Raw genomic sequence first — 141,595 nt, 5'->3', positions numbered from 1 at the left:
ATTCAAGGTAAAAGGAGTGGAAGGAATTCCGTTGAAACTACTGCAGTAAAACCAATTCGAGAAGGCTCTGTTTTTTCCAACGAGCACGGACATATTCGTGCACTGTTCGAAACGTATTCGCTTCAGCGTTAACGTATCCATTAAAACAGTATGTGTATTTCAATAAACAATACGATGATGTAGCATTTATAAAACTATCACCATTATGACTCTCGTTGTTGCTATTGTCATTGAAATAGGAATAAATCAACGTTATCATCAGCTGTTAAGGGTAAGCTGTTGTCAATTAGGTGAACATCAGGTGTACAGTAAGCAAACAAATATGCTATTCTTAAACTAAGCGACTGAGGACAATTGTCTTTGCGCATTTGTTTGGCCAAAAGGTACCTTAAGTATTCCGATAGTAGCCGCAGTCCTTCTCACTCAGATCTCTACTACTGGTCCTTGTACATCTGTCCCACCTGCCACTGTAACCATCTATTACGTTTGTCGTCTAGCAAAGCCGATAGATACGTCTACGAACACGCCCTACAGCACAAATAATGGCCAAAAGTTACTAAAGGTCACCCAAGCGACGTGAGACGTTCTCGCCCATTGCGCTTCTAGTCTTCGTCAAGATGTATAGCTTTATTTGTTGCTCTCGCGATCCCGATGATATTAAGGGGTGTAGAAAATCAGGGCGTTCTTATACCATGTTTTGTAGTGAATTATTTGCCACTAATCTTATGCGACTCAAGCGTTCTAAAGACAGCATATTAGTACACGTCCAAAGTCTCGTTGTAATAGGACATATGCCATGAGTTCTCGCTTGGGCTGGTCCAGCCATAAGATAATTGGACTTGTTTATGGGGTGCTTACTAGAAATTGACGGAGCAGTTAGGGGTTTGCATTTAGCCAGCGCTGGATCGACACATATTATGAATGATAATTATTATGACCAGGTATGTAAATTATGAAGATCCGTGTGCTTGCTGACGGACGCAAATGGAACGAGATGAAGCTAAGGTCGTTGAGTAGTGCTGTGATTCCATTCGGCAGTCACTATCGCACGAAAAGCAACGAAAAAACAAAAATCGGCTAGTCCTCCCCTAGCGTACTGAACTGTATTTTCTTACTTGGCGTGGCGCGATGATTGCTGGGTGCTTCGGTGAGACCCAGTATCTCGGCTATGATAGAAGCTAGGCTTAGATGGATATTTTGAATTCAATTGCTTCAAAGGTAAAGCTGGGACCGGAACTTTATAGTTGTGAATAAACTGTGCATCTTAGGTAAACATGAGTAAAATCTATAGACCAATAGGGCTCTATCATAGCATATTTGCCGAGCGTTTGCTAAATGAGATCGATGCAGTCGCTTGCTAGGTAACATTATCAAAGTATCTGTTCCTTTCCAGAGATGTTCTGTTTAGTTAACTGGTGCCCAGCGGGTTTAATCGGCTGGTAGCATGTAGAGTATAATATCACCGCCCCCCGCCACCCTGCAGGTAATTTTTAATTAGCATACCTGCACAGAAAACAAACTACTTAAAACAGAGACAGCTTAAGCAAATAAAATACAATTACGCTTAAGTACTAGGTAGGAGTATGTAGCCCCACACTCATAGAAACAGCGGAGATTTCTTATACTACAGCAGTGAATTTAGAGCTACACGCGCTTTCAAAATCTAGAAATGAATGAAAGCAGAATTCAGTGGAAAATGTAAGCACACTACACGTACTCGTGCCTATCACATCACCTTCACTCGTGGGATATAAACTGCTTTAGTATTGGATATAAAAAAATTAAAATTCCCACACAGGACATCGCAGTACGAAGCCCGTTCCTAGTGTATCTGTTACACATCACACGTATAACATGTAAACTCACTGGTATATCCAATAGCAGGTTGAAACATCATATAGCTTATGCCCTTAAGAAACGAAAATAGGCCATGATTATGTCGAACTGAACCTAAAGGTTGATAGCTTATTAATAAGCTGTGCTTGAGAATTTGAGAAGTAAAAAAAATATTCGAAGTGATGTGTAGTCGCTATGCCAACGTGCGATCAAAAATCCTTTAGCTCTTTCGAATTTTGCTAGACGTCACACTGCCATTTTGCATTCGTCATATATACTTAAGTTTCAAGGCACGTCCGTTTTCAATGGGGCCACACGATCTGTGGGTCGATTTCACCTGAATGACCAAACACAGTCGCTAAAGCTAGTGTGACGCAACAACAATGGTACACGCACCGAAGCTTACTGACAGAGAGCGCGGGTCTCGGTCTCCGGCAGAATCATCAATGTTACATAGATATCGCCGCTAACTCGGCTTGCTTGCTAGAGCCTGCGCGATTATGCCCGACGGACATCAAAGACCACACCACAGTAGGGCCTTAACTGCGCTTATTTTCAGGACGAAGCAGCGTCTTCGATCGATGAAACCCTGGAACCGTTTTTGGTGAGGAATAGAGACTGCAAAGGTAAATGAAGCTCTGTTACAATTTACTAGATAGAACAATTTTGCTGCTCGGCAAACCACTTTGAAATTAACAGGAGCTTAATTATTGACGCATACACAGGTTATATATATACAGATACCACGTATTAATAGGTACAGTAAGTATAACGATTACTGTCGAAATTATAGCTTTAGAATAGAATATATTTTATGACGACTAAGTATCGAAGCTACAAGTTCGTTTACATATATAATATAACAGCATCAGTAAATAGCACAATTTCACCTTTGTGGTGCCCGGCCTTGTACTACTTCAAGAATGATGATAATACTTGATTTAAGGACGGCATAAGACTTAACCAATTTCGACTGCTCCTGACATATACGTTTACGTAATCATGTCCCACATATTTACTGTAAAGGATTCGTCTTCTTAATACATATTCTAAATGCAGCGAACACGCATAGAAGATGCATCAAGTAATTCCCATTCGGGATAGAGTGCCCGGCCATTAGCAGAGGCTAGAGAGGTTAAAAGGGTAAAAAAACAGACAACCCGTGTCGGACATCTGGATACTTGTAGTTTAGAATCAATCTTGTTTGTTTATCCATTCGTATTCACTGTATTGGACTGCTTCCAACGTTCTTCTCTTACAGCCTTTTTGCGGACCTTTAAAATATTTTGTTGATATTTGACTCAAATATATTGGCCCTTATAGTATAATCTGAACGCTTGGAAATAGCAAAAGTAATTAACTTAAGTTTCGCCTGTTATTAAACCGCCTGTGAAAAACGGGTAGTGATAAAAGCGAAGTCGTGAACCCACTGAGCTTTTTTATTGCTTTTAGAGCGAGAGGATTTAGGGCTGCATTATTTTCCGAACATGATCTAACTGGAATTGTATATAAAACGTACTGTATATACCACATGACACAACAACACACCGAAGGCGCAATTGGATGACAGGAACGTTCGAGAGTATTTAGCTGATTTATTTATTTGTTCAAAGTATTTCTTTAAAAATGCTTCCAGCAGGTCCGTTGACCTATTGCCTTCACTAAATTACCTCTACACGGGCTCTGCAAATTTCAACACTGGTGTCGTATAAATTTTTATCAACTATACTAATCGAAGGGATGGGAAAAGAAGCATGCGTTTAGCCTAAAAATCAAGCACTTTATTAGCTGATCAACAGCAGCTTACTGTTACCATATTCTAATTTTATCATATTTTTTTTATTAACAATATTTTGAATTAAAAGCTTCTTTTAAAGCACGCCGGCGCGCTTTGCATCATTGCTGGAGCCGAAGGATACATCGGGTTGTAGGGACGATTGGACCCGTACAAATAACCGGATTCTTGTGCGTTATCATTTGAGAAGCTCATCAGAGACACATTGTAGGTTGGTGATACCCGCGCCTCGCCGCCAGCTAAAAAAAATTAGAGGCATTAATTAGGTAAGCCAAATGTCGTGTTTTTTTCATAATATTTTTTCGTTGTTAATGTAAAACATGACGTTTCTTGAAGTCCAGGTCTATATAAAGTTACTCCTTTATGTATGTTTGGACTTCTAATATTTACCTTCGACGGGTATGCTTGGTGGAAAAATGCTATGGTATATGATACGCCAATATGACGAAAGTGGTTTTGGCCACCGTAATTGGATTTATATAGTAAGATGAAAAATGTATAGTACTGCCTATTGGAGCACAGGTCTTTAAGAAACTTAAGCGCGCCTGTTATATTCTAAGCGTTAATTTTAATTCCCTGGTAAATAACATGTATATAGAACTGTGGTCCGTGTATTTTATAAAGCCGAAAATTCTGAATTTCAATATGTCCTATATATTATATATATACATATACACATATATCAAATGTTTATACGTACCTATATTCATGTGTTTTGAACGTATACGTTTTTTAGCTGTTTTTTTTTTACCTGCAATAGTTGTGTCGACAGGACGGACGGCTACATCGACATCCGTGGGATTTTGCGAATCCTGATCTTTTTTTTCACTCCCCTGTTGATCTCCGGTTGATTGTTGAACGATTCCATAGTTGTTTCCCTGGGACCCATCCTGAGACCTTGAATGACCTTCACCAGGCCGTTTTTCCTTTCCCGCGAAACTTCTGGCTGAGTGAGACGGTTTTTGTGAGCACGTGTGTGCCTTCTGCTTCGGTGAACGACAATATGAAACACATAAGAACTCTTGTAATCCTACTTCCATGGTTATAAGACCACTACAACGCACTTTTAGTATATACGCTGCATGTCGCCACATCAGTTTGAATTAGTTTACCAAATACCCATAAAATCGACAAGTTGGTTCTAGCTTAAGCTAGGGTAAAACTGATTTATGGACTCTCTGTAAAAGGACACTCATACAATCTAATTCTAGCAGATTGTTCACGGATTGTCTCACTGGAGTCTAGGCTTCAATGTTAAGGTTTAGCGAGCCACAAACGACCCTAATTATATTTCATAATTATAAAAGAGCATTCAGTTTATCATTATTTGGTAGGAAAATGTTCTAACGAAGGCGTTTAACAATAACCACAGGGAGCAAACTGATTCCCTGTTGCTTACAGCTTCTAAAAATTTCTGGTTTTCTCCCTGAGCTGCCCCTGTCCAGTAAAAAATATAGGTATAGCCTTAGTGGTTTATCCAATTGTTATTGATCATGGCTGATGTAAACTGAATATTTAGAGTCGTACGTTCGGCCTTCCATTAGAGGTCTAGCTCACAGTACAAGGCATAGTGTGTTTGTGGCGCGATTCGAGCCTAGACATCGCGTGTCCTTAAGGTTGGCAAGCAAACACGTTACAAGGAAAGCTTTCCGTTTATTATTGAAATATTTATACGCATATGGTCTATAGATGCGCTTAATAATTAGTAACACGATTCTATAATACTTCGTGACGCTGTTAGGCAAATGACGCTCTAAGAATATTGTATCTGAATTCAGTTAGGACAAGCTGCACATTTGTGAACCAAGTGAAGGAAAAATTTTGCTTTTGATCTCTATTCAGTTATACAAACTGAAATGGACACAATTAGAGATCTTACGTCTAGAATGTATGCGATTCTGGCATATCAGGGTAGTTTGGGAGCATCTATGTGCTGTGAGCACGGATGTTTGTGCGGAGGAAATAAAGCAACACATTTATATATTAAATATTATTAAAAACGTACTTTATTCAAAGGTTCCTTGCTGTACTTTTTTTGTAAGAGCCCTTCCTCGACATCCGAATTATCGTCTGACTCCAAATCCGAGCTCAGGGTTTCGCAGTCATTTCGATAGTGTCCTGATATCCTGATTTTGGTATGCGGTTGGTACCGAAAAACACAAACATTTCAATGGCGTTTGTAGAGCACATTTTTTCTGCGCTTTTTGTTGGGATGTATACTATTTAAAGTTATATACAGACAAAAAAAAAGTGTACATTTTTTTTTATAGCTTTTGGGTTGTGTTTTTCATACTTACCTCATAATTAATTGGTCGACTCCTAAAAAAAGTATCCAGAATATTGTTAACGTGCCAGTAGCTGCCAAAACTATAATCCACCACGGGATTCCAGTCAGTTCGAGTCGAAATTGGCTCCATATTTTATCTGAAACAGTTGTTAGGTCAAAACGGAAAAAAATACGCGACGGTTGTCGTGCGCCAGCATTTTCAAGTAAGAAAATATCGAGAAAAAACGTTTTATTGATAAGACAATTTATTTCTCAAGGATACGCTAGCTCTATTAAAGAAATAGTAAGACTAATGCCAGATCCCGCAGTTGAGCTCTAGTAGATAACTACGATCATCTTCGAAACGGCACAGCCATGTTCCGATGTTATGAAAGCTAGTTCGAGCTCTCATTTTGAAATGAAAATGTCACTAATTGAAATCGCATTGAAAAAATGAGTCTTAAAAAAGCTGTGCACAATTCTGACAAAGCAGACTCAATTACACGTGTTGCTAAATCGAGAAAAAAAAGTGGCTGGTCTTCTCATGCTCTACAAAATGACTCAAATTGCGCTTGGCAGATGCTAAGAATACCCCCCTTATGAATCTAATATATATCTTCTAAAATATTTTAAAGTATAAGTTTAACTATTTTATTCGAACTAAGCCACTACGACTTGTCTGTCGCCTGATTTTAGGTACATGGCTTTGGCAATAATAAGATCGGGAAGGAGTTTCAAGCCACTCTGCTGCTGAAGGGCACCTATGTGTTAAAAACCGGCTGCCCGAAGGTTCAAGAAAATGGTACGAACAATGACCAAACACATTTCCAAATAGGACGGTTTAGAACATTAAGGCTTAACTATAGTAATCTGTAGCAGAGTGCTACAGAGACAGATACGGGGCCCTATATGAACAGTATGTATGTGCTGTATTACGTGGCTAAATAATCAAGTTCGTACCTAGTTAATATGGAGCTGGTATTTCGAGGAAGGAATTGCCCAGTCTAATCCAACTAATACAAAACATGTAGCGTTACGCTAATATGCTCCTTCAGTACATGTGTGGTAGTTGTAAGTAACGGAAACTCTGCAAAAAGAAATAGCTATTAACGTCTTGCTAGACTTTTACACTCATTGCCGCAAACTTTTTTTGAGTTCTTTGTCGGGAACACCTCCTCCAACAGTAACATTCTTATTAATTTAGATTTAAAGAAGCCACTAGCGCCAGTTTGATTAACTGCATTGTATGAAGGGAGTTGCATAGACGTTCTGTTTCTTCGATGTAAACCTTTAGCAGCTTAGGCCGAATCACTGTTGCGCAATCGCTGACTCGTACATTAGAGTTAATATTGGCCCTGACAGATCTTTTATGAGAGCGAATCAACCTAACGAACAGTATCGTTTTGCATCCAGTGACGCTTTGTCAAGCCTACAGGTCGCTTAGCACTTGAAGCTACGTCATCTTTTTCATGTTTGAAATAGTGAGAAATTGGCCACGCAGCGTGCCATATTCAATATCTATAATAAGCTATGGAATTCAATCCCACAAGTTGTTACACTTCTGCCAGTGTCTCTGTTCTGTTTCGCACACCCTTTGTTACAAGCGACCGAACAAAAAATTTCTATTTCGCCTAATAACCCACCAAAATACACCAGCGAGTTTTGCAGAATCACAAACACGAGAAACGTCAACACGAAGAACACGAGCTTGATGATGTGTGCGTGCAGTGTTGATGGTGCCGCTGAGCTGCGTGCTGCCCTTGATCGCGATGGCATGGCTGAAACAGCATAGGCCTATCGCCAGGCCTCCATACACCGACTAGCCAGCGGCACTAATTGACGCTCACAATCTTAGCGGCGACCTGCTCCGACCAGTGGTAGTCGAAAGTGGGGCCTCTTCCTCAAGCCTCCTTTTGGAACCGTAATGTCTTTTTAAGGCAATGTCAATCGGGTAAAAAGTCAATTATTGCTCATCCCACGGCCACATTTATCCTTACTGGTTTAGCTGAGGGTAACAAATGCACTGATTTCGGCTACATTCTATAAAAGAGGTAGCAGTACGCGCTTGCAAGTACTTGTCGTTAGCTTGAGATTCATGCTGCACAGTCAGCCAATTGTAGCTAGCATCGACGAGTCGATAGCCTGTGGTAGGCTCGAGGAATACAACTCACGTTCGTTGGTAATAGTCGTCGTGTTTTAATGATACTACCTCTGCCCTTTTCCTCTCTGTTTCTTTGTGTCTATCAGTGACGTTCCCCATTGTAAATGGCCTGCCGATTCTTTATTACGGTTACCGGATCCAAGTAAGAGAAGCTCCGTGGTGAAGTTGTCGAGTTCAACGCAGGGCCAATTGTTGACGACTGACGCCGGTTTCGCTTAGAGAGAGCAAACCTATCACTTATCCGACGCGCTGTCAATCGGTACAAATGATCATTGGACGCGCTACGAATGGGAGCTGTTTATTGTACGAGCATGTCAAGGCGTAAGTATGACCGCATGTATCAAAAGGGCATAGCATCGTAAAAGAATTGCAGGTGTCTAGGTATATATGTCTGTGTTCGATTGTAGGTCGATTAGAAGAGACCTAAGGAAAAAAGCGTCTCAATATGGTTGTGCTAGTCAGAGTGGTCTATGCCTGCTAAAGACAGCCGATCCGCATCACGATCTGAGTGTGGAATCAATACGCTTTCTGGCTGTATGCCCCGCTATCGGTGTATTGACGTATAACAGTTTCTTAAGAAAAGCATATGATTTTTTGACAAATTAAATGAAAACGGGTGAGATGAAAGTGGCTCAGGAGTGGTCTTTCGGTCAGTCAGGCACAACAGTGTCGACTTCACAAGTCACCCCTGTCATAGCCTGTGCAGCCTTTGTAGAATTACCGCTTGAAACATTGAAGATCACATGCATTCCTAAAGTAAAAATTAATTAACTGCTAACAAGGTTGGATATGAACGGATATATTCCACTAATGTTGTGAGTGAAGCGTTCACTCCGGGTATGCATTGCTGTATCCACGTGTACAGTCAATTGCTGTTTTGTATTGTCTCAGCTAGTCAACGTTTGTTTGTATTGTATTTATATAAATATCGCTTATGTACTTACTACGTTGGGCTTCGGCCGTAAAAGGGATTAACTTTAACAGTCTAAAACAGTTAAAGCCTACACTTTGTGTAGGCACAACAAACTTTTGTCCGGTTACAAGGGTTGCTATACAAGGCGCTACAATCTACGTTTGGAGCGGCGTCTATTTGGCTCAACGCTGAAACATCCGCGCCACCGAAGTACGCGTCGACGGCGTAGCTACCTATACATCAAAGATCGTTATTATTACTGGAGAAGCAACGTGTCTTGATAATAGACGTACATCTGTGTATGTGTGTTTATCTACAGTTACTAGACAATCTTTCATCGTGATTGGACTTACTTAAATACTGTGTGTTAAGAATCATAGGAGACCACTCCGTATATGAGATATCGAGATCATGACGAAAACATGTACATGTCATGCACTATAACTCTAAAGCCCATCTCAATGTAGCAACAGAACTGTATCTGCTCTGTACCCTAAAGAGAAGTAATCCCGCTTGTCAAAATCATTGAGAGGCTGGCTCATTTACGAGCCAATGCGGTGCCTTTTTCTAGACGCAAGAATCGGCTCAAATTAATAGTGCATAACATACATTTGGTGGATTACGTTCAAGCAATTCTCATACCGGCTAGTAAAATTAATTTTAGAGCGTTTTCAGTCTTCAGTCAGAAAATAGTTATTGGCGCCTATTTTTGCGTTCGGCTATTCCATTGACAGGTTTTTATTTGGTTCATTTAAGTAAATGTATTTTTATCAGTCTTGTTTCAAATCTCCGCTATAGCTATTTCAATTAGAATTCGTTATGTAAGAGCTATTTTCCGTTTCGGATATCAATGGAGTCTCAGCGCAGAATTTAGCTGAAAATTCGAGTAGAAATAACGAGAAAATGCTTTTTGTGATAAAGTATGTATTATGAAATAATTCCAACATGTGGGTTACGTTTGACTTGAATATGTCGATAGGATTTGCGTCTTCTAATAAGTTTCTTGAAGTTATTTTTGCTGAGGCAAAATGAAAAGTTGCAAAAACATCCAAGATAACGCAAGAATTTAAAAGATTGAAAATAAAATTGTGTTTTAGGAAACGGTTTTCTGAAGGAAAATCCAATCAAATAGCGCCGAATCATGAATGAGTTCGCAAATTAATTGGACGATCTTCTTCGAAAAGTGTTTTCTTGTCAGCAGCGGTGTCTAATCTATAATAATTTATACTCGAAGAGAGAAGAACTCAATTGCAATTGTAAAAAGTTTCGTTATACTTATTGCCATAGTTGTAAGTTGCAATATCGAAATTAGCGGGAAAACATTTGTCAAACATCTTTTCAATCCTTTATATGTTAGTTTCAGTATCGCTATGGTTCACCCACTGAAAAGGCTCGAGTGCAGCTCGTCACCCAGTATACTACAGCTGTTGTATTTTCCTTTTTTTTTATTGGGATACATTGAGCCGAGACTAAGAATTTCGAGTTTTCGATCCGACACGACCGTTGCGGAAAGATTGCTTCAGACCACTGGCTCTTAGCACAGAACAAAACGTCTCGAGGCTTGGCTTAAAGCCTAGACTGCGTTCTCGTAGTAAATCTGCTTTTGATAGCTCCCAAAGCTTTTTGCTCGCTAGATAACTATTACAGTGGGAACCCAATAATATTTTTTATTGAAAACAGTGCGTTAAGTGAAAAGCCCAACTCACCTTATCCTCTTTGCTCTACATCAAGTACTGGGATGCGTTTGTTCAAGGTTTTATACGATCAAATATTAAGACTTTTTTTTTTTAATCATTATGTCTTGAACTGGTTTGAACGGCTCACGACGCTAAATTAGAAAATTAAAATTTAGAATTAGAAATTAGAAATTAAAATTTGCATTAGACACGATCTATTTTGCAGAGAAATGGCCTTAATCCATGCCATATAGACTATCAATAGCCACCCACTGTCAAAGTGGCTACGATAATATGTAAAAACTTATTCTGTAAAATGTTTATGCCCATTTTAATATCAAATTGCCGAAAAGTAGTAACCGTTTTTTGCCGAAATTGGAGTTTTTTTAATATTTCAAAACGATATTACTAAGCGAAAAATGCACCGCTTGATCAATAACGTGCTGCTATTTTTTTTTCGTAATATCATTATTCCATTTCTAAGTAAAAAATTTCCACAGGTGGTTTTAGCATCTCTCCATTGAAACTAAATTAATAGCATAAACAAGGTTCTGCAGAGGCCGAAACAAACATCATAATATGATGGTGCAAGATCCGGGCTGTACAAATTCCCCATTTAGGTTTTCTTCATTTTTGCCCGGTAGCAGTAAAATTGGAAATTATATCGGATTTTACAGAAATCTCTTTTATCTGCAAGGCGTTCTACCTTGAATCGCGTCTATTAGGTCTCAACTTTTCGACAGCTCGATGTGACTCAGCTTACCTAAGACACTAAGGTCACCTAGCTACAAAAACTCAATATTTTATAAAAAAATTTTAGGACATGTATAGGTCTGTGTGTCACTAAATTACCTTAGTTGTCAGATTCTTCGTTTGTTTATCTTATGTTTTTCTTTGCAACGTTCTTATCGAATTCCTTCATAGGAACTTATACTCAGGCGTTACCTAGTCATTCCGGAGACTGCGAATGTTTTGAAAGTGTACATAAACCCTATACATCTTACCCCTGAGATCCCTTTCGTTTCTGGTCAGAACTGCAAAGCAATTTTATGTTTGAAATGGACCTTCTCTGAAATTGTCAAAATCAAATCAAAGTCTACAGGCAAACAGGGAGATCGACGAAACTTTATATCACATACATCAAATTAAACATTAAAAAAAGTTGTTGACGAAAGTAAGCCAAGAAGGCTCGTTTTTTGTGCAGTCCTTATTCCGGAGATACGTGTCACTTTCGAGAATGACCATCCTTTAAAGTTGGACAGAAGTAACTACTGTCACGCATGAATAGTTAATGATACAATAACAGCAGAGCATTTTGCAGAAAATGCTTTCCCGCAAGAATTAAACGAACGACGATTCCGATAGTAATGGTGCAGCTAAGACATCCTAACGTATTTCTGTGAAATATAAAACGTATTTAACCTAAATTTCTACAATGGTCACTACATTTTCTTGACTGGTATCCATTATTCATAGGTAGTTAACTTTCGTCGTTCTGCAGCGTAGTGTGGCCCCTGTTATGTCTTTTTTCACTTTGAAGGAATGGCATTTCTGCGCGAGCTCCTTTAAAGCACAACGATGAATCTTTGTCGTCCCTCTGAATTTATGGCTAGTTGGAACTTCTGGTAAATTTCCTCTATTTTTACGCAATCTGGAACGAGATTAATGTCTAACTGGTTCCCATTTCAAGAACGGCTAACACGAGATAGTAGATTAATTTCTTGACAAGTTTCGCAACCCAGAATAGTAAAGCATTAAACCTGTTTGCTGTAGCCCGATTGTCTGTGACACAGAATAGACAATTGAAAAGCCAAGCTATTTCACTTGATCTCCGTTAGTGCCTAAATGCTACCGACAACCACTACGGGAAGGCAATATGGATAAAACAATCGTCTTTTGCCGGCGACTGGGTAAGAAATAAACGTTAGCTTTCAAATATTAACCTCTATAGCCAACTCGTGTTTTTCAGCGTTATGTAAACAATGTCTAGAAGCACCAATTACTTTAACAAATTCATGAGTGTGATGTATGTTCGCCCCTTCCTGTCAGCTTGACGTAGACTGGCTGCCCAGCATAAGTAAGAAACAAAGGAACTTACTCCGATGGTGGTAACAGCTATACATCATTGTTGATTCAGTCTCTTCCGCGTCGCGGACCCCCGATAAGCACTTCCCTGCTTCATCTGAGCTTCTTCCCTTCGACTACGTGAGTAGAAACGCCATCGAGCCGCCTGCCTGCCAGCCAGCCAGCCTGCGCAGGCTAACCGACTAGGCCCGTTTAAACTAATCTTTTCGACCTTATGAATGTTGCGATACGACCTATATGCAAAGCTGATAATCCCCAGTATACCGTACAACAATCGGATATATATTGACCTTTCTTTAGGGGTACGGGCTGCTTACGGAAAACGATTTGTCAACAGTACAACGATGGCGACGTCGTCGGTCCCTTATATCAGGAATTCTGGTATTAATAATATAAGAGCAGTCGGGTTCGCGTCGTTAATCGGAAGGAAGTGGCTAAAATGAGATTTAGCAATGCGTTCCATATTTATGCTGTTTACACAAGATCGAGATGGCATTTTGACGCCACTGCCTTATCTTATATGGTCCACATATGGTATATATAACACGTAACAGCATCCCTATTTACACGATATCCCTGCTGTTCATCACTGGAACGACCGTATCCAGTAAGATCAAAAGGACTAGCACGCTTAGTAGAACTAAGCTGGCGGAAATAAGGTAAGGACACCAGCAGGATACTTGGCTTCCGTTAAATTCATTCTGCCATATATAGGCCTCGTGTCTCGCAATGGATGAAGCTAAGTTATAGCAGATTGAATGGGGTATCTTCCTAGTACATTTAGAAGCTCTGCCGAGAAATGAGCCAGAAAGTAAAGCCTACTATGAACAGAGAGATGCATTTGGGTTAGAAAAGCTTTGATGCCATCAAACATGTTCGCTTTGTCCGGCTATTCATTAAAGATCTTTTGGCATGAAAGCATATCGTCCAAAAGTGCATATTTTGTTTCTCAATCCCCTGATGCCTCCTAGCTGTCTTTGCGGAAAATAATATGGAGATAGTTTCGTTACTTTAAGCACTTGCAAATCAGCAAAATGTCCAATCATAGATAAAGTACGTTTATTCTCAACAATTATAACAGTATACGTACATATTTTAAGATAGTCGCTTCTATTCTGACCTCGTGTAGATTTCTACATTTTGATGCGAGTCGGGTGCTTTAATGTGTGTCATATTAACGAAAAATCAAAAGTCCATCGATTTAGCTTATCCCTTATTTTGTAGTACAACAGTTGCATATAACAAAATGTACCAATGTATCAAAAATGCATGATATGACCTCTCCAGGATAGCCGTCTCTATACGATATTCAATCCTGTCCCATTTTGCACTATGATACCTACATACTATTTTTTTTTTCAATCATGTCAATGACTATGGCTCGTGCAAGTTTTGCCAAGCTGCGTAATTCCAACGCGGAATCACTAACTCTGCATCGGATTTTACAACATAATTACAACGCTAGCCAACCTATAGTTCAGTTGTCCTGGCATGATTTGACTAACCTTGATATGCTTGTCACCAAGATTTCCTACCTAAAACAAGATTCACCATCTGTATACTGATGTCCAATCAACGGTATAGTTCTCATAAGATAGGTTGACATAAAGCATCACACTGTTTTTAGTGGTCCACTTTCTAAACAGGACAAAACTAGGGCAAATCGGTTTCAAGGCTAATGATAAGGGTTTCTCAGTTTCTTGCGGAGCAGAAAGTCATCAAATCGAACAGCATTATCGTTTTTCTGTTTCGAAGACCGTTTCGCGGGTTTGGACTAATTCGAACAGGTAAAGAGAGAACTATCCAACAGCTCAAATTGTTCCAAATGCCAAAGTCAACTGGCCTTTGAAAGACCGTATAATGACGGTATCCTAATCCTTATTTTTAATTTGATAACTTGTTAGGTTTATCGGAATTTTAGCAGGGCAAAGAGGATGACAAGCTCGCTAGTTGTTGTGAGCGACTGAAAAACTTAAGCTTGACAAAATACCGCATGAACTTGAACCTTTTAGCGTCAGGTGGTCAAAAATAAATCATTATACTTATAGATTTATGATAATAACGGTAATTATACTTACCAAAATAATAATTTTAATTAATAATAATGCGATATGTGTCCTTTTTGGCTATAAATAATTGAGTATTCGTTTCCTAAGTACCCTAGTTGCATGTTGTTGATGAATATTGTCCGGTGTAAGCTTATATTCATATTAATTATCATTTACATTTACAGCTTAATTTTAACGACCTTACACTAACAATGACATATAACTATCGAAACGTTCGGGAATTAATTTTCTTCTTGCTGCGGTATCTAGGAGTGAACGACTAATTCAGAAACAGGGTGTAGCGGCCACGGGTGAAAGGGCTGCCTTTGAGGTTAGGATTTCGAGGAGACCGGCGCCTTTCTTCAAATTGCAATCTATAGTTGACATCAAATTGGCCGTCCACTAATTTTTCCAATCTGAGACATTTTACATGAAGGGAACCTGACTTTCATCCTTCGAGGCCAATTTAAAACTTTCGTTTTCTATTATGCAGCTGTTCTAAAGCTTTAAGTAGAATCTTCGATATCACTAACAAGGATTCTTTGGTTAGGGAGGTAAAATGGGTTTCTTCCTTGCAGCGAAAATGTGCAATTAGAAACGGTGAGCAACCATATCTTAGTTGATGAACGCATTGTTTGTAATAACTAAACGCGGTTTGATTCAATGGTAAGTACGCGGGTGCGCGTTTGGGTAACGATAGTCCCCAGCAGATCAACAAAGACGGGGACTTCAGAAGGCAGGACCAACTGATGTACAATCAAACGAGCGTACTGAGAAGAATTTCCTCACTGCGCTAAACTGTACTATGTTTCATTGAAAAAGGGTTTTTTTGAAAGACTAAGAAAATACTGAATACCACATTAAATAATAATGCCAAAATCTTACTTTTGCAAGGGACATTTTTTGAAAAGCATGACCCGTGATCTTTCCAAGGCTTACCGTTTACGGGCGAGGACACGCTATCCCTAAAGTCGGTAAGAGATCACCATTGATAGTGATTATTCTCCATAAGGAGGCGTTAGTGCGGGACCAAAATGGAGGCTATACAGCCACTTTTCAATTTTATTATCAAATAGTAGACATGTGTAAGATATACAAATTCAAAAATGTTGTCGACGTTTATGTTGTATGACAGCGGTTTATACCACATCGTTGGGCGTGTTCATCATTGATGGATCATGGCTTAAAAAACGATGGCTTACTTTTCCTCGAAAAGATTTTTATACAAAAGTATCATTCAGTCTCGTCAAAATCACATGTAGGTCCTTCGCAGGGTTACTTGACAAACCTGCATTCAAGACGGCGATCTGAACCTTCGAGCTTTTCAGAAGTTTCAAAGCGATAAAAGAGGAATGCAAAGTAGGACGAAGGACTAGCACAGGGTTTTATTCGAATTTATGTCCCGTATCACGTATTCTGTGTACACCACTACTAATGGAAAGAAATTAACTATATTGTTTTCAAAATACGTCTAGATTTTTATAAAATATTTTGGCTTTTTTTTTGCATCAAGGACACTAGTCGGTAACACTGTTCGAATGAAAGCATTTATGGAGTTTTGTCATAAGACCCAAATTTAGTGATATTTAAGATCAAGCAGGACTACCGGTTGAGATATAGTTAGCTGATATTAATACAATAACGCTATTCGTTTAGGAGCCACGTTTTTTGCTCAAGCTAGATTACACCCTGTCATCCAAATTAGCATACATGTCCCAATATTAAGGTAATCATTCATTCAGAGCCTAGGCCGCCGGAAAAGGAATATACTGGAACTAAAGTAAGTGTTTTAAGTTTCTGCATCTCGTATTGCTGTTAAGCATGGCTTGGTAGGGTTAACGCCCAACGCAACGGCAAATTTGCCTCATCGTCCTTTCGTGCCAAGATTAATAAAACTATGCTTACTGCTACTGTGTTTCTTAAACCCATGAATAATCGTGGCTTTGCTACAAAAAAAAAAGTTGCAAAAATAGAAAACAGTTGCGGCCTGCCGTTGTATTAATGACAATTTCGGAGAAAGTGTACTAAAATTACGTTTAAATGTACAATAGACCAGACTTTATCTATACAACGTAACAATAATAATATTGCAAAGTTAGTGGAAACATACTGCCTATAAAAATTAATATTTTCTCGGACTTTTGAAACTTACTAGAACCTTTTTCACTTTCTCAGAACATGTTTGCGCGTGTTTTTCTTTGGGTTGCGTTTCGAAATAATCTAAGCCTGTCGCTACCATTAGCAGAAAACGCAAGTGCTACGCCTTCATCGTCCTAGATACGCCTGGCTGCCCGAGAAGTGGTCGACCAGGCAAGCGAAAGGAGCTTCTCCGCGCAATCTGAAGCGGTATACCACTACGTCACTCTTCCAGCACCGTTCAGCTGCGCAGCCGACGCGCCGGGAAAGTTCTCTACGCAGCTATACACTGGCTGTCCGCTCTTCGTTCCGCAATGGCGGGCCAATTACCCCTTACTCGCTTTGTGCCTGGCCAGCGTCTTTCCTTCCAGATCTTGCCCCTTGCTTCACGCCCACAGCCGCTGTCCCGGAGATGCCATGGAGGACGATGGTCCTCGGTGCAATGCCATATCGCTCAACCGTTCTTTGAAAAAGATTTATTGACGTGAAAGAAGATAAAAAGCCATCGTCTTGTCCGCCGAAAATGCTGGCAGGCATTAAGATGCAAAGGCAAACCCATGAAACTGATGAAACAGGTATAAAGTGACAAGGAAGACGTGAGCATTGGCTCACGTATCTATCTATGTATGTATTTCTGCTGTTTTTTGCCGGTAGTAAACAACTAATGAATTGTTCATGTTTACACATCAATTGTGTTCTAGCTCGAAGGGAATGCGTTTTACTTTGTAAGCTGTGGGAAGGGAACGTTTTTTGTAGAAGCTGGAGCTCTCACTTAGGAGTGGAGAAATCAGTATGGCTGTATTGGTATATAACAAGTGAAAGAAAAATCTACACATCTAATTTCGTCTAGACTACGAATTTGTTCTTTGAAATATAATGCATCTTTGATTAAACACATGATCGAGGTTGCAGCGCCGCAACTACAGCCATTTCGACCGTTTCCGCCGATTTCTATTGTAGTTAAATGACATCGGCAATAGGGCCTGGAAGATAAGTGTATAAATTTCGACCACTAGGTACCAATATAAAGAGTGGCCATTCCACTCACCTTCCTTACATTGATGTGAAATGTATCAGCAATTAGTACCCGTCGTAATTATCGTTTCATTGTTATTGCCTTTCCTCTAAAGGCAGTACTTTAGAAGTGACCCGCTTGGTGATTTCAAGTTCTCGGTTAATTTTAAATTTAGCACGCAGCTGTCGAATGGTACTACCGCGGTACTGAGTCGACTTGCGCTTATACAGGCAAGAAGCATCAAAGCCATAAATGCGCCGCAATGGAGTTGGCATTTCGTCACAATTCACTCGCCCGTTCCGATTTAGCGACCCTCTTATCTATGAACCATGAACTGGTTGTTAAACAGATTGAAGCAGATATTTCTCGGAAAGGGGGCTGAACTTAGATCTAAGTTACTTTACCTCAACGAGGGTTTAGCAAACCAATCGGCAAATGGAAAGCCACTAGCCCAAGGCTCCCTACAGAAAGTTGTTAGACACAGACAGACTTTGGTTTTGAATAGCAAGAGCCGTAAGTGTTGTAGTATCAGATTGAAGAGTCCGTAACAAGCATAGAAAGTTTGTTGGCAAAAAAATGTCATCGAGCACTTCCTGTTTGTAAAACTAGAGGGGTATTTATATAAATTGGCTAGTCACAGCTGTCACCCTAAGAAGACGTTCACTAATGGCCATGGAGTCGATGTGCAGCGCTAAAGAGCTTTCAGCAGAGCAGGCAGGATAGCTTAAATCGACGAATTGTTGTATCTGTTTTTCATTGATTAACAAAAAATTTGAGAATTTAAATTTGTCTTTTCCACGTCGCAACTCGGAAATATAGTACGGCTGATTTTGCTCTGTTCTTATGAGTGGGTTTTTGTTCATTCTTATACAAGTGTGCTTGTCCTTTAAAGTACGAATGACCAATGGGGATATGTTCCAACGAATGATATCAAAGATAGAACCGTGCACAGTATTATAGAAAGATAAAAATTTTAAATTTCACTACTGATAACAGTCACGGCGTATAAATACTATGTAGTATACTACATAGCATCTCCATGCTCTGATTATCATATATAATATGGTATTTGAATTTTACCTAATTATTTACCCGGCATTCAGGATACATGACGAATCGTTTGCTGGGCGCCCTATCCGGAGCGACCCAGCCTAGTTTTACGAAATTTAATAACACATCTTCAATTAACTCTATTTTTGCGTCCCATAATCATGTCGATATAGATTAATAAAATACATGGCAGCTACGGCTGTTCGTAAAGCGTCTTGGTGTCATCATTCCCCGCAGATACTAGTTGAAACTAAGCTTGGTCATTGTTGGAAACAAGTAGAAGTATTTCCTGTACTGTATTCTCAACAAATACGTTTACAATTTTTTGCATTTACTCTGAAAGGGTCAGTTTAAACTCCTCTACTAGATTTATCGTTGCCCATAGTTCTGAACTATCTGCTCCAAAGTCGTCTAGCGTTTGGCCGCACCCCGTTTAGACAGTTTCGCGGCGTATGGAAAACAACGGTAAGGCATAATATGTGTGATAAGCTTTCGTCACATTGGAGCACTAGATCCTTCGAAACACTGAGCCTACGCCAACGACAAGCACAGCAGTAGACGACATATATCTTCTTTCGAACTCTCGAAGCAATACAGGTTCAAATTGAAATAAAAGTTCATGACCATATGCGTGTTCTTGCTATATCTATAACTAGAAACTGCATACTCGACGAAGATGGGATTCGAACCCACTCGGAGTGAGCCCATTGGGGGCTAGCAATTTATCGCTTTAGCCATTTAAATGCCACGTCATATTCCTACGGTTCTAGACAAATATTTTACTTGCTCAAACCGGCTTGTTCTCAATATCTCAGTCTTTAAGAGCTAACGTACGATCGCTTATACCAAATACGTGGTGCACATTTAGCACTATTCTGCACACGGTGAAATGTTTTGATCTATAGTGCGCGGATCAACAGTGCACGCACGTTCAGGTTCATTGCTTGTACCACCAAGCATTTTCACGAACCCCAGATATAGTTAGACGCCACACTAAGCCAAAAAGCTGGAAAGCCGTATTCAAAATCTGTGTACATAGCATATGTTTCTCGTCGGCTCTGAATGGCAGGTGCCGATGATGTGGCATCACTTCTACAGATCCGTTACATACATAGAAAGCATATTGGCAAAGTATAATCACTGGGCATTTACTGCTCGTATAGCCAGGCAGGTGTATTTATAGCAGTTGGCTGGTTGCAACTCTTACTCTTCTAAAACGATGCCCATTATTAGCTATGGCATCGACGCATCCGGCCTTTCAACAAGCGTGCCGCACTAAGAAAGCTTACGGCAGAGCAGACGAAATAGACTAAATCAACAAACCCTTATATTTGTTTCATATTTGTATATATCAGACATGCACAAATACTTTGTTGATTTTCATATTATACAGCCCTTCTAGCCACACAACAATGAAAAACATGACACAATGAAAGTGAGGTATGACGGTGTCTTAACCTTCAGAGATCTCCCTTTAATGTAAACCTGATTGCATATGCTCACAATTCACGATTACTGCAATTACGCCAACCTACCGAAGTAGCTGGCTGGCTGTAAGGCTTTTGCGGAGGCGGCTTGGTGGATGGAAAAATCAGAAGGGCCAGAATAGCGATTTGTTGAAGAGAACCCCCGTGTCCATATAGCCGTGGTGAGACTAATTAAGGCAGGAGCCGTGCCCGCAAGAATCGTGTCAAACACGTGGGGCCTCAAAGAAGGACGTAAAAGGCTTTTTCAGTTGGCGACTCAATCTATTATATCCTCAATGCACTGGTTTGGTTTGCATCTGCAACGGTCATTTATGGGAAGCAAGACACTCTTAATACAAACTTGGCAGAATTCACTGCTGTTCAGCATTCAAGCTTATTCAGCATACGCTACCTTAATTCTGGAGGAGCAATCCCAAAGCAGATGAGCTTCATAGATTCTGAAAAGATTCGGAGAGCAACGGGAATGCAATATAAGAGGATACTGTGGCGAAGTAGTAAACCCGTGGGGGAATTTCACAAAACAATGCCAACTAGATCTTCAGCTTACGGAACGTCGGCGATAAAAAGCGATGGCTGTTCGGAGATTCGCTATATATAAAATATCTGTTAGATGCGGTAAAAATGGTATATAGGAGACACCTAGCTGGGAAATTATAGCACGAAAAGCAATAAAGTACCAAAAGGGAAGCAGTTAAATCGGTTATTAAATAAAATACAATCCAGAGCAGTCCTCAAACCAAGGCGGATTTTGAACGCCCCAGGAAAAGGCAGTTTCGAACGACTTGGTAAAGACGATGAGGCGGACTATCTGAGCAAAATCAGCCTAAAGCATTGATAGTGCGCACAGATCAGATTCTCCGCAATCGGGTGGGTTAGATGAACGAGGAGATTCAATTATTCGACATGGATAAGGCGCGCGCTGCAATGCGGGAAAGCTAACCGAGGTGATTCTGGCAGAGTGCTCCAGTAAACGCCCTCCAGATTTCCTATCAGTTCGTAGTTCTATCAAATGAAGATCTGAGTTAGCTGGGAATGGGATAAAGCCTAATGGTAACGGGCTGTAGATTGAGTGGGTATCATTCTGGCGAACCAAGTCTAAGTGTCCGGAAAAGAATCCCGCTCTGCCCGTGAATCTAACGATTGATACCAACCCGTTGGCGCACAGTAATGCATCTTCAACTTCTGCCGAAAAAAAATCAATCACAAACATCGTTTTCCTCTGTCGACAAAGTAATCCCTATCAAATAGGATGGAAGCTATCTAATTCCTGCGGTCGAACTATGCTATTTTTCCCTGAATCAGTTGCTGTATCACTACGTCCGATCAAAGTCTATAGTATCTTCTCGGTGTTCACGATCCCCTATATACACGTTCACCTGTATTATAAAAAGCGACAAGCAAATGGTATGCTAGGGAAGTAATAGAAAGCAATTCAGGGTTCTGTTTGGTAGCTCAGTTCAATGATAAATGTTTCTCTTTATTGTAGGTTTGTGGGCAATATTTTGGCCTCCTTATCGGCCCTACTTTGGTCGATTGCTAGATAACTACGTGTCTAGCACGTTCAGAGTCGCAAACGTTCATGGTCCAGGAGTAGCAGCGGCCGCAACCGGATTCGATCAGAGATATCCATTTGTGACATCTATTACACAATGGTAATAGGATAGGTGCTTTGGTGGTGATGCGGGCGTTGCTACTCCTTTCCTAACGAAAAAGGCAAAAATGCTTATAAATATTCGCCGTGGAAAGATCGTTTATTTAACCTCATTTATTCCGTATCCGCGAGAGCGAACCGTCCGCAGAATCACCAATCTGAATGTGCTGTTTGGTCATTTAGTAGACATCATATGTCGGTTATTTTTTTGCGTAAGTAACCACTCCATTTTATGTTCGATGAGAGACAGAAGTAATGTTTCTTTAGAGTGATATATTTTGCAAAACTCGCAAGGTTTTTCATAGAGGCGTACGTGACTGCAGCAGATTTGTAGAGTAGCTTGGTTACTGATACGGTTTTCCATTCTTATCGATGACGCATTTCCCACGCTTTACTACATAGCAGATGGCTGTAAATAAAAATGAGTCCGGTACGAATTTCTATCTTTGCACGATACTCTACCAAGCAGCTAGGCTCCTAACCTTAAAAAGCTCTATTTTCTAATTCCATGGTCTATTTTCTAATTTTTTTCGTATTTAGGGCACGACGGAACCTTGCGAGGCTTTCAGTACCAGGTATCAACAACCGAAAACCAATCACGACTCGGAAGAAGTATAACGAAGACCCTACGAAACGATTTCATAGAAATCGCAATTTGTACGCAGCCTCAGTTGAAAGGAACATCGACGCAAATAAATCGATCCGTTTACCCACGTCTCTTCGTTAAAACGCAGGTCTCGAAGTACTCAACTCTAAAAGTATTAGCCAACGAAGCCCTAATGGTTAGCAAGACATTGCAATTGGTAATAGATAGCCAAACTTTTGCCTCTAGAAGGGACAGCATGTCACAATAGATCACTGATATACACGAACGGTCCTTGAGGCAAATTGTGCCATCCAGTTCGCTCAAGTTAAATTCTCAATCTGAGATAGAGATGCTAAGATATAGATTTCCGTAGTAGAGATTACGTCCTAAATTGCGAAGGTTTCTGATCAATGCATTTGCTAAATACTACCCTCAAATGTAGATGGTGAAACAGGAAAATAGGCAAACATGCATATGCGATCGGTGTGGCCCCACCTGTGTGATAAGGTCATTGACTTAAGGCTTAACTACCTAACTTTGAACACAAAAAAAGGAATATGTACTCCCACAACGACTACACCCATCTGCATTCTCGCATAATATAAAATATAGAAAACCGTTAATGTTATAGTGCAAAGCACATGTGACAATTTTTTTTCTAGCAAATGATATATTTTACACTAAATAATAATTTATATAGCGGTGATCTTTATTACTTATTGAATGAACAAAGTAAATTCGCGTTTTCCACGTAATCGATATCCAGGAACTAGTGATTACGATATATTGGCCAAAAACAAAAAAGGTTCACGCGGCCAGATAGCCTGGTTCTGTGAAAAGCCTCACCGCTATGCTTCAGTCATGGCCTAGAGTAGAGTTGTATATTATCGCGGGTTCTTTTGTATTTAGGTGCGTGTGATATCTTAAAGATGACAATAGCTGGAGAAGGGTATCTTTTTGTCGATTCTTTGAGACAAGTAATCGATAACGAAATTAGCGGTGTTAAAGTAGCTCATAAATACACAGCTGTTGATAAGCTTCCTAAGCACTGTCCTTACTCTATGAATAATGAAAGGGCGCACATTTAGCAAACGATCGTTGTTCTACCCTATATGCTTTAAAGGCTCTGGACAACGCAATATAATAGGAGTGTAATAGCACACATAAGTCTTCCGGCGTAATCTAAACAGTCATTCTAGGTAATATTGTATGGCAAAAGACTTACGCCGTTGGACGATGCTCGTGCTGCTAAGAAGCGAGTGTCATTTATCTCTCAAAGCCGGAGATTCAGTATCGGACGGCCTGTCCTGTGTCTTAAGGCCATTATGACGGTGGCTACGTAAAACGAACATGCCTCGGAGGTCTCTACGATTTTCCTGGGTTTTATATTTCATTTTAATAGTTATAGCGTTGTATTATTATCTCAAGCGAAAAGCACTGGGTATCAAAAGACGAGAATCTTTGACGGAAAAGACTGCCTTAGGTAGACTGCGTGTCCAAGCAAAAAACGAATTGCTCACCGTATAATTCAACCAGAGACGATAATACAGAATTCCACTTGTTTTTGTAGGCAGACGCCCAGCGGAGACAGCTGTAGGCAATGCTAGCTGAACTTAATTTCCCAAGGTCGACCTTTCATTGAGAACAGGCCATTATCTGATAGCTATTGAAGATGCTGTTTAGCTGCATTGTGAGACTTTCGCGAACAATAGCGTTACAAGATCAGCTTTATTCTAATTACTGCTTTCTGCAATATTTATAGCTAGCGAAGAAAATTCTAGGGTTGGGAAATGTTGTTTGAAAGGCGTGTGTCCTTATTTACAAAGGCATGTTTCAGCCAGCCACTACAAAATGTTGTACTTTTAACCATAATTTGTCCACTAAAATAAGACATATACTTTATCAGCTTTCTCCGTGGCCGTAACCGGTGTTAGCAGGTCATGGTCACAATTCTCTCTACCTTTTAAGGTTGCTAATACATTCCTTCATGTACGATGATGGCTAGGTCGCAAATTTTTAGATATCTCAAATGAGCGGCCTGTGCCTTCAGTGCGCAGAAAATACACAAAAGAAACGGTGGCCCATGCCTTGTGGCATGGTTTCCTTGCGAACCCTAAGGCTGCTGTCCTCAACATATCTTTATAATAAGGCTCGGGGGAAGTTAACCTATGAGCAATCGAATGCACCCGTAAGACCAATTGAGAGTGATCCCTTCCGCGACGATCGTTCTCGGCCAGTAAGGTGTTTCAAAGCGTTAAGTATGCACCAAGTTCAATGGCCGGTACTGCACCCATTTTACATAGATCAATACCGCATGTCGTTATAGTCATAGGGACGTGTATCTGCTCAAAAGATTCGCTAACCATTATTAAATTTGTCTCTATTGCTTCAACCTTAGTCGGACGTAGATGGAATAACGATTTTGCTGTTGCTATGTTTTTTTACTTTTGTGTTTTCAACGCAGGCCTCTGTTGTAGAAATTAATAAACTTAAACACAACGCATAAGCATACGTCTGTCAGCATCCCATGGGGTGGGAATAGAATCATGAAAAAAGCATAGAAATAGGCAAACTCAAACGCCGGAACTCTATTGGACGATGGTGCAATGCAGGGTACTATTTGCAACTAGATAGTACTTTTGCACCGTATGGAGAGAAAATGTCGTATTTTTCTTGACAGATGGCTCCTGGTTTAGGTTGCCAACGCAAGCTTGGCGCGCACAAGAGTAGATGACAGACAACAGCATTGTGGAGAGAGAAAATGAAATTTCATGCATGATTGAGCAAGAAGAGTGCCCGACCGCGTGACCCCGTATACTCTCGCCGCTGCCGCTTTTAGGGGGTTTGTTCAAACACGGATAACTTTAATTAGAAAATACGCTAAGAAACTGTAAATTCAATAAGGCGACGCTAGGAGAATGGGTCAACGGTTAAACTGCAACAGACTTTTTTATTTCCTAAATTTGGCTAAGTATACTGTAATTACAGAAACTTATTATTTCTTTTTTTTTTTTTAGAGTTTACCTGAGCTAATAGTTTGGTCGTCAAATGTCTATGTAAAACCGGAAGTAAAACGGATTTTTAACAAAAAAAAAGGCGAAAAAAGAGAACGTAAAAGAACGACCAGGTTCAGCAAACTACGTTCGATTAATTATGCTATTTATTATATGACATACAATATGCTAACGGAGGCTTTGACACGTAATTCCGTATTGAATTGACCTGGTCTAAGTTCAAGTTGTAATTACTATAACGCGAACAGGATGAATGTTACTAGCTGCTGAAACAGGTCACTTTAGATTTTTTATGTGAAAACTTACTATGCATATCGAAGTATTACTTCAAACTCTTGTTAATCACTGCACATGTTTAGCTTATCCGGTGTTTTGATATATTGAAAATACATGATGTAGTCAGAAAGGGTATTACTGAACCAGAGGTCAGTTATTTTTAAAAGTGTTTTTCTCCTCTGGATCGCATCATGTCACCAAGCAAGGCTTTTACCTCGTCGCCTCCCGCTAAATTAGTTAAGAAAATGCGTTTGCATAATACAAGAATGGTAAGCCAAAATGATTTGCGGAGGTTTGGATATTTACCCTCTGGACTTTCGAATTGAAGCAATGCTAAAAACGATAATAACTCGTCAGTATCAACACGAAAATTAAAATAATTACTTAGAAACCATATACAAACATACTAATAGAAACAGCAACTGATACGGTTCTGTGGTGTTTATGTATTTAACATAATCTTGTCTAACGAATGCTCAAGAGGACACAATTGTCCCAAAACTATAGGTGATTTTGCGAATCATATATCGAAATCAAAAAGGCTCGACTTCAGCCCCCAGGTGACGTTAGGTAATATGATTTCGACCTGACTGAGTGCCAATCATCAGTTTTTCAAGTAATTAATTAACAGAAAACGTTCAGCTGCTATGAGAAAATTTACCCATAACAAGCCGGTGTCAGCATTGACGGTCCTTCAATAGTACGAATAAACTAACTGCATGATTTATATATTAATCAGCCCGCCGAGTAAGGAAGCGTTGTTGAAGGGAGGCATTATATTATCAGTTCGCTGGCAATATCGTATGCAGAATCACGCGAACCCATATGGCTCTGATGGAATAGGATATGCCATGCTGAAGGCTGTGCATGACTAGTGCGCCAAATCGTCGGTTAAATCATTGAAGACTTTTTGGTGCAGCAAAAAGAACAACAAAAGCTACCTTATCACTCAAAGATAGATTCCACTGCGTGTTGGGTGCGCCGTCTTAATTTCACAGTGTTTGTTTAGGCCTCGTTACCAAAACACTGATAGTACAATCACAAGCTATGACATCATACGGTAATGATAATTATGCTGATCGTTTCGCTCATACAATCGACACTCAGTGTTTTCTGTTTATACGTGCATCGGTACATTCATAACCGTTTCCTTTTACGCTATTCGGGCACTATAACGGTTATATTGCTCGACTTGCCACTACATCAGCAATAGGTTACTTGCCCCTTTTGTCTATGATACCGGCCCATGTCGGACGTAATCTATTCAGCCCTGCCTTGTGATTATAATTGCTAAATGCTATAATATTATTATCACTGCTACTATTCAACCGCCGTTGCCAACTGGCAAGAGGAAAACGAATACGGTCGTTCGGGAAGGCGAAGGCAACGGCGGATTAATGCGCGAGACGAGATTAGATACGCATAGTGGCCCCTCACGGGATCACGGGCTCTAATCATAGGTTAGTCCCAGTTAACAGCAATGATTTTGGCAGAACGCTGTTGTAGTTACCCATCAGATTACTACTGCTACGTTAATGAATACTGCCGACGGCGGAATGTGTTCACGTTTGCAGTGTCCGAGCGTCCTGGACGATCAGATCGTGAATGTTAATGTGACGAAATGGCTAAGCGAGAAAGCCCACTAAAAATTAAAATGGAACCCAGTTACGAAGCAGGTAGGCGGATAGCGTCCCAAAATATCAACTGCGTTAACCAACTAATCCATATCCGCTTGGTATGGTAAAGAACTTCAACTGACATGTAGGATTTTACACAGTAAAAGGTCGTTTTATGTGTAAAGCTCCTATCGTTTTTTTTTTCTATTATAGCCCATTTTCAGATGATGTCGACACGCTGTGTCTAGATTTGTACCCCGTGGGAAAGATTAATCCAGCATCGAAGTTCTATCATAGCTATACATCATTGACTTGGTAATGCATCGCGGTTCTGTCTCGGTCTTCGGACAACTCATAGTGTCTCAGGACACAGAGAATATTTTTTAATGTTAAATTTAATTCACTCGACCACGGCTCGGCTTTGTCCGGTGTCGTCATACGTTGCCATGGGAAGCATGCAGTGTCCTGTGATTTGACGTGGTCTATTGGGGTCAGCTTCGTTTACCCATTTTTAACTAAGTTTTATTGTGTAACAATGGCCGTTGAAGTGCAGGAGTCACCCGGCATGCTTGAAATGTCGTTTGTTAGCGATGGACGGTTAATTTTGTATCGGCAAGGGTGATTTTCGAAATTTTCTACAATTGATATTCGTGACAAACGTGGCGTGGGGTTAATCGCCTCTATCGCTTAACCGAGAGAATTTACTTTGTACTGACAATCGTTCAAACCTCTGGCCTATGCTTCGTAATTATAGATCGACGACGTCAAAACTGGGAATCATGTTTCGCCCGTTGGATCTGAATTTTCCCGAGTAATCAGTTCGCTCAGCGGCACCCAGAGATTCCAACAATATCCTTTGCTCTGGCCAAAAAATGGCTCATCATTTACAAAACACGTGGCTTTTTTTTTGTCCGCTTAATCTTTCTGTATGTTATGGATTATTCCTTTTTCTGAATTACTAATGTGCTTCACACTTGATAGCGTTCAGAGCGAGGCTCTGAGGTCTTAAAATCCCCTAAAAGTTGAAATTTTTCTACAATATTCAGTTAATTACGAATTATTGACTAAAGTTATTGGTACATTTTAAAAGTACTTGTTCTACAACTGCTTTGCAATATTCTCGATGGAAACTTTGTAAGAATAAAATGACCTCGAGCTAAAAGGATGCCTTGGAGTGAATCTTACTTTTTTTATTTCGTCATTGGCGAGCTTCAAACAAAGCTTAGATCGTTTGAAGCAATTATGGGCCCGTCTTACGTAGCGGTGGTTCCTGGGCGGATGAAAAACACCCACGGATGGTGAAAATAAGCATGAATTTTATGTATAAACACATAGATTATAAATAATAATAATAATAATAAAGAAACGTCTTCACAAACATTGTCCTGGAACACTTCACTTGAAGTTGTGATGTTCAAGGGTAACAACATAACCTATAGGAAAAAAAAAATGGTTACTAATATCCTAGTGAATGGATGCCGTTTTCGTTTTCGGTACGCTCGAAATATGTCTAACTCTAACTGATTATATTAATTAGTATAATTCAGCTCGTTTATTTGTCCTACTAGCGATCTATTTAGAATTCAAAATAGGTTCAAGAATGAAATAGTGAGTTGACAGAACCCTTATATTCAATTAATTCTGAGCACGCATTTATTGCAGCGAAGGACTACACTGGGCCGTTCTTGATCTGTATGGCCTAATAGACATGTCTCAGGGAAGTAGGTAAATTCCGTCGTAAGTCACGAGCATGATATTAAAGATAAGTAGCGTAGCATTATGGGTTTCTGAAACTGATACTATTGTTGTAGAAATAGAATTGCACTCCATCAGTACAGCTATGCCAGCCATACCCACATAGGTTAGGTTATATATAGGTGTCACTGTTATTATTGGGTTCGCGAGAACAATATTTGGATGTAGATATACATACGTCGGCCAATGGGACTCGAGCGGCCCGATGATCGTTGGAGGAAAGGCGGAATGGCTATTTACCGACTGCGCCAGCTAAAATCCATGAAAGGGCAGTGCACGGTATTTAGGGAAACGCAGCAACCTCTTCTAGTGCTATGTATAAGTATACCAAAACGACGACTGGCATCGAGTACGTAAACTACGTAACTCTGTTGACAAATAATAAGAATATTAAGAAATGCATTATTTTTGATTATGATTTACGTGGCTATGAAGGTCTAGAAGGACTATGTTGATGAAAAATGTGTCTCTATCACGTTACAGAGACTCTGCTTGCCTAACGATTAGACCGCCATTATTTGTCTTTCCTATCGAGCCTTGTCCTATTATTGCACAAGTCAGCCGCACTATTTCTCCAGCGCGGGCCGATTCAATGTGTGGAGCGCGGCCCGGCACCTGATTCGAACTGTTCTGTCGAAAACGGAAAACGATCGATTAAAAATGGGCCGTCCGGGCACCGTTAGTGCAACCTTTATAGTCACTGAATCTCTCGTTTAACTTAACGGTGTTATTTATGTAAAGCTTTAGGTAAAACCAACATCCGTGGTGAGAAACAGTTGCAACACCTGAACGAAACACATCATCTATAAAACTCATATCAGTGTGTCGGGGAAATTTCTCTATATTTTATGCGAACTATTTATAGTATACAGACAAGAAAATAAATATATTCTAGGTGCTTGTTGGGATTTTTCAAGTTGTATGTTTCTCATGTTCATAACTAGAATGGCCGAAAATTGGACTAGTTCTAAGCGAAGAACACTTACACACCCTTAAGATGTACACTTTCTTGTCAATATAGGTTCTAAGACTCCTAGGCTTAAAATTAATTTTGCATAGTCTGTCTGTTCGTGCCGATAACCCCCTGCGAATATATTAACATGCACCCTTCAAGTGATCAATGAAGTTTTAACTACAGTTGAGCGCCCTCACTGAAACGTGCTTAGAGCTTAGCTAATGATGCTACGCGTAGATGATGCGCACAGCTAATATGGTAACCAATAGGTGAGAGACTTCCGAATGGCTTAACGATATTAGCTATGAAGAACGCGATAATCTCTTAAAACTGCATAGATCAAATCAACTTTAATTCCTACGGAACTGAATGTATTATATATACAACAGAATCATATATATATACCGGCTTTGTACCGGCTTAAGTTGTTCCTGTAAGAGGCAACTGATAACTAATGTTGTACTTGCGTTCGCGTTTCAGTTTGTTAAAACACGTACCGCACTCAGACCAGGGCTAATGCAATGACTGGCTCCGGACTTACTCCTGAATCCTTCGTTTATCCAGCTGGAACGGGCTCTGATTACAAACGTGTATCACGCACATCCATTGTAGAGCTCAGGTAGGTTCATACAAGCCGTTGCCAATTTTCCTTACAAATCCTCCCCTAAAATTGTTTTGCCTAAATATACGTAGTGAGCATGGCCTATAGTTCGTCGATGTGATGACAACTTTGACACCACAAAAATCATACCCAACATAAAAAAGGACTAATTAAGATAAAAAAGGATAAGAAAGGAGAATAAAAGATATGAACAAATTGAAACTGAGATAAGATAAAGCCAACACTACGACTAAAACATCGAGTGAAAGACAATTTGAAGAGCACTAACAAAGCTTCTCGAAAGCATAAAAAAACTTTTTGGCCATTGTTCAGGTTCCTCATTCTACGCATAAAAACGCTGACTTCTAACTATTTAGACTATTTAAACGTTTTTTTTTGCTTAATCTAGTTGAAAATTATCTTATTTATAACATTGTCTGCTTTGTCTCCCTAGTAAAACGAAGAGCTTTTTGGGCTATCAGCAGATAAAGGAACCAATTGACTCCAAACTACAGGTCTAATGAAACGTTACACAATGACCGTTGAACTGTTTCGTTTCTTAATATTGTTCTGGTAATGTAAAACGATTTATTTCGGCAGAGAAACGGAAGTTGCTCATCTCAAGTAGTTAGTAAAATATACGATTACAATATGATCATTATATAGAAATGGGAAAAGAAATGGAAAAAAAAAATTGCCAGTTTTCCATGTAAGCAAAGGCTAACTATAAAAAACGAGATGCCCTATTCTTGAGGACCCGACTAGTTCCAGTTCAGCTTCGGAGCCAGTGATTGGCTACTGTTAGAGCTTATTTCTATTTTGTTTTTGTAATTATTGATTCGAAACTTTGGGCAGTTCAATCAGATGTTTATTCTGCTAGATCTAAAAGACAGTGCTACAGCGTAAACTGACAACAGCCGTTCTATACGCATATCGGATAATTTCGCTATTTTCGTCCATCTTGAGCCCCGTTTGATTCGGCCGGGTCGAACAGACCTGCCCAGTTATACGTATCTGACATCCTTTCTTCGATTTCGAGGAATGGCAGCAGCCAAAGAAAAGCAAGGGTTATTTGCAAATAGCTTCGTAAGCATTGCCAGCTATGAATTGCTGGAGTATTATTGCGTGGCACGCTAACACACATCGACACGGGTGGTTGGTCGAGGATGGTGACTTTGTAGTAATTCCACTGTCAACTAATTGGAATTATTGTTCAGACGATAAGTTGTATCAGGTAAGTTCAACCTCAAAATGTACAATAATGCGCATCCTTATGTAAATAAACAACCATGGTAGAGATATCGGTTTGTCTACGCCAATATGGCTTCGATTTTAACGTCCTACAATTAAAACTATTCCGGCGCTGAACGGATTCAGTAATAGTTACAATTAACGGCGAGACGCCGTGCGTAGAGGCGCTCGAATAACATTTTTCAAGATTATCCGTTCTCTTTAATATCGTATTGGTTGTACTAAAGTGGCAGTTTGAATTCAGTGCTTCAAAAACAGAGACTCGACCTCACGGTAACGTCCTAGAAGGTCTACTCTGCAAGTTAACAGGAAATAATATATTTCATGAAGGAAAAGACAGAAAATATATCGCCAGTCATTGAGTCTATTTATAGACGAGGCTCACATAAATTCATGGTATCACTTCAAATGAATCTTTTCAGTTACTTATGCTCGGAGAGATTTATGATCCAACAGTACAAACAGATCATTTCATTATCTACAGATAAATCATCCATTATGCCGTAAAAGAAGAATTTGCTTCTGCTTTCCTCATTGTATCATTGTGTAGACAAGACACTAAACATGTTCCATCGCACTCTATTTGCTGCTTCATTGTACTGACCCATTAGTAACGTCGTATTAATTTATTTTATTTAACAATATAGCGTATTTAACAATAACTGGCGCAGTCGCCGGAACTTCCCCGGTCAAAGCAGAGGATTGTTATCTAAAGTTTCGCGGACGCGGTCGCATTGCCGACACGCGAGTCATCGTGGCACACGAAGTAATACGTTCTTTGTCGTTTCAATGGCAGAGCGATCCTGTCTGTTGTGGTATCGCAATGGGTAATTCTGTTTGCTTGCCTATCTGTAGATGGGCCTATGTGTGAGGGTTGAGTAAAAGCCGAGAAGCAAATTATAACTGGGTGTGTTTTTATAACTATGATACTATAAACTTTCAGTAGCCACTTTGTTAAACTCTATCGGCTTTTATTTGCGGTGCCCAATTTGCGAACGCTAGTACCTCTGATGCGTTCCTATTTCCATGTATAATCCAAGTCTGTGCAATCAATATGTATACATGAAATTCAGCAATGTCGCCATTTCAAACTTCCTGCCACCTGATGTTGTATGACAATGCGTTAGACTCCCCGAAACAGCTCACCAGCAGTAAGTTAGGCCTACCTCAAGTTACCTGTGCCCTCGTGAACGTCATGCACGAGCATGTAGCTCGTGGGCAATCTTTATGATCGTGTTCGCGACAGCGTTCTGGGTACACAGGAAACTGTCCTACGAATGGGGTATTGAAAAATGCTAATAATTAGAGAATACTGCCAACGTGATGAAGCGCGAGAAAGATCTCAGTCAACGTGTGACTCTGACTACTGAGAAATTTCGAGAGAAACAGCGCCAATGATCAATGTAAGACAGTAGAGGGCTAAACGAGAGTAGCAGTTAAAAACCGAAGCCTGCTTGTTGTATGTAGCTTGTTTTGATTCGAAGGGACACATCAAAGATAGCCATATATCTATATACATATGTGGGGCTCTATGGAGCAAAACTATGCTTAACGCTAGCCATTGATTGATTCGCATGGTCCTACATAGTGGGATTTTGTGGACCAGACTTTGTGGGGCTACGCGGTCCACTAATGACTTCGTGAAAAAAGTCTGTAATTGCTAAGCTAAGGAAGTTAATTTTTTTTTTTAAATTACTTGCTGCACAGTTAGACAGGTCAAAAAATTATGTTGCGTGTATTATAGGTCCTAACACTAAGTTTTGCAATGCAATGTGGGGTCCAGGTAGCCATCCACGAGTTGCATCTCGTTCCAAAATTGAGAGACACAGTACGTACGACTGTTCAATACTAATTTGATCGCAGCACGCCGAAATAATTATCATCGTTATGGGTTATTATCGTAACTACTCAGGATAAATTTCGACCTATGATCATGATCATTGGCAATGTAATGCCGGCATGTAGATGAATGAATGCAATCACATGTAACATATTGTAGGCAGCAATGACATGTAGCATAACGTGTGCGAAGCCACGAAGTCCTAATTGAAATTGATAAACAGAGTTCAATTGTACTTTAATGCTACCTGGCTCTCGACATTTTGTTGTAGAATTGGAATCGACCCTATCCGACGCTATACATGTCCGAAACGCGATAACCTGTATGCCTTCCATGAATGGAGGGTCATGTCGTTTAGCGTAAGGTAACGACTCTTATCAAAAATAGAGCGTATTGCTTTTCAAACAGTAAACTTTTCAGTAACACTAAACGTTCGTAATTCGCTAACCTTCTAAACCAAAGAAAAGGTCCCCTAACACAAATTTCAATTAATTTAGAAAGTTTTGAAGCTGCAAGAGAATTGAGACTTTAAACCAGTGTTCTATTGATAGAAAAGAACGTGTCACTCTCGAATAGTGCCTGCCTCATGCAGCCCCCATTCCCCCTCCTACCCAGTGTCAATTTTCTATCACTAACTTCAGAGCGCTCACTTGATAGATACTTGTGTGTTTATATATTTGTCGTAATACTGATGTGTACAGCGACCGTAGATGCATTCCGTCATTATTTTACGCGGCCGGTGGTATCTTGGGGTCCTGTGAGATATTACCACTTTAGCCTTGTCGTACAAAGCGAAAAAATGAGTTTTGCGATGTTTGATCGGCTCCTCTTCGAACCGATTGTTGTCAGTTTTGTAACGGGTAGATTATGCGTATTTTAGGAAATACACAACCCGAAGGTGCCTGCTGTTCGGGCCCGGTCAACGCAGGCACAAAAGATTGTCCTCATCCATCCATATAGCTTATCGGTTTTCAGATTTAGTAGTTACGCTCTGCGAAGATGGCAGCCGGATCAGATGATTCAATTAACAAGTGAAGCAAGACGGCCACAACTGAAACAAATAGACGAGGACAGATTATATAATTTTTATATCTAAGTATAGTATTCGTATATTAGATTTGCCGATTGCGTTCAAGCTCTAAGTAACGTTTTGCTTCTCACCAGCCTGTTAGTTTAAATCCGATAGCCAAAAATTATTTTAAAAAGCAGTAGTCGAAAACAACAAAATTATTTATTGGTGGGTAATGCAGAGTGTTACAGATTAGTCTAATACGAACTCTGCTGCCGGTGTATCTACGAAGTATTGCCATCTTATCTCCTATTATAGGTCTATGGTGTCTTTTCTATCGGTGCCAATATCTGTTGGGGACCCATACTCTCCATGCATCACAATCGCAGCGTACTGCTTTATCAGGTGCCTCTGCTAAACTGCCGCCGGAACGCTATCGATAGTTCCGTGCCACTTTTTAGTGACAATATTTTAGCAGCATTTTTAGCGACTACGCGACCGCCTTCAGATCATTGGCCGGAGCGAAATCTCTCTGTCAAATCTGGTAAAGCTTGCCGTAGTGGTATCTTCTCATTATTTTGCACTTTGCCTGCGCCGAACGTCGACACACGAGTCGATCGATATTTCTACGTAGTTACTGGGGGCATTTTGTAAGCCCACAACATATACAAACCACCTAAATCGAAACAATTACTAACTTAGCTATTCCATTTTTTTAGCATTCATTCCATATCTATGCATGTGATGGTTTCCGACTGTGCTGAGTCTACCGTGAGTACAGTGACCCTATCATGAGGCGCGCACGGTGAAGAAACTAAGAATTTCGTATATCGAATGAAGGTAAACACGTTCGACTGACATCGGCTGGTCTTGTTCGCTACTGATGTACATATACGTCACTGTGAAGCCACAAAAGGCTTCAAAGTATTAGGCGGATTGTCGCAATTACTAAGCCTATTAACTTCCGTTCTGACATGGCATGGGCTTCACGAGAAAAAATCGGCAGTAGGTTACTAAGCGACACCGACTAGAACCAGCTGGTTCAAGAGGCCATTGATATTTCAACCATCGATAGAGTTACAAAGGCGGGCCCGTTTGCCCCCATGTCATTTCTAAGTAAAGACTATTCATTCTGCTTGTCTAGACGGTTTTAATCTCGACAATCAGCATTTAAGCTTAGCTACATAGATGATGTATATATATACATATATATATATATATATATATATATATATATATAGAGTAAACAACTAAAGAGTATTCAACTTCATAAATTGACTCGATGGTTACCACCCATTGACGCAATTGTTGAAGCATGTAACAGTGGAGGGAGATTTTCAATGGAAACATATTGTTCTATGCTTGTCAGAATGGTCTTGATAAATTCATTTCAAACTGCTACTATATGTAATATAGCCATTAAATATAATATATAGCGAATAATATCTTTTAGTTGAATTATCTCAGTCTCTAATAAAAGGATGACGGTGAATCTTTAATAAATTTGAATTCATTATATATATATATATAAGCCATTGAATGGTTTTCTTTCTTAGCTAATCGATGACGATGTTACATAATAGACCCCTTAAGCATGGTAAGTTGTCTTGCTCTCGATTAGAGGTGGGGATCCGTAGCGGGACTTTGTCGTAGTTTAGGTGACAAAGAGTCTGTATTTAATCATCAATGGTAGCCAGAATCTTGCTGTTTAGCGTAAGCTGGATGTTGTACACTTCGTATTCGCCAGTTTGCTAGAATTAAGTAGAAGCATTGTTGTATTCAAAAAGAATTAGATACAATATTCATTATTGAAGATTTTATATTAATCCCCGGGAAAAAGTTGCTTCCTCAGGGAAAACTTCTATTTGTCGATATCGTTACAGACGAAGGTGTGGAACACGCTGCCTTATGCCTTATAAGTGACAAAAGAAACATCATAACCGAGTATATCTAATATTATATGGATCTCTTAACGACATTAGGTCTAGGTCCTGCATGTCCCCGTTAGGCCTACAAAGAAAATTAATTTGTGCAAGGTAACAATATATGTGAAGAAAATTGATAGATCGCGCTTACGCTAGTCTACGGCACTTCCTTTCATTTCAGCTTGACGAAAGAATCGAAAACCACTTGAGAATGCCGAGTGAAAGTGAACTCTTAAAAATGGTATCTGTTTAAGCTATCGAGATCTACTGCCTATGCAAAACAGTAGACATCGTCCGATTCCAAAATTTTGGAATTAAATCACTTTTTTTTTAAAAATATATTTTTATAATTTTTTTTTTTAGGCTTATGGAGAGTAATCGTTAGGAATCGTATTTATAGATGGTATTACATTTAACTAAGCTTACGCTAATAATTTGATTCATTATATTCGCTAAACGGAACACGAACCCCATATAGATAAGTAAATGGAAATATCCATTGACATTATCAGTTATTTGTGAATTCGGAATAAGTACTTATGCAATACATCCGGCTTCAAATGGCCTAACAAAAAGTTATTGCCTTCACTATAACAGCATCAGCTCAAAAATAAAAACCAATATATATATATATATAAGATGCTGCTAACAGTCGAATTTCTTTGCTGCTCTTCCAGCGCACTTCATTATTGGCCAGGCCGAAGCGGACAGGCGATATACCCTGTTAGCAGTCCTTTTTATGACCTTTCAATAAGGCCCAGACGTATATTTCTGTGCGACCAAAGGATCATCTTTGCAGTTGTCAGTGAGTATAAAAGTATGTACCGTATTCCTGGCCAGTAAACACCATTTGAAAATTCGTAGAAGATAGCTCGAACGCTGTTCTCCTTCGAGTGACGTTAATGCCAGATTAAATTTTCATAGGGAATGCCTCTAGGCGTAAAAATATAGAATATACATTTAACCCAGCTGTGGGCTTACTTTTCGTATCATAAGCCTACCAGACTCGTACCCTTCACTTGCCCCATTTGTATCGACCAGGCCGTGTAAAGTCTAATGTCCCATCATGTGGCATTGCGACGGCCGTCGTCTTTTCCCCGTTCACTATCTACTCGTCCTATGCTGTATTTTCCGCGCAATTGCGTCTCTCTCTTTCTCTCTGTATTGAGTTCGTTTCGTCCTGACCTAATCGTGAAGCGATTTTTCTGTGTTTCTTATTTTCAACATATTACAAGTGCAGTGATCGGCCGGTTTTGTTCATGTACCGCTTACCTCTTTTTCGGCTTTTGGCGACGGTCGGTAGGCAGACGGCGTTCCTCTACATCAAAATTGTATACACGCGTCGTAGTACTGGACGTATCAAATGTAAAAACGAGCTAAAAAAAGGGGTCGTCGCCAATTGAACGCGAAACTTTGTCACTAATGCACTAGTACTTCTGACAGTTGATAGCCACTTGGTGTCTCTGGGATACTTGCGCGTCGATGCTCATTCTGACGTTTTCCACATAGCACTATTGGTACGGCTATTAGCTTAACACTGTCATTTCGTTTTTTCCATGAAAGGTGCCTACGGCCGTAACCACCTAGTCCTAGCCTCACTTTTGCAGTACTCCTGTATTCCAGCTTCAGGCACTTGTTACATTTAGGCAGGGCCGCAATCGAATGGCCACACTAAGTGAATGCCAGATTCAGGTCTTCGCTTCGATTGGATGGGGACAGACGATGTGGTCATTGGGGTACTGCAAATTAAATACGTACTTGCATGTACGGAGTATGCTACACGGACAAATGGAGGTAATAACAGGTTCGATAAGCTAGTGAAATCGTTAGTCCTTTCCATTTCGTCCTACAGAAAAGATCGATTTATTTCGATACGCGTACGTGGAGATAATAGAAATGTGCATGTGAAACCCGCAACATAATAACAATAACATTCACGTATGTTCTCTGTATATCCAAGTATTCAGGGGGTGCTGTGCCCTACATGGGGCACTGTTATGAATTGAATACAAGAAGCAATATGTTTGGAAGCAGGCACACTTCTTATTGCGCCTATATTGTTCGATGAATATAAATTTAAGAAAGGAAAGCAGATATATAGAGGACGAATATCTTCGAAAATATCAAGCGTGTATACGGCTACATTTTTTTCTTAAATATGTTCATTTAATTGTGTATAAACATCTCCATAAACGAGTTTAGTTATTCTCCAAGCGCTTGTTTGCTCAGGGACAAATAAATGATGGCGCGCCGTTCTATGAGCAGAACTTTATGCGGGGTTATTTTAGCTAAAAGTTGTCAGTTCCTTGTAAAAAAAAAAAGCTTGACACTGCTAGGAAGATATCAATGTTTACAACGCTTACCTTCAAAAGCAAATTCAGTTCTAAATATCAAATATATTTCGCTTTTATATTTAACGTAGTCAGTTTAACTTGAACATACCCAACTCGTCTTATTAAATCCTAAATCACCTAGTACGTTAAGCTGTATGATAAGATTAGGACTCTTGCTACTTTGACAGTTGGTACAAGAGAACTGAGATTAAGTTATGTGAGGGTCGGCGGGCCTTTATCGAACCTATATATTCGGAGTGAAAATACGCGAACGAGCTAATAGGCTCATGCAAAGGAAAGCTTTTTCAATCGCTGATACAGCCTACGTTTGTGTAATGAGTGAGCCCTGTATGACATGCGACAAGGCCTAAACGACGCTGGTCGTTTAAATCAATGCTGTTTCACCGCTAACAATCACAAAAAAAGTAGCAGGTACAGCTTTATTCAGCCGCCAACGATGATCATCAACATTGCGGCATGTACTGAAGCCGCGCGGCTCGCCGTTTCGTGAGCCGACACAGCACGCCGCCATTGAGTATATCTAGCTAATCACCGATCGAAATCGTTTAACGTCTCACGGAAGCTCTTCAAATAGCATGATTAACTAGCTTAATTTTCGAATAAGTTACGTATGTAACTTATCAATGGTTTTAGATCATGCCAGAGTGTGCCAGGGTGTGCCTAGAAGGGACCTGAAGTCCAATCATTCGAATTTTATTAACGCCATTGGTGAACATAAGGAAACCCCTAACCAATGGGCGCGTTATTGTATGTACCACCTAACCTTATTATCAGGCCGATTTATAATTTGTGATGTTAAGACAGATCCATAGAAACCTTGAGCTCAAATCTGGTGACAGTCATATATATATATATATAGGTAAATCAAACTAGTGAAAATAACACGAGAAGAGGCATTACTTTGAGTTTTGACGACGGTTTTTGACGTGAACGACTAATATTGCACTGAGACTCACACGCGGTTTCGCGTGCCTTTGTTTCGTTAACTTAATTCGTTTAATAAAGTCGTTGGCGTACAATCGTAGTAAAGGACACGACTGCCAGCAAGTACAAAGCTCCTCAGTCCTAATGGGCCTGTCGGTCAATGCCTTCTACGCCATTGTAAAAAAGTACAGTTCATTTATCTATTTCTCGTTGGCGCCAGTGCAGCGCTTTTTCTTCGAGATAATCACTTGACGTCCATTAAGGCATAGTTGTATTAAGGAAAATATGCTGCATCGAGGCCTAACGGTAAATGAATGAATAAATCGTATTATTTCCCGTCTAGCCTAAAAGGCAGCGACTGCCGACACGAATGTGATCGTAATATGTTGCTAAGGGTTCGCTTGATCTTTGCGGTCAAATTGATGCCAAATGGACGGAAAAATACTAGCCTATAGTAATCACGATGATTTATGTATTTTCGGTTAATTTTTTCGTTATTTTAACAGAGCGAGATTCATTAGAGTAACGTCCAACATGAATATTTCACGGCGTAGGTAAACCTTAAAAGCTTCGCTCTTTTTTTTTTCTTACAAAATGAACACATGAGTCACCTGGTTATTTCAAGTTAAAATATGCCTAGGTGCAGTTATATGATGGCCAACATTAGAGATACAATGCTTCACGGTGCCCTCGTTCACAACAAGTTTTTCCGCCAATGCCCTGCCAACGAAGTAAACATGATAGCCGTGTACATGAGGCCTACGCACTGTAATAATTAATGACGTGTACCGATTTATATGGTTAAGTGTTTTGACCAATCTTACAGTTATTGGCCTTGCTACTTCTAAAGGCCGTTGGCATAGACAGGCAATTGTACATGGGACATCTGAGCTTCAAAAGGTCATCACTTAATGAATGCTTTAATAAGCTCTATTTATCTGCCATGACGTCTTGTCTTCTATTAAATATTCAATTATTTATATCTCGGACGTATTGGACGTCTACGACTGTACATTTCTTCTTTTTTTTTTTTATTAAGGAACATATACACGTATTCGTGCAAGCTGTGTGGTATTTATGTGGCTCGAAATAGCGACTTCCATTTACTTTCAACCAGAGGTTTAAATCCTCAAGTCGTCAACACATATATTTTGAACGCCGCAAGAGCTGCGGATAGAAAGAAAGCGGCAAACAAGACAGGGTTTTTTCTGTGCAAGGAAGCTTAGGTTTATTGCGGCACTTACCGCTACCATAGAAACAACAAATAACGAATTCAACAGCGTGAAAATGTAGTTGAGGTTCAGTAGTAGTTCTAGCATAGACGTAAAAATTTGCTCGATTTTAGCATATTCTTTGAGGAGGCTTTTTCTGCCACGGGTGGGCCGCTTAGCGAAGACTGTTTGTTTGCTATTTAAATAGATGGCTTTTATGGGTTTACTGGCATGTATCGTAAGCTCGACTATGGCTCAAGTATACGCACTGAAGATATATTGGTTTCATAATATTATTCGATATTTTTTGTTCTGCTGCGAAGAGCGTCGATATAACGAATTATATACAGAGACGTTCGGTTATTTACATATCACAGCCATATGGTGTGTGTCTATGGAGTGAACATTGATCGAATTAGTACAGTCTGGTAAATGAAATATATTACTATGAAATCTCTTATATTGGCCATCTGTAGATAGGCTGAGGCACAAAGCATCAGTTAGTCTTCTTTGTTTTTCCACGGTTATTTTTGCTGGAACTTGAACAGTGTGAAAACAATTTACATTTGGGTAATTCGTATTGTTTCAACAGGTTATTCCATGTCAAATATGCTGGTCGAATTTATAAATATGTAAATATAAATTACGCGATGAATTTTTGTAGATCTTAGTTAAAACGTAACATTGTTATTTACAGCCTTTTTTTGTCCTGTCTGGTTGCAGCAACCGTTTTCATAATTGCAATCATCTGCGTGTATTTTCTGTTCACGTTGCCGACTCAAGGGGTGCTTTTATTTACCTGACCTCCCGCAAAAAATGCGCCTTTTAACAGGACCGAGAGAAATACAGAGGTGCTTCAGAGGGCCATCTACACAGCTTGGTACTACGATGTCAGATGAATGAAGCTTGCTCCTTTCGTCCTACTGATGGCGAACTGGCCCTCTAGGATTCTGTAGTCCAATTACTGATGTTTCCTTTAACATTTCTCGATTCAGATCAAACCTTGTTAATTTCTTAGTGTTCTCATTTTCTTTTTTAAGACTATTTTCACAATGTAAACAAATTATAGTAATTACCTCTTCGGTAAAAGATCGACCAAACCTTATTTAAGATAGTATTCCTATTAGCCACAAAGGCATCCATTGTGTAGGCAGTGCATATGTTCGCCGTATCAAACCACTATTGTAGAACCTGCAGAAAATGGAGCCACGTGTTTTACTAAATAACTGAAGTTACTGCTGTAACCTATTGGGACGACAAATCTGAGCTGGCATTTGTTATCCACTATTTCATACGGTTATTAATGTTGATCTATTCCTCTGCTACGGCGAGACAGAGAGGGAACGGATTTTCATTATATATATGTGGAACTCAATCTATTTCAACTGCCGATACTGCTTTAGTTAGTCATTGCTTTAGATGACTGGGTTGAAAAAATGTACATATACGTCCGGTTTTGAATCTCACGTGTCCCTAAATGTGCTTAGTAAACGCGTTATCTTTGAACTATCACATGGACTAAAGGATTAAGCTTAGCAGTTACCAGCTGGGACCTGTCCCAAATTCGAAACGATTCCTAATCATGCAGTTTGACCAACGGTAATGTAATTTTAGTTGTTTTTTTGTAGTACATGCCCTATTTTATGCTGAGTCAAGAACAGTTAACATTCATCGATTCATTTTCATGGCTACAAAAAGGTCTTCTATGCACTTCCTGTTTATGTGCTCGCTTGAAGTTTGCTTTACTAGCGATGTTGAATGGAGCCATACATCAGGATCGGATGACGCATTATAGTTGTACTTGTAACCGAAAATGAAATCTAGTGTACAAGCGGCATCCGGTACTTTTCAGCTCCTATTTCTGTATAGATAAAACACTCGAATCTTTTTCTGACTTTCCTAAGGTTGTCGAGCATCTGGGGAACAACGAGCTCCCAGCCTGATACGCCAGCTATTCTTTTTGAGACTTTTTCTGAAGTGTTCGCGGTACCTACTTTGTCCTAAGAACGATGTCTAACTTAATGGCTGTCAATACACAGAACTTCGCGGGACGCAGAGGCATCATCAGGTGGACCTGAATGAAAACGAAGGAAGAAACTTCGGAAGTTGTATTAGCTCACCCGTCCAGCGGAAAATGTGATGCCAAGATACCTATCTATCCTATTATATTGCTATTCTCACCTGGCATTATTGTAGCCGATTCATTCAATAGCTTTTTTATTTTTGCGAGAAAAAAACAACTATTTTTCGTTTCGAAGTGAAACTTCTCTAACTTCTTGAAGTTTCACGCATGAAGAGATTTTTCGAAGCCTTCTAGGCGTTTTTCAAGCGCACGTATAATTGATTTCCCTTTTGAATCGTTCCATTCGCCACCAGGTGAGAAACGTTTACAGCTGAATAGAAATAATTTTCTTTTATTTTACAGGATAAGTATATGAATACGTTGACGGTCTCCTCTATCGAAGAGCGAACAATTTCATTCATTGCGTTTGTGTTAGTAAGAGATCGCTATGCCAAACATATGCAGATATGAGATTCAGAATCGGGATATCTTTAGAACCGTTGATGGTTGTAATGGGTCTACGATCAGATCACTTCTAAATTATAATTTATTTACACACACATATATATACACACCATACATATACGAATTAGTTTAATTCATGAACGTTTTCAGCCAAAAAGATAAGTTTTTATAGGAATCAAATTGGCGACCTTAAAATTTAGTTGGAACAACTCTTACGAGAACTCTGTTGTAAGCAAAAGCTTTCGAGGTGTTTTTTTTCTAATTTCATGCTACGAAAGCAAATGATCTAAAAAACCATTTGCCTTCGCGACGCGCCTATTGTATTTTCATGATTTTCACCATATAAATAGCGCACGGTCTGCGTAACTTTGCAGTGTTAACTAGCCGAAGACTTAAATCGACCGCTCCGTTTTTATAGCAACTTTATTTTACGGCAACATTTACGTCGCAGTTGGACTCGTCCGCTATTCTATCGTGTACGTGCACCGGCGCTTTGCTTATCACACAACGCTTCTATGACAGTGTTCTGAAGTATGGTGGTAGAAGACATCGCGAATTTTCTAGGGTCGGTTGGGCCTATTCAAGACCTTTACCGGTTGTGTTTTTGTTCTAACTCAGTTGCAGCCGCAGCTTCTTACAAACTGAATCGTATGAATTAAATATTTACAGTGACGGAATCTGCGCGATCATCTTATCTTATACGCTGCCGCGCGTTACTTGTATGCTTGGCGAAAGCAAACGCTCATTATCGTTGATTAAACGCACTTTATATAATAAAGCGCGTTTATATATTTAATTTTTTAAATAAAAAAAATATATGTGTATCAAATAATAATAAGTGTATATAAAAATATACACTTTGCGTAAAGTGCATCAAGGTTAGGCCGGGCATCATCAGTTGTCTGTGAATGAGTTAGCAATGATAATAATACCAGTTATATTGTTTTTCATTCTATTATTGGTCACTCTCGCTGTGCGCCTTAGGCCGTCCGTTACCTGTTTTCCTGGAAACACAAATAGCAAGAGCTGCATGTTAACCGACTATGTCTCCATATCTGTGGGTGTATACCGTAGAAAAAATGACTGCGGATGTCGACCAGATACCAGAAGACGAAAGCCTATTTGTCAACTCCATTATACAAATTTCCTTATGTTGTGTTTAGGGATCACTTTCGGCGATGTACTTTCGGAGTGAAAGTACGTCAATGAAGCCTCTTTCTAGCAATAGCACTTTCTAACCGATTAGCTAGCACGTACTCTTGCGTATTTGTGAATTAGGGACCTAGCTTCAGGAATCTGAGAAGGGGAGAAAGCTATGTACATATTAGGGTGACATTGCTATAGTATTTCCGAGTCGCTTGCAATCCTACCAACAGCGAGTGTGGTAAACCTTTGCCAATGAAAAGGTTTCCCAAGCATCAGCGGGTGGCCACTGCTGTTGTATTGGATTGTATGCGTTTCGCAAAGCTAACGACTTTGCCAGCGTTTTCGACCAATCGTAGCTATTCGTAAGGACATCGTTCATTTCAACCTGGCTCTTTTCTTTAAAGAGAACTTTTTCTAACGTTCATATTTTGCGTTCTGATAATTCTAATTATAGTCAGATCCAAAGGATGCGTGCACTTTTTATTTGTTACAACAAATTGCAATATCGTAGCAAATACATAAATTAATAGATAGATAGATTTGTTCGTCTGCACTTACGTACCGTTTGAGGACAACGCAACTACGCAATGCCAATGTGAAATGACCAAAATTTGGATTGAAAAGTTACAGCATGAGTACATGTGGTCGTCGTGTCGGGTTTTTGGCCGGAAACCCTACTATCCAAATCTGTTTTTAAGGCAGAGATAGGATTAATAGAAGTTTTCCTAGCGTATCATCCCTTTGGGCCTAATTTCCGCAAGGACTATACCAGAGCGCAAAATACAAACATTAGAAAAGGAAATTTACAGAATCGGGAGCTGTGCGATTTTCTTGACTGTCAAAGGTCTGTCCCGTGGGTTGCATCGTTGGGAATGGTGAATCGATGCGTCTTATCATAAGGCTCGAAAAGATGCATATCCGATATTGTCTTTTTCATTTAGTGCTGGAAGGACTCGTGCCAAGGAAAATAAGTTGTTCGCGATGTCGGAGGCAAACGGCATCGATAGGCCTAGTTTTAGCATTACCTTAAGCCTTACATATAACCAGGCTTGGTGAGCACGTTGGCACGGGACGTATTGACGATCGCCTACCGAACAATGGGGAAATAAACGCTTTTTCGTGTAAAAGGTTCGATATACACAGTATTTATGATTTGTCTCAATCGTGCCTCGTATTAAGTCTCATTTTGAGCTATTCTATTTGTATTGACCTATTCTGTGGTTCATGGCCGCAGGAAGCCCCAACAAGAGATTTTTAAAACAAGAGAAACACCACCTTAGTCTTTGATACCTATGCCAAGCAAATAGAATTTAATTCCAAGTTCCTAGATTCGGGCCAATAGATAAACTCGCGACTTTACCCCTTGCATGCCGTTCAATACTACGTTGATTGAAAAAGAGGTTTTTAGCCCTTATGTTTTATATAATAACTCATTCAGTTCCTATGGATTCTTCGCTAGATGAACTCGTAGCAACTGCTATCGGTGGTGCTAGCTTCATACTGATACGACCAAAACATTATTTCTCTTCCATGGATACATCTTTTGATCTCCAAGCAAGAGTATGTCAACGCTGTAATCAGCTTAGTCTTCCGCCAGAAGTGAGCTACCTTCAAATCTTGGATGACGATCATATTATCTTCCTTCAATTAACAGCGATTCATATGTCGATTTAAAGATATCTCACAATATATATCGTATATACTACGATTCACCATAGTTATGTATTTTGACCTGCTGTTGAAGAACCGTGAAAAATTTCAAGAGCTGAAAAAGGGGTTTTAACATCTATAGCAGCCAGTCCTGTTTAGACCCTTTCGTTATACTAGTTTGGTATAATAGAAAAAAAAAAAGTTCTTCTTTTATTTAATACAATAAGTTACTTTCGCATTTCTAGCGATACGTTCGGCACTACATGCTTACATCCCATGGGCTCAACTAGGTCTCATTGAGTCATCAGCTAAGGTTTACCGAAAGCCTTTCCGTAACAGAACTCGTGCATCCAGAATTTATTCGATTGAAGAATCGACTTGGGGTTGTTTGTCATTATACATATTTACTTAGGTGCACAAAAGGCATCATACACTAGCGATTGGATCGTTTCTATGTAGAAATCAAGCGTATGCTGGTGATGAAGACATGAGCAACGTTGGTCTTTTTCATGGTAAGCATTATTTCTAGCAGTAAGCGAGATGGATCGAGATGATATCACTTGTTCTGCGTATAGGAAGGGCTTGCGCAGTGAGCCCTTCCTATACAGGTTTATTTGTGAAGGATTTTTTTTGTCTCGTTAGTAAGGGTATGGACTTTGATGGAATATGTAGATGCCAATTTTTCGACCCACAACAGCAGCTAATTAGCAAGTATGAGTTAAATGAGAAAACTTCTCATTCACTTCTTAACTTCTAACTTAACGTATTCGATCGGGTAGATCAGGGGATATTATTATCGGCGAAAATTTCGACAACAATTGAAGTTGTGCATCTCGACGCAGGTAATGATGAGACGATTGCTTCACCAACAACGATTGAATACGCTTCTTGCTGGCACATGACAACTTAAATGACAGTACGCTAGCGTTAGCCTTTAAGGTCAGTTAGTAATCAACAGATATGTGAAACTTCAACTCCGATTTTTTTTCTCTCATAATTGAATAATTCTCGATAATCCGCGACGCTTCCACTAGATGGCATGAAATTGCCAGAAGTGATGATGTTCACAATAGCTTTCTATATATGGCGGCTCACCATGGTATCTTTGCCAATTAGCTCTAATAACCGTGCTGAGCATTCATTTTCACTAGGCTAGTGCTTCTTCTCTATCTGATAAAATAAACAAGCCTGTATTTCGGCACGGCAGGCCAAGCCTCGGTCAGGCACACCCTATTTTAATCATGACGATTCATTGCATTAGTTTGATTACAATACAACATTATATTAGTATTATTATACAGGCATAAGTAACTCGGTCAAGGTGGATTGGCTTTGACGATAAAGCTGCTTATACGAAGTCAACTGTACATATTGGACATTTCTCTAGTGTACGAGCTACGTGGCCTGAGTGATTTTCATCTGACGGCAATGTGCTCGCAGTTGATGTCGTGGCACCAGCGAAGACAACCTCTGGACGACACAGACTTTTTACGTTATACCCAATCATTGCCAATTAGATGGTGAAGATTCTGTACAAAATTTCCTACCAAGGACACTATGACGATGCTACAACTTCGAGTGCGGCAAACACTTGACCGGTTGTTCGCTTGAACTTTATCCAGCTACTGTTATCCTTATGCATTTGCCTCTTTCATACGTAACCTTCTTCACTGTTTAGTCGAGGGGTTTCAAAGAGACCGCACGGTGGTTTCCGATTCGACGGAGTGGCACCGTACGAGCGGCATCGAATAGACCGAACTTTTTGGATCAGAAAGTAGATTAGAGCTTGTATTTGACGTAACTGAATGGTACTCTATGCAGTTTCAGCTGGGATGTTTGTTAGACGCACTCATATTCGGCAGTAGGTGAACTGAGCCCGACGACGTACGCTAGGTTGACCTTCCGTCACCTAGGCATTTGACGCCATTTCAAAGGGTAATATATATGCTTCAATAGTATGCTATAAAAAATGCTGCGTTCATTTTAGCGGTTTAGGACTATTTTGGTATTCGGCATTTTCCGCTAAGTTACAGGATTTATATCAGCCACAACAACGAATATATTAGCATAACTGAAACTTCACCACGGGAGGCGGGGTGTTTTCCCGAAATAGGTCCTCTTTTAGAATGGTCTTTTGATTATTGGTCGCACGGGGATCTTGTACGCATGCTCCATTGGAGTATTGGCCGCTGAGGTACCATTACTGATACCATAATATCGGTGCTAAACCAGCTTTTTCATCGCCTATGTATGTGTCCAGTTATAGAAATAGCTCATTGAATGAACTTTGTTATCAGCCATGATGTGTTTCGTAATAACTAATGCGATGTCACGTTTTACTTTCCTTCAGAAATTTACTTCAAGTTCGTGGTTGCTTGATTCGGCTACTCCTAATGAAAACTGTTTTTTGATAAAGCGGAAGCGACTTATTTACATATTCCGCTGAAAATTTAAATTTACTAGACATCTCTTCATGATTTTCACGTGCCGGAAAATATTGAAATTAAAGAAACGTAAAAAATTTTATCTTCATAAACCTCGAGTGGGTAGAGGAAGAACTCAGCGGTAGCTGGGTTAGTGTGTCACAGTGGGTCTGTTGTAGCAGCAGCACTTACGCAAATCCGCCGTTCTCATCAACGGCTGTTTATTTACTTACTTAATTCAATTTCTAAATATATTTTAAATATTATAATAAATAAATAGTTTGATTACTAGAACTATTAATATACATAGGAAAAAGTATGGTCATTATAAAATAGGAGGAGGAAAAATAAGAGGAGTTCTGCAAGGAGAAGGAAGTTATTGTTTGAAGAATTATACAACAATACGATGGATCAAGTCCAATTCAATAAGGAATTTATCAAGTTTAGATCAAAGAGGAGGAGGAGTACATAAATTTATTATATAAACTGATCAATAACAAGCTACTCATAATATCACAATATACTTATTTTTCAAAGTGTTAAGGTATAATATAATGTGAATTTCTGAAGCACATCAATTGGAAACATTAGATGAAATAGAATAGAAAATAGGCCGACATATTTTACAAGTTATCATATTGGAAGTTCAGTTCCGAAAGCTCTAGAATTATGCATTAAAACACGAGGTTTTAAACCTTTTGATCCATATAAAAATCAAACTTTTTATGTTTAATATTTAATGAAAATAATGTCATCAACAAACATGAGTCAAAGATGTAAAACTATATATAGATTCCTATAGGATGAATATTAACACCTTTGATTGGACCTATTGTAACGTGATCACCTTATACTATACCTGGAGATGTAGCTAAAAATAAATCCTTAAGATATAAAAAAAATAGTAAGAGCTACAGTGAAATTCTCAACAATGGGATCATATTTAGCTAAAAATATAACCTATTAATATTGATGCTATTTTGCTGTCATTTTAAGTCCTCGGTCCTTATAAAACGCTTAGCTTAAAGGCGGTTCACTTGCTTCGAAGAAGATCCTAAGCTTCACACCGCGGGCGATGAGCTGTAAAAAACCACCACGAAGTAACGACGCTTGCTTACGGAAACCCACACACCTTTTATTGGAATAGGTTAGGTACATTTTCGATATACCAGACAAAATGAGCCAGATTCATCTCTAAGGACATTTAGGATTATATATATATATACACATTGAACATGTGCTCAAAGCGTTCTATGAACCCAGCTATCGTTATCCTCAGAAGCGTGTAATTTTCTCAGAAATTTCGAAAAATACTTTTTTTGAAATGATCTGACTCGGCTTTCTAAGCTCTAAGTCAAAACTGCGATCGAACTGGACGATCAAGCATATCCGTGATGGGCGTCCCTGTCGGTGCGTCGAAATTCATTAAGATGTAGCTCATAGACAGAGTTTATCGAACTCACAAATTTAGCTTATAAAAATATTCCAATATGGTTTTAATTTATTCCGAATACCCTTTCAATAAATTCGCAGGCTCGCATCTTTGAAGGCTCGAAATTTAGATTTAAGAATAAGCGTTTGACCCATAGGTGGCCATATAGCCAACTATTACGGACCTGAGCAATCATTGCAGAGGTGTATTCTTCAATGGTCTGTATAAATGGTAACATTTACAATACATAATTATAGCAATAGCTTAGAACAATGTAAACCTTCTGCCTACGCATCAAATACGTAATGGTGACGAGGAGTATTTTACGAGCTTGACTCTTAAAAGTAACCTCATCCACAAACACGTATATGTAGCTAGTCGAGATTAGGCCGTAATCAAGGAACTTCCAGCTAAGAGAGCCGTAGTCAACGAACGAATGCAAGTTTCAAAGAGCATTCAAAAAGCTAGCAACACAGATGAACCCTGCAGCAGAGCGAGCTGGCTTATTGTTTTCAGGGGCTCTGTTTCTTCTACTATGACCAAGTTATCCAAAATTGCAGTAGTGGATATTGGATCGAGAACTGGACAATTTAGCTAACCAGTGAGACCAGTAGACGTTTCGTATCGCTAAGCAGTGATTAAACAGTGAGCTGCCGATCGACAATGCATGAAAAATTATACAGACAATATATTAGTTCCATGCTTTCGTAGGTGACCGTTTCAGGTGAGATAATGTAGTTCACCATCATTTGATACATTCTATACCTTCATCGATCTACAATAGATCTTCAGTTAAATGTGGCATAAGCTTCAGATGAGCTTCCAGTTGACAAAAAGTTTAAGTTAGCTGTAAGTTTACTGCTAGCGTAATGTCTTTTTCATTTCGAAAGATTTGACCTAACGTAGAAAATTATTTCTTGTACCCCGATCAAAGTTCAGCAGTATCTAATGCATTCAACGCCATTATCAATATGAACAAAACAATAATGAAATTCTCTCATCATTGATCGAAAGTATGACAAAATTCTACGGAGCAACTATGCAGTCCGACAAGAAAATACGACGATACCTATCCCCAAAGGAGATGCTTTCAAACATGCCCCTTCAGGATGTAACCGTCCCGCTTACACACTATTGTCAGGGGTAGACTGACTGAATCGATTAATGAGGGTCTTAAGTTTGTTTAAGCGCAACATCAGTATATATATACTGCTATACTGCGATACATGAAAATATTACCATGGGCAGCATACCCTTTCGATAAAGGTTCTTAAATAAATAAAGACGTTCAGCAGTTAACTGTCAATTTGACATTGTTTTACATATAAACGAAAAAATGTACATGCATAACAATAGAAGAAAGGCATTTCGATGTGGGACTTTTGGACGCCACTTTTTATAATGAAAGCTTAAACCCGAGGACGCATCGACGCCGCGTTAAGTGTTCCATTCCTTGAGAGGATGTATCTCCTGAATGAATTTCTCAACACGTAGCATCGATACGTCTGACATTATCTTCACTTTCTCCATCTGGGATAATAGTGACACCAAAAAATTTTGTCTTACTCATGTCAACGCGGTCACGTTCGACGATGTGAATCCAGACAATCGTGTTGTCCTATACTGTTGTCAACGGCAAACTATACATCTCACAACGACTTGCTTCTATACATCTATATATATTTCTCTGTTCTTCAATCGATTCTCTCCGATTGTTTTCGGAAGCAATAGCTTTCGAAGGCACAAAGTCCGCTTCACTAACCACTAGACACGGCATCGTTTGCAAGGCACAAACAAGACGTTTATGCACTGCCATCAGCAAGCAAATGTACGCGCTGCCAAAAGCCAAGAAAGCTTTCGTTTAAATCGTATTCACTTGCACGGTGTCTTCAAACGTTTCGGTGTCATAAGACGACATCATTGACTTGCTCGTATTTAACAGATGACATTTACTAAAGAATAATTTAGAACATAGAAAAACCTTATTCCAATACGCCCACTGTTAGAGATGATCATAGCGATGATATTTGCTCATACAGAGTGAGAAATGTTCATATCTTAGCCCGTTTGGCATACCGGTATTACCACAGTATGTTATTCTAATTAGGAAGTATAACGACGATATCGGGCTTGGTTGTACTAATGATAAAGGAAAATGTTGTATATACAAGGTCCGAAAAAGTCCTGACCCTTCGTAATTAAACTCCCGTACCCTATACAACTATTGATTACTATCTCTGTGCTAAAATGATCTTCACAATGTAACGAAGAGTATCAATAGGAAGAATGAAAGGTAATGTATAAGGTTAGTGCTGGGCTCAAGCCGGTTTACCGAGGAAGTGATGTTCATGTCGAAGTGTCAACGCTGAAAACTGGGGCAAATGGAACCAGCATCCAGTAACTTCAAGGAGAGGAGATGCCTCTTTGAAGAACTCTTTGCGCACAGGTCCCTGAAGCAATGGTTTACCTCAGCCTCTCCTAGTCTTCATTTTCTTGGCTTTTTCGCCAGTTACCTCTAAGTTGCCTTGCGGCGATGTGCAAACTATCTAGCCGAAATAGAGCCCGCACACTTACATATCTTAAAATACTTACAGTCGCCTACTTCCATCTTGTTCGGGTTGCGGGTTACGGGTTGGAGTGCTTTAATACTTAAAGTGTAAAGTAAGTTAGGGTAGTTGTTTTAACGAATTTCTTTGCGAAATAGAGTTATACGACCAGCGTAACCTGCAGCCACTGTGAGGTGAAACGATAAGAAACAACCACCGTATTATCGCGTTGTCGAGGGCTGAGTTTAATTAATCTCACAGAGTCAATTTTTATCTCCTTCTGGCCTTACTTAGTCGTTTTCAATTAAATATAATTCTATATATGTCAGTTTTTTTGTTACTTCATAGAAGATATTGGAGATAAGGTGGATTCAAGCAGGAAGGATGCTTTATATGTACGGAGAATGAAATCAGTAACCAAGAAATAAGGCGAATTTATCCATTCTGAGGAGTTTCTATACCAAGAAAGGATTCAAGGCTGAACTACTAGAGTGGGTAGGATGATAGAAAAGCATTAGGCACTAACTTTGCCTTCAAGGGCTTCCATGAAAATCACTATATGACCGCACCAAAGTAGTGGCACATTGAAAAAATGCGATCATAATCCGTATGAAAGGACGCCTATTGCGTCCTGTAGATGGCTCAAATGATGCTCAAAATGCAAGTGAAATATTCGACCGTCTCAGACAAGGTGCTCCTTTCAGTGGCTCTGATCGTATTGTGATTTGTGATAATATAACGGCTAGCCAATGCGGTCTACAGGCGACAATGTTATATTAGATAATACAGAACGTCATCTGAGTCGTTCCGCCACGATGTGATCAAAAAAACCGAATAATCGAAAAATGAAAGATAAGCCTATTTACAGACGACTTCGATGTTAGTACGTGAAATGTTTATATTGTGGCTAGAAAAATGATCTAAACGTTCGTTTGATGGTCTTTGAAACGGCATATCTATCAGTAGATATGAAACACCTTAAATATTATATATAACTACTACGCATTTAGGCACTGGGCTTCAGTGCAGGATTAGTTCTAGAAAATACTCATCCGAAGAGCAATTTTTGTCCAGGCGTTATTTAGACAATAGACACGTACACCTATTTGCTTACTTGATATAGACACATAATATTCCAACCAACTGAGAAACATTATTTTCTGATCATATCTGGATAACCCTGGAACCTTAACTAAGGCTTACGAAATACTATTGTTTACTAAAGTGATTTTAGTGACAAGGTCCAATCGCTTTTCATTGTATTCTAGTTTGACAATAACCTAATAGTGGTAAGCAATGTGGAAACGGGGGCGTGCATATGTATAGACATGAACATGTTTCAAAGCAGAATTGCTGATCTCGTTCCTGATTTAATACTGTTCTTTCTCGATCCATGTTACTGGAATCCAAGTTTCAAGTCTAAGCCGAACGGTAGCAGTTTGCCTGCAGGCCATCTTAGCTAGTAAAGTTCATTACGATCGCGGCTGATATGCGCCATAGAGCCTTGCAGGTTTGAAAGTTTTACGAGTTTCACACACGAGTTGGAATCGGTCTCTTCGTATTCGATTATTTAAACACGTCATTACCCGAGACACCTTGAAGGTTTGTCGTCCTGTCAAATGGCATAAAACGAGAAGGGGGCTATTGTCATCCTTCTTTTGCTGTGGGATGGTTTCTGTATGCTCCGTTAGTTCGCTGATTAATTTCATTAGAATATGGAATATTGTGCTTTGCATGACTTGTTACTGTATTGCCGGATCGTTTGCGAGCTCATGGGAGCGCTTGAAGTTTTATTACGGTTACGTTTAACGAAGTCCACCGTTCACATTCGAAGGCGCATCTTAGCGGAAAGTAGTAGCTCGAATACGGTACGAACGGATTGAACCGGCGTTGTAGAGACCGATCAAAGCAAACGATAACTAGCGTCTCAGAAACTCTATTATCGGAAGTTTTAAAGGTCGAAGTAGGCATAAACTACGGCGTGATAAAGGTCAGTGAGCAAAGTAATATACAAAACATCGTATTGACGTATATATGATATGTGGCCTAGCTACTCGCTCGACGGTTCAATTATTTATACCTGTGCTTCTACTCCCCCTTCAGATGGCGTTACGCTACCCAAATTATGCTGTATTTAATATGCAACTGTTAATATTATACACTGTTCCTATATTCTGTACTATTCCAGCATGCTCATATAGAATCATAGCTGAAAAATAAGACGCTAAACCTATGCGGATGATGAATGACAATTGCCTGCCAACAAGGAACTCGTTTCCGTTGGCCTACACAGCATAATTTGTCTCAGCAGCTTTCGTGTTTCGAGCCAGTGACGTCTTAGTATTGCTTTTTTGTAGTACAAGTATGCGTGCTACTTAGAGAATGAATAGAACAGAAGTAAAACAGAAAACGGGTTATCTTGGCCTAATAGTGGGTTTTGCATTACTACCTGCATGCATCTTCATGAGAATAATATATACGCCGTTGAACCCGTTATTGGAAGTAAAAGGGACGAAGAAAGCGATGAATACTAGAATCCTTATTGGTCGCAGTGAACCCTCCTGTTTTGGTCCTTGAACGTACAATTACTTTTATCACTATCAAGGATCGGGTTATCTTCGTTAAAATTTTAGGGAAACAAGCTGATTTAAAAAAATCAGTTAGTAAAGTGGGTCAAATGTTAACACTTTTCATCCAGGTAGAATCAATCAAACATTTATTTAACTTGATTACTTAAATTAAATTTAGATTATGAATCTTCTCGAATAAGCCGCAAATGTTCGACTACGAGATCCATTAGTACAGCCTCTTTGCCCGTGTATTGTTAGCAACATTGTGTACTAGCTGAGAGGCACAATTCATACACACGTACTGACTCGAAGAAGTGAGTATTATGAAAACTATTTATTTTCATTATTTTCTGGGTGAAGAAGCAATCATAGTTATTGGCAGCTATATGTACTGAGTATTACAATATTAGGCAACCTTAATTATATTTGCATAATAATCATATTCTAGCTAACGCTCTGGCCCTGGGAGTGTGGGTGTTCGCTAGCTTGACAGAACCATTTCGTGTGCTGTTGGCCTTAAATAAGGTAAAAATCTCCCGAGATCGACTGGCTCGCATCGATTCCTTTCCTGCTTTTTCTGCCATCGTTTGCTGATTTAGCGCGCTTTTCCCATAGACTTCGACTCGCCTCTCAATGCTGTTCGTGTTCCGAACGCTTTAAGAGAAGGCAGAGAAGATGAGGACGATCTCGACAGAATGCCAAACCGCTTATAGCCTCGTGTCCTTTGCCGCATCGATGGATCGAATAGGAATCAGGCAGCAGTAATAATAGCATGCTCTGTTTAGCATCAACTACTGCATGCACCACGGTTGTATTCCTAGCGAAAGTATAAAAGAACTGTGAATACCTTTTTTAGACTTTTTTAGAATAGACTTTTCTATCTTTCTGACACTGCCGCGTTGACTCGGTGCCGCCAAGATCGCTATTATCGTTGTTATCGGGGTACAACGTGAGTGTTTATTTGCGGTATAGGCCTCCTATTCAAGCCCTGCTTACCCACCGCCTTTCTGCTCCACCGTTAGCCCCCTGAGGCAAACCGTTCTGTTACAACGACTATAACACAATTGAATGCGCTACATATATGCTTACATACAAACGGTGGCCTATCTCTAGCGACCGGAGTGCTCTGCGTAGATCCGGCGCGCAGTCGTCGTTGGCGCTCCCACCCTCGAATATGTCCGACTGTGGGCTGAGAAAAACAACTGTACGTGCAAAAAAAAACGAAAGAAGAACGGCTTCGGTATTATCCAGTCGACTGGTTGGTTTCGTATAAGACAGACTGCTACCGACGCTGCAATCATACCTCTCTTCTAACCTGACAATCTCTTAAACTAGTAGAACGGCTCCTACGGCTAGGTTGCCTTCACCTCTTTAGAGGTTGGTGTAGGCCGACGAACGAAGAAGCTCGTAGAAGTTCGCTGTCAACAGATCTCGAGTATCACAGGAAAACCGTGCGTCATCAGCGCCATCATTCGAAGTCTAGATGACCTCGGAAGATGGATGGTTGGCCATTGCAGCCTACTTGCTTTTACGTCCTGCAAGGCGCCTATACTTGGAAAGGCTAGACCGTTTGCAGTTTTTTGGCTTCGTTGGCGCAATTCGTCGTGGGTTGGATCACTTCTACTGGCTGGCAGCATTCTGCCATTGGGTCAGACGACTGTTCATTGTCCCTGTGCGATACTGTACTTGGCGAGATATGGACAAAGAAATTGTAAGGCAGGACAATACACGACAAAATGAAACATCCTATGTTTCATTTATCTTTAAAGAAACGTGGAACATAGGCAATGAGCGTACGAAATGGGAAATTTCTTTTCAAGCTACTGAACGCTTACAATTGTGACATTATACAGTAGATGCTTAGTAACTGCGTTACATATAATACTGCACTGACTGTAGGCTTTTCGAAAAGTATTTATATGGGATCTTTAAAAGTCGGCTGCTTGGTATGAAAAATAATATTATGTAAACGAGCTCTTAGCAGCTGTCGAGAATATTTCGAGCTATGCTTATAAAGAACTTTAACTTAGGCTGGCATGGCTTTATCGCTTCGAGCAATACTGCTGTTCGCTCTCAGCACGCTAGATACATATTTCCTCAACTTCAGCGCGGTTCGTCTCTTTTTTATCTTTTTTCATTTTATTAGAATAGAATATATCACGGTCAATACGTTAGTATTATGTGCACGTCATACCGAATTTGAGCTTTGATTTTCATTGTGCCTAAATAAATAAAATAAACTACGGAAATGCAAGATAAGCATCATAACTAATTTCCAAAATTCCAGAAATTGTGCCTCAGTTACTTTATTCGAGTTTTGTGTATGCAAAGGTACATAGATGGGGGTTTATGTTAGGTTAAGAATTTCAGCTGTATTCGATCGGTTTATCTGGATTCTATTGGTCAAATCCAGATTCAGGCGTTCCGTCCGAATTAAGCCATGAAATAGTCTGACTTCTGAACATAGAAACATTTTACAGTGTTAGAGCATAGCCTATGTGTAGTTAGAAAACTCATTATATGATAGTTTCTATTTAGTGGACTAAAATATCACCCACATACAATTTCAAGTACCATTCTATAAGCAACATTTATACTGGATAGTAACGCGACAATGCTAAGCCCATAATATAGTAGATAGTCGCCAAAGTAAATCTTAGGTATCGTAAAATCCTTCACACTAACTTGTGTTTTTCTTCAGCTTTTTAGTCATACTTTTTGAAATTTATTAGGCTGTGATGTCATAAACGAACGTTTCCGTGCCATATCTAGGTAACGCTGGCAAATTTTAAAGGTTGCGGATTCTGCTAGATGGAAATATTCGAGAACTACAATGAAACAAAAATTAAACAAGTTATGAGAAAAATCGCCTGCCTCACTGACAATTTTTGCTCAATAATTACAGTCCCGGGACGCCGCAGGCCGACCGTGATGCCTTCTTCTGAGAATCAGAAGAAGGAAACTCGCTTCAAGACTTAGCAACTCCTGAGCTTTCTGACTAGCAGAAAATTGTTGCCGCCATAGTTTGTCTGAACTACCTTGATACCTGTTGCCTTTGTAGCACACTGTCTGCGGGATTCCATATGCGTATGTGCGTGTATTTGTATAAAATCAGTATTCGTTAATAGTACGCTTTAGGACGTCCGTCGCTAACTCTGATAGTGTGAAGTCAACTTCTTATCGATCCGTACACGGGCCAGCGTGTCTGAACCGCTGTGCAAGTAGCTAAGCATCGGCGAAGGTTTAGTCTTCGCCTTCAGAGCACTCAAGCCGTCAGTAGCATATGGGCTAACTAGAAGTTACAAACAAATTACGGAGTCAGTTGCAAGTGGGAGTTGAAGGAAGTTGGCAGAAATCGTTAGTAACGTTTGTTGTTACGGCGTAGCTAAGCATTGTGGGGAAGCCTTGGGGCAGGGATCATAGTGTTTTTTCTTGTAGCAAAAACGCGTTTGTCTTGTTGCTGGTGTAGTGGGTTTCGCCATTGCAATTAACGCATTGATTAGCTTATTTCCTTTACGAAATGGGCCTTTATTCACTTGCAGAAGATATCTGAAACAAAAGCCAGTAGCTTACATTTCGTTTTTTTCCATTTCGATTATATTTCCGAAGCGCCATTAATAACATTTGTGCGTTTACTACTTTAGAATACATTGCTTCCAGCATAGGGCGGACACGGTTTTATACCGTATATCGCTAAAAAATTAAGAATTTTCAAGAGATGCCAAAAAATACTTGCCGTTGTAGCTTAAAATGGAATATGGCAAAAGTACAAACGTGGTTTACGATACGTCACATGTTAGGTAAACAAACACGGTCTCAGTCCGATCCTGGTTCGAGACTGCAGGCAAGTTCTTAGAACTTAATAATGTATACGTCGCCTAACATACAGCCTGTTATTTGTAAACTGGTACGAGGACAAGGAGGCTCGCAATTATTGCGATTGAAGGGCACATTGGCCTTCCGCTGCTGTAACGGACTTTTTTACGAACAGGGCGATAGTTAACGAATTTGCGTGCATTAGATCAAGTACATTGGTAGAAGCATGTTGTCTATTAACTTTTGTGCTTTCACAAGTTACATCCACTGACTTTCACGTAGGTACGAAGCGTCGCTCTTCATTGATGCCGCTCTATTAGATTATCTCTATCTACAATAAAGCCATTTATCTAATATCAGTGAACGCATTAATATATTATGAACGATTTGTTTTTACTTAATTTAAGATTAAGAACTTTGTCTTCATGTACATTGGAACTGATATGGCCTGAAGTGTTATATTGCGGAACTTAATGCGAACTAACCAAGCGTTTTTTGAATTACCAATAAATTACGTCTATATCTATTAATCTGCTGTAGATTTTCTAGGTATGTAGTTTATACTTTCAGATCCTCTCCTTTTACTACTGGTAGTTCGAACTAGCAATACGCTCGTATCCTGCTTATCGACTTAACGAAAAGCTTTGGTTCCTTTCAATAACACTATAAACCTTATTGAGGATTCACTGAACACGGTGTAAACATGGAAGGGGAGCATCTATGTCAAAGTCTCAACAACAAAACCAATCAAACATATATTGCATTCAATCAAAGGCACTACCCAGCCCCCCAGTGTTTAATGTAACTTCGCTACGTAAGTTTTATCTCGGTTAGGTGTTAATGGGAGGTGTAAGAGTTCATTCCAACGAAGCTCTGCTATGCAATCGTTTGCAAAACGGGCTCATTTTGCAGGGATTCGTTTTTCTAATTTCGCCCACTTTGTGCTAATGTAACATTTTTTTTTAAGTGTTAGAGCGTTTGACCTATCGAAAAGGAAAGAGCTTGTAGAACACGCACCTTTTTCAAGCAGTGGGCAATAAGAGATATATTATATTATTATCGTGACTTCAATATCTACGGAAGGCTTACGATAGCAAAATAAAAATATGGATCACTGGAGATCTATGTTACAAAGCGATAGTGAATGAAGAATACAAACGAAATCTAAACTCGGATTGCTTTACCTATAGCTGGATGAGTGCCTTTTAAAGTCCGGCTTAAATAACGATCTGACACTTACAATAACGACGTGTGCCATCGGCGAACATATGGAACGAAGTGTGGAAACTTCCAGAAACATTAAGGAGTTTCAACATGTTTCATTTGTCCTAAATAGTATCGTGCACGCCATTTGTGCTCACGTTATATTGTAGATGCTATCGTGTTCCGTTCTACTATTGCAGTAATGTCTTTTTAGGGGAAAAATTCGTCGTTCGTCCGAATACAATGAAAATCCAGTTGACAAAATATAACCGGACAGTTTGTTATGTCAGTCTATTATGTCACTATAATTGATGCCTATTCGCCTCAGAGCTTGACAAAAAAAATGTGGGCCTTTCTAGTTTATTCCAATAAAAATTGAATCAATTCTGCTTAGCGGAGCTTTAGCAAAATATTAGGAACGTTACTGAGCGGCCGTTGCGCTGTAATCAAGCGAATGTTTCTGGCCTTCTAGCGTCCGGCACCGGCGTGCGGTACGCGTTGCTTTAGTGGGATACTCCCAATAAGAAGCGATGTTTGTCTCCGGTCAGTTTCAAACCCTTTATGTTTATTTTCGAATGTAATGTGTGTTTTGGAAACGCGTCACCGCTACACCATTACGAGATTGTTGTACCGTAATGATCATCTTGTGCCGGTCAAGCATTTACAGTGAAGATAAGATTATTTGTTCATTTCGCTGGCTTGTCTTTCCTAGGAGAAGATATTTTGCACAGTTGATGTGGCGCTCCGAAAGCGAGCATCGATTCTTTATGGCAAGAAACCCCGAGCGGCGATCTTCAGGCACAATTTTCGCTGAACGTTAGCATTTAGATAAACAAGGGTCTTTTTTTTATTTGTTAAAACGTCAGCAGTATGGCTGCAATTAATCCAAAATCGCACAAGACGCTGATATTATATAATAATGGCAGACTATTCCCCATTTGCCTAATTAATTGGACTTGTTTATGCATGCCACTTACTAGCAAAAATCCATAAAGTCCTGCGTGTGGTTTTTGTCGCGCATACATTTGGTGAAAGTCTTGAGACATATATACACATAATCAACTTTTCCCCTAACCAAGAACGGAGGGAAAATTATTTCCTCCAAACAACAAAACCAGAATGTTAGAACGGGAAAGAACTACGAATGTCCTGCCTCTCCTAGTACGCGATATTCTATAATTTGGTTTGTAAGACGGCAGTGTTAAAAATAGGCGAAGCTGACGTTCGATGTAACGGATGCAATGTCTGTGATCTTCAACAAATGAAGATAATATGTTGAAACTTTTTGAGAAAACATAGTTGGGTAACACCCAGCCCATAAGGCGCCATTCCAGCCGCTCTCCTGTCACAGTCGCTTCAATACACGGCAGCCCAGAAAATGTCTATCACCACCCAAAACAATTAAAATACGAATGAGGCACCCGATGGCCTACTGTCACTATAAATTAAGAAGGTGGCAGGTCCTTCCATTCACCTTCGATTTCGATGACCTTCTTGCACTCGCTCGACCCGGATCTATTTATATAATACCTTCTGTACTCAAGTAAAATGGCCAATACTCAAGTAGACCCTGTAATCCGCCCCCTGTACAACGCCTTTTAATCCTCAAATTATTTGATATCCTTGAAACTATGCCCAAAAGCTTTTTTCACCAATATATACAGCTAAAAAACAGTACGAACTTCAATCGAGTAGTTACGTGATTCAGACTAAGCGAATAGTCGAGCAACTCTGAGCTGTAGAACATGTAGGCTCAGACGCAGCCTGATCAGATAGGTTAGAATACGAGAATGGCAGGCATACTGTCATCGCAACTCTACTTTATTAGGTCGGAACATAAATGTTTAGGTTTTTTTTTTAATGAGGTTTACGCTTCCTGTTACTTTGCCTATTTGTCAAACTCTATATACCAATCGAAAAAATTCGTTCTCCGCTAAAGTTCACTATGCAGTGACTAGGATATGATGCCAAGTTCGAGCTTCAAAAATCGAGGTCCCAGGTAAAAAAGTTTCGCTTTTTAAAAAAAAGCAAAGTGATTGAAATTCATAAGTGGCATCTTGAAATTACCGGATATACTCCGTTGCGACCCGTTAAGCGAGTAAAGTATTTCCGAGGAAAGATCGGCAGACGAACTGTCAATTGAACGGGAAAATGAACAGAACTTGGGTAACGTCTACAGGCATGGCCACAACCAGAGTTAAATCCTTATCATTTACGTTTCGTGAACCCTACCAAGTTTTATACAACATGAAATGCTTGAAACGAAGAAGACGGTCGGCAGAAATCTGTGTATAACTTAACTATAGTGAACAGGGCTACCCAGAGGCCTCGTCTATCGGGTTGTTCCTTCTCTACGACACTGCCAAAGAAATTATGGCAAAACAAAAACAGTCACCCTGCAAAAGTTTTAGTGGAGGATTTTTTTTACAGATTCTATAGTAGACCCCGTTCTCACAAATGGTCACAAATGGCAAATCAAATAGGTAAGCATGTATTTAACGGTAATAACGCTCTTAAAACCTTGCTGCACGAGTTCTTCGACACCAGACTTGCGAAATTCTGATGAAGTATAAATTATTTGACAAATTCGATAAGGTCATGGGGAGTGACGGCAAATATTAATAAGCTTATTTGCTTCTAGAATTTAAGCAAAACGCTCTTTTCTCAAAACATAAAAACCAGAAATAACACCTATTCTAGCCCAATATATAGGCAGAAATGTAGCCGATGCATCACGCCACGCTGAAAAGGATTTGATTCTAACTTAGCAGTCCTGAGTTAGAAGTTAACTATGAAAGACCCAATCATGTTTATTGTTTCCAATATACGATTTTTGATGGTTCGATTACACTAGCATAGCAATAACCGGCTATTCCGTAAACGTTTAGTTGCTATTTGACGTATACAAATATACATAAAAGTACCTGTTATATATACTAGATTATGGCAATAGATTTTTGCTATTGGTGAATTCTTAATTTATGAATCCTCTCCTCTTTTGTTTTTCATCCTTTACAGTCGTTGGTCGAAAGCTTTACAGTTCAATAAAGGAAAACTTAAGCCGACTTCACTACTGGCGGTCTTTGAACTATGACTTCAGTTCGACGTAAACACTATTACGAAACTTTGCGTGTGACTCGACCGCGGCGTCAGCTGAAGAAGCTGCAGTTTATCCATTAGCATGGCTATCAAATTGCGGAACAGCTTTCCCCATAGTAAAGTTTTGTACAGCACCCGACAATTGATCTTTACCAATTTCGCTGCCAAATCGTTCTTCCATGATCATCCTTTGTGTTCGTAAATTGCTAGCGCAATAGCTACCGCTCTGTCAGAGGCGTGAAGGTTTCCAAAATATGAATTCAAGGAATTGGAGACGTACTTTGCATATCAGGCGTCAATTATGAACACTGCGCAATCGACAGGAAAAAACAAACTGGAAAAGCACATTGCAAGTCCACAGTTAGTGGCAGCTTTGCCTGAGCGGATCTCGGGATGACTACGAAAATGGGCCTAGGACTTCTGCTGAAAGTACCTTCTATTTACAGTTAAAATCAGTACTTTTTCCTAAACAAGCTAAGCTCAACAACACATAAAATTATCACATTACGGCTAAATATAGAGAGTAGATGAAAACCGGTACACCTGTGAAGGACAAACCAGCTTTCAGCTAAGTCTGTATATACGAAGCCAGCTGCAAAAATTTTCCGGCAGTAACTACACCCTACATATTTTAGCCAAGTTTAAACTAAAGTCTCAAAAAGATCAATTTAACAAAAAGCTCGAATCGTTCTAAAAAACTTAATTTCGCTTTACCCGGTGATTTTTGCCTGGATATTTCACGCTCTTGTTTCCATATCATATCGACATCTCACTTTGTTAACGTGCCTGTAAACATGTGACCTAGAGAATAAACACTGAAAACTCCCATTCAAATTGATTGCGTATAGAAAATAAGCCATCACACATATACTTTGTTATGTGCCTTATTACGAATTAATTTGGTGAACTTGAAAATCCAATAACTTTTGAACTAGTCAGGCATATAATATCTTTTTAATACGTGTTGCATATTTTAAGGTATGGGAAGCCCCATAGCTTAGGTCGGGAGAATAAGCAGGTTGAAGCCAAGGTTCGATTATTCTTTTGCTTAGAGTTGTCGTCAACTAATTAGACTGTTTCCTTTTTATTGCGATGCCGACGATTCATGAATTTTTTTGAAAAACTTGTTCCGTTTTCGGCATAGTAGCAATGTCTATCGCCAGTACCCACTTCATGTTCAAGTCTATTCGAAGGCCACCAGATTTGATGAACGATGCCGCTCTCCAATACGACATTGTTTTTTTCCAGTGGCGATAGAAGTTGAAGCATGTCTCGTCTATAGGGGTCGTATGGGTGATGTCGATTAAAGCCGTGCGAAGGAAGCGCATCACGCACTGACCTGACATCAATTCCATTTATTACTCAGTTTCTGTATTTTCAGTGTCTGGGTTATACTTTCATGTGAAATGCCAGTTTTGCTAGCTTCACGCATGCAAGTCCGCTAGGTCTAGCAAGGATTTTGACAACTGATTAGCGACAAATCTACTTCCATTCTGGAAGCGTCTGTACCATTCCTTCCCATTTCTCAAACCACCTTCAAAGGTTCCCAAGCGCTTACCAAGCGTTACTTTCCTTGAGCACAAATGGCGATGTGGACCTTATTCCATTTAAGGTAGATGAAAATCATCCAAAAGCACTTTTGGAGATAGACGGTCGACGACAAAATAAACTACAGTTATGTGACTATAATAAGTCATCTAAATCCAAAGGGATCTATTCACAAATTAGAGGTCACAAATCGAATGAAGAGCGTAACGGAACCCAGCTTTTAATTACCCCATTGAATCGATCTCGTTCGACACGGTCAACGCGCAGTCACAACGACAAATTCCTACACAACAGGACGTAATGTCCTACATTAATATCAGGGAAAAGAAATAGAAAAATACGGGAGATGATGGCTGGTGTAGGTGGATAATGCGCTTGCCTTGCGATGTAAGTGCCTTGCGATGGTAACCATAAAGAAGTGGCCACCGCGGCTTCCAATTTCAATGTGTTTTCCCCAACGAAAGAAAAGACAAATGGCCCGTTGACCATTTAACCAACAAAAGCGAAAGACCGGTTGACAGCGGGCAAGAAAGAGGGTCGTCAACTTTTCTTATAATAATTTTGACAATAATTTTGTTACCTAAGCTTATTCCAAGGTCAGTTAGCACTACCTGCCTATCGCGAATGGCAAACATTTAATACGAGCATCGTAGAAACATCACAAACCCATTATACGGTTTTTTGTTAGCTTAGAAATCTAGTTGGCTTTACTTAGCATTATTCAGAACTCTGTCTCTTCTTGCTTGTAATTAAACTTAAATTTTACTTAATCACTACCTTTTTTCAATGGATTTACAACATCCGACAGAGCTTGATTTACTCGACATATTGCATCTAATCACTAAAAAATCTTCAGCCTAGCTGAAGTACCAGCGGTTCGTCGTCTGCTTCGCAAGGCGATGAAATGAGGTTATATTTTTACAAAAACCTGATTGCATCGAAGCCCCCACCAGGTCACACACATAACCTCGCTCGTGGGCATCGGTGTGCCATATGAGCGGGAACGCTAAACAGTTAATGACATAAGGACATCATTAAATGGCGTAATTAGCCGCGCATAGAAAATCTGAAAGAGACGAAAAATGAATTGCTATAAATACTATATACTTTATACTATAAAAAATATGTATATGGATTTCCTTTAGTTCAGAAATAAGACCAGGTCCTCGCTTTTTGGATCGTTTTTGCGTGTTTTTTTTTATGATTACAAGCAATGTTCAGCTTTCAACCTGAGGTAAGGCCTTGATAAACTGTTATGTTCGTCTTTTGCATATGCGAGTCACTATACGACAAATATAGAAAACTACCCAGACCCGCCTTATTTTTCCAGCGTGACACTGTGCTATGCGCCATGGTAAAGAGAGGTGTAGTACTAGTAGCGACAAAAATGAGGTCCAATTATTTACTGGGTGGTTGCGTTTATTTCAGTCAACTTTCCTTTTATTTCTGACAGCACTTCACTCCGAGATAAGAAGCGTGTCAGCAACTGACGGGTGCAGAATCAATCTGTTCTCTTTGTACTAGTTATTATTTATTATATTATATATATTTATATATTATTAACAATACGCTTTAACAACAGTTACAGTTCCGCTACTGAACTCCCATCAATCCAATGAGTGGGTTGCAAATAGGAGTAGCAAATTAGTAGCTTTTTTTGTCATACCTAAATTTTCCTGTAAATTATACCCCGAAAACATACTAATATCGAATACTATTAGAAATGATGGTAACGAATGACGTATGGTTATTAAATTGAGTCGATCTAAAATGTTTGCCCTCCAAGGCGACATCGATAACCAAACGATATGTGGGCAAAACTGCCTAAATTCGCTAAGGCAAGCCCATTACTAGTGGCTGCACTGACTGCTCATAGAGACTAGCTTTTTTTTTTTTTTTTTTTTTTTTTTTAATATATTGAGCGCTACGCTAACCGAATGTTTGAATTGGCCTCCCTTCAATTCGCCAGCTCCACGGACAGGAACGGTAAGTGAACAGAGAGTTTTATTTCTCCAACCAAAGTGCTCAGTAAGACTTTTTTATGCAATAAACATTTTTAATAGGGTTCGAAGATTTGGGCTAGAGATTTACACTTTTCCTTGTTGCCATTGCGCAATGTCCGCACGTCATTTTCAAATTCTAGCTCTTCCATGTGATGCGGATATGTAATTTTGTGCCTCTATAGGTAGAAATTTATCCAGAGCACATTAGATATTATAACGGGATATGTTGTCTTAGATAAATGAACGAACGCAGAATGAAAAGGATATGGAGTGCCGGCAGCGATATCGTCCTCGTGCATAGTGCCTATCTGTATGAAAAATTGATCCAATAGACAATAGATCACATTACTAATCATCTGGTAATCAATCATCGGTCTTGCCACCCCGGCAGCATAGCCTAGTTAAGTTGAGACTGCTACGATATTACGCGGACCCTGGGAAGAAACACAAAGCAAGCACACATTGCATTAGCAACAATTGGCCCCATCTATGATCACCAATTTGACTTTTTCATTCGGTGGAGATGATTTTGCCCTCAAACGCGGTGAAAATATTGCCACTGTGGGCTAGCGCGAGAGTCAGTGCTGCCGATAGCCGATGCGGTTAGCGGCGTCGAATAACCAACGGTACGCACGTAACTAAGAGGAACCGCGTAAGAGCCAGGAGGCTTTTGCATATATAATTAGGTCGTGGTTATAACCTGTTTAATAGAAAAGTTGATTAAAGAGATTAATATTTAGCGGCTGATGTTGACTTCTATCGACGTTTTTTTTTCTATATCGGTGGATGATGAACTATGCGGCTTCAATAATTCAACAAACACCCTGCATTCTCAATCGAACTAATTTAAAAATCACATAAAAAAAAATATTCATACGTTTCGTATGTGCATAATTCCTGCGATCATGCTCCATCTAAGCTAAAGACTTCACGAAGCGTGCTACTCGGATTGTTAGCTGTTTATTATTCGGTGGCTGTACAAACGTGGGGTTCTTCCTCTAACCACTTGTATTATAGTTGCTAAATAAAAAGTCAACACTTTAGATTAAGCACTGTGTCATAATGGACCCGACACCCTTCGAGATCTGATTGCTAAGAATAAATGTCTGGTCGAACATCCTATCGCCACACGTCGTACGCATTACAGCAGTCCGGTACGCGTGATAAAGCCGATAAATTTGTAACATTTCTATTGTTTACCATACCATACATGATACACTATCGCATAACGTAACAGATAGACATACATATATATAAATGTGTCATTGAAAATCCCTCGCAAATCAGGCCAATATACTGGTCATCGAATAGCAAAAGCTGTGCCGTTACATTTACTCGAAGTACGCAAGTCTCACGAATAAATTCGCTGGGCATACAAGCTGGCACCGTTAAAAGCCGGAGCCACCACAGTCAGTTTTATCCATTCACAAAAATCATGACAGTTTTTTCCTTGGCAGCCGACAGATTAAAAACTAAAATTTTTAGTCCTAGGAAAACTCTTGCTTGTTTCGGCAGAAAACATCAGACCTTCTTCATTCCATCGAGTACAATATATTATAGCAAACCTTTGTAGAGGCATGACACATAATTCTACCTATGCCCGAGCAGATTTCTGCTGCCAAATTTTCTAATTCAGGCTTCCCCGTTTTGAATTACCATTGTTAATAACTGTGATTCACGGCACGGTATTGTTGTTTTTGTGTTAATCAAATCGTGACTTGCAGGAAATCTTACGTGGCAATATGCTCATGGTGGTAAAATGTTATAAGACACTTGCTCGATTCGTTTGATTTGTCTTGGATGTATAACTGAAATGTTAGTGGCAAGATAGTGCTTCTTCGATATTGAAGAATTAGAACATGTTACTGTACACGGTACGTTAGCGAGAATTTAATTTGTAACAATGTCCATGGTAAGCCATCCAAGTCGCTCATTCAATGCTTTTCATTATCTTCAATATGTTTTTTAGATAGTATTGGTAACTTCCATAATGATTTTCTCTTGATCGTGTTACTCCTGAGCCGGTAGAATGTGTCACGTGCCCTGTTCGCGCAGCAGGTACCCATCAAAGCTAAAAGATTGAACATTTTCAACAGCATAAGAGCTGCGGCCTTGATACCAAGCGCCTAGTGTATAAGAGACCTAATGAACGTTAATTCAATGAAATGAGTTTTTTTTTTTGTCTTTAACATACCAATTCTGTTTATTGACACTAACAGCTAGACCTGTTACGAATACAGGCTGCATTTGACGAATATTTACAGTCCAGCTCTAATGTATATTTTATAGTATCGTACTCTGTAATGTGTTATTATCATTTGCAGATGGTCCTTATGAGCAAAAAGCTCGCCCGCTGTTTGAAAATGAAAAGGGTCAAAAGCTTTCGCGCAGACCGTGGCTGTCACGTAGGACCAGATCGTTCAGATATTAAAAACATCCGAGGGATAGATCCGCTGTAGCATTCTCAGACAACAAGCGGCATAGCTTATTGCAGCTCTTGCCTTATCGTAATAATGATTTGATGAAAGCTACTTACAACTGGGTTAAAGACAATGAAGCTTTTCGTGTTTTTCTTCTGTAGTAGCCGGTTGTGCTATAATAAGCAGAGCGTGTGCAGAGTGTAATAGAATTTCAATCTTTACAACGGCGAAAAATCTACGGCACAACAGCTTGTATCAACCAGAGCGGTTACGATGAAATGGCTCTCAGCAGATGAGTGCATGCGGCTCGTGATCTGACGGACTGTCTCAACCATACTACCGCCTCAGACGTAGAACAAGCATTTAAAAGCTAAAGTTATTTATTTATCAACCGTCTACAAGCTTATTCCGATTGAAAAGCCGCCGATCGTACTGACGCTTTTAATAACCGCCGCTAGGGCCTAATGTCAAAGAATTTTGCCTTGACCATGTGGCTAGAAATAAGATTTCCATGAAAACGCCCTTCGCTGTTTCAACCTAAATAAAAATCTCATTTAAATAAAGTAAAAACCGGTGCAGGCAGAAGAAACGTCGGACACTGACTTTAACTAGTGTCTACAATTTGCCTTGGACTTCTGAAAATTAGTTTTAGTTAGGAACTTCCTCGAAATAGAACCCGTAGACTCGCATTCGTCGTACACTTGATTAGACAGACAGAAATTTCCACCTCGAAATTCGGTATTCCTATTCTGTGTCAGAAATGGCCTTTCACTAATGATTCCAATAAATGCTTTGCGGTTACTTGTTTAATGCTTTTCCCCTTACGGTTAGGTGGAATACTATGACAATTATATGTTGGGTTAAAGGTAAATAAAGATCAATCCAATTAACCAACAGACCGAACCGTACCGTTTCATTAAAGGTACAAAATTCTGTTAGTTGAAAATAATAAACCACCAGAAAAGCGTCAATATATCGACAAAATAACAGTTCCCTTTAAAAATATAGGAAATAAAAATAAGCAATATTTACAAGGGGGAGTTCGTAACGTTTCTATAAAAACATTATTTGTTTTTAGCTAATGTCATACTTCATAATTGCATTTAACGTAGAAAACGCCTGCGAAATGCACTATCTGATTCGCAGCATCTGGAAGGAATAGTTAGACTCGTGCGTGGAAGAAAATAGCTGCAATTAAAATAACTGGAAAAGCTGAATTGTCAGGGCGTCCATCTGATACGACGGTCGCGCAATAAAAAGCTAACTTACCTGGCGAAATTGAGAACAGTTGCCACTCAGCCGCTAGCTTAATCTGCCTGTCTCTTGCTTAGAACTATCCGGCGTAAATAAATTATCCCACTTGCTTTCCGAGATTGACCATAGGATATTAAGTTGATACCTTCGGCTTCTTCGGCGAGATATTGCTGTAAGGCATAATTCTATAAATATAGTAGACATATATAGTTACATACTGTGAAGCCGTAGGTCGCTTTCGAGTTCGGACGTGCTATAAGCGCCTCCTCTGGAAACAACGAAAGAAAAAAAATAGGAAAAACAACATAGAAAAATTGAGATCGGGATCTGGCTACAAAAAATAAAAATCAGAGAAATCATTTATGGTAGATAAACATGTGTACGTTTTTATATATTTCTTATCTTATGATATAAATGTGATTCAGCATAGAATACATCCATAGAGCTTCAGGTGTGTAAGAAGCTACTAAGATCATTGGTTGTACATTAAGCATGAACAATTTTCCTTGTTTTAGAGTGATGGACATATCAAAATAGTTGCTCCCCATTTTGCTTATTGTTGTAACACGGAGGTTTATCGTTACAAAAAACATTGATTCTAATTAAGAAGACTGTTAGCCTATTTTTCTTTTTGAGAAAACTGGAGACTTCGTCTTTCGGGCCGACTGTAAATGTCCTAGATACGAAATTATAAAAATTGGTCAGTTCGGACACAAATATTTATATTTATCGGAACAAATATTTATTCAGTTGTCTGTCGTCCTTGCGATCAGAGTACAACATTGAATATATATTTTGATTATCCTTCTTGACAGTACGGGATTGGAAACTGAGTCGAAAGTTTAGATAAAATATATATAAATGAATTAGTTAACTTCTTTGAACCGCCTGAAGCGCTGCCTAACGGCTTAAGTACCGGGTGTAAATGTATATACATTTACGAATGGAACTTGTTCACAAATCGAAAATAGCATAAAGTCAAAACAACACATTGGTCACGTTACGATGCCTAGATACCTTTATTTTATGCATCAATTAGACCGCCCTATTTCTGGCGTCATCACCTTCAGATGTGTTGGCCTTGTCCCTTGAAATTCTAACTGTGCAGTTCTATAGTATAGTGTATCGTAGTCTACTTCTCAGGTGCAGAGTTACCGGATACCTGATGAGATCCTAGGAGAATTCAAGTGGCAGTTCTTTCTCCGAAAAAGTATGACCTCTTCATTATAGCAACTGGTGCACAAGGTTCGTAAGCCTTTGCTATCAAATTTCCTTTACTAGCTCGCAAAATAAGTACACAACTACGATACGCACGGCCCAGAAAAAAGCCGGAATCTTCGGAGACGGCGCTTAATATATTGCGGGTGCCATCTCATTTTTCTCGCACAAGCGTTTCAATCAACTAAAGTGAAGCCTCTAAATTATTGAGTGTACCTTGCCGTATTTATACGACGGCGCAAAAATCAACAATGGAGGACATAGCGAAAGTTATTTTGAATTTTGAAGTTCCTATCTTTCCACCTCTTCGGTAACTGTTTTCTGAAATCAATTTTTCAATATGCCGAAACTATCAGAATAGTAATATAAAAAAAAAAAAAAAAAACGAATGGAAATAATAGTTGTTGATTGTCGAAAACAAACACTTGTCTGATATCCACAGGTTCTGAACGCTTTTACTTCGATTCAAATATTGCGCCAACAGAAATCATCGATAAGGCCGCTTAGATTGCTTCCACGCGGCCGTGTCCCCAGTGGCGCAATTGGTTAGCGCACGGTACTTATGTGGCAGTCGCCGTGAGCAATGCTGAGGTTGTGAGTTCGAGTCTCACCTGGGGAACTGTTTTTTTACTGGACTCCAACCGTTTTTATCTATTTTTTTTAAATGATAAATCAAGTCTCATATAGAGTTGCAGTAAATTGTCACTATTTTTTGCCTTGAACGATTGTTAAGTTAAATAGAGTGTATGATTGAATATATGAGCCAGATCGCTAACACTAGATCGACGAATGGATATTATCGTATAACTATTATTGTTATTATTATTATTATATCGTATAACTGCTATTGACTAGCATTAATCGAGTTACATTTACGTATTTAATGAGATATTCGGACACACATGAAGATATTCAAGCCCAATCCGTTAACACGAGTTTGCAATGGACCGTAAGCATATTATATGAATAAAGGTGAAGACCTTGTGTGAATAGAGTGAATTATTATAAAAAAAAGTCGCTACTATATCGAGACAGCTGATATTAATGTTACAACCCTTTACTGCTTACTGTCTTTCCAGCAATGTATAAAATTCGACCTACAACACCAAAATATCACACGAAAGTAATATACTATATTGAAGAACGCGTTCGAAAATAAATACATTCTAATGATAAAAAAAATGTCTGTAAAAATGCAAAAAAAATAAGAAAAAATTCAATAAATGAAGCTTCGTTACGTTCACCATAAACTCCCCTTTAACCCTGAACTATCTCCTTTCGCGTCCCATTTCATAATTTCCATTGTTTATTTTCAAGACACAAAGGAGAAAGAAGGCACGATGTTACATTACAGAAACATTAAGGAAGCGACAGAGTGCAGGTTGACATGGCGGCGGCCGATGACAGCTCTCAAGTTTACGGCTCTATCTAGTCATTGTCAATTTCGTTTACTACTTGGAAGAATGAAGTAATTTACATTTATCGATTAATAGGTTTGCCTTGCATTTACATGAAAAATAGGCTGAAAGACAAACATGGTGGACAACGAGCGGCAAACGAGTCGATGAGAGCTCTGAGCTTAGCGTGGATCCGGGCGTCGAAGGCATTAGGTCGACGGTTTCGGAAGCTCAACATTCCCTGTTGTCTGGAGTGGTCTGCCAAAACGAAACTTTGCCGTACGTTTCCATGTTGATCACTAGCTGATTGGAGGTTGAGTATAGCCTCCTATGCACGAGCACGTTTTTGGAGATTACCGTGATAAATCAAGGTAGATGACGCACGCTATCAGGGAAGGAAAAGGCGAAGATCACCTACCAGACATAGGCAGGCAAACAGTCAACAGCATAAGGTACAGCGCTGCTATCTGGGCCAAGAGTGTCATCACCGACGACTGGTAGAACTAATGAAAGTAAATAAATTATGGTGATGTACTGAAAGTCTATGGAATATCGAACAAAAAAAGAAATGCTCAGATCTCGTGACGGTGTGTTACCCGAATCTACTCATGACTGTCCAATTTTCGTGGAGGAATCGAAAAGGAAAATTTATTTAAATGACAAAATTTAAACAAGCTAATACAATTGATTGTTTGATTGCCAACAACGCGTTCTCGCTTCGTTTGCTTTTGAAACCGTATTGGGGCCACTATTTGGCCAATAGTGGCCGCTACTTTTGCGAATTTAAACTTCCCGCGCATAACCTATAGCAATTTCCGTAAAGCACGTGAAATATAGGGGTCACTTATGAACGCTCATTCCAGCATGGCAATCAGTTTCAATGGAGAGAAAGTAAACTAATGAGGTGCAGAATACAGAAAAGGCATACGCGAACACGTATTGCGCGCCGTATTTCTTGGCAAGAGGAAAATATTTACATATTGCTTATTTTGTAAAACGTTTGACATAGTCAGAAGTATTTGGGGTTTTGTGCTGCTAGTACTGGAGCAAAGGGGCAATATTGTGATGTAAAGGAGAACACGCCAATAGTAGGAAGTCGAACATACGATCCGCAGCATTGCGCTGTGTACTGCAACTTTGAGATGTCCCATGTAAAGAGAGAGCCAGTATGATCCAATCTAAGAAATTAAAACTATGTGTAGCAGGCAGATATGGTTCTGAAATTTAACTTTGATGAAATGTGGAATGACCACAATTAACACAATGTGAATACTACAATGAACGCAGTTTGAATTCCACATAGTTCTTCTCAGTAAACACAGTCAATTTTTGTATATATATATATATATATATATATATATATATAAGTAAATTAGAAACATGTGCGTCCAGAAAGGTTTGTTTGAAAGCCAACAGATTACAAAGCTGCCATCTTGGCAGCCGTTCTGAATTTACCTTGCGACTGCAGTGTACTCTTTCGACGAAAGGATTGCTCTTTAGAAAAGATAGACAGAAAGTTCAAACACCTTTTCACTTCCGAAAAAGAGTACGCTGTTTTGTCCCGAATTGTCAATAATATGCTCGAAACTTTCATAACCCAGACGGTTCGGAGTTAGACGTACATGTACTACTTTCTCTGCTTCGTTAACGAGTTTACGTCAAGTATTCGGCTTAAGAAAGTATTATCTTAGCGACCGGATTACAACGGTCCTAGGGCAAGCAAAAAAATCCTTTAAGACGTTTTTGTAGAGCTCATACGTCCCGTGCCAAGTATGACTGACTAGGATCAGCCATCTGCAACCGTCGTAGCACGTTAGACTTCCTGATTCAGCGCCAGCAACACTACCGTGGCGGCAATTGCGGTCGTCTAAACGGAATGGATTGTGATCAGGAAGTTGTACTTTGCGTCAAATTTGTGACCGGTATAATTTGGCCAGCACGCCCTTTTCCGGAAAGCATGTTCTCCCTCTTTGAGATGTTTCGTTGTGACCCTTCGGTTTCGTTTCTAGACTGGTGAAGTTCGTTGATGTTTTCGATCTTCCCGAACGTCGTCTATGAACATCCTCGAGAGTTCCACCCATTTCGAATCTGTCCTTTATCCTATTCAGTGTATATCGTGTAACTGGATCTGTTCGATATTCTCTACGATTTATTTTGAGTGCTAATGCCACAGATTCATACTTCTAATAGCATTTTAAAATAAATTAGTTTGTGTTGACTTTCTTTTTCATACATCTTACGTTAATTCTGTGTCGAGGGATGATCGACTTTAAGTTTAATCTGTGCCAAAAAAAAAAATTTACAAAAATCTTGTTGATAAACAAATGAGTCTGCATAGTCAGAAATTACAACTGCTGGAGACATACATACATGGATGCTGTGTGGCTGTAAGGCTGAAGGCGCGGATCTCACAATCTCCACAGTAGTGTCCAAAAAAATCACATAGCCGAAATACTTAAAAAACCTTGATGGAATGAACGATTTAACGTATTTTTCAACCTGGATCAGGAACAGAAGAGAAAAACTTGAACGATTAATCCACTTTATCACGCCTAATGGTATGCACGAATAGGAATAGGCATAGCCGCGCGCTATATTTATGTTAGGCTCGGGCAGAAGTAAATTCAGCCTTAGTGTGAACAGTACTGAAGAATCCCTTTATCAGCTAACTAAACTGTCTCTTTTCAGGGGATATTTTGCCGATTTCGTCACTTTCCTAAATCTATTTTAATTATATAGGAAGCTTCCCGTTATTATTTTATATTAAAAAAAAAGTATATAAATAATTGCCGTATGCTACTTTGAGAGGTTGTGAGTAGGTGCTACAGCGGTATGGTCTACACTTGGTGCTCCTAAAACATAGTGGCATACTGTGTGCTTACTAGCCTTTGCGCTCTCATACACGGAAGTCAAACATATGCTATACTAAATTTCACGCGATCATACTTAGCCAATACATTGAGATTTTGCTTTAGGTAGGTACGCCAGTTCTCTTTTTAGCTGTACAATATATACACATATTTAGTATACAGAATATAATTATTACGATATACCTTAGCCAAACACCAGTTTGTTGTACATTCGTCTTCGTTTCGACATTCTGCTCGTGCTCAACTATTTCGACATGCTTGTGCGATAGCTTGTCATTTATTTCAGCTTTTTACGGCCATAATAATTTATACAAATAACTCGATTCCATATGGTGTTGATCCAAACAATGAGAAGCCTTTTTTCCAGTGTCCTGTGACTGCCGAAATTTCAAGCCACACCATATTGTAATAAGAAATTAAGCAATGCCTTGAACTAAGAGACATTTTGCTTTGACAGGCACTGAACGGTAAAGGAAGATCAACCAAAACCATTCCATTGATGCACATTGGTTATCTTTCAGGTGACCTATGTTTTCATGTGCGCTCCAAGATTTTGTTTCGTATTTAAGGTTCAAAAATAGTTATATGTCTCTTTTCCATAATTCTCTCTCGATTGTGCTTTGACTAAAAGGGCGTCGAGTCTAGTCTGAGGGCACGGACCACACTTACATTCATTGTTAGGGGGACACAAAAATTCCCCCACTAACTCGAATGTAGTCGCCCGCCTGCGCTTACATGAGGACCCCAAAAAAACAGTCACGCGCATTGAACCCGGGGTCATTCCAGGTCTCGCTTTTCGGGTGCGCCAATCTAGGGGGGACGCGTATAATAAATTACACCCAGTAAAAGTTTTAAAAGGTACTAACGGCTTATGAAAGGTTGGCAATTAATGTTTGTTAAATAATTAATGATTGTCAATTTCACCCGAATTTCATCGAAGCGGCACCTTCTACATCGCTTGTTCAGCTTTTGGATTCACGCTCTGTTTAGGTAAACAGTTGGTCGGGCCTAATTCCACTTTGCTGTACTCTATCCTATACAATTGGATGCATTCAAGTTGTAGACATATACACATGCTTTTTGTGTCGACGATCTTGAAAATCCGCGGATCTGTAGTCGTGTCAATCTATTTTCATTAGAATGCATTGTTTGTTATCCTTGTTGATCTTTAACTCCAAAACCTGCGGCAAAGATAATGTTGAGCGCGAGCACCGTCGAAGAACAATTATGAATAGTACGAACCGAGAGTCGTTAAACTCGTGCCTTTTCTTCCAGCCAACACGAATAATGGCATAATTTGTTTCTGGTTGTTTTTCTGTAGCGTTAAATTTTGCAGACAACTATCTGTTTCCACACAGTTTGTCGAGGTCGTGTAGTATTCTGTAATCTGGTACTGATGTCAAAACGTTATGTAGGCATGTTCGATTCCGTACATTGTAATATGCAGCCTAGATCGTCGCGGCGCTTCTGCAGCTGCTGCTATGCCATCTGCTAAGGGATTTCCTCCTTTCTCAGTTCTCCTTCCTTAATGAGCTTCGTGAAGCAATCGAGGTCTAACAAGCTGTTCAAGAATGAAATTCTATTCTACTCAATTCTGTTAGGGAGAATAAGCACGACTGGGCCATACGAAGTTAGGCTCAAGGAAAGACTGTTCGACGATGGATAATAGAAAACTCTTTCGTACGCTAAAGTCCAGGAAGTACTTTATGTAGCTTTGCTTTGCTAACATAATAGCTTCAAGCGGGTTCTGCTGAATAGTTGACTTTCTGGTTTGGTAAGGGGTAACATCTGCGAGCCTCTGAATTGTCATCAGCGATTTAAAATATGAGCTTCTCCGTTTTCTCTTCTTTAAACTAAATTGTTAATGTTAAATTTATAAGTAAGATTATATTCAATTAGAGGAATTTATAATGTAAAATTGTTTCGAATATCTCAATATGATCCTTCGCAGTTTCCGAAAATTGGGAAATACGCAAATTATCTCCACGCAGTCTGGACTTGAATCGAAAACAGATCGTACAGCAGCTTCCTTCCATTGAGCCGAACAGCCTAAACTTGCTCGAATGGCCGCCTTTTGTTGTCGGGCGCACACAGTTAAACATCGAAGTTGATTGTACTATTGAAGGTATCAGCCTCTACTGAACACCAAATCTGTAAACGGCCCTCTTAGTAAAAAACAATCAGAACAATTGAAGCATATTATTTTTTCGTTTTTTATTATGGACACGCGTATGGTTCATGCATCCGTATCGGATACGACGTGCAAGTGCCTTTCATTTCACTGTACCTTTGTGAACTCTTGCGATGCGCAGAAGGGCCTGTGACGTCAATGCAGAAATTGAGACAGCATGAATATTATAACGTAGACCACTTAATGCGAATAGCTAAGAAAGACAAAAAGTCTAGGAAGTTTACATTGATATATTCGGCTAGAAAGACTTTAAATTTGAAGAAAACTCAAAACTTAGAAAGTAAGTAATCTTCCAGTATCAACAGTCGATTTATATATTTGATTATAAATAGGCAAAAATTTGATTTTTTTTTCACACTATAGGACGACTTCTGTTAACTTTATATCATGGATTGAGGTATATGAGTGTGTCATCTGTACCTCTAGACGTATATTTTTAGATTACTTTTCTCTGGAGCAGTGTTTATTCCGTAGACGAACTGTTCTGATAATGCACAAGATTGCCGAAAAAAACTGTTCGAAAAATTAGCATCTATCGCGTAAGAAAAACTTCGATGCGCGCAAAACTGACGAAAAGTTTCAAAGCAGTTATATTGCATAACTATACATGCTAAAAGAACAGCCTTTCTGGGAACATATTTCTACTAGGTGTATATATACGGCATTTATTGTGATATGGTGGTAAAATTTTAACGATAAAACGCTGAAGGCAATGCACATGTCGTCTGCTCCAGCGCGGCACACTGTCGACCATTCAAGCTTAATTGTTCGAAGAATGCGTATGCGTGTCAATTATACAAGCGTTTATCTTAATTAATTGAAAGAAATAGCAGCGTCATCAAGATGTTGCTAGCGTCAGCGAAGGCGAGCCACTAATACGAGAGTGCCATCGGAAGCTCCTTAAAGAACGCCGTGAGCAAGCATCCCAGTGTACAACTGGGAGTTTTGTTTTCCTCCAACTTGTATATGCTAATAGTATGTACACAATACGACCCTTTGAAGTATACAGATAAGAAGACAGCTTGGACGTTAAGGTAAAGGTTAGCGTTACGACAGCGACGAATACATTGAAATCGATTTCCTAATTCATCAATCATGATTTTTTTTACCTCAGTTGATTATAAAAGACATGTTCATAAATTATTCATTAGGCGTAGCAATAGCATGCGCCTAAAGCAGGTTATGTGCCCTCATCAGCGACTTTGGCAACAGCGAGATCAAACACATAGAACCAGTGACGCTTTGGTCACTCGATCGGGTTTACACCAGGCTTTTGCTAACTTCGAGTAATATAATAGAAACATTGGGCTAAGGTAAATGGAAATTCTAGCTTAAATCCTGAGCGACATTCGACTTTTACTTTACTAAACGCATTCTAATTGTCTGTTTCAGTCGACTCAGTCGTTCTCTTAGAGGTTCAAGCAGGAACAGCTTCTCTTGATAATATTACTTAATTATGTGTACTCTCAGTGTTCCACTACAGATCAAAATGTCATGGAAAAACTACTTCAGTTTATTATTTGGTGGAACTGATTGTCACCTATTACGAATATGTTTATGTTCCGTAGTTTACATAATGCTCTATTACTACACAAGCATCTCATTGTTTTCTCCAGAATGATAATAAAATAACGCTTAGCTTATACACCCAGGAAGACTCAAAGGACCGTTTCGATGCGATTTGTGACAAATACGTCAGTAAAACAAATTCCAATTTAAATATTTCAAGTCCAGTGTAGCGGTTTACTATTAGCTACGAATAGGAAACGTACCTTATGATATGATATAAGCGTTAAGAAAGGCACACCGGAGCTACAGCCCAGGCTGCCACGTCGTCTACCGCTTCAAGGAAGGGTAGTTTGCCCGACAAATTGTAAGACCCGTCAGCTCTAGTGTAGAGATCCTGGAGACACGAATCACAGGTAGAGCGTGACTTTCGATGATCAAAGCGGATTGGCAGGCGCGTGCTTTCAATTACAGGTTAAAAGTTACATCACTTTAAGAACCTAGGCTAGCTAACTTGAAAATTTCTCGTCTAAGAACTGCTATGTTGCACACGTAAATTTGTGCAGTGGTCTTGGAACGTGTAGGGGCTAAACTGTAATGGTACTATATAACCTGTTGTTCTTTTGCTGAAAGATTTGCTAGAGTTCAACAAATGTTCGTAGCACCTAAATCTACTTGAGTAAAACCTGCCTATGTTTCATGCCTGTTTCTATATAAAATATAATACATATCATTCAACTTTATCTGTGCAAAGTTCTGCACAGTTAAATCGTTGGATTATATTTATCTCCTCCAGCCAAGTCTTATATAGATCCATATTTATCTATTAATGTACCGCACACAGTTTCTTACGTGCTTAGTAAAATAAAGATATAAACCTAATTTCAACCTGACTATCTCAGCTTTGGATTACATGGCCGAATTACCTGTTGTAACAACCGACCAACTTCAGTCTTTGCACTCCAACGAATTTTCAAAGGCGTTTGCGCGATGTTCTTGCCTGGCAACAAGTGCCACAACGTAATTAACTGATCCCTCATCGAATCCTTACACCTATCAATGAATATGGCTGTAGTTAGAAAAATTTTACTATGAGTCATCGGCTAACATAGCTGTACAGACAATGCCATACTAAAAGTGGAATCAACATGCCGGAACGAAATACGGACAAATAAACAAAACAAAGAACGACCCACGATGCCGATCTGCTCTGGCTGTGGGCGAGACAGCGGACCAACAGGAGTGGATGTGTCCACTGGATATCACCCTCAAATGCCTTCAATGTTGAACTGACTTTTTCTATTGCTTGTACTGCAGTTCCCCTTGTTTTTCTCATGCGTAGTTTCAGTTTACTTGACGTTCGTCTCACTGAGGCCGATTCCAGGTACTCCAGCTGAAGCGGCGCGATCGCGCTTGCCGCCATCGATTGTCACATTTTCTACACGGTCGGGACACCAACCCTCCATCGTCTAGCGACGATAGAAGCGAATATACTTCTCCTGCTTTCGGTTGGCTTCTGATCAGCCGGCTGGATCAGCAGGTAGACGGTTAGTCGATCGATAGGAGAAACAAATTTATATGATACATGCCAGTGACGTACCGAAGCCACCATCTTATTGTCGTAGCGACCACAGATTCAACTTTATATATATATATATATATTTTTTTTTTTTGTATATATATATATATATATATATATATATATATATATATACAGGCAATTTAAGTTTCGTCGGCAACGCAGGCGGAGAAGAATGGCGACGATAGCCTCCTGTCATGGAACGATTGACAATTGAATATCGATCCTCTCACGGACGTTCTCTAGCCAATTGTACCCATATAATCAAACAGTCCAATCCCACTGGACAGGCAATTGCCGTTGGCGTTGCCGATGTCACTGCTGTTCGTTGTCGCCCGTAGGGAGCGACGCGTCGTTAGTCGAGGATCTACCGAAATCTCCTGGGTGTACTGGTTGCTAATGGCCAATAGTGGCTCCGAACAGTGACTGTCTGCTGTTGTTGTCTATTGGCGTACTACCCTGGTCAGTAACAGGTTATGGCGGTGTGGTGTTCATAACACCATTGGAGATACATGCGAAGCTACCCGTCTTCAATCCATATATCCTCTTGGGAATGGCCCATTCAAGTGTGTATGCTTGTTTATCTATGGTCGTTGTTTCGATAAGTCGTAAAAGCCCACAGCGATTGTTACTCAGACATTAACTCAACACGAAGGAAAAAGCGAACGAGCTACCGTCAACGGCACAGCCGTCACAAGATGGCCAAACGAAGAACCTTCGGAACCTTCATCACCAATCACGATCGGCAGCGTATTAGTCCTACGCAGACGCAGCTACTGACGTAATCAACACAATCGCCTGAAGCCGCTCCATATTGGATAATAGCTCAAACGGTGACAAAGACGAACGAGCACTAAGCGAGCTGAATGACGAGACACTGATAGAGAGAACATGGTGCGATTGCCCAGACCGATGAACACTCCGTTACTGCTGCAGCTTCTGAAGTTTTTTCGTCTATTCCTGCTGTTCAGGCCGCCGCCGCCGCTGCCGCTGCCGCTGCCGCTCATAAAGATATCAGCGAAACAAAGAACGAGCAGTAACTATTACTAACGTGCGTGATGCGAGAGTGCGATAGTGATAAGGAGGTTTATTTTTGATAGAAGGGTCAGTGGTCGGTGTCTAAATGAACGCGATGTGCAGGTTTGTATGCAGCAGTGCGCGTCTCCTTGAAAAGGCAAACTAGTGAAAGCAATCGGTTAAAAATTAAAGAAAACGTCACAGTTGTCAGAGAAGAGTAAATTCATACTATTTTAGTTGCCCGATAGGTAGACGAGAGGTAACCGGCAGGTGGGACGCATATGATAGCTAAAATTAGCCCAATTTAGCCCAGAAATGGTGACGAACTGCGGTGTCAGTAGATTCCGACAAGGCCTCATTTTTGCCGAAGATTTCATCTAGAAACGGCGACAACCAGTTTTTTTTTCGATAGCTAAGACGAATGAACGGTATCGAAAAGGAATTTCCAAGGTCCTCAAGCCGGCTGCGATCGCCAACTGAATAGAACTGAACGCCGGCTGAGGTGAACCCGCCGCTGAGACAGTTTCGATGGGATCGATGTCATAAACGGGGGTGAGAAAGAACAAGGCGCCAGATAGTGAGGTTGTAGGCACCCTGATTCGAACGATTCAAGACGTTGACTGTTGTTGTTGTTGTTGGCATATTTAAAGAAGGATGCAGCTGTCTCAACGAAGGAAAGCGAACGGTCAATTTTACTTTCACTAGCGATCAGCGGTCGTCATCTAATCTAATGTTTTAGTCGATTCCGATCGAACAGTAAGATAAATACTACGATTAAAAATATAAATAGGACTAATAATAAAATACAGCAGGGTCTAGAAGAAAATGTTCCGACAGAGGGTTTGCGTCCAAGCCTAAACGAGAATTCAGTTAACATTTAGGCCATAGCTAATAGGTATCTTAAAAATATAAATAGGACTAATAATAAAATACAGCAGGGTCTAGAAGAAAATGTTCCGACAGAGGGTTTGCGTCCAAGCCTAAACGAGAATTCAGTTAACATTTAGGCCATAGCTAATAGGTATCAAAGCGCTTCGTTTCTTGACTAGAACGTAGCGTGGTAGTTTTTTTTTTCTAATTTAATTTTACTCGCTCTACTTATGCTGTCGGCTATTAGGGAGTTCATGTGATCACTCTACTTGCGTATACTTCACATGCATAGAAGAAGGTCATAGAAATATCACCTTGCATGATAAATAGGTAATATTTGATCTTCTTATAGGCGCGGGACCAGTTATGCTTTGTCACCTAAAATAGAGAAACTCACTTTATATGAACTCATCATTTTCAGAGCCAGGCAAAACAATCCCCCATGAATGACTGAGTAATCTATACTTGCCAATCATTTCCAGCCATTTGTTTGCCAACCGACTTGGTCGTTCGTGTACCTTTTTTGTCTCAGCAGATTCAAAGCGAAGGTCAAACGAAATCGATTAGCTAGATGGGGAAGGCAAGTAACAGCTTTCTCAAAAGTTCGTCAGCATTATTTTGTTTAACCCAAAACGAGCAAGGATAAAATAGGGAAAAACGTTCAATTCTAGTGAAGCTTATTGATGAAAAGAACTTACATATTCATTAAAGTCTCCCTACCGAAATTCGCATTGGGTCAGACGACGCTTTCCAATGACACAGACACTTTTACATAATTAGATTGATAAGGTTTCTGAGTATTCCCTTTTTCTTTTACGTATTTGTTATGAATGCGAACAGATGTATTAACCAGATGACTCAAGTCGCTCTATTTTCATTGTGATGATGCGGATGCAGTGAGAGAGTGCCGTAAAACATTAACGTTACGGCTATACGTTCTCCAGCACGGTACGCCCATGAGCCTGGAGCGAATAAAACGTTCCTGTCATTTTGTATCGGTCCGAGGAGATGGTATCCGTTGTCTGTGTCATGATTTTGCAGAAAGCTGTCTGTGGATGCGGGAAATCGTAGGGGAGGGTCAGGGGTGGAAGTGCTGCAGGAGAGATTTCGTAATCCTGCAGACGGGAAACTTTCACAAACTGTAGACGCTTACTTTATAACATCCATTTGTCTTGAATAGAAGCTTGCATTGGCTTTTCGTTCGCTGTCATCCGTACTTATAGATGTAGCTTATGCAAAAGAAGCAAATCCAACGACAACGAGACCTTGGTGTGCTTGGAAGATGATGCCGCGAAGATATATTTCGTTATTTTTTGCAGGACTGATACAGAAGATTATACAGAAGAAAATGCTATACGATCGTATGGGGAATGCAGTGATGTGCACAATATGTGGCAATATTTCATTTGGTAGCTGTCTGCACAAGGAAATGGGTGGTCGAGAATGTGGACTTCGCATTCATGATAATTGTTCAATGTTCAATTGTCTTTTCACGTTGGTACAGGTCGAAATCCGTGCTGGAATTATGCCCCAATGCGGAGATGCGGAGCTACGCTAAGGGCTGTTCCATTTATCAGTTCAATTTGAGCATGTTAGAACACTAAGTATATTGGTAACCTACATTAGTAATCGATTTTTTAAATCGATATGCAAAAAGTACATTGAGAATACGAAATACTTTGCCAAGAGTCTGTCCGCAAGTTGCGTTTTTCTATTTTCATTTTTGGCAATATTTCACATGAGGGCCTAGACACAAAAACGTCACGTATACGTGGCCGTTAGGATAGTTTAAATGATCTACACCTGCATTATTAATATTGCCTATAGACAAAATCAGGTAGAATATTGTCACTTAGCACGAACCAGTGCTGATCATTAGCTTTAGGTCTTTGAAGTGATTTCGAGTCAAAAAGAATAATGCCGGTGATAGTAATTAGTAAAATTAGATTTACCCCTTTTTCATTTTTGATTCATTGATACAGGGCAGGGTTTTAGATTTTTTCGTCTAATTTGACGGAAATTATTTGCTTCATAATTTCCGCAAGCCTTAAATCAAACTAATGCTTTTAGGCTATTTAAAGCTGACAGCCACGAAAATTTTCAGCTCAGACTCTGTGGATTTTTCTATTTCGGTAGCTGAGAAATCTGGTCCTAGTGATCCACGCTGTGAGCGACATTTACCTTTCGTGAATCGATACTTGATCAAACATGTATATGTATACATATATGATTGTTAAAACAGATCTATATCTCCTTTCTATCTCATTCAAGTTTTAATAAATCAACATAGTTCCATAGCGAGTACTCTAATAAAGCTTCGATGTCAGTATGTAACTGTAAGCACCTGAGTTTGATAACCCATTCTCGTTGAACTTCTCGGAACGCCTTGTTTCCCAATCGCCAACTTGCTCGAGCGTATTTTAAACATTTTTACCTGTCTACTCCTTCGCTTGACGTTATTTTGAGGCAAGTTCTCAAGTATACAACTTAGGTACAATTTTATTAACGATAGGTGGACAAAAACATTGGCAAATCGCAATGTATGAAACTCATACGAATTCGTGAACGACGTCGCGTAAAACCTGCCTTCCAGTATTACGAAATATATCCAGTCCTTCTTGTTTCGTAAGCTTTTCTTGTTGTCCTCTCTTGGCATTAGGTACCGAGGGCGCAATAATGCTCTAATCGTTTTGTCTGATCACTGGTCTGACTGTTTGTCGCTTTGATGCCGCGCTTTATCATGTGCAAACGTTAATGCTGCGAAGACAAACATAGCAGGTATCTGACATTTTATATGTTAGTGGAAAAACATTTAATGTGTTTTTCATTATATCCTGTTACAGAAAAGCGAGCATAGAGCCTTCTACCAGCCCTAGGCTTTATCCTACTTAAACACCTTACACTGATCTATGTAGTTCTTAAGTGAATTATTTATTGTGGACTGACTACATTTTCTGAAGCGTCTAGAACGATCAGTACACGGTTTTGCCTGCTCCATTGTATTGCGACCATTGCAGAAAGATACGATAAGCAAACACAAAAATGTATGGGGCATAAGCTTATTATACAATGCAAAAGTAGAAAAGTTTTAAAAAAAGAGTTTAACTTAACCATCGCCTAGCAAATTAGTTCAGAGTATAACCCATTATTTTAATCATTCTTGATTAACTAATAACCTCCTTCTTGCGACACGTCTATAGAAGAAAAAATATAATATGCTCAAAGGCAACTTTATATATAGCTTAATTCCTGTCTTTCCAGGATGTTTCGACGGCTATCTCATACCACGTTTATCTTGATCTATTTTGTGTCCTATTGCTTAACACGATATTGGTTCTGATTTAAGCCAATTTTCGCCGTACCGACCGCGTCTGTCATGTCAGTAGAAATTAGCACTAGTTTTTGTTTCTGAGAGGCTTTTATTTGGCCTCAGGTACGCTTCGCAGGCATACCAATAACTGTACATCGCTTAAATGATCCTGAGAAACCTATACTGTTAATATTGCTTTTAGCAGGCTGAGCTGACTAGGCCTAAATGCTTGTGTCAATTAGGTATTGTCAACAGCCTATTTTGTTTGCATTCAGAACAAGCGATAGAACATCTAAATCCAGCACAATTTATATACTTCCAATGTTTAATTTTTCTTATATCTTTTTCGGTTCGCGTTCATAGCATACCCATTGTATATGCAAAGTAGCATTCTTTGCACTAGTTTAAAGTGAGAAACCGTGTCGCGTCTGGATCGGCTATACAAAAAGTACATCAATGCTTTTTCATTCAAGATATCCGTCAACTGAGAGCCGATGCCTTATATGCATCGGCGAGCCTTCAGCATGGTTCCCTTTTTCGTTCTTCAAACAGGTCCTCACTTCCAGCACTTCTGTTCAATACAAGCAGCGTGCAGCCGCTCGTTAGTTTTCGACAAACTAAATTGTGTAGATAAAATATGTCTCAAAGTGAGCCAACATTAATGCTACCCATCCATTCCGAATCTGAATTCCGAATTAAAACATCGGTAAAGCATCGCTTTTTACCGAGTGTACGCATACATCAACGCCACCGCCTCCGCCTCTTAACGTATGTGTTTCTGAGAACCAATGAATAGCCATCGAAATACGTTACTGGGGCACGTGCATATTGTCAAAGCCTTAGCATGTTTAGCGTGTTTTCGTTCTATTCGTTTCCTGTCATTCCGGGGTACAGGTCGCTCGACCGAAGTAAGAAATGTAACAGGAGCCCCTAACAAGCCGCATGCCGCTCGAATAAAAGCCGTCGCTTTTTGTCGATTCTTAGGTTGCTTGTCCCTTTCGGCCAGTTTAGCAAGCGTTACCAGCTGGCAGCTTCAGTCGCTCCGTCGACATGAGTGGATGCAAGACAGGGACTGGAACGTGTAGATCGCGTTCGCCACGACAAAGAAGAGCAGTATGAAATAATCAAATTGGATTTCGTACTAGCATCTATTTGTGTTATGTGGGTCTGTGCGTGCGTGTGTGTCTGTATGGTGAAGACCGCTTGCCCGCTAGTTAGCCGAGCCTTTGCACGGCTAGAGACCGTTCGATATCGATGTGCGGGGTGTGACGTCGTTGCGACAGGCTCAAGAAGGCAAGCGGACGGGCCTGGCAGACTAGCTAGTAAGAGGAAAGATAGGTACGACGCAGAGCAAAATGATGCACTCGAGCAAAATGACCCTAAGTTGCGTTTCTATTGTCATTTCGTACTTGCGTATCGACTCTGAAGTAAGCCAAAGTAAACCAGAAGCAAACCGAGACTGGGTCTTGAGGGACATGGCAGTTTCAGCCGCAATATCCACCCAGCAGTTAGAATGGCGATGCCAAAGAACCAAATAACGGGGGTCGTAATAATCATCATCCTGATCGGGCTGTAGGGAACACGGGCTACACTACAATCAAGCGATAAAGAATCCTTGAAACAAATCCAATCTATTGTTGTAGCCAATGTTTACTACGCTAGCAGACTCCTTCATGTCTCAATACTCATCTGAGCCTATTACCCTAGTCAATGTGCTCATTGTCGAATTTCTTTCGGGGCCTTCCGCAAGCACAGTATTGTTTTGTGGAGAGTAGCCTCTTCGTATCAGTGGAGTCGCTAAGAACCTTAGTAGATTTTCATTTGAATTAGCCATCTGCGCCCCACTACTTCGATTTCAATGACGATAGCATCGACATCTAGGTCCTTCCTCGTGTTTTGCCATTAAACGCAGTGTAAAAGGCACCAGCTAAACATGAATACCTTACAGCGGCCCGACGATGTTATTCATCATTATTCAGTAATAACCAGTGTGTGTACGGATTTACTATCTTTAAACTTGTTCACAACCCTGTCCCTACTTAAATTCAAGTGTGCATTTATAGCTGACAACGTAGATCATCGCCAATCTTATTATTTGCAATACTGTTTATCCGGGTCCAAATCCTCTGTTTGTCTGTCACAGTTTGTGATATCTTTTCTTCACCAGCCTTCTTCTAAGTCAAAATGTTTAAGTTCTCGTTTGTCTGTCTATATTGGTCGAAATTCGTTTAGAGGCTCCTAGACAACTTTCTTTTTATCTTCCATTAACGTCAACAGCGTCGATGGAGTGTGAAAGGTCCTTCTAGGCTCTACCCCGAAGGAAGAAATTGTCATCGCGATACCCAGCGAACTGTCGTTGTTGCCGGTCATCCCCTTCAGACCTGCGCCTCCATACATCTCTCTCGCAACTCCTGCTACGCCTGTGTTTCGCGTACGTGCACAAATGCACAATCGGGCTATTATGGAGCTAAAACTTGTCTATGACCTGACGAAACAGGAGACTGAGGGACGCAACCTGCTAGGTTTGCCTTGCGAGTTCCTATCCGAATGTGTCTGTGTATACCACCTCGATAGCATCCTCTGGCTTCTTCGAGTCTTTGGAGACTTCTCGGGAAAAAGAAAATCCTAGTAGTCGTGCCAACGCCATGAGCCGATTTATAAGAGCCACAAAACCTCGCCTGAGTTTGCTTTTGGGTGTCTGGTCCTCCTCGCCGCTGTACTTTTTCCTATCTGACCTCTTCTACCATTGTAGCCGCTCCGCTTGTTCTATAAGAGAACTAGAAATCAGAGGGAATGCACTACGCGTCACAAAGCTAAGAAACGATATACATAGAAGAGAGACACAAGTGCTATCTCCAGTAGAGGGATACGATTGCTACTGTTGCCACCGACCAGACCTTGAGGAATAGAGATACAGCGGGGCAATAGCTGACTTCGACACACCGGTCATGCTCCCTCTGCGACGCATGCTTCGATGATTTCAACTTCACTTGCATCGATCGAACAGAGATCCGAGAACGGGAGAGCGAAGGAAATCCAATTGAGTGCGTAGCCAGCCAAGTCGGCTAGAGAATGAAAGTTAGTGGGCAACATGAAAAATCAGGGGGAATCAGACAACACAAAGACCAAGACAAAGGGAAGGACTTGAAGCAGAACGAAGAATTATCCAATTGCAGTGCATCGTCACCATTACACCACCAGACCAGTTTGCCTCATCCTCACGAGCTGCTGGCTACCTCTCGACTACCTCCTGGCACCCCATCAATCACTAGAGTTACTTGCCGCTTCTGCCGGCCGGCACCACTTGGTGTCCACGAATCTCTGTTAAAATGGAGACTGCCAATATTATTGCCAACATCGTCGTGGAAACTAGATACAACAAAGTAGACACCGGCGTCCGGCCGGTAACTTAGATTCTCAGGTGATTCGGGCGATATCGGCCACCCTTTCAAGCTACGAAGAAGTTACTGATCCTTTTGCAGTACTGTACCTTTTTCTTTTTGGGATGCGCATAGACATTGGCGCGTGCATAAGAATAATGTTTCAACGCCCTATCGAAAGGGCTTTACACGAACTAATAGTGACTCTTTTATAGTCGGAGAAAATGAGACGTGTGTGTTTGACGTAATTTTGGTAATTAAGCAAACCGCAGGAAGTTCTTTGGTGGAGTATTGCTGATGAGATGAAAAAAGTCTTTAACCATGACCAACTTTCAGAAAAGGCTAACAGTATCGAAACCGTTAACACAGACCCAAGAGAGCAACGAATTACGTCGTACTGCACGGTGTGTCATGTATTTTTGAGTTCTTCTATTGGGGAAGGCGTGACTTGTTATAAGGAGTTTGCCAAATTAGACGCAGTAGAACATAGCAGCATGGCATGGTAGCAACGTAGTAGCATGGTATACGATTATCGAGACAAGTATTGCCTAAATGGCTAAAAGCTGTTATGTTCGGATGAACCGTTCTGACTGAGAGCTTTTGTAGATACGTGCATGCAGGAACAATGTTATCCTTATGTGTCTGCACATAGCACAAACATAGATTCGTCACTCTTCGCTACAGCATCTATTAACTAAGATTTCCTGGTAACTGCCACTTGACGAGTGCACCAACATGAAACAAACAAATCATTGTGCCGTAATGAAATATGGGACAAAGCGCGAGCATGATTATTGGCCGTTCCTTAGGACGCAACAAAAATACTTGATTCACTCGTTATTACAAATCTGACTCCATCGGTTTTAGCAGGATAAAACAGATCACAAAAAAAGGACAACGGCTCAAATAACAAACAAAAATAGAGAGCAACACTCAATCCGGAATCTGTTCATTTGTTCGGATTCAATTCGGGTACAGCCACACAGCGACAATGACTAGGAAGCCATGTTAAAGGCACCTTCATTTTGAACTAGTGGCGTCCGCGCATGTGTGAGTTAACAAACCTACCTACTATTTCAGCCAGAGAAACAGAAACGCTAATCGGAGAATTGAGCCGATTCAAAAAACTATTCTGAACGCCAAACTTGTCTTGCTCGCAATAATGGTGATGTTAGGATAGGCCGGATGACGGCTCCCCGTCGCGGAAACTCTGCGGGAGAGCGCCGATCGCGCTGGGAGTTGCCCCTTACTAAACTCAGCCAGAGCTAACGGCTCAGACGATCACTAGACCTAGGCGTCGGATACATAGCGGTCATGGTTAGACCTCATATTTCTCGACCCTGATGCGTCTACGGCGCATTGAGCATTGAGCATCGAGTGAGCCAAAATAGCTCGCCACTTTGCTGACACAATTGGTTTATGATGCCTAGACTACGCCCGTAAGCATATACATACAGACTGAAAAGTACGACGTACACCTGCTGAGCCTTCTCTGGCTGTTACGGATAAAAAGGGAATATAAACAGCGAAAAACATGACGTAACGTGACAATACGATTACAAGATGTTCGCTAGATTGGAACAGCGTTATATGGTTATAATGAGGCTTATGTTACGTAGCTGACGAGATAGTCTTTTGAATTGTGGAATATTATTGTACCGATGGCGGGGCTTGTCTGACTGCATCCGCAGAATAAGGGCAAAAATGAAAGCTAAGCCTTTCGTGGGTTTCCCGTAAAAAAAAAAAGGATCCAATAACGGACCTTTATTCGGTTTTAGTAAAGAGCCGTCATATCTAGCCTCTTCCGAAAAAAACTGATAATCACCGATGCGCTGGATCATAACACTCTTTGCAAGCGACGCCATCATTTCTCCACATAGCTCGTAAAAAATTTCGTCAGTCTAATTCAGTCAGAAAATTTTACCTAATAACTAATTATATCATGATACAAAAAAAAGTGTTTAGTATTATCTGAGTGAAGACGATTATGCGAAAAGGGGAAGAAGTGCAAGGAGTTCCGTGCGACATAAACGCTTTGTCTCGTATTCCACTCTGTGTCGGACTAATTTATGCGCACGTTCGCCGTTTATGACTACAAACAGCTGTATTCTAAGTTTGTTCTTCAGTCTTGCACAGCGTCTTGTGTGAGTGCTAGAATCAATCCGACTGATCTGCACAGATAATAGAATCTATATGCTGTTGTATACGCGTATTTAGCGTATGTATGTATGTAGCATTCTAAGGAAATGTTCAAAAAGGTCAGTACAACTTATCGTAATATGATAGCTAACTTTGCCTGTACAGGATATTAATCTTCTTCCTCACTATTTGTAATATTTAGTTATTATTTTAATGATCTGACAATTTAGAATAAAAACGCTATTCAAACGAACGAATGTTGTTTCTTCAGCAAATCCACCTGGACTACTAGATAACTAGTTAAACAATGTTCATTCCTTGCCATACCATTCGATGCTGTTCATGTCACACGTACCGTATTTATCAGGCTACAGAATAATTGCTAGCCTTGATATGTAAGTTAGGGTAAGCCAACTTACTGCTTGGTTAAGCCGACAAATGACTCGAATCGTACGGACCATACGAGGAGACGGTCCCATCACGAGCCGCTACAAAGTACGTTCATCTGCGTTCGCTGATCCAATTTAGGTCGAGCATCAGGCATGATAGTCTGAAGAGTGGCAGGAGAGGAGATCTGAGTGAGGAGTAACGAGCAGACTGACATAGCTGAGTAGCCAAGCAGATCTGGCTTCCACACATGACGAACCTTTGGAGGCATCTAAAGCGAAGTTAACTGCTACAACTGATGCTACTGCTCAACTGCTTGCAATGGGGATCCTGTTGTTTTCTCTCAGTCTCCTTCGCTCTTTTTTTTTTCTCACGACTGAATTCATCAAGAGGCCAGTTTCCAGTGATTTCCCCGGCGATTCGATAAAGTCGTCCTTTTCGCTACCCCTCGCCCCCCTCTGCAACTAGTTTTCTATGGCGCAGTGCTGCTTATGCAGTTACTGATTGATGCATTGCCCTAAAGAGATCATCGATGTTGTGGTTTCTGTCGCGGTTTCGTTATATTCTAAATCTAGATTTAGCTTTGATTACTGTTGATTACGTTGTTGGGAACAACGAATATATATACATATAGTACATACTTTTGTTTTTCTGAATATTAAAATTCAGGTAAAATCCAGCTGGACCAGTATCATAGAGATCATACTGCACGAATTCAAGTACACGCGAAACAGATTTGGTGGTTCAGTGAATGGCACACACGGTATGTATGTTTGAAGTGTAAAATCAAGACACAACTTAACTAGTGGGCTGGGTGTTCTACTTTCGCCAGATTTGTCCCATCCGTCGACTCGACATCGTGTTCGATCTTGTCCTTTGTTAAGCATCTAGTCAGAGAGCTGTACAGCAGGATATATAGAGACACCGATATAAAGCCAGTTGAGCTTCGTGCCGTCACTGTAAAACTAACGGTCCCGTTCTTCGATTAGGCCCGAAACAAGGCTTACTTCGTGCCTCCTTAGTACAAACGTAACAAGCACATTGAAGCATCGCCAAGATACATTGGGATTAAGGAGCTATTGACATTTCCTATGCTATCATTTATTTTATTGGCAAACTGGACGCCAATAAGCCTTAAGACTATCTCCTCTACATCATACCATGTAAGACACGTATCACGAAAAATAGTGATAAATTCAAGTATAAACTATAACTAGCTACGTATCTTGACAGTCGGCAATTCTATTTTTTTTTTTTAGAACTGAAGCGCCGGTACAGCGTTCAGCTATATAAGTTAGATATACACAGGCTCCCAATGAGATTTAAGCAGAGAAAACGCATGTCAGAAGCATCGGGAGAGTAATTTCAATTCGCACACACAAACAGCCGTTTCTCGTATCGCAAACTACATAGTTCTCATCACGAAAGACTATAGTTAAACATGCAGCCCTATAATTGCGTCCCGCACGTGAGCAATACGTTTCGTAATTAAAGAACGACATGATAGGTAGTGAGTGTACGCTGACTGAACGGTTTCTAGAGCGCCGGATCCTATATGTAACAAAAAAAGCAGGCCTTTGAGTTCCACAAAAAAAATCTATAATCTTTCTTATCGTTCTTTATATATCAGAGCTCAAAACTTGTGTCTAAGACTCAAGTCTTGAATGAAACATTCTAGCATGTATATATAGCTTCCTCAATAATAAACTAACTTCAAGGAAAGTTTCCTATATGTTAGTTGCTCGCTATGCTTGTGTTAATGTTTTGACTTTGCGCTCATTTTACGTCCAGGTCGAGAGAAGCCTGGAGTTGTATAGGAGTATGATAATAACGAAAGAACCCTTCCATTTTGTGTTTGTCAACAGGAGTCGCGTAGATCTGAAGTCCTTCTGCTTTCGCTATCATGGACGCTCCGTCTGTATCTATTACGGTGTATCGCAAGCTGAGCTTTTCGTACTTCGTAGGATCTCCGGGGCAAAACTCTCCAATTTGCTCGACCATATTCGCTTCGAAATTTCGATTAGTCTATTAATTATTATTAATTAAGATTAACCTTTGTTGATGTATAAGTAAGTTATATATAAGCTTTGATTTTAAGCGTCAGCTAGACCAAAAAGAGAGCGTACAAACTTCGATAGAAGAAGCCGTTAGTTGAATATAGTTTGATAATATCTCCAATAACAATACGCAGAAGTATACGGCTAAAATGCCACCGTACGCAATACGTTTCAAGTTATTCGTTGCAAGTTAGAAATCAAACGCTCCTAACAATCGTATCGCCAGAATGTTGCCACAAAATCGCCGGACACCAATTATGGACGGAGAGGAAATCTCGACCTTACGTCTAGGCTTCCATTATCCATGCTTGTCTATCATATCTCCGCTTAAGCTTCGTTTCTCCGCCTTATAAATTCGCCGACTCCGCAGGAACATCCGTTAACGGTTAAATAGAAGCGAAGCTGTCACCGTTCGTGCATATATTCCCATGTCGTCCGCTGGCTAGCGGCGTCTTTCAGGGTGTCTTGCATCGGCGCATTGTACTGTTAATTCGAATTTTAAATTCGTTTAGTTTATAGTTAGCAGATTAGTTCCAGAATTAGTCCCGTTAGATGTTTCCAAAATGTCATCACGTTTGCAATGGAAGCAACGGCCGCATCTGGTCACTCTGACAATTGTTTGCCCTTCGAAAAATGTGTGTAGCTTTCTTGTTAGGCAGAATTTTTCGCTATCGTATATAGTCCTCACGGCAGTAAACACGCTGTCCTGCTGCTGCCAGACCAACCGTGGCGCTTATTTCACTTTGATTGTGATCACCTTTTATCCGTCATAACGCGTCCCTCATTTAGTCGCTACCGTTTCAACTGCTTTATATTGTTGTACTATTCGTATTGCTACGTTTATGCTTGTTCCAACGGATATTTCCTAGCCCTGCAGCTTTTTTATGGATGTCGGTTCCCTACATAATTGTATTGCTTTCGTTCGCCTAGCACCTGATCGAAATAATAAAGGACACGTCCTGGGAGCCTTTGTGAGAAGGATAGGGTGTTTGCTGAACGGTAGGAAACAGCTAGACAGAAAACAAGGAAATTCTTGAAGCATCGGGTACGGGCGGCTCGATATTGTTCATGGAGAAAGACGCAGATGGTGAGGACGCCTCTGATACTGGCACATAAATCGAACTGGAATAACGAGATTACGGATATTAAAAAAATATATATATTTTTATTAATTTTGAGCTCGTAAATCGCATTCGGACCCTGCACGAGTTCAATAAATTAAAGACAATAAAGGCTTTAGTATTAATAGAACGCATTTATTTATCTTAGTATTCAGCCCGCTCAGAATTCTTGTCGTATGTAAGCTATGGCGAATCTAATTTTGGCTTGCAAGAACTACCGGCACTAGGATACTTCTAAATAGAAAAATCATATACGACTATGATTGGGTCAAACGGATATTTTTACGTTAGTGGACAATTACACCTTTATCTACGTCAGGTAGAATTTAGCGGCACACAGTGTTCTAGCTATATATGACACTGAAATCATTATGATTACTTCAACCCGTCCACACTACGGATCGCAATACGCTTGGACCGAAAAAAACACGAATTGATCCAAGCTTTAAACGCAGCATAGTACCACATAGCTCTTTCGTACCACAGCACAAAGGGCAGCTTGCGTGAACAATTTGTTTTGATTCCAGAAGACTGATTTTCTAAAGACTCGAGTAGATAATAAAATGTTGTAAAATATGTAATCTGCTGTAACATCTAGGGAAATCCTGTTTCTTTTTACTCGCACAAAGTAATAGGTCGACTGCAGATCGTTTCTTTTTTGTTACGATAAAATTAACAGAGACTATTGGCATGATGAAAGAATCATCTAACTGTCGAATGGTTCGCATTTTAGCTCAACGAAGTGTAAATGAAGTATGAGTAATTTTACTGCTTTGGTACCTAGGGAAAGCATTAGGTCATACTCTATCGTATTGTTCATGAATCCGAAATATAGAGCTAAAATTATATAGCTTTGAACAAATCAGTAGTACTCTAAATGTCTGCTATATCGACGAAAAGCATCACTCATTCTACGTGATGCTTCCGTTACCGCAGTCGGTGTCTGTTGACCTAATATGTTACAATAGTCGATGTTTGAAATACACGCAAAGCTACGTACAAGAATCAACGCCAATGCCTCCTCCATAGAGTTGGCGAAGTGCCAGCAAACCCTCCCGATATCTGAACACGCTTGCCCTTGCAAACAAAGAATCTAACGATATTGCTTTCAGTAATATAGCTACCCGGGCAATCTCATGTAGACATTTTCGACACGCGTAGAAAGTAGATCTGGTAGTAATACTTCTTATTATGACAGACCGATCCTTTAGAAGAGGAACGCATGGTCGTCCAAGATCGTCTGAGGCCAAGTGAAATTTAAATAGGAAACAATTAAATAAGGCCCTCTGACCTCATTTTTTTTCTTTTTAGATATCAAGGATCTTACAAGCACCGCAACTGAAGTCGGTTTTAGAAGTACAATAGTTTGGCCGGTAGAAACAAGTGGTTTTGCCATTGAGACGGACTTATGCCTTTGTCCTTTCGCAAAACAAGTCCGCATTTCCACGGTTTATAACGATTTGACAGCTTGTATTATGGCCGCTAGTAGCACGATATTGAATAAAAGATCTTTGAGCTCTTCTTGACGCTTCGTTCATAAAACCACTATGGCTGTATACGCTTTCCCGACAAATGTTGCATAGTGAAACTTTTATTTACGACTTAACTCAGCTTTGAGTTGCAAATGCAAAAGTTCTAGCCCATCTATTAGTCAAAGGTCTTGTGAAAACGAGTCTCCTTTCTTGCCTTTGTGGGCAGAAGGAGAAAGGCGTAATTCTACTAAAACGTGGACAAAGGATACGAAAATCATAGCAAGCACTGAGCTGCGTAAGCTGCTCCGGTTTCATTGGCAAAAAAATTGAAGATGACGGAGAATATTTGATTGGGGTAGCAATCTGCCCTAAAATAACTTATAAACTATGATGTCAGAGGGTGTAAATAAATATAAATGAATGACTTAGGGACAATGCTATATTGTGAAAAAGAGTTACCTGCAAAACCTATAACATCAAATTATATTTTAGAAATATAGCTCGTACTTGAACGTATCAATCGATACCAAACGTAATTCTTAAGTAGATTATGGTGTCTCGCTGGCTAGGAGCGGGATTGCCGTACTGGACGTATCAGGAGCAATTAGTAAAGCAGATGGTTGACTGCGTAGTGCGTCAACCAGTAGAGTCGCTTAGATATAGAACGAAACCGTCCCCTGAGACAAAGATCAACTGCCAGTCAACTGGCCATTAAGGGAGTAGAAGCTTCTTTACATGTTGGAAGGGCACCCTTTACGCTGCCTTTAGCAGACATCTTTCTTGATGGAATCCCTTCGAAATAATATATTGAGTCAATTCTACAATACATTCGCTGTCGTTCTGATTGGAGTCCACTTCGTGGTGCCGCTGCTGCTTTTAAATCTATCGGCAAATTGTTTCCTATTGCTTTATACCTGTCAAACACGTAATCCATTCATAGCATTCCGTTTGATACATTCCACCAATAACTAGTTGAGCTTCCTGCTCCTGAAAACGATCAGAAGGGCCTGCTATTTGTAGTCGGTGTATATATATATATATATAGAGGGTTATACATCAAACTTGTTGGCTTATCCTGAAGTTATCGGAGTTACGGAGGAAAAATTTTAAACATGTACCTAGGTTGATTTGTTCGATAAACATTCGGTGTATATTTTAAACCGTAACTAACACATACTGTTACGTGTTACTTAAAGTAACTGTTGCGATAGCAGGTATGTTTCAGTAGTCTCGACCATTGGTTAAATGCTCCTCCATTACCCATCAAAATGAGGCCGTCTCCTCGCAATGAGATGCTGAATAACGTTTTTTGAGCGCCTATTGCCAAAAAGACACATAACTTCCATTTTGCGCTCCGTTGAAATTCTACTCTGATATCACACAATTCACCCTTAACCTTTGTCATCCTTAATACCCGTAGCTTTGTACATTCACATACTTACGTATAGCGCATATGTAGCATCCAGTCAAATGGAGCCCGTAGGGATAACGTCGATCTTGACTTGTCCGTCACTTTCGATCGGCTACTGGTGCCGCTGCCGAATTTCGAAAACGTCACAAAAAGTCTTTACAGCAACGCAATAGATCCCAAGCGCATATCACCCATGATCGCCGTTTTTACCCGCCAAAGATCCGACAAATGCTATTACGACTCGGTAACATTCCAGTCTGTCTAAGACATCGTCGTCGTATTCCTTGCCCCCGTCGGTTTTCCTGTCGTTAGAGAATTAACTCGGGAGATATGAAATGCGACTGAGAGATTCCTCTTCGACAACGGTCGACGTTTGGTAGGCTGACGTAGATTACTTTTCATCTTAGTTCTAAGCTGTTTTATATGTGTTACACAGAGAAGGCGGCCGATTGATAACAAGAGAGAGAAAAGTACCTGTTAGCGGCTATGTGTGCTGCTGTAGCAGAAGCGTATGTATTGGAGGAACGAATCTACAGGCCATGCTTTAACTCAAAAACGCTTTCGCACGGAGCGCACATAACGAAAAGGCAACGAAACCCAGCGTTCGCTGCCTTCTTTTTTCAGCCTAAGTGGGTGACTGAGTGAATAGTATAGCCGGTACAACCACATAGATACCTACTGTGATGGCTGAGCCAAAGCTGGGGGAGATGGTGGGAGCGCGTAGGCAACGCCCCTCGTCCGCGTCGCATTTCTACGCTTACCACTCATTGATGGCGCGGTTGACTTACACAAAACGCTATTTACGCCCCTAGATCTATCTGTGTCTCCCTTATTGAAACAGAGGTTCAAATGATCTTAGCGAACAGACAACAGAAATAGTTTCTTCAGTCATCGGCATCAAAAAACACAGTAACTGTATTATACCCGGTGTCGTGTGATCAATACTAGTAGCGTGAGTAGCAAACGATGTGAAGCAAAAAAGCAATACGCTTGAATAGCTATACGCATATCCAAGTACAGAATGTCTCTAAGGGTAACGCAAGCAATACCGGTAATGCTAAAATCGAATCAGCATAGATAAGAATAGGTTTTGATAAGGTTTAAATTAATCTGATAAGGTGCCAACAGTAGCATCGTGCTGCGGCATTCCCTTAGCCACTACAAATATCTGAAGTGTTCTGGTTGTCGTTGATCTTGTCAGTGTTACTGCTGCCGGTCTGCGCTATGAATGAACGTAGAGGCATTTTGAAACCATCGAAGGAAAAGATATCTGTAAAGTTAGTCATAGTAATCGTGAAACGGACTGGGCCAAAGTACAGAGTGAGAGCAACAGGAAGGAAATCGCGTTAGTACGGACAGAGGCTGGACGCCAACAGGGGGCGATGAAAAATGCTATAGAAGAAGAACAAGCTATACCATATCAGACTTCCGAACATGCGCATACGAGAAAACCAGGAAGGAAAAAGAAGCACATGCATCAGGCATCATGTCAACAACAACAACTGACAAACGGAGTAGAAGTGGCAACACCAGAACTATAGCGATGACAACAACAAATAGAACAGCACGCAACTATATAGAAAATAGGCCCATAATGGCTATATACAGAAGCTGTCATTACCGCCTAGTCTTTACTGAAAGGCCAGAAGCGATGCTGCTGTACCCGGTCTGGGAAGGACAGCGGGGATCTCTGTCCCAGCAGGATAGCTTGGTTCTCTATTTCTGCTAGCCTTTGCCGCCATAGTCCTATAGCTAACAGATTGTTTGAGACACATTGTAATGGTGGTGACGTCAGTAATACCGATAGAACAACACCAAAGCCACCCAGTTACGGTCAGCATGTTCCAAAGATGCCGTGTCTCTCTCCTGTACGTTCCTGTTTTCCACACTGTCTCTTTTGTCGCTGTTTCTCACCCTCGTTTTGTCAATAGCTATACGTTTGTGTGCATGTGTACTGACGATATACCACATGTCTTGTGGCGCTCTTGCCGTCAAGCGGATCCTTATCTACCGTAGTTTGTCCGACGGTCTTTGGTAACGATGGTGGTATTGTTTTTGTTGATCATGAATGATGCCTTCGGGATAGACAGGCAGACCTAACAGAACAAAAAGACGACGCCGAGGCTTAGCAGGACGAGAGAGCGATGCACAGAAGACAGCTGGAGCTAGCGTGCTGTCCGTCATCCCGTCGTCAGACTGAGCCGCCACGCCCTGACCTAACTTAGGTGAGCAGCGCAGTCGCGAGAAAAGATAGCATGAGAGAACGAATGGGAAAGAATGACACGAAAGGCGGCCAGCTAGACAAAAGGCAAGTTAACCTGACATTGGTCTTATACATGATTTCCTGCTAATCCGGAATCCTCACGGTCTCTGAGCGTGTTCGGTCCGTTGTTTGTTAATGATCTCCGAAATAAAAAGAGAATGAAAAAGGGATGGCTTCTCCCATCCTGTATACAAGTTGCACACCTGCGGTCAAAACAGAATGGTAGAGATTTAGAGAGGTGTCCTAGAATGACAATTGCGCTAGTCGTATCAAAAATGTTCGATTCGTTCGTACTATTCACTATATGGCTATAGGTCCACAATCAGATGTTTCACCGGCTGGACTGTCTAGGTCCAGAGGCTCTGTACCAGATGTGTGTTTTTGGTGTTTCCTAAGGCTCACTCACTCGTATATAAACAAAGACGTACGGATCGATGGTGCCGTGCAAAAAAGGCATAAATAGAAACGACCACAGTCACAGAAATTCTATCCTCAGCTGCGAACCCTGGATAAGCGATCTCTATCAGCCGGTTTGAACAAGAGAATGACACCTAAATATGATCGAATAATAACGATAATAATAACTATAATAACAACAACAGTAAAAGGCATAAGAGAAAGAAGACTAATATCTAAATATGATCATCAGAAAACACATCAGGTACGTCTAGCAAAATAGTTTTGTCGTCCTTCTGGTGCATGCCGTTGCGTCACGTAGGTAACGCCAACAGCCACAGTAAGGTCATCAAATATCGCATTTATTCTTACTCTTCTCTTTTCTTTTCCACTTTTCCACCGCTTTCAGCGCATACATAAAGCAACATTATATTAATCATATGCTGTGTATTCATGTCTATTACATATCTACCACCACTCTAACATCCATTGCTACTCATGTTGCCGATCGAGTTCCTCCAGCTCTAGACATCTTCACCGCTCTAGCATCATATAATTAACTAGTGAGTTCAAATCGATAGCGTCACTGTGTTCTTTGTCTTTCTATGTTTGTTCGAGCTTCTCACCCTCGAACCATTGCGGTAAATATCCGTCTAATTTTGCCATGCTTCATTTGTCATTATCTTGTGCTCGTTTTCTGTAGTCGCTTGGTGAGCTTCTATGGTTCAATAGCTTTTATAATGTCAATGCTACAGCAAAGGGGTTTTGTTTGGGTTCGGCGTCACCTAATAGAAATCGTACATTAGTCTGACGATCAGCGTGTTACAGCAATAGTATTACACCTGCTTCCGTACCCCTGGCGTCTGGAGAAGAGCTAACGCTCTTAAGTATGATACTTGTTTTTCGTGCGTTTTATTTCCTTCATTACCCCCCACCCCCCCCACCCATTAACCTCGATTACTTTAAGGAACGACGTAATTTAAGTGGTTAATGCGCATCTCTTTGAGTGTGTTCCTAAGCTAACCACAACTAACAAGCATGCTATTACCGTGGTCCAAATCTTAGAGTTGGAAGAAATCATTAACAAACATTAATATTCTGGAAAATAGAAAATGTAATAGAGGAGAAATTAAGGAACATCGGGTTATTACTAGGAAGGCTGAATGCTGCTTGCTATTTCACACGTCTGTTGGCAAAACCCTAGGTAAGTCCAGACCTACTCCGGTTAGCCTCCTGAGAGAAGCAAATTGCCGATGCTTTGACCAAAAATAGGTGATTCCGAGAACTTGTTCGCAAAGCATAAATAACAACTAGTGCTATACATATGAAAAAAAAACCTCAACTTCCAAAACTATTCTTATCATCACGTTCTTCCATTTCGTTCCACTGGATACTGTCGTCTCTTCAAAATCACAGAGATCATCACTGGTACATCGTCATTGTCTCTATCGACCAGACATATCCGTAAACCGATAATTAACAGTTCGTGTTGCTGTTTCGTCACAGCAGCTGCTGCAGTTAACTCTAATATATAACAACGAGATCTGCTAATCTTTCTGTTATCAATGACAGAAAAATCAGGCCAAAGTAATGTTGTAAATAATATATCATACACATTTTCCTTTAGAATCACAATATAGTATTTCAAGGTTTTAGCGAACTTAACAAAATTACATTATCTCTCAATGCGGCCTGGTTATCGGTCACTAACAACCTTGAGATAGCTTACTATCTTCATAATATTATAATGTTAAGCATTAATACTACCTTTTATAAATAACAATTGTTTCATCGGCCATTATTACATTATATAAGCGCGGTATATATAAGAAGTGTATATTTCTTTGTCTGTTGCATGGTAGTCCGTTTTGCATGTGTAGCTTATCCAGTTGTTGGGCTTCGTGCATTCGTTGACTTTGTATTTTTTTTTTATTCCTTTACTATTTCAACCAACCCCCTTGCTTCAGCCGAGCATGTCCCACAGTTTAGTAATAGAAGTAACATATAGTACAACATTGGAAAATACTGCTTTACCTGTCGTGGTGTGTATGTAGCCCAGCTAGCTATATGTTAGTGTGTTTTTATTTTCTACAGCTAAGCCAAAAAACAACGGGTAATAAGTCTGTGTCCTTTCTCCCGAAGCTGGTTGTTGCGTCGCCGATCATACCGTTCAACAATCCTTCTCTTTGTATGGGCCTGTTCCGTGTTCTGCTTTGATTTTGTAGGAAGAGTTTAATGTCACCGTTCGTTTCATCTCCATGGATTTCTCTTGTTATTAATAATAATATATTTACATGAATCTATACATTTGAACTAAACGCAATATATTTTGGATTACAAAGTAAGACAAGTTTACTAACTGGTGTCAAAAGCATATATGCTTTAACCCTTACAGAGTGCACTCCACATTTCTTCTTCTTTTATTTTGACTTGAATGTGCTTTTTTCGTGTGCGGTCGATCCGCCATACGGCAGATCGTTATTATCAACTTTGCCATATGAACCCTGTAGTTATACTATCTCCGTTTTTAGACGTAGATGAGACTATGGTAGGTAGATGGTTGTGATTGATGTTTAGGCAATTGACCCTCTTGTTGCTGTTGTTGTAACGTTTGTTGCCCCTGCAACTGATGGTGCAGGAGCTGTTGAGATTGCTGTGACAGGCATTGGTCGGAGAATCGGCCGATCGTTTCGTAGCCCGGATCAGATGGGGTTCGCGATGATATGGTATGACAGGATAGGATCTGGTACGCGCGGTTTCCTGTGTCTACTGGAAGAGCACCGTTCAGACTCATTAAATAGCTCTGCAGAGCGTTCGGGTTGAGGGTAGCGTAGGACGGTTCGAGAGGAAGACCATTGCCAGGGCCTACCGACAACGCCTGCGCGATTGGATGGTGTGCTTGTAACGTTGTGTATGCATGAGGTTGAATGATGTACGGGTATTTGTGGTTGTCGTAAGAAGCGTACTTGACTGGTGAAGTGTCAAGGTCTTTAATGATCGTGCCGGTCCTAGCATCGCTGATTCGTCGCCGCCACGTCAGGAACAACACGACGGAGACCAAGACGAAAACAGCCAGCGAGGTGAAGGTGACAGCCAGAATACCTCTACCAGACTCACCCTCACAATTGAGTTGGACATCGCTGAGGCTTTTAAGGAAATCCATGTGGAGATGTGGCGGTCCGTGACAGCGGACTGCAGAACTGTTATGGTACGCGTGTGGTTTCTGCGCCATATGGCGCCAAAGCCAGGTCAGGGAACAATTGCACACTAGGGGGTTCTTCGTCACGTCAAAAGACTCGAGTTGATCCACGGGCAAAAGTTCAGGATGAATGTACTTGAGGTCGTTGCCACGCAAGCTGACCTTTCGCAGCTGACGTAGGTGATTAAGCAGTGTCGACGGCAGATGCTCCAGCTGCATGTTGAACTCCATCCAGAGTTCTTCGAGCTCAGGTGTGTGACGGAAGACATCTTCTTCGATGCGTTCGAGATTCTCGGAACGGGTAAGATGCAAACGCTTCAGTTTTCGCAGATGTTTAAGATCGTTCGTCGAAATCTTCGGCATGAGGTTCCCGCCAACGTTTAACTCCTCAAGCTCAGTGAGCCTCGAAATTGCGCGTGGGAAAACGAGTAAGTTATTGTTCTGCACGTTCAGCTTCTTCAAACTGGCGACACCGACGAACGCATCGGCATGAATTTGTGACAGCGCGCACTGGTCGAGGAGTAGCTCCTCCAGCTGATTAAGATGATAGAAAGCACTTTCCTCAACCATCGACAGAGCGTTCGATCCGAGATCGAGAGCTCGGAGCGTCGAGATGTAGGTGAATGAATCGCTCGGGATGTGGCGCAGTGCGTTTGAACGCAAGACCAGTCGCTCAAGATTAGTAAGTCCATGGAAAGCTCCTGAACTGACCGAGGATATCTTGTTGTGAGACAGATCAAGAACTTTTAGCTTGTGTAGAGGCGTGAACACGTTTGATGTCAGCTCGGCAATGCTGTTTTTCTTCAGGATAAGATGAGTCAAACTCTGCAAGCAACGGGTGGTGCGCGGTTTGGTCAGAGAATTGATATTGGAATAGAGTTTCCTGATCGTAGGCCTCAACAAAACGCTGCACCTTTAGTTAGCTTTACTGATAAGCCAAGGATATTCGAGAACTCAATCTATTTAGATATTCCAAGATAGAAGATTTGACTGCCAAAAGTACGAAGTCGAGTATTAACGACTCTAGATAGTAGTAGTCCTGTCAATAAAAAGTCAAATTTCAGTCGATTGAAAAAATAGCTGTATCAAATGTTAACACAGAGTGCTTCCATCATACGTACCTCGAGACCTTCAAAGGCGTCTTTTTCGACCATGGTGATGAGGTTATAGCTAATGTCCAACCGGCGTAACTCCTTTAGTTCGAGACCCTTCGAACCAAGTTTGGCGATCTTATTAAAGCTTACGTCAAGCGCCTCCATGTGAGCGTATACTCCGAACGCTGAGTCGATGCTAACAATATTATTTCGGGGTAACGTAATTTCCTTGATCATTGGGTTAAGCGTGAGAGGCACTACCTCAAACCCAGCATCTGCACAGCTGACGGTATAATCGACATCATTGCAATGACAACGTGCGGGACAGAATGTTGACCAGCGAGTGCTTTGTGTAAGTGGGGCAAGTCCCACCACGAATAAGGAAACCAAAGGCAGCTGTAAATAAGACAAGACGAAGCAGTCAACGGTTAAGCATTACTAATGGCCAAGAAGAATCCCAAGAAAATGCTAAGCTAACTAATGCGACCCATCGGGTTGCTCCACTACGACAATAGCCCTATGAATTTGTTTAGCCGTGATCAGCTAGGACTGAGATACACTGTGGAAAATATGAATCATCGCAAAAAAACAATAACGAAACAGATTCACAGGAGTGGCTGCTACGGTCATTCTGTATAACTCCTAGCAATACCTAGAGTTCAGTGGAAACCTATGGACGTGTGTATATTTCGTGAGGGATATCTGCATCTCATTAAAATGACACGGCGACAGATGGCACTGTGGACCATGGAGAGTACAATGACAACCAATCTAGAATTAAGATTTCGAATCGAGGCATAAGAGTGAGAGGCCCACAGTCCGTGGCAAAACAGGTAGCCTAGAACATACCTAGGACATGGACCAACCCATAAAGAGAGAACACCCAAATAAACAACACTATTTCATAGACAGATTGCCAGATAATGTAGGTGCTTGATTCGACGGCAGTCTGAAGGCAGGCCAGTGAGGTGGAGTCTCGCATAATGTTTTCGTGCCCAGTCGTGGACGAACACGTAGGCCGGACATCAGCTGGTGAAGCACACCGGAACAAAAACGACACTGGAGAATGAATGGTCAGATCGTTTGTTGGCGAATGATAGAAAAACAAGCCAAGATGACGTTCAGCATCGGTGACGATTTCGTGATTCTGACAATGTATGTGCACCGAGCCCCGATCCAACGCTAGGAAAGGTACTGAATTTACGCTCCTACTGAATTTATCTCTTTCAAAATCAACGAACCTCGACGGGTATGAATTTGCTGTTTGTCTATGAAGCTGACGATGCTTGTGACGACTCGGCGTTTGTACAAGTGAATAGGTATTTGCTGTATTACTTTATATTAGCGTCTCAAATTGTTTACCATAGTTATTAAACACACGAGCATAGTCGGCAGATTATTTATTATAACAACGATGACCCAATTATAACAGCTGCATGAACGGAATAAGTACCTATTGTTTTCAATAGCCTGTCATCGGACAAATAATATGGCAGCAAAAAAAAATAGGGAAAATTAAGCTAAGATTATTAAGATGTTGCTGTCTACCTTGACTCAGTCAGTATGTACTAATCACAGATATCATATAACGCGTCCTACGTTTGGCAAATCAGTATAAGCGTGCTAATAAAAAAAAAATACGTACTTTCATTGTGCCTGTGATGTAGAGACGGAATCAGGAACGTGCCGCAAAAAGAATGGAAGATTCTGAGTAACAACCACGTCGTAGTATCCGTAAACGGCACAGCTTAGTAAGCATATAATCTGTAGATGAAACGTCCAAAGCAAATCATGAATAATGATTGCCACTTCCATGCGCAATAAACGATTTGACACACACGAGTTTTTCAGTCAGCCTCAAACAATTTTGGATTGTTTCTCCGACGCTTTTAATGGCACACCGTTTTTTAGTAGAAAACAAATTCAACTACTAGCAATGTCACTTTATTGTATTCCTTAGGAAGCTCCCGGTGGAGATCATGGTTCACGTTCACATACACACACAATATCTTGCCACGCTATTGACGACGTCGTCGTACCGCCCGCACTACGACCTGCGTCCAGCTCTATATCTGAACGACCGTTGGCAGGCTCTTTGCTTTTGACTAAGGACGACAGTTTGCGTCGTCCTCTCCCAAAGTGGCGAGGGCGCGTGTCCCACCCCCGTCGGGGGTTGTTCTGGCGTCGCGACTGGCGGACGGATGGACTGCGTTTATAAGCCGGATACTCAATTACTCCCGGGTCCGTTGAAAATGAGCGGTCGCGCCATCGTTTAGGTGACTTAGGGTTGCGATAATTGAAAATGCAGCTTGCTGTTAGTGATACAGAAGCACCAAATCATATAGGTAGTTTACAATCGGCTACAATAAAGATAAATGAATTGATAGTTGGACCAACTCACTGATGTTGGCATTTGCTATCCGCAGCTTTTCCTCTTGTTCCGCTGCTTCCTTTAGTTTTTAGACCCGGTTAGGCGAGTTAGTGTGGATTCTCTTTCCAGATCGCCGCAACTGCCTTCGCACTGCTCCGAGTTCGGAAGACTTCGAATCAGACAGCCAGCAGAGACAAATTGGAAGAAGAGAAAGAAAACGGGACAAAAATCGTTGAAACGAACTGCTTTTTTTTAGTGAGAAGCAGAGTCTTCCGCCTTTGTCGATGTTGAGATGCTGCTAGACTAACGCAGGTCCTGCAGGCTCCTTTTATTTTTAGTCTTAGTCTGCTTGATGCATACGACGAGAGCGCTAGTCAGCCAGCCAGGAGAATCCCGTCAGCCGATCTACGTAAAGTGACCACTCATCAAAATTGTTCGCCATTTTTTCGCTATACCGTTGGAAAAGCGGCAGACATCCCTGAGTTTGTTCGCTCGTCGATGCCGCTGTGGTGATGCTAAAAAGCACGCTATGTCGCCACAATAGTGTACACAACAAAACGAGGGAGAGGCGCGGCGAAATGTCGACGCGGATGAAAGATGCTGATGAAATGTAAGAGGCCACCCCTTGGCCGGTCGAGTTTAGCCCTGATGATAAAGTTACTTAAGCGTAAATCTGTTGTGGTAAAAGAGAATAATCACGCTTCGGCCTGTCTGGAGGAATCACAATAGCAGTGAGAGAAACGAAAATCCACCATAATCAGAACAAGCAAAGCTATGACGCTAAGGGAAAAATAATCGCCCTAGGTTTACTTTGAAACACAAGGAAAAGGCCTTCCTTCGTTTGTTGGTTCATATGAAAATTCTAGAAATGTCGCCCCTTTTCTTTCTAACTCAAACCGCAGTTGTCGCTGCTGCTGGTCATAATCTCAGTCAGGTCTTCCCCTGCACCCAACACATTGGCGTATCCCAGCAATCCAGAAATGACCTGCTGGACCAGATTCTGTCCACAGGGTGCATTTTGTCGATAGAGGCCAAGATGCCGTTCGCTACTCTTCTTCCTCCTTGCTTACTCTAAACTTTATCCACTTAGGTACATATGATAGTTAGGACAGGAGAGAACGAGGAAATCTATTTCGCGACAAGAAACAGTTCCAAAACGGACCCGCAAATTCGTAAACGGGCCAACTCTCAGCGAAACCGTCAGCAAAAGGAGCTGCTGTATCAGCAGGTATTTACTAGAAAGTGCACAAGGAGAAGCCGGGATGTCATCGTCAACAACATCAACATCACTAGAGCCATCAGGCTGATGAATGTGTGGACGGACAATGATAACAAGATGACGGCTGGCTTGTCTTCCCTCCAACGCAATCGATGATCACAAGCATTCGCTTCATTATGACTTCTATAGTCAGTGAGATCATCACAGGTTGAGGTAAATGTTTAGACGACGCCGGAGACGCCTATACTCTTTCTCCATGTGCTTTTCTACAGGCATCTATAGTTGGCATGACAGTCACTCGACGGGTTGCTTTTTCTTGCCAAATCGCGTAACAACCCGCCCGGTGTATCACTAACGGGCTAAAAGAGAGAGACATCATCATCACCTCCATTTTAAGGAAAATATAAGTTTGACTTAATTCTTTTTTCTGCTGTTCGACATATGTACATATAGCTTTCTTTCTGTACGACATTGCGTAGTGCATATGTAGGCGTAAGATGCGAACCTGTAGCAGCAAAGTCTAGGCGTTCAAGCAGGCCTTTCAACTGGAGGCCACCGCAGCGACTTATTTGATGCATATAACCTTCGATAAAATAAAGGAGAAAGTACGTTATCGGCTCTCTGTTTGTTCTCATATTTTGTTTTTTCTTCTTTTTTACATTGATCGGATTCATGTAGAGAGTCAGCTCATTGAGTCAACCCGTCTCGTCGGCATCTTCAACCACGCAAAGAAGAGCCTCCTTGTTCATTCTAACGGATGTAGATACAGTTGTCATGCCAACGAACAACCAGGCGGAAGAATAAGACATGAGCGGGAACTAGAGAGAGACATGGGTCAGGAAAAGGGAATCACGTGAAACGAGGCCAGGCAACCATTGATCTCTACTTTCATTTCTTACTGAAATCTTACTTGATCATCTTCACGATGGAGAAACAGCCAATGGTGTCGTCTATTAAACACGTGGCGCAAAAAATGCCTTTGTAATATGTGTTGATCAAAGTGGACGGCTCGCGTCGTGTTCTTTTGTAGAGAAAAAAAAGTAGGTAGAGCTTAAGATAAGGCCGGGCCTCTCTGTTCGCCATCGCTGTTACGTATATTACATTGAGGTTTATGTAAACCGTTAACCTCCGACGGTATAGGCCTGTCCTTACCCATTCCTATTACGACTTGCATGTGGTTTCTGGGTTGTTCTAGGCACTTGGTATTACTTAACATCACTTTCAACGAGTGGCTTAGCCGGAGTATTAAAAGAAGCCATATAGCCCGGCCATACGCGTGTACGTTACGTACTTCTAATCAGAAAATAAATGACATTTGTTGAAAATCGTTCTCTGATTATTTTACTAGTTCGAGGTAGGTCTAGAGCTCATCATCACAGAGTCATGCACAGATCTAGCAAACGCTTAAGGACTATAGTGTTAGCAAAATACGTACAATGCTAACGGATATCGTCATATATTTCAGATGGTTGCATTGTCAGCTGAACAGGTAAACCATCTAAAGGCTGAGTTCACAAATATGGCGACATGGGAATAGAGTGATTGATTCAAATTAGCTACGCAATCCATCAGTACAACAAAGTAAATTGGCATCGATGATCTCGCTGATTTCGAACATGTGGAAGCCGTCGAAAATAGCGGTACTTTTAATAATTTTGTTTTCTGTATGTTTATGCATATACGTCCAGTTCGAATCGGGATTCTATTCTTTTTTACTTTTTGCTGGCCAACGACCCTTAGACACAACCGAAATCGATCGCAATCTGTATACACGATGACATGAATAAAATGAAGTTAAGACAACAAACAATACCGTTGATATACCTAAAAACAAAAGGTACGTTACTAGTTTCAAGGTTACAACACGGAAAACATATCCTTTTGGTGCAATAAGCAAATTCTCTTAACGGCTGTTCTATCTAGCGGTCCTTTCAGTTTAATGGAGGAACAATATGCCTAGCTCTACATCGCCTAGTTGAGAAGTTTGCTCCGCAAGACAACATCTAATGGAAAATGATAAAAAAAATTGAAATGTTGAAGTATATCCCGACAAAAATGCTAACATACAATTAAGCAGGTATAGCGAAAATGATACGCCACGTCCCGTACGATACGTCTAAGATTAAATTTAACAGAAATATCGGAAAACTGTTTTCCAGTTCGAAGACCTTCAGGATCAGTATCAAGAGTCATCTGATTACTGATATTATCGAGATAAAATATGAACAAGTGCCTAAATTTATCGCTGATTTTGCTTGTCCATTACCTACGTTATACACGCTGTTCGTTAACCCTCAGATCTGGCAACCCGTGCTATTGTTTTCTTGTATTTCTAGGTCGATTCAATTTAATACCCTCTACTACGTAATGTGGCTCTCCAGTGGAGATTTGATCAGATATAGAACATTGTCATCTAATTAGTCCAACCGACTAGTCAAGCTAATCATAACCGACTGAAATTCGGTTTGCCACATCTTAAAGGGGCAACTAGGTCTCCTACATATTGATCGTACATTTGTTTTTATTTTTCCCTTTTACCATTTGTTTGTTTTTCGTAGATGTTGCACTCTGCTAACTCCAATTCACACGAACACACAACAATGTAACAACCCCACATCCGAACGGCACCGTCAAGGCTGCCAGACTTGAATTGTGTTATAGATATATGTTAGCAACAAATTAGCCATCTGCGATTATAGGAGACTAAACGCAGACGCTATTACAGTATCGATCGTCCTTGTTGCTGTTTATACGATAAGCTTCCAGTACTAAACGGCGACCCTTTTCATCATTGTAAATACGAGCGTTTTCCTTATGGTGACTGACAATATGACCCCTATTTATGTTGCCTTCGATTACCGTAATTTGTTTGTCGCTTGCTACAGAGAATGAGTGATGCTCCGATAAGGATTTGCTTCATTTATCAAAGCGATCAGGTACTCCATGATGGTTCCGTTTCTTTTTTTCCTATCCTATTTAAAATACATGTTAGTCTTATAATAATTTATTGTCGAGTCAAACTCCGGCCACAAGCCAGACCCTATGTGATGCTTTTTTTTTAGTACTAGATCTAGCTTACTTACGAGTATCAGCATGCAGTGTAGTAATAAAAAAGCTATATATCGCTTTTGCATTATCTGTGTGGATCACGGTTTATTCCACGTGGAAACCTCACACATCTAAATAAATGTATTCCATTTCATTCGTTTAGGTGGCCTGAGTTAAGGGTTTTAGGGGTTCGATAAACATGTGTATTATAGCGCGTTTTCAGGTGATTTTAAACCAGTTCATACTTTGCCGAAATAGGTTGAACCTGCGGCCGGCTGTGTCAGCCAGTAGGTTATAAACCTAGTTTAATTTGCGTTCCCCAGTGAAATGAGTTAAGTTATTTAGCTTCAAGGAAACAGTTGTGGAATCAAAGCAAAGAACACTGACTTAGTGAGCCGCATCCTCATCAATGTCTTAGAGGAAAAACCTTCTTTAACAGCCGCCATGCTCGTCAAGATCAGCTACAGAACCTCCAATTCGGCGACTGCATCTACCCCACCCAAATTCGTTGGTCTCAACACCCCCGCAGCGATGCTCTTCCAATGAAAATTAAAGGCGAGCATTTTAAGATAGTCGCATTCGTGCACGATGCTTTTGTAAGGGAACCCTCTGCGTCACTATGCTAATTTACAATAGAAGAGCAAAATGGCAACGGTTGGTTTACATATCTGAATAAGAACTAGTCTATAGTATGTTAAAGGAATAAGTTACAACATGATACATAGTTAGATCGGTTCCGAAATAGGTCGCTCTTGACTTGAGAAACTCTTAGGTACATCCTCGTAACAATAAGTCATTACCGATTTTCAACTCTCCTAGAACTTCCTTAAACCCGGAATTTAACTTTAACCCCTATACAACGCAAGTGAATCAATTAGCTATTTTAATCTGTCATACATTGCTTTGCTATAGCGATCATGGAAAGGCCGAGACTTTATGTATACTTTTACAGCAGTTTAGATGTCCAAACATTTTCACTAACGTTTGTTAACTATACCTTGAAAATTTGCATTGATGTTTATTTTTAGCCACGGAGCTGAAATGGTGTTTTTAACCTGACGCTTTTTTATAAGTCGTTAAGGCGCTGCAAATGTGAAATTTCTAAATAAAGTTTCGAAATGAATTAGCATTTCAAATGATCAAATGAAAAATTAGCAATATCTACAGTGTTCGAAGTAAAAACGCAAAAACATTTTTTTTTTGTGTATTTTAGTACTAGGTCATAATAATTTTGCTAGATAATTCTCAGCTTATTGATAGGCGCGTTCGCGTCGTACCATAGCAAGCCGATTGCTACTGCTTAAAAGATGCTACGTTGATGTATCTGTTTCGCATCTGTCATCGCGGCAAAAATTAAACGATAAATGTCAACTTTAATGGAATTACCTTAGCGTAGTATACTACGTATTTAAATTAAGCAAAAACTACCTGGACCAACGAAGCATTAGGGAGCCAGCAATTATGCGAGGGCCATTGAAGGCCATCTACACAATAACCAGTGACGGTGAGTTCTGTGACGCCGTCACAGGAAAATAATAGATACATTCTCCTAGTTACCATTATATGTATAAATATTGTATCTGTGTATAAACATCAATCGTAAGTAAGTTTACTTCTGCCCCTCTATGAGACTGTGCAGGTCTCCCGCAGAGATGATCTGGCTTCTAGACAAGACGGGGGGCGTACATAATTCACAGGCAATAGAAGCCAGCAGAACGGTGATTGACGATTTTTCTACCTCGGGCTGATCTGCTGTTGATGGCGGGTCTAGCTGTTGGCAGAGAGGTGTCGCTTGGATAGCAGTCATAGCTTTATTAGACAAGGGCCGCCTGAAGCAAAGAATAACCTAAGTTTAGGCGAAAATAAAACATTGCTATATGCAAACAAAATAAATTATTTCGTTTAAGAATTTGTCGTCCACTGTCATGATTAACTTTCCAATCTGCTGGCTTAAATTATATAGTAGGAAGTCAACGTTTTTTTTGGGTAAATGGTTCTTAAAGTTACCGTAATGCCAACTGTTAAAACTTCAATCGTATAGGCATTTGTTATTATTACAGTTTAGAAGATCGAGCAAAACTGGGTCCGCTATGGTTCACACCCAGAATATAGTGCCGACGCGTTCATATGGATACGCATGCTTGCCAGTTAGTTTATAGGAATAGCTTACATGTTCTCTTACTCCCTCACTATGTTGCGTAATAAAGTAATCTCTCATTGTTTTAATCCTGCATATAAATACGATGAAAATGGGAATCCGTCAATTTCTTCAGTCCTCCCTTCTGGATAGGTCCCTGACAGTGGTGCATTGTCATACGTCGTACGTCTTAGCAAAGTTGCGAAATTAGTCTGATTGTCCGTTTGCTCCCCGTGGCGCACGGCAGACTACCTGTCTGAGCAGTCGCTGATACAACCGAACAATTGCAGTAGCCAATGCACGTTCTGCTGTATCGAATAACAAAAGTATTTAGGGGTTCGCATTAGCCGTGCGTGTATTAGCGCAAAGCATACATACGTACATACATACATACATACATACATAAGCTGTAGCTTGTCCGGCGCCAAGAGAATTGATCGAATTACCTCGTGGATATCTTTTCCACGACGACGAAGGTTGGGCTGAACGCTAAAAGGTTCCATATTTATTTACCACTACATCCAAGCTGGTCGTTTTATAACTCTGACAAGCCTCGCCGAGAAAAGTGCGAGGATAACGACCGCAAGCTGTTATGTTGAGATGGTCTAGCGAGAAGATTTTCTGCTACGCTTGTACATTGTTTCATAGTAAATTAGAAAGTACTGATTGTGAAGAATATTCTAATGTCCGAAATATACTCTGTGTAATCGTATACTTACAGGATTGTTTCGCGTGCCAAAGTAGTAATAACTTCATGTACAATTTCCGGGTACTAACCGGGTAGGTATCACTTCATTATGACGATACATCCATTCGTAGTGAGGCGTGTCTGGAAACGTTTTCCAATAGCTTGTATTACAGACGACGCCATTGTTACCTGCTCCCTACACTATCATATTACGATTTTCTACATAGTGTGGAGATCGTTTAGCTAAGACGACAATCTGATAAAATTTTGACCACTACACGACACTTGACGTTTATAGTTTATAGTGGCAAGCGACGGCATCATTTCGAGCCCATGGAAGCTCCTAGTAAACAATAGGGTAAGAAGAGGAAAAACATCGGGCTTTGGCGGAACGCCACTGGTTGGTAGCATAGTATAAGTAGCTGCAACAAAAGCAGCGCTGGCTCCTGCAGCGCCTTGTGCACCAGCGCCAGTATAACGCGTACACTGAACCACCCGATTTGTCGCCCCGTTGTTGGGAGACGTGCGTAAGCTTAAAAACGTCACCTATGTCAAAAATTTACGTCTCATAGGGTACGATATAACGAAGGAAACCTGCCCAGTAACTTGCGAGATTTGTCGTGTCCTATTTTCAGTCTGTTCTTCAGCTCTTAAATACCGACTGTCTTTGGGACTTTCCTGACTAAAACACAATTAAGGAATTGGTTCCGTACCTCAATATGTTAGCAAGGCATGGTCTGACATAGAACATTTCAACCACCCCGCTGGTCAGGATTAATCCTCCCTTTCTGACCATAATATCTAGTCTCTTCTCCTCATTCGTCCCGCTAGTTATGTTACGAGATATCCGGGGGCTGTATCTGTTACCAGAAACCTTGACTATGCAGAAGCGCTACTACCCGTCTTGCAGCGAACTAGTGTTTCGTCACTGTTTTTGCCACAAATGACCTGTTATATTAGGCAGGTGGTAAGGTGACATAGCAACTAAACGAGTATCGACTACAATACAGGTACAGATTCTATTATCGCACACAGGATCGTGTCGCTGATATCTAGGCTCCGGCGGAATATGTTTCTAGGCACTTACGCAGCAAATCGTGGCAGCTCAGCTACAAGCTATAGCACTCCCAGCGTTTGTCTAGCTATCAACATACCGTGCCGTTACAAAAACCAATTTGCGGGAAAGCTTAATTTTATTAAAATCTCCGACAATACCGGCCTTTCGCTGACCCCAGATTAGAGCGCGTCACCAACGGCGAGGACGTACAATACCACTTATAAAGGACTAGCCGAGGCAGGTTGACCATGAAAGATACCTAACTAAACGTTATCAACTGAATAGAGCCTCACGCCAGAACGCCAAACGCAAGAAAAAAGGTGTTCAGCGTTTGTAAAGCGTTGTCCATAGCTAGCTGATACGCACCTATTTTCATACCAGTTATATCCTATCCGAAGCCAATCAAATGCAGCAAAAGCGATACTGACGACTCGGTGAAATAAAAATCATCTGGAAATCAAGACTTCAATGAAATACTGTTGACTGCACCAAATAAACGAAGTCGAAATAAAACTATCCCAAGCTTCAGAACGTATAATACTGACGCTGCATTAGAATCATGGGATGTCTTTCAACTAACTCTCTTACAATAGCCAATGATTATCGGAATATTGTTTATATTATAAGGATGTGTTCAATAGATCTGAAGCCTCGCAACCTTTCAGTCGCAGAGGACGAACACGTAGATTTGACTTATTTATATAAATAATATAGATTTTTGGAAGAAGCTGAATAAGCAAATTTCCTGAAAGTAAACATATAGAAAGCTTAGAATAAACGATACGACTGTGTAGGGATTTAAACGAAACGGTGATATAGAGACGCTGCTGCCAAATTTCTGCGACTCTGCTGTTAAGATAGAGGGTGAGACAAAAGCTTCCGGACTTCATTCTACATACATTAAAATAACGCGCACGTTTCTATCAGCCCATATATACATATATATATATATAGGTTTGCTTCTTCTAAAACAGTATTCGTAGTACAATATTCATCTTGGTGATGCTAAGCGCTGGAAAGACAGACGCGTCCGATCTACACAGTTGTCTGGATATCTAAATTTCAATCAGCCGGCGCTATATGTATCCATATATACATATACGGTCTACCCCATGTTGATCGTTTGGTGCCCATGTAACAATCGCGAAAACGATAGAGGTCGTACGCGTACGTATATACTCTAAGCAACAACATCTTTAGGTGCGGAATCAGTTAGTCAACCTGCGACTGCTGTCGTTCCGTCACTCTGCCATTGCCAATGCTGGTGCCTGTGTTACGTTATAAAGAGCAAACATTCATTCAACTTTATGCAGATCATGCTTGGGTATGTCAGCGCATTTGTAATAATAAACGTCGCCCCAGAATAAATCTGTAGGTACAGTGAGTTCTGAGCAATGGAACAGGGACGCCGCTTGTGATTCCACTGGTTAACAGGCAAAGAAGGGACAAGCATTTTAAAAAGAAAAACTGGCCACTCATCGCAGATCATGCGCTCAGACTCATACAGGTCCGTTATTTTTTCGAATTTCGCCCCACTGCTCCTGAAGCCAAAGTTCACCTTTTGCCAGAGCTATATGGGTCGCTTTTTTCACTCCGGTCTGTTATGTCACGTTCCATCCTTATGTGTAGCTTTCCGTCTCGTCTACTGTTGGTCTCTACGGATGCTAAACAACTTACCAAGACTTGAGTAACAAACACTATATATAGATAATCCATATTATTTCTGATTATAACGACTACGACGATGACAATGCTGATCCCGTTTGCTGCTTGTTTTTCATTTACAGAAGTCTGCTAGCCACTGTTTTCGCTGCGCGCAGGGTGCACATCGGTTGTAGATATCGTTAGGTCGTTCGTTATTTGTTAGCGAAGAAGACAGGGACAACTAAGGAGTATGTGGTTCTAAAAGGCTATAACGCTGCTTTGGTCTCTAGACGCCCATCAAGGAGAAGTTATCCGTATTAGAATTGCAGCCGCTTGGCGAAATCATCCCAAATCACGTTAGGGTAGCTCACAGACCGTTTTTACTGGCATTGGCTAGCGATGGCGTTCGCCAAACGTGAAAGCTATTCATAAGTAGTTATAAATTAGTTTCTTACGAATTACGCGGAGTAGACGTCGCGTAATCTAACAAAATTGCGTAACAAGATAGCAAAGGAATAATGCCAATAAATTTTCTTTTTTCACAGGAGGAATTGGCCACATACTTAGGTTCATATCCCCACGAAAATAATCAGCTGGCAAAACATCGTCAAAGGGAATAGGGAAGTCTTATTTTCATGATCATTAACTGCATTATAAAGCATCTGCTTGATATTGTCTAGTTCTTATTATCCAACTGGTTCTGCAAAGTCGATGCCGGCCAGAGGGAGTTAAATTTCGAAACGAAGGTCATAGGTAGACAATTTCGCATTTGTCGTCTTTCCCAAGATATTGTCCATCGATTAGCTTCACGCCTCCGTCACCCCTCCACAAAAAGTATTCCAACAATGGGCTAGTACGTGGCTAAACTACATGTGTTCCCGCACTGAAGCGTTTGAGTACACTGTATTGTAGAACGCAACGCGACAGTTATTATTTGCTGGTTATAGCAAGGTACATCGATGGCTATCGGCGTTGTATGACGACGTACAGCTGTCAGGACGTAGTACATCTAGACGTATCGTCTAACTTTACATTTCTCCTTTCCGGTTTTAAATTCTCTCGTCCTTTAGCAAAACATCTCGTTTCTGCCAATGCCTGCAGCGCTGTGCAGCATGGCCGGAGAACAGAACAGCAGTGGGACTCAAACGCCTATACGTTATTCGCTACCGACATATCGTGTTGTGGACGCTGGTGACTTATGGATCATTCAATAGCTGCCCCCTATGAGGCATAGTGTCCTTCCTGACGTCGACAAGAATAAGTCGGACACAAACCAAAATGAAAAAGTATCACTTTGCACAAGACATCGCAGCGCCTTGAGGCGGCCTGTTGGCGCAGCTTGCAGTTATGAGCGCGTTCTTTTTTTTTGCTTTATTATAATTCTGACGCGACCTGCGGCCACCTAATTTTGTTCGTATATGCGATACAGGTCACAGATAAGATGGTTCCCTATGAACGATGCATGTATCCGTAGACACTCGAGGCTGAATCGGTGTCCACTTTTCGTCGTAGACGATAAACAATTTGCTAGGAGGGACAGTAACTTTAGGCACAATCTTTTCATTAAATAGATATATCAAAGTAATATTACAGAGTCAAGAAGGATTGCTCTGTTGAAGAAGTGTTGCCAAGAGATCGTTCCACGATGGTATACCCCTAACACTGTTCGGTTTTAGGCCTAATCGAGAACGAAGTCAAAACCATTTGAAGTGGTAAGTGATTGATACACGATGTCGCAAAAAAACGTGCATAACATATGACTAGGCTGAATCGAAATGATAACCAGTATACGGCAGTTTGCCGATCCGGAGGTGGGCAAAGCATGATGCTAACGTCCTTTTAAACACATTGTCCTTCACTGATCGGAACTTCAGAGCAAATAGGGTCACGTTTGCTCTTTTATGCTAGTTTTTACTTGATAGTCGAATGCTTCTCAGTTTTGGAAAGCTGGCCATGCGTATGACGATCCATTCGGGCATTCAACTACTAATCTAGAAATCGCATGCTTGAAGCTGCTCAAGTTGAATCTTCTGATTTAAGAAAGCCTGTGTGGGTTTCTCTTTGGATTCACCATCGTACTAGAAAGAAATGAGACCACACGAGATGAGCCATACAAACTATCATATTTCGACCGACCACTTACCTGCGCAAGTCGTGTAGATAAATAGAAAATGTTCGACAAGTCACAAAATCTCCAATCAGCGTAAATACTTTTCAAGGACGTCCAGAAAAGAGGTTCCGTCAAGTTAGATTATGAAAACTTGACATGTAGTTCAATTATTATGCTTCTAACTCTAACAAAAGCAGGTTGTTTCATCATACTGCTGTACCACGTTGCGGCTCTGAAATGTACGACTTAACAATGTTCATTTGCCGGACAGTTTTGCTGCCAGGACGCATGGCTTAATCACCTTGTACATGGAAACATATGATTTTTAGGTTCCCTGTGGCAGCGCAGTGGACAACACTGCGTCTTTCATTTTTAAACTCTCTCTCTCTCTCTCTCTCTCTCTCTCTCTCTCCCTGTACTGTTTCTAAAGGTCTTCTCTTATCGTACTTCACATTAATTTCGTATAGAATATAATGTGCACCAATACCTCCCCGAAACCATCTACCGAAAGCCTTGCAGTTAAGGCATGCCAACCAAAGTGTCTAATTCCAATAAGTTATGCTTAATCTTCTTCTAACGCTTCCTTCTCTATTCATCACAATCGACCTATAGAGTGGTTGTCAGTAATGTCCAACTCGTCACCTTTTCACCGGTACTGCGTACCCGTCTATGTGTGGTATCCATCCGTCATTATGACCGCACGCGCCAATCACGCCTCTGCGATTCCTCAGAGAGCGGATAGTCAAACAAACAATATTGATCGTAACAGCGGTCAATTTCGAATCAGAGTCCTGCTCGGTGTTCCACTTCCACCAGTGGCAGAGAGCACGATGTGATCACGCGACGCAGGGCGTCGTTAGGCGGAATGCGTCTTGTTGACAGCTCCGCCTTGTCAACATTCTCACAGTATTCTCTGCTGACGTACGCCTCTCGGATTTGGCCTGGCCAATTCTTTTTGCGATGTTCTTTTTTTTTCATTTTGCCTCTTTGCCTGATTCTCCGCATGATGATCCTGTTTGTCCCGTTGTTCATTCGATTCGGTCTTCCTTCGACTTTTCTCTGGGTAAAGACCATCGTCTTCATTGAGAACGGAGAGCATCTCAAGCGTAAGCATGCGAACTATTGTCAAGCGTCCTTCCTTGACCAATCTTTCTGAACTGTCGGCCCCGTACATACTTGTATGTATTTGCGCGAGAGTTTCATCTTTTGTGATGTCACCGTACGCGAACAAACATCGTCGTGTACGGGTAAACAATTACAAACGAAGGTCAAGTCCATTATCCCGAAGTTGCAATCGTAGATTTCGATCCGATTTAGGTCGAATAATTCGAAAATGATTGGACTCAGTTTATGGGTCGTACACGCATATCGCGGTCGTACGGGGTCGTGCTCTGATAGTCGCAATAAAGTTCTCTCATTATGAACAATAATTCATCTCGTACTAAGATATTATATGTTATAATGAACAACGTACATTTTTACATAATATAGAAACATAAACAGATACGAAATAAAATGGTCGTTTATTTAATGTTGAATTTAGTTCTATTTTTGAGCACGACTGTAAAATCCTATGTGTGAAGCTCGTCTCATTCTTGTGGCATGATTAAGCATTGCTCGATTGCACACGCAGTTGCTTTTCAGGACAATATTAGGCAAACAGCTGGAATCGAGCACTTACGTCTAGCTCCCCAAGAATTTTCGCATGCGTAGGCTATTATTGTTCGATGCGCTTCATTCATTTTATTTAATATCTATCATTAACTACATATATTATATTCCGATAAGTTGCATCAGCAGAAAAAAAGATACCGATTATGAGTATGAATAGATCATTCGATCGATCGGCAAAGTTCATCTATTCATTCGATGTCCCTGCTAAATGTCTCTGGTTAGATCTATGATCCGCTAGACCGACTTGTTGTTTTGCATTCTAGCAATCGGGCCAGATCACTTGCGCTGGGTCTTCCGATCGAATAATTACTCCTATCAGCCGTTTGTGCGGAAAAAGCGATGATCTGAACATGTGAACAGGTCGTCATTCTGCACTAACGACAGCCTCTTGTAAGACGCTATCTTCATTCATAGATCTTCGTTGGTCTGTGTCTGCTAGTGGCATCAGTAATTTCGTTACTTGATAAAACTTCCTGCTCAGAACTAGCTCAGCATCAAGCTTTTTCCCCACATATCGTATCAAGTCCGCCTTTCTAAAACATATCAGACACATACAGACGTTATATATATATATGGCATTAACACCAAACTTACATATTTCTTCCGGAACCTCGCAGGTAAGTCGGGCTACCGATAACGGAAGCGTTTACTGTAATATGCTTATAATACGGTTAAAAATTAAACCTGCCAGGAGAAGGCTTAGAAATGTCGCAGTAACTCGTTTTCAATAAAGCAGGTCAGCATGTGAATAGTTTTACTGGTACCGTGATCGACCAACATCACCAGTCGAAGTGAGGGTGACCAATCTACCTATTTTTCCATGCTATTCGATTTTGTTCTTCGGAAACTTTGAGCCAGTCTAAAATATTCTTCGAAGCAATGGTTGAACGATCATCGCTACTGTTATTATTCATACATCACGGAAAATAATTACGATAATTAGTTTTGAGAATGTAACATTGCTGCGGAAAATTAGTGCTCGGAAGGGATGTTTGCTTATCACTTTTATAGCAGAATATCGCAAGGCCCTGTTCAATAGAATCAGCAAATGCAGACGGACTACAGGCAACCCAAATGCTACGAGCGGACTTTCATGTCCTAATGATTGCATAGCCTTCGCACGTATTGAGCCAATACCCTCGAGATCAGAACCCATTTGGGAGTATTTCCAACCTCCAACCAACGTATAGAGAAAAGTCTGCTTATGGTAGTAGCAACATGAACTGAAGCCGGTACGTTGAGAGCCTCAGAAGCGGTTTCCAATGTGAATATCGTAACCAATTTAGGGTTTTTTTTAAAATAACTGGGTCATAATAACTTTGGTCAGTTGGGCCAGGAAAGACGCGCCGTGGGAAAGTATGGCGGTCTATTTAACAGGCTGGACTATGACGATGTGATAATGAACGGCCTGCGTAGTGATCGCTTATAGGTCACACGTGCGTATGCCAAGAGGTGCATACACAGAAAACGTAAGACTTCTTTATTACTATCTACATATATAATCATCTACTACTATTATTCGCTACTAGCGAAAGATTCGACTGCTACGCGGTAACGTAAAAAAAATAATATTCCGGCTCATTTTCGTTTATCGCAGCAGTGAGAGCAATACATACGTATGGCGGGCCGTAATTAAACGCTGGGCCAAAAGACGGCACTGCAAGCATTGGAAACGTCAAAGGGTTTGGCTTTCTCTGGGCTAGACAGAAGGCTACCATAGCAACTGCATAAAAATTGGATCATAACATAAAAAATCACAGAATAGCAACAACGAATAAATTCTGTAGTAACATTTCGAATATCGTTAACACCGGCATAGGATAACATCGGTGTAATAGCTAAGTAGTCGCAGTATCTCGAGCCCACCAAATATTTACTATATATATATATATATATATATATATATAGCACAATATGTAGCGCATATCCATTTTATTCTTAGTTTTGTTTCGCCTGTTCGCCCGCTGCACACAGCTATGGCAGGTTTACGCTAATAGCGTCTATGATATCATTGGACGCGACGTACCCCGACAAAGATCCTGCATACAAAATCAGACACGCACGCACACACACAAAACATTTGTGTATGCATATTGGTCTGTAAGATTTCGCACGAGCGCCGTACTGCCACATAATGGCGATGACGAAGAGTCAACGAATAGAGGATGGGTACTGGCCGTCATGTTTAGCTTTGAAACCAAAAACCTTAGAGCAGCTCTTTCTTTTTCCCGTTCTCTCCTTTCTTCTATCGCATTTTAGTTAAGGAAAATGCGCATAATGGCTTCCGTTTGCTGACAGCTGTCTGCAAGCGTGATACAAACGAGAGCCAAGAGCGCCACGTCATTGGTCGTACAGCCTCCGCGCCTAAAAGCGCCAGCAGCAACTAGTCCAGCCAAACTTTCTTGCTGGCCTAGCGTAACTTATCTTCGACACTTTTTCTACAGCGGTACAGTCGAACGTATGCATGCTCCCAATGCTACATGAGCTACTTTTACAGCGATTTCTGTTCCTGCGCATATGTTTCTGACGAGCCGCTTTATCTGTTCTGTTCAGCGACGTACGTCCGGTGAACGTACCGGTCAGACTACGACTAGAACTTGGTGTCACTATTGTTGTATGGCAAGGAGGGGCACGATCGGCCCGGTCGAACAAAATCTATGGCTATACGAAATTTACGCAGCTTCTCAAGTCGTCATTAGTTCTACTGCGAGCTCCGCTAGTAGTCGCCAACTAGGCAGCTACGTAGCTACCGTATGGCGCGCGCAGCTGACGTATTTCTTGTCATTGAACCTGCGAGTACTATCGTGAGTGACGAACATACATATATACATATACACATGTATACGCATGTCTGTGTACACGCGTTTAGGAGCTGGGAACCGTTTTGGTGACGGCGTGATATGGACAGAAGTGCCGAAGGTTTTCGTCTAGTTTCTGCTGTTGTTTCTGTTACGTGGGTAGCGATAACGGTAAATTCTGTAGGACTATATCATTGTATACATCCGTTGGGTCTGAATTCGTGCTTAATCTAACGCAATACTCCTCGCTAAATCTCTTCGTATGTTGATACCACAAAAACGTATTAAGCGCTTTCCCAATGCCAGTCTTCACCATTTCGTTGTTTTTTTATTTTATCTGTTATGTTGAGGGCAAGCTTCCAGCTTCAGCTACAAGAATACCCCCACAGGCAACACCGTGCATATTTGTTTCGGATCATACCCGTATGGGCGTGCGGCGATGGTCAGTTTGACTTCTTGGTAAACTAGTTTGAATATACGTAAGGAAAGAAACTTAAGAAACACGAATAGCTTTTCCTATTGCTCCTCGTCGCTGCTTCTATCATTATGATTTTCATCTTTGCTTCGCTGAATCAGTTTTCGTTTCGGAACATTTCGATTCTCTTCTATTACTGGTACTGCACTAAAGGCGTATCAGGCACACACCATCTGATCATACAGGCCGCACCAAATGAGAATTGCCCTTCAAGAATGATCGCTTTGCTACATCTAAAATACACTGGCTACCAAATACGATTCGACTTGTGGTTGAGCCTTATAAAGGCTTGTCGCGGTACAATTTAGAGCATGTGTAGTACGCGAACGTTACTTGCAATCATGCTCCGGTGGTAGCTTCCATAGCGTATTTCAAGGTACATATTGGGCGGATCGTGATCTAACTTAACAGACAAAAGCCTTCCATTAATGCACAGTGCTCCGTCAGGGATATCTTCAGAACATCTCGCGCTTATCATGAGTACAATTGTATTTACTGCGAAGGCTGCACGTCTAGTTTAATAAACCCACAAATATATAATATAAAATATAATATGATAACAAAGGGGCAAACAACTGATCTACTAGTTATATAGTAGCACCTCGTTTGGGTTTATAGCGAGTACACGGATGGTTGTTCCGCTCGCTCTTTATGCTCTCTACCGCCGATCCTACTCCGTCCATCCCAGCTACCAGTTCGAAACGGGGCGTTAGGGAATGATGAGATGAATATATCTCATTATAGTATAATAGACATATGGAAATAATACCAGTGAAGACCGTACGGCCTGGTAAACCATAGTAGGCTTGATTCTTATCGCGCGATGTAACGCAATCGTTTCTTCAAACAAAGAAAGCCTAGCGAGAGCGGTTGGCATCAATCCGTTTCAGTTTTCTTCGGAAAGATCACAAGCGAGTATTTCAGGTTCTTCACACGAAACCAACAATTATCAGAGTGGTTAGACACAACTTTCTGGACTCCTTTCGCTTGTAGGTGATCGACAAGCGACTGAGATCCTGTCTCTAAACGCAAGTCGAGTGTCAAAAATGTATGTATACTCTTATCAGCACTTGTTATTCGCGGCATAAACAGAATGAAACAATCTCTGTAACTGGGGTTATTGTTGTCCTTAAACATTCTATTATGATTTTTCTCTATACAGCTACCGAGCCAGTGGTGGCACTGATGGCAACAGCGGTGGCATATGCTCTGAGGGTCTTCATATAAACAATCGTTATGTATATTGGCAATCTTTTGCAGACTTTTGTCAACGGTTGAAATTTCCTGCTCGTATCGCTAATACCTTAGAGGGCCCGCTTTTGCCACATAATCCGTAGGGACACCTTTATTCGCAGTATTTAAGCAGTTCCGCGTTCCTGCGCAGTTTTTTTTGCTTCCAAGTATCGAGATTGAGGCAAAAAGTTATCTCGACCAAGTGTCGTTTCTTTTTCACGACAAATCCATACATTTTTAACAATATCATTCGAAAATTCCCAGGTAATGCCGTGCAGGTTTAGTATCTGACGGTGTTGCTTGGGAAAATTTTGCGAAGCGCCTGCACAGTTTGGACACGCTAAACTTTTTTTAAAATACTAAGGTAACATACTAAAGGTACCATTAGATTGATTAGCTCATTCATATCGGTACCAATATTTATAGAAAGGGTATTCCCAAAACCAATGCGTTTGTTGGTTTTATGGCAGATCGGCATAATACTATTTAATTCTTTATCTCATCTCGGATTGTTTAGTTTCGCCAGTGTAACTTTGTATCCCGGAACCGTCTCAACTTTTTTTTTCTTTTTTTTTTTATTTACAGGGTATTGTACTGAGTTGAGTATTTTATTTTGGTACTTGCGTTCCATGACAAACCCTAAATAATGCAGTGATCGCTGTGGTTTACTGGTCACACCGCATTGTGCTTATGGTCAATGAACAGTGAACAAAAATCTTGTTTTTTTTTTATTTTTGTATCGATGCAGGTGTTTTTTCTAACTTCGTTTTAGATAGAGTTCTCTCCAGAAACAACAGCAAGCTATTTCTTTTTTAGCAGCTTATATAGAATTACTATGACGAATTGGCGAGCTTTTCAGCACAACCCTATACAGGTATTTCGGCTTCCCGGATGTTCTGCATTTATCTATGCACAAAGGTTGATTTTTACATAGAAAATTGATTTTTTCTCTGATGTTAGCAGGTCCGTCACCTTTCGGCAACCTGTAATAGAAATAGTAAAATTTGTGTAACGTTTCATATACATAATAGACTCCGTTTTGATTATACCTTCTCGACTTACTTTAACGATATAGTATTTCATAATATAGACCTTCATGGCACAGTTATGGCAGATTCAGCCTGGCTCTGACATAGGCTATCATTCATTCAGCTAATTTTTTCTTAGATTATGCGACAGACTCCAAAAAAGCATTTGCGACAAAAACTTTTTTGGTTCCTCGAAGCCTTGTGGCACATAATTAGCCTTAGATCATTATAAAACAGCTGTGACGCGCGCTGAAGGCATACTTATTTCAAAAGAATAGCCCCAGCCAGCATGTACGATTAAATTTTAATACATCTCTACCGAACAAAGTGTACCCTGTTCAACTTAGTTTGGGTCGAATTTATCTTGGGAGGCGCACGAAGTAAACTCACTTGCAAACTCTACCCATTCCGTCCTGATATCACCATTTTCTTCCGCAGACTGAATGGTTGTCGGCCACGACGAACGTTGTCGATCCGCCTCACCGGATTGTTGTTCAGTGGTCATTTATCTATGTAAGTATTTGTCGAAATCAGAGTTGGGTTTTCCTGAACTGACATCTTCATTTTATCCCCACCTCATTCACCGTTCTTCTATTGCCGCCGTGTTTTTTCTGTATTTCCACGAAACGTCCAGTGTCCATTGCGCTGGCATCAACGCGCGTACAGCTACATCTGCTCGGAATTTTTATGCGATCTCCAGCCGGCATAGAATAGCGGCTAGTGGCTTATGCCCACAGTGTATCACACAGTTCGAATTCGATCGGACGCTCTCCGCGCGAGGCGTAATATACGGATGAATAGATGCCAACGCCGAGCGTTCAGACCGAGAATAGATTAGCCCTTGGCTAGCATCAGTCTTTCTCTTTTCGGGTTCCCGCTTTTGCTTTCTGCGGCTGGCTAATTGTGTTTGGAGTGGGCATCTTTTCTTCGTGAATTTTCGTGCCGACTCGATGCCGCTGACACAATCTACGAAATATTGCTTGACGCTGTTGTACCTGTTGTTGCGTTTTTTTGATCGGCGAGCCCATCGCGATGTCTCAATCGATGGCTCAGCGGGACTGATCCGCATACTTGTAACGGGAGTGCCATGATGTTGAAGTTCGTGTTGGCAATTCGGATCTATTCGGACTCAATAGCGTGCACTCCGTGCCGATGTACACTTGTCGATGAGTGCGCTGCGCGTTTGTGTAATTGGTATTGTTCTCACATTGACATATGTACGACAAATCATTGATGGTTACCGTAGGGCCTCATCGTTGTAGCGGTTGTTACCGTTATAGCTGAAATGATCTGCCTCACATGAGGCATCATTTGTTAGCACAAACGGACCTATATTTCTACACGTTCAGTGTGCAAGGAAAGAGGACCAACTCTTTTAACGTCTTATTCGAGTTGAAGCTTTGTCCGGTCTCTTTCGTTGCCTGGTACGTCGCCTGACTCGAATCCCTCCTTAAGAGTGGCCTTGTACACAAGTTACGCGAAGTTTCATCAACATATATAGCATAATCGGCGTCTGCTGATGACGAGAGGCGTCTGATTAGGGCTAACCAGAACGTGTTGTTTGATACGAGCCGCACGCATATAGTGATTAGTATGGTCTTTGTCTCACGTGTTGTTAGACTGAACCTCGAATCCTTTGCTGTAGTAGACTGATTTTCTCTTTTGGACTGTTCCTATCTCCTTAGTAGCTTCTGCTGCTTTAGCTGTGGTATCAGTATTACCATAACTATTGTGCTGCCATGCTGTTGTCCCAGTAGAGCTGAGTAGAAAAAGTCCTTTAATGAAGCAGGAAACCTTCGGCGAGGTTGGCCTCGTGTGCGGTGATTCCATTTGGCCATCGAAGTCCTACTTAATGGCAGCAGTGCACGCAGGCTTGGATCAAGCAGGAAAGACCGGTGAACTCGCATGTGAACAAATCTTCCACATGGGAGGGACGGACAAATAGAGAAAATTAGCATAAACACAACGTTATCGTCACAATGGCAGTGCTTGTGATGGTAATGATGACCGTGTGTGATTGCAGTTTCATCTGCTTACAACAACAACTTGTCTGCAAGAATCCAGTTAAGATACATTTCAAATAATCATTGCTCATATTTGCGGTGGTAATAGTAGAGGTTGATCGCTTCGGGTCAATCTGCACCGGAAAAGCAGCGTAGGAAGTATTTAACACAGCCCAATTAGTCCTTGCGTAAAGCGATGCTTGTTTCTGTACTTTTCTATATAAGACATCCTAGTTGAATTTTACTTATAACAGCTTTGACGGAGAATTAAAGAATACGTTCTTGATCTGAGCCTGCCAAGCGGTACTAACTGCCGTGATGTTCACCTTATGAGCCTTCACACGTAGAAACCCTGATACCATTATCGAACAGCGAGCACAGTCCTTTTGAAACATAAAAGTGGTCATGAATGTTTAGCTATTCTATCAAACGTATAGCAACGATTTGGAACGAAGTTGCAACTACGTAGGGCACAGACAAGTGGTTACTTTAACATACGCTCGTGCTGGAAATTATGTTAACTCACTTCGCATTTGAACCGTTGTCCTTAAAAACTTTTTTAAATAGAAAATCAACTCGGAAGGCTTTTTCTTATTTTATGGATATTCGATAGGCGACGATCATACAAGCTATTGGTAGTAAACAAACATACGTCCTAATGTCGATGTTTTACGATTCCAAATATACTGTGTTCTGATCTTATGTGACGTGTCGCCATCTGGCGGCTGCTAGGGCCTGTTGGCCGAAAATCTCTGCGTGTGAGGCAAATTTTTACTTAGCAAATGAATAGTAGCAATGTTCAGGATTCCCGGCCAATGTTGACCTTAAAAGAGGTGGCGGATCTACATAATTTCTCTTCGCTTGAGTAAGCACAGAACACTGTTAGGAGCTGTTAGGACTTGACAGGAAAAACCGTCTGCTTGACAGATGTACGGTGCGTTGACATAGCTCGTCCGCAAACATACGTCCCCTATTTTTCCCCCTTAGACTTTGAAATCCTTACCGTGAGACAGCTTCGGAAACCCGACCGTTTTAAGCGGACGTTCGCCGACATATATCTGCAATCACCAGTTTAGAAATAGGTTGTCCTTGTTGAAATGTGAGAAGCCTACATACTTTAACTTACTGACAGATACCTGTGAAGTTAGCGCTGAAAACCAGAAGAAGATGCCATGGTTAGGTCGATGATGGCGATGGTGGTGGGTTTCAAGGTTTCCATGTGATCCAGCCCGTAGCGTCGAAACAGAAAAATAAGTTGCCGGCTAAAATATCTGAGTCAGTCGAAGACCAGACTCCTGCATACATAAAAGACTTGTTCAAGTGGGATTCGCTCAGAGTCGCGTATTCGATGTAAAAAAAAACGGATTATTCTCTTGCAGGTGTTGGGGATAAGCTTAGTTGCAGCGGTAATTTTCTTATGCCTCAATGCTACTATTATTCTTATTATTAAAACCGTGTTAAAACTATGAAAAGATCAACTGGTGTCACTCGTTAGGTCGGCTAAGATAGCTAAGCCTAAGGACTTTATAAAAAATAACTGATTTGCTTCGTTTCTGAATAAAAAGCTAAATTGTTGTGCCCATACAACGGTTCTCGAAAAATTATTGCTCTTTAATGCTTATAATAAAGTGATAATTCGAATAGAAGTTCCTGAAAGGGCTTAGTTAAGGGTTTGAGACCTTCTGGTATACGAATGTCTGAGCAGAAAATAAGCTCGCTTCGTAAGCAGAGCGCGTTTCGGACCCCAGCCCTATGGCACGTAGGATTCCTAATATCTTTTCTAATTTTCTATTTAAGAAACGTGAGGCGTATCTCCTACTATTTTTCGACAAAAGCGTATGCGAGGCTTGTCTTAATTCAAGAGTAGAGGCAAATGTCGCGTCTCACGCATCCCATCTATTTTAAGTTCCATTATTGCGTTGCTCTGTCAGGTGCTACTCCTATACATTCAATGATGCCGAAGTCGTCGGCCAGTGAGTCCAGGTCAGCTAGTATCGATTGATCATATGACCTCTCGCAGTCGCAGACAGATCCATTGTAATGAAGGTATTTATTTCTCTCAGATAAGCAGCACAAGTGCAAATTTCGTCGTAACTCTGAAGGATGACAGATATTTTGCGACGTTATACTGTTACCTGGTGTTGTTACAAATTGTCGTTTGGACTCTGAGGTTAGCGAGCAAATCGCATTGGGCTGGCCGTAGCTGTTCATTATGCAGCCTATTGCTCTATACTTGCATAGGAACTGAAGTGTGAATCAGCGGCTACTATCTCGTTTTCAAAGTATATGTATCATAATGCACCGCCTGTAACGCCGATGCGTTACCCATAGGAATGAATTCAATATGCATCTGTGTGTGGCAGGCGAAATAGAAATTAAGTGGCTACGTTACGGTGGCGTGGACTGAAGTAGGGATGAAATGGAAAAAGATTTACTGGTTTTCCAACGGCCCCGTCCCGTAAGGGTGTTTTCAACTTTAACCAAATCGCCTTTTTACTAAGTTTGTTTCAATGGTACCCACAGTAAAGTTGACAAAGTGCTAAACGTCAGAGATGTGATTTAGAGCTGCCAAGAGCAAAGAGACGTAGAAAAGAAACAAAAAGCACTTAGAAGATAAAGGAAAATAAATTAGACGTATTCAGGGGGACTACAGTGTCAGTTTATGATATAAAAAAAATCATAAGTCTGTCGGTGTATGGCCTGAATTCGCTTTGCCTTACGACGACAGTGAACGCAGCTCACTTTTAGGCAGCAGCCGTCAAGTTCGCTCACTGCACACAATGACCGGATCAGGAGCCGAATTATTGCGTTATTTACAAATTAACAAACAAAATTCGTCGTACTGTTTTAAGAATTCTCGAAATTATTAAGTATTTATCACTATACCTTTTTTTTTTTTTTTTTTTTTATAGAATGCTTGATATTCTCCATTAAAGATGCCTGCCAACCTGGACTGACAGAAGGAACTCAGCCTAACAAACAAACGTATTACGCAACTTAACGCAAGATAAGGAATCATAATTTCCTAGTTGTTGGACAAATTTATTAGTGAGGAACACAACGTGTTCTTTAGGCCGATCGATGCTATTAGAAACGCACGAGATTACGGTAAAGCTAGCTTGGGGTAAAATATCTTATATATATATATATATATATACATATATACATATATATGTATATGGCGTCTAGATTCCGGTAATGCTTAGTGGTCTGTTTGTGGTAGTGGGTATGCGTTCGCTATTTATAATACTAGAAGGAAACTAGTTTTTCCTAGAACAAGACCAACTTGTACCGGCTCAAGCAGTGCCACGTTTTCCGAATTGGAAGGAAATCAACTATTTTTGAATCGTTTTTTGTTTACATCAACAAGACTGGGAATTTACCTTTTTGCCCAAAATCAAGGGTCTACGTTATTACCAGTTTTTATGTGGTTTCTGAAAAATCTGAGGAGGATTTCTATGAGGAAAACCAGAAGATCTTTGAAGAAAAAAGCTAACAATTCATCAGCTCAGCAAAGCAAAAGATTCCATGTTTGATGCACCTGGATTTTCGGTGGAGAAATGAACGCGGCCGCCCAAGTCGTAATAGGAGAATATCAATTACCAATCGAAACGTCCAAATAAAGTCCAATAGTTAGCCTTCTTAGAACTTTTTTCCGGTGTTTTCAATAGCATTTTTTTATATACAGCCTATTAGAACGATACTCTACTGCCTAACGCACGGCTGCTATCAAAAAATGATTTGCAGATAAAGGATGAAATGTTTTAAAAGTAGCCTGCCTGCGGTTTAGTTGGCGAACTATAACTGACGAGCTGTTATAGCCATGACTGGTAGTTATTGAGTACACATGACCGTCAAAAATGACACTTGTAAAACATGCGAAGAAAATTCGCAGCCTGAGGCATAAGAAGACGGCCGGACTTCTTGCCCTGCCTATATATTACTACGGCTATGAATGTCATCAACAAAAATCTGGTAGTGTTACAGCATAAAAGTCCTAACTGCTAGCTGACGCATCGTTAGTTCTCGCAGCAACGGAGTCCGCGCTCGACTAACCCTGTGCAAGTGACTAAACCGTCAGACCGACCAACTGCCTAAAAACCGAGCGAGGATCATATTAGTTACCGACCAAATCGTATCGAAAGCAGCGTCAGGTAACGGTTCACGTCGAGGCTCAAGGACGAGCTCGGCCACGAAGGGCTAGTATCAATGAGAAGTGATGTAGGCACTGAAGGAAAAGTGTGCCGTACGCAAAGCAAACAGCCATATGCCGTACGAAGTCATCAGAGTCGGACCGTAAAGACTCCACAAAGGTAAGCGTCGTGTAAGGACGATAAACTGGATTGTGTGGTCGCCCGAAGACTGTGGTGGACTACTAGGGAGCCAGCCAGCCAGCCGGGAGGCGTCGCGTTAAGTACGCGAGACCATTTATGCACTGACTCATAAATGCAAACATCCCCTAGTCTGGACGTGGTTGCGGTATTAAAAAAAAAAAAAATATATATATATATATATATATATACTTTTTTTTTCACCCCGCACATCGGACTAGCCCATCACAATACGCAAACATTGAACCATCTACTATTAAAACATGGTCACATAAACGAATTACTACAGGTATCCCTTTTCTATATGTATACACTCTGCGTAGCTGCTAGCAAGCATCCTGCTAGTGTTGCACCATTAGTAAAAAAAAACTCTGATTCGCTTATGTATTTGATTGCCATTTGTTGAGTTAATATCGAGTTGAGCTGCCACAGAGCCGACACGAGCAGGTCAGCTGTAGCCTTTCTCACCCTTCTGCTTTCACTGATCGTAAATTCTGCTTGTGGATCGGCTCTGCCCGGTAGCTCCGAACAACCATTTCACCGCCAACCAGACGACGCTCATTGGCTTAGCATTAGCAAAAAATTCATTGCGTGAACAATATTTCCAAAAAATCGCCCGTCCACTATTCCAACGGCTACTTATATGTTATAGTACTGCCACATTACCAGCTTAGTTACTTGGGCGCGTCTCGCAATCTTGGCAGCAGGGGCGTATTCATCGTTGTGATATCCGTTGCACGATACTGTGCGATTCCGATTGTTTCAATACACGATCGCTGGTTCTCTAAGGTCTTACACTGACCTCCCGTTGACTGTTCTCGGTGAGTGCGAATGATCTTGAAGGGAATACCCACAATTGTTATCGCTAACTTACGATACTGATTGGAATTTGTGTTGCAGTCGATGAACTTATAATTCCACTACATAACTAGCTGGTTATCTGGCACAGACTAGATATGGCTAAAGCTTCGTGGCGTGATGGGTATATTTGGGGGGGGGGGGGGTAAGATTGTCGAAAGTTGAAGTCAAATCGATACATTCTTCGTGGGTTGCATGTTCGCCGTGATCAGACCATCACCATGGTGTAGAAATCTCTCTGTTGTTTGCTGCAAGGGACAGTCAAGGACACTTGAATGCGAACGAACGTGCCCGTCTTTATCGCCGTATTTAGAGTCTGCACGTTTTAACACGTTGCAATAGATATGAGGTTTTTCCAATCTGATTGTTCCGATAAGAGTACTTAAACGGCGTGCCATCGAACAGTTTCCTTTCATGGCGCTGCTCACTACGCAACTCGACGGTTATCGGTCACAGCTTCTGATTCGATATCATACCGTGAGAATATCTCTGTAATATGTTGCTCCGCTTTAGATTAACGGTGTTACGTATATTAGATCTAGGTTGTTCGAACAATGGAAAAAAAGTGTGACATAATAATGAATTAAACATGCGAGCATAGGTGGTATATTTCCGCTAAAAATATAAACTATATATATCTAACTAAGTAGCGAATCACACAATTCAGTTTAGATCGTGATTTATGTCACCTCTTCCTACTAGATATAGCTGTCGGCGAGCAATTCCGACAGATGAGCAACTCAGCTATCGTATCATCCAACGATTTTATTGCAAAATAGCTCGTTTGCACGAAGAACGATAGATCGTGTATTTACGATGTACTTATCGCTCTCGTGCTGCCATATGCTATTCATCGCTTGTCAACCATAACCTCGACGGAGATTAGCCTACCCGAACAACAAATGCCCTTCAAGAGTTTTAGAAAGTTAGCTGGCCACTTCAGCATCCCTATCCGACAGCCCGAAATAGAGGCGTCCACGATACGAACACGTTGAACTGCATTCTATCTCATTAATAAGTTACCAGTTGCGTGCAACGTCCTCGACTTTGGTCGCAGCCTGCGGAAAGGGCTTTTCGAAGAATGTTGCTCAAAATCATATATTTAAGGCGTTGTTTAGACGATCGTTTGATGGCATCAGTGAGATCCTGTCGTTTCTGTCTACATGTGTAATATCTTAAACAATATTAAGCTGGAATCGAAATAAGCTAGCGGTTTAATTGTGGTCATATTTCCTAAAAACTAGAATATCTGGCGAAACAGTTGTATTGATCTTCTAGTCACGAGCTTGGATCTGCTTCCGTTTTTGTTGCACAGTGGAATGATTGATGATACGTACACCTATAATGTACATGTATGGCAGAAGTAAATCTGCTTTTGCTCAGTCTCCATTTTCTGCTGAGTTTGGCCTTCCAGCTTGGCGGTATCGTGCCATGAAAGAAAGACGCGCCTCGAATAGTGAGTTGAAGAAGCGACTTTTCGGGTCTACCGCTCCGAGATAAACACTGAAAAGAATCGAGAAATCCAGAGCAAGTTTGGGGTCATGCTAGACGGCCAAAAAACTGACTGCTCTATAGGCTGGGTCGGCCATAGATTGTTGCTGTGAAAGGGGCGTCTATCGAGAATACGCCTAAGTGTGACCAGTTCTCGGTTGTTATGCAGCTGTCACCAGAAGCATATGCTCACGGCGTGGTTGATGACGGCAAAACCTTTGTAGCCTGTCCTATGTCACGTATAAAAGCTATGGCGCTCGCACATCAACGTAAGAATCGCTTCCGTGCCGCACGAGCTTGCAGAAAAAGGGCGCCACTTCTGGCCGAATATACCATATGTTTGATTATGGCATTTGATATGTTTCTTTCTTTCTCGATAGTTTACTGCTATTGCGTTACCATTGCTGTTAGGTTGTACTGCTCAGAATGGGCTGTATCAAATCAGCGTTAGCCAATTCACAGCCGTCGATATATGTATACAGAACAGGCCAGTCTGCAGGCTAACTCGATTTCCTTTGTCGACCTGCCTCACAATTCCTAGCGCATATTCCCGCATTTCAATTACGCTTGTACCAGGAGGAGAAGAAGGAAGTAGGAACTGTGAACAAGCCAATATCCTCTGGTTCGTTATTGGCCCAGAGATATCAAGGGTCAAGGATGTGCCTCTGCTTCTGGATGCGCGTGTACTATTCCTGATTTATTAGTAGTTTTCAAATAGGACCGCAGCTTCATGCCAGACACTGTATAGCGGAAACGTCAAAGGGAATACCATCCTAGTAATCATAATGAACCAACAAGAATAGACACTCATATCTTCAAAAGCACGGCAAGCAGATCAGGCAAGTTACTTAGCGTTGATTTTTTCTCGTTCAGGGCCATTCGGGGATATTTTCCCGCATCTACATGTCATTTTTTATTATTCCCTATTTTTCCTTCCCGTTGTTCTGTATTTTATTCTCCTAGTACTCCTTCCCCGCCTACAGGATGCAAACCTTTCCTTCCGCCGCGGCCCACAAAGGATTCGTTCGTCTCAAAAAATTTAGCTCTGTCACTGTCTTTTACCGTCAGACATCACACACACCTGCATTAGTTTTCTCCTCTCTTTCCTCTGCATGTATATATCTATATCCTGACCCGCCTACCTTGGCCTTTTTAGAATGAGTGCATTTCGTTCTGTCCAGGTTGTCTTTCCATCGAATTGTAACACAGACTACGACGACAAATGGGTCCGCAAGAAAATCGAGCATTCGGGTTGTATGTTGGCTTACCCGAATACGGAACCCCACTGAGAGCTCATCTTTAAAACGACATTCGAACTCACGAAAACGTATTAGCAAAGATGAGGTGAGTAGGTTTTTTTCAAGGCAGAGCCTCTTTTCCTTTGTTGATATAGGAAAACTGTGTATGTATTACACCCATATTTCTGCTTGGTGTTCGATTGGCCCTAGTTGGTTGATCCAAAAAAAAAAAACTTGAAACTTCGCCTTGGCCTTAGTAAACGCACCAATTTGTGATAACCGCCATGCCATAGAAAAAAAAAATAAAACAGCACACTCAAGTCGCATAAAAAAAAACTATATTAATCGGAACGAACAAATATGGCTACTCTATTCAAAAGCAGAATATATACCCAGAACCTTTAACGAGGCGATATAATGTATTCTGGTGTTAAAAAGACCGTCCTTCATGCCAGTTAGTCCAACACAATCGATGCAGGCAGGAAGTTCCGCACAGTCCGTTTCAGTTGTCAATGCGATCCTTCTACGATTATCTATTTTCACAGCTAGCCGATACGGCAGTAGAGAAACAAGAAGAAGTATAGCTTTATCATTTGTTTCATGCATTTGATGAGATATGGCTCAAATACACAGTTCCTAGCAAAAAACGTAAATAATGGTTCATATATAATAATAATAATAAAATGTAACGCCTTCGTAATAAAATAAAACGCTTTATATATATATATATATATATATATAAGTATAGCTATAACTCTAAATGCGGTCACTTTTGCCGATGCACTACATCCCTACCTTGCGGTAATCAGGACAACATAGCAGGCCAGTCTTTTTCATAGAGGAGCCAGCTAATGAAACCGTGTCAGAGAGCTCACCCAACCCATTAGAAGCATTATAATATAAACATTTAAAAAAAACTCAGAGCCTACTCATTCTACTGCGTCTTGACCTTGCTTTTCCGGTGGGCAGCTCGAGGCAAAAACACTGGGCAAGTGGTTTCTTCGTACCGATGAAGGTCTACTTGAAAGTCCTGAGAGCGTCAACAGAGTAAAATTACATGCGACCGTTAAAAACCAATTATACGTAATGATCAGAAAATAAGAAGTTTGACAATAGAAATTGCTCTGAAAAGTCGTGTTCGATATCAAGCCCTGATGCGAAGGAATGGCGCGAGAAAGGCTTCCGCAATGGGATGAATATCCATTTTATTGTAAGGATTACGGACCTATAGTCAAAGCGCTTTATAAGGGAAAAATAAGGGTTTCCTTAAGTTTCGTGCATACGAATGTGTCCCATTTTATTTCCAAAGACTTGCTTTAGACCGACAAAATGTTACCAAGTTATGTTTACTCTTGTGGACGGGTACGACTAGAACAGCTGTTAGTTTTCGATCAAACAGCTCCCAAAAGTTCTAAAAGGAGGGCTTTTTTCAGAGGAGCCTGTCTACCCTGTTAGCCTTACCCAACGTAGCAAGCACCCAAGCGCACCCGAACCAGGCAACGACTTCTGGCTATTGCGACCGCTTTGTTTTTCTTGAAAATCTGTTCCAGGTCATCAGAAGCCTCTATTGCAAGCTAACACTCTGGGGCTAAGTTATGGGCGGGTCGAACAAATTCTCGCTGTCGTTCTAATTGCAGATCGTTCGGCTTGCGATAACCAGTGTAGCCTAGTTTAGAAGTCTCTGTAGGACGTGTCCCGTTGAGATTACTTGAGGCTGCTGCTAGTCAGGTTGAGATATTTGGCTCTGAGGTGAACCCCAAATAGCTTTTGAGAATACTGCTGGGAGCAGGTAATATGTCCGAAACTGACGATGGACCGCAACGATCTGCACAAAGACAAATAGTCGATTTAAATACGATTAACCTTTGTACTTTTTTACGAGCACGGGGCACCGCACTCGTTTGAATGTTGCCAATGAATAATAGTCGCATAGCTGCGTACTGAGTTGGCCACTTTTCTCCAATGTAACTTATCAGGCAATATAATTAGAGGTCATAGTCTACTCTAACATACGTCCGCATGTACCAATAAAAAACAATAACGTCAGCGCGCGTGTGTGCGTCTATGTGCAATTTAATCGCACAAAATACTACATGTCTGTGACACACTTTACTTGTTTCAATGGCGTGAAGACGCTTCTGGCAGCGTTTGAGTTAGGAATCATAGTTATCAATACAAACAGTAGGCAACAACCAGCAATAAACAAAGTGAAGGTGTTTTACATATGCGCCGCGAACAAATACTGCTCGACTGTTGTATTTCTCAAAAAAGAAAAAAAAAAGTAGGGCCCGGTCACTTAGCAAAGAAAGGCGAAAGCTCAAAAGAAGGAAAATAAGGAACGTCTTGCGTATGCCGGGGTATTGTTGTTGTTGTTGTTGTTGTCGTTATTGTTGTTGTCCAAGAGTTGACAGATACCAGATACATCCTCAAATCCTGTAATACGGATACTGGCAAGGTGATGTTGGTGTAAATTGACATCGTACATGTCCGGTCTGCCTAGCGATTTCAGAGAAAACCTAGAACATGTTATACACATAGCTATGTTGTGTGCGCGCCCTTTATTCAAATGGTAATGAAAGCACAGCTGCGTGGCCGTAAGGCTTGCTCACTCGTTCATTGAGCAAATTTTCTTCGATTGCCGCATGGCACGCCTATCGGACATAATCGAGGCGGGAAAAAAATTCTTTCCCCTTGTGCACCCAACGCTCGCCCGGACCAACAGGTTGTATCCGTTGCGCTCCGCTCGTATTGAATCAAATAAATATTTATGCGCGTATTCTATTAACATGTCCATTCCCTGCATAGGGACTAGCGACCCATTGCCTGGATGCCAAATAACAGACTTAGAATCTCGCTCAAGGACCCTGCTTCACATAGATGAACCTCGTACGCCAGCGACGCTACCGTATTACAAACGGTACGAAGAAGCACTCTAGACATTTATATTTATTTTTTTATTAAAAATTCTACAGTCTTCGAAGAGCTTGTAGTTTGCTTACCGGCAGCGTCATTCGGTTACAACGTATACCATAATATTCACGCAGCGGATGTGAACGCCCGCGAAAAGCTTACTTCACAATGTAGAACGTATATATATACATGTAATCAATCTGTATTGATTGACACGCTTGCCTGTACAGATAATGAATGAGTGGAGACACATTTATACTCATTATAAATTAATTTTTCTTTTACTGAATCTACGCCTAAAGATTATATGATTGATTGGTCACATGCGTGAGTATGACGATGATCAGACACAAATTTATATGTCACAGGATTTTGTAGATCATCTTCAAAAGAAAGCGTTGATAACTTTATCATCGTGATATTTAGAATATCAAAAAATAGCAGAAGTTATCGAACGACAAATTAGCATCGCTAAGTTATATAATAGCAATAATTATCATTTATAATTGCTTATGTAATCTGAAGGTCTTCTGAACACCGACATCAAACGTACGATAAACAGTGTGCACTTTTCTGAGACACGGAAATTCCTCAGCAAGCAAATTTTTGCTAGTCGTTCGGACTCCCCATGGTGACACGCTGTCATGTGTTTTTCCCGTGCAGCCGTATCAGCTTGTCTTCACGTAAATCATCCCCTAACCATACACACCGCTGCTAGAAGCGAACAAATTTCTCTTTTTTTTTTATTCTACCTTCAAACGACTCCGACAACAGCAATGAATGCGTTCTGATTTGTCTTTGACGTCTGAGGCGATTTCTGTTGGTAAAATCGACGCTGACTCGTAGCGAAAATGGTCAAAGAAAGCGTGAAGCCCTTCTTTAGAATATTCGATGGCCTGTTATGACGTTAGGAAAGAATTATATATACGTCACGCAGGATAAGCCAGGGATACGATATGCAGTCTATAGTATGCGGCGAGTGCACCGTCGTGATCTGAAATCACACTCCGTCTGACAGCCCGTGCAAATGAATTCGTATAGTGAAATCTGTTGGCTTTCTACAAGATTAAGCGTTAAACCCTGATAACGTTATGCATCGACAGGTACGCGAAGATAATTATGAATTGAGCGCTGTCCGTTTCCTACGCTGTTTAAGAAATTTTAGCGGCAAATACAAATGAAATACGTACTCTGTCCTACCCCTTTCTATGACTGGGTAACGGTGCCCCTTTGTGAGACTAACGCTGTGATGACACACAGGCCACGATCTGTTCGGGGTAAATTGTACCAGGCGAGTAAAAGCTACATATTTACTTTCTGAGAAAGGAACTG

The 141,595-nt window shown here is 40.7% G+C and overlaps 4 protein-coding genes, 5 long non-coding RNA genes and 1 other non-coding gene across 18 annotated transcripts in view; 4 read left to right on the top strand and 6 right to left on the bottom strand.

Annotated features, from left to right (window-relative positions):
- The window catches only part of LOC111268313 (acylphosphatase-2), a 10,249-nt gene extending 8,084 nt beyond the window's left edge, over positions 1–2,165 (bottom strand). Inside the window, exons 1-2 of one of the 2 annotated variants that reach the window (XM_022847210.2) lie at positions 2,115–2,165; positions 388–528 (exon numbers count right to left, since the gene is read on the bottom strand). The gene's annotated coding sequence lies outside the window, so the exon portion shown is untranslated. Of the gene's footprint in view, positions 1–387; positions 529–1,866 lie in introns of both variants that reach the window. The other variant, XM_022847208.2, reaches the window with a different exon arrangement.
- A 1,430-nt stretch (positions 2,166–3,595) lies between these two features.
- LOC111268307 (uncharacterized) lies at positions 3,596–8,042 on the bottom strand. 2 transcript variants are annotated; one of them, XM_022847204.2, is made up of 5 exons: positions 7,541–8,042; positions 5,929–6,055; positions 5,637–5,757; positions 4,383–4,614; positions 3,596–3,870 (listed from the first exon to the last, which is right to left on the bottom strand). In XM_022847204.2, exons 1-5 carry the CDS (start codon positions 7,671–7,673, stop codon positions 3,695–3,697), a joined length of 789 nt encoding a protein of 262 aa, XP_022702939.1. In that variant the 5' UTR covers positions 7,674–8,042; the 3' UTR covers positions 3,596–3,694. The 2 variants fall into 2 exon arrangements, with proteins under 2 accessions (XP_022702939.1, XP_086827786.1); XM_086971660.1 differs by lacking the exon at positions 7,541–8,042 and adding an exon at positions 6,858–6,984.
- Positions 3,785–19,191, top strand: LOC111268308 (uncharacterized). 3 transcript variants are annotated; one of them, XR_002685151.1, is made up of 4 exons: positions 3,811–3,897; positions 6,594–6,699; positions 8,145–8,379; positions 9,075–19,191. It is a non-coding gene; the product is annotated as an uncharacterized LOC111268308 (long non-coding RNA). The 3 variants fall into 3 exon arrangements; XR_002685152.2 differs by lacking the exon at positions 6,594–6,699 and having other exon boundaries at positions 3,785–3,897; XR_002685150.2 differs by lacking the exons at positions 3,811–3,897; positions 6,594–6,699 and having other exon boundaries at positions 8,182–8,379; positions 9,075–12,852; positions 13,033–19,191.
- A 2,997-nt stretch (positions 19,192–22,188) lies between these two features.
- Positions 22,189–24,348, bottom strand: LOC111268309 (uncharacterized). The gene is made up of 2 exons (XR_002685153.2): positions 23,931–24,348; positions 22,189–22,528 (listed from the first exon to the last, which is right to left on the bottom strand). It is a non-coding gene; the product is annotated as an uncharacterized LOC111268309 (long non-coding RNA).
- A 3,042-nt stretch (positions 24,349–27,390) lies between these two features.
- Positions 27,391–65,069, top strand: LOC111268304 (uncharacterized). Of its 5 annotated transcripts, none has more exons than XM_086971658.1 (4): positions 27,391–27,671; positions 30,802–30,940; positions 37,625–37,752; positions 63,768–65,069. In XM_086971658.1, exons 2-4 carry the CDS (start codon positions 30,843–30,845, stop codon positions 63,857–63,859), a joined length of 318 nt encoding a protein of 105 aa, XP_086827784.1. In that variant the 5' UTR covers positions 27,391–27,671; positions 30,802–30,842; the 3' UTR covers positions 63,860–65,069. The 5 variants fall into 5 exon arrangements, with proteins under 5 accessions (XP_086827784.1, XP_086827782.1, XP_086827781.1 ...); XM_086971656.1 differs by having other exon boundaries at positions 37,625–37,764; XM_086971655.1 differs by lacking the exon at positions 63,768–65,069 and adding an exon at positions 43,341–50,064.
- On the top strand, positions 30,950–36,558 carry LOC111268305 (uncharacterized). Its single transcript, XR_002685148.2, has 2 exons — positions 30,950–32,156; positions 35,742–36,558. It is a non-coding gene; the product is annotated as an uncharacterized LOC111268305 (long non-coding RNA).
- On the bottom strand, positions 32,520–39,249 carry LOC111268306 (uncharacterized). The gene is made up of 2 exons (XR_002685149.2): positions 38,220–39,249; positions 32,520–35,064 (listed from the first exon to the last, which is right to left on the bottom strand). It is a non-coding gene; the product is annotated as an uncharacterized LOC111268306 (long non-coding RNA).
- A 7,749-nt stretch (positions 65,070–72,818) lies between the features above and the next one.
- TRNAI-UAU (transfer RNA isoleucine (anticodon UAU)) lies at positions 72,819–72,910 on the top strand. The gene is given in 2 exon segments: positions 72,819–72,856; positions 72,875–72,910. It is a non-coding gene; the product is annotated as a tRNA-Ile (tRNA).
- A 7,486-nt stretch (positions 72,911–80,396) lies between these two features.
- LOC111268303 (uncharacterized) lies at positions 80,397–81,672 on the bottom strand. Its single transcript, XR_002685145.2, has 3 exons — positions 81,550–81,672; positions 81,182–81,308; positions 80,397–80,652 (listed from the first exon to the last, which is right to left on the bottom strand). It is a non-coding gene; the product is annotated as an uncharacterized LOC111268303 (long non-coding RNA).
- Positions 81,673–101,923: 20,251 nt separating this feature from the next.
- On the bottom strand, positions 101,924–108,099 carry LOC111268302 (uncharacterized). The gene is made up of 3 exons (XM_022847202.2): positions 107,596–108,099; positions 105,978–106,346; positions 101,924–105,681 (listed from the first exon to the last, which is right to left on the bottom strand). The coding sequence occupies exons 1-3, from the start codon at positions 107,599–107,601 to the stop codon at positions 104,185–104,187; spliced, it is 1,872 nt and encodes a 623-aa protein (XP_022702937.1). The 5' UTR covers positions 107,602–108,099; the 3' UTR covers positions 101,924–104,184.
- Positions 108,100–141,595: the final 33,496 nt, after the last annotated feature.

The sequence above is a fragment of the Varroa jacobsoni genome, unplaced genomic scaffold (genome assembly GCF_002532875.2).
Source record: "Varroa jacobsoni isolate VJ856 unplaced genomic scaffold, vjacob_1.0 scaffold_1274, whole genome shotgun sequence".
NCBI classification, from domain to species: domain Eukaryota; kingdom Metazoa; phylum Arthropoda; class Arachnida; order Mesostigmata; family Varroidae; genus Varroa; species Varroa jacobsoni.
The sequence above is the reverse complement of the archived record's forward strand: the minus strand, read 5'-3'. Positions and strand labels throughout refer to the sequence as shown.

Coding starts and splice junctions, on each gene's coding strand:
- LOC111268307 (XM_022847204.2), bottom strand. CDS start 7,673: ATGCCATCGCGATCAAGGGCAGCACGCAGCTCAGCGGCACCATCAACA. Junction 4,615..5,636: donor GCAAGGAACCTTTGAATAAA/GTACGTTTTTAA, acceptor TCACCGAAGCAG/AAGGCACACACGTGCTCACA. Junction 3,871..4,382: donor TGTCGACACAACTATTGCAG/GTAAAAAAAAAA, acceptor AATTTTTTTTAG/CTGGCGGCGAGGCGCGGGTA.
- LOC111268304 (XM_086971655.1), top strand. CDS start 30,843: ATGACTGGCTCCGGACTTACTCCTGAATCCTTCGTTTATCCAGCTGGA. Junction 30,941..37,624: donor ACATCCATTGTAGAGCTCAG/GTAGGTTCATAC, acceptor CTGCTCTTCCAG/CGCACTTCATTATTGGCCAG. Junction 37,753..43,340: donor GATCATCTTTGCAGTTGTCA/GTGAGTATAAAA, acceptor GACTTTCCTAAG/GTTGTCGAGCATCTGGGGAA.
- LOC111268302 (XM_022847202.2), bottom strand. Junction 105,682..105,977: donor ACGCCTTTGAAGGTCTCGAG/GTACGTATGATG, acceptor CGTTGCTTGCAG/AGTTTGACTCATCTTATCCT.